Source organism: Lissotriton vulgaris, chromosome 12, assembly GCF_964263255.1.
Source record: "Lissotriton vulgaris chromosome 12, aLisVul1.2, whole genome shotgun sequence".
NCBI lineage: Eukaryota > Metazoa > Chordata > Amphibia > Caudata > Salamandridae > Lissotriton > Lissotriton vulgaris.
In genome coordinates, this window is record NC_141700.1 from 193747351 (window position 1) to 193891529 (window position 144179).

The window sequence follows — 144179 nt, forward strand, 5'->3', positions numbered from 1 at the left end:
CGATATATAGTTAGTGCAACTAACTATATATGGAATTTCAATGGTTTTGTGCAAGTAAAATAAGGTTTTGTAAATGCTAATCCCTAACTATATATGGTCTATAACCTATGGTTTTTTCAGTGAATATATATATATATATATTCCAACGTATAGTTTTAGCCCTCAGTGGAAGAAGCCCCAAGATTGGTAAAATTTGGATCCATTTCTTTTAGGAGCAGCTGCAACAGGAGACGCAGGGAAAACAGTCACCATCTGTTCGTGTTCAGCCAGACCGGTTTCGGGAGTCTATCCCTTCTTCAATGGCTCCTGCTTGGCAATGATGATGCAGTATGCACTCGTGATTATTAAAGCCTGCCTCCAAGGGCGTGGTCAGATGAAATGGCCTTCTGGGTCTTGTAGTGCATACACCATTTACCTCGTGTGAGTTCATCATTGTGGCAGTTAATAAATATTCGATTAAAACCCATGTGGGCTGGTGAGCATGTTGCTCTGGGTGTCCTCTTGTCTGTGGTCAGCTGCTTCTGGACACCAATCCCCCGTACACTGATCGCACCATTGGGTGCCATCACGGGTCCGCAGCAAGCGGCAGGCTTTGCTTCCGCGACTGGGCTCAGCCGCAAATATTCCAACGTAGAGTTTTAGCCCTCAGTGGAAGAAGCCACAAGATTGGTAAAATTTGGATCCATTTCTTTTAGGAGCAGCTGCAACAGGAGACGCAGGGAAAACAGTCACCATCTGTTCGTGTTCAGCCAGACCGGTTTCGGGAGTCTATCCCTTCTTCAATGGCTCCTGCTTGTCAATGATGATGCAGTATGCACTCGTGATTATTAAAGCCTGCCTCCAAGGGTGTGGTCAGATGAAATGGCCTTCTGGGTCTTGTAGTGCATACACCATTTACCTCGTGTGAGTTCATCATTGTGGCAGTTAATAAATGTTCAATTAAAACCCATGTGGGCTGGTAAGCATGTTGCTCTGTACACGAACAGATGGTGACTGTTCTCCCTGCGTCTCCTGTTGCAGCTGCTCCTTAAAGAAATGGATCCAAATTTTACCATTCTTGTGGCTTCTTCCACTGAGGGCTAAACTCTTTGTTTGAATATATATATATATATATATATATATATATATATATATATATATATATATATATATATATATATATATATATATATATATATATATATATATATATATATATATATATATATATATATATATATATATATATATATATGTATATATTACCTACTGGCGGTCGCCAGTAGGTAGTTATAGTTAGGATTTTTTTCAATGTTAAATCTCAAAATTCTATTTGGAATAACTTTGGCACAGGTTGACGAATCTGCTTGAAAATTTCCTCAAAATGGCCTCGTCAAGCTCCGGTCCTTCCCTGAAAGTTTGGGGGGGATTTGTCAAGCGGGGGCCGAGATAAAAGGGGGGTCCCAAAACGCGTTTTCCCCATGTTAATTTTCATAGGGCGGTCGATTTCACTTTTAGCCCGAACGGCTGAATGTATTTCCACCAAATTTGGCAAAATTGTAGGGACTGGTAGCCCGATGTGCCTTTGCTATGTCTCAAGATATGTGCTCCAGTGGTTTTTGAGTAATTTAGGTTCAAAAAAATATATATATATAGAGCCGCGCCCCGGTACGCGCGCAGGGGAGCGCTCAAAGCGAGCCACGCGACTTGCGTACGGAAAGCTGATTGGCTCTCTGGTGTCTGTAAACATTCGAAACAGTCCGCAGCGGCCGCCATCTTGTACCTCGGTAGGATTGAGGTGGTAAAAATCAAAGGGGGAAATGAGCAAAAGGGGGCAGTGTACACCCCCCCTGACCCCCTAGGTTTGATGTGGGGGTCATAAAAAAGCCGTACGGGGCCCCCCAAAATTTTTTTTTTAATTTGCGCCGAGGGAGCGCCTGGTACGCGCACCGGTGAGCGTACGATTGAGAAAAAGAATGACACTTTTTAAAAAAAAAAAATAGCATTTTTTTATAAATTGGAGGTAGTTCTGAAAAGAACTTTTTTTTTGTTTTTGTTGTTTTATATTTTTTTTATACTTTTTGAAACGATTTTATATTTTTTTTGGATTTTTTTCAGGGGAAAAACAAAAACAGGGATTCAAAAAATGCTCAACAGGAGCAAAAAAATGAGAAAATTTAGGGACGGGGAGAGCATTGGTGTTCCTGTTTCTTTATTGCAATGAGTTCAACGCTCTGCTCCCCGTAACAGAGTAGTTCGTCACAGTCCTTGCATAAAAATTTTATTCCTGCAAATACCGGCTGGACGTTAGGGACCATTCTTGCACGTGTTGAACCTGAAGGTGTTGCTCCACCAGTGGAGCTGCTGCTGCCATCTCTTCGTGCCTTCTCTGCCAGCTCCCTGACACTCTCCCTGGAGTAATTGTTGGGGTGTCTTCTTTTGACATGCCTAATTAAATTGGCATTTCCAAAGCTGTATTTTTTTAGAGGATTGCCTCTGGATAAAATACTTCCACATATTTTACAAGTTACTTTACTTGCATTAACTTTTTTTTGTCCTTTAGGGATGTCATAAAATTTCCAGATGAAGTGGTTCTTTGTTTTCTGGTGAGGAGGGTCCTCTTGCACAAATCCATCTGAATCACTGCTGGAGGACTCCCTTGCAGTCATTGTTGTAGATCAGGAAAGTATGAGTTCAAAATTCACAAAACACCTCTTGCTTTCTCCAAGTGCAAATCAATAGTGAGAGAAATGGGTGGGTTTCTCTAAATTTAGAAAAAAATAATTATTGAACCAATGAAAAGTGTTATTTACAGGTCACATGAACATGGGCTTCATCATTATGAAACCAAAACTGTTATGAACCAATGAAAAGTGTTATTTTCTGGTCACATGACCCGACGCGCTTACGCGACACGCCGCGGGGCGCGGCCAGAGGCGCGCCGCATAAGCGTGTCAGACGCCTACGTTGCACGATCGTATTCGCTCGAGTACTTCCGGGTGCGCTTACGCCGTGCGTATCACGCGGTCGCGGCTACACGATACGTCACGATCATGTTTTCGTTTGCGATATTGGCGCTCACGGGACGCTCCCCGGAGCGCGCCAGGGGGCGCTTTTCAGAAATACGCTTTTTGGGGCGCACTCCGGGGCGCGCTCTGGGAGCGCTCCCCCCAAAAATTTAAAAAAAAAAAATGGGATAATTGTAGGGACAGGTAGCCCTATTCTGAAGTGGTTTGTAAAAAAATTAACTTTATAAAAATATGTATTGTGCTACATTGGGCTTAATATATGTTAGAGCCAAAATGTAGCCCAAATGTAGCCCAAAGTAGCCCAATGTAGCCCAAAGATGGCCACCAGAGACCAAAAATTGTAAATGTAGCCCAAATTTCAACTAGATGTAGCCCAACTGTAGCCCAATGACAGAATGTACCAGAGTGTTAAAAAGAACAACTAGAGTGCTAACAGTCTTATTTATAAAGTGAAACTTATAGTTAGGAATTAGCATTAACAAAACCTATGAAATTCACTGAAAAAAACATAGGTTTCACACCAGTTATAGTTAGGAATTAGCATTTAAAAAACCTATGAAATTCACTGAAAAAACCATAGGTTTCACACCGGTTATAGTTAGGAATTAGCATTTAAAAAACCTATTAAATTCACTGAAAAAACCATAGGTTTCACACCAGTTATAGTTAGCTGGAAATTTTACTGACATAAAACCATTGAAATTCCCACGTTATAGTTAGTCGGACTCACTATAACTTGCGCGTGCAATGCACTGCTGATGACATCACATATTACATCACTCATGACATGGTGAGTGACATCACTCATGACATCACTGATGACACCATCCTTGTGACACAGTGACAGACCTCCTCTCAGTGTAAAGTAACCCTTGAGACACATATTCAAAAATAGAAACTGAAATTTTTTAAAAATGGACATACCTATATCAGTTACAACAAGCAATTCTGTACTTCCACTATCTATATACACATCCACTCATTCACCAACAGTTCTATATAGTCACTCATACATATACTCACTCATCATATGAAGAGATACACCTATACATCCTGTTACACACCGACATTCATCCAAAAGTTACTCACACACATATTCACACGTGCAAATAAACTATTGAACAACAATTTATTTGAATATAGAGTTATACACACACTTCCACCTTACTTCTATTGAAAATTACACATATTTATTCTCTTAAACAATCACTTATAGAAACACATACTTATTTAAACAGGAACTCTTACAATCTCTTACTCTCACATATACTCACTTATATACATCAATATTCATATATACTAGATTAAAACATATGTAGTTACTGATAAAGACACTAGTGAGACAGTCATTCACTCACTAACAAACACATATAGACACTCATCCACCCATACAGTCCTGTACATATGCTGTCTTCAAAACACATACAAACAAAGAGTCAGTCACTCATGCATCTATGTGCTAAGTAATACCCCCACCAAACCATATAGACACTCAAACTGATACTAATAAAAATATCAAATAACCCATATACATACGCATGTAGCTACTTATCAACACATGTAGCCACTTATACACAAAGTGAAACACTAATATATGTATTTAAATATTTAAACATAACTCACTAATATTTATTTTTCAGAAAGACACATATTCACTGGATGGTGTCATCAGTGATGTCATGAGTGATGTCACTCACCATGTCATGAGTGATGTAATATGTGATGTCATCAGCAGTGCATTGCACGCGCAAGTTATAGTGAGTCCGACTAACTATAACGTGGGAATTTCAATGGTTTTATGTCAGTAAAATTTCCAGCTAACTATAACTGGTGTGAAACCTATGGTTTTTTCAGTGAATTTAATAGGTTTTTTAAATGCTAATTCCTAACTATAACCGGTGTGAAACCTATGGTTTTTTCAGTGAATATATATATATATATATATATATTCACTGAAAAAACATTGGTTTCACACCGGTTATAGTTACCTGGAAATTTTACTGACATAAAACCATTGAAATTCCCACGTTAGCGTGTAATGCACTGCCGATGACATCACATATTACATCACTCATGACATGGTCAGTGACATCACTCATGACATCACTGATGACACCATCCTTGTGACAGAGTGACAGAGTGACTGACCTCCTTTCACTGTAAAGGTTTTTTAACTGCTATTTCCTAACTTTTTATAGGGCCTGTGAATTTCTAAGGTTATTTTTTTGCAAATATCTATAGCTTAGAAAGATATGTTTTTCTAAAAATGAATCCTATATTGTATATTAATATAATATATATATTTTTTTAAATATATTCTTTTTTTTTTATATTTCACTCTGGAGCGCTCCCGGTGCGCGAACCGGTGAGCGCCCCGGTGCGCGTACCGGGGCGCGTCCCGTTAGCGCACCAACAAAAAAAAGAAAAAAAAAATAATGAAGGAGCATGAGGAATGGGGACAAAGAGAGTGGTGTAAAGAGAAAGAGAGCTAGAGGGAGAAACACAGAGGGACTGTGTAATAGATAGTAAAACAGAGAAAAGGTATAAGAGGATGTAACTGAGAAAAGGAAAATGAATAAGGGAGCAAAAGAAGAGAAGAAAGAGGAAGAAAACTAAAGCAGATGTTCTGGGAGAATGTGAATAGGTGATGAGAGTAAAAGGAAGGAGAGTAAAGGATGAGGAATGAAAGGTAGTGACGGAACCAGAGAAAAAGGAACAGTGGTGACGGAGGGAAAGAAAATAGCAGTGAGTGTAAGTAAAGAGGAGTGAAAGAGGGTGGATAAAAGGGAATAAGGGTAAGACATGGGGAGTGACAGAAAGAAAGAACAGAGAGAGTAAAGGAAGGAGTGTCAGAAAGGGACTAAGTGAAGCAGAAAAAAAAGGAAAGAGAGGGAGTGTGGGTGAGCAGGGGCACTGAAAGAAGTTGAATGTGGTAGGAAAGTAAGGAAAAGAGAAGTAAATATTGAGGATAAGAATAAGTGAGGGAAGCAGAGTAAGAAAACAGGGGTGAGGTAGGATGAGAGAAAAGTAGTGAGGTTAAAGCAAAGGGTGATGACAAACTACATTTTGTAGTCACACTTACCATATAATTAATGAAAACTTACTTGCATCTTTAAACTACACTTTGTATCTGTGAAAGACAAAAGAAAAAACAAGTTATAATTAGTAAACTATATATTTTAAAATAGAAGAAACAGGTCAAGAGGTAAAAAATAAAAAAAGTGTACTAAGAAATAAAGCAATAGTGAAGGATACAAAAACAGAAATAAAGTAATGTAGAAAGACAAAAAAGAGGGAAAAAGAAATAGAAAGAGAAAAATTACTAAAGATAAGTAAGATACTAAAAGAATGCGAGATACCAAAATGAAATCAGGAAAGAGAAGAAAGTAAAAGGAAAACGAGTGAAAAGGAGAGGAGTCTAAATGAGGATCTATTAATAAGAAAGAGGAATGGAAGATGACTGAGAGTGAGTGAAGGGGAGTCACAGAGTGAAGGGATGAAAGGAATGAGGTTAATATATAACGATAGAGGAAAAAGGAGTGAGAGAGTAGGTACACAGAAAGACAAAGGGAAGTACTGAGTGAACTGCAGTACAATGAGTGAGAAAGGAAAAAGAGTAAAGGAGCAAAAGAAGGAAAGATAGGGGAAATGAACTAAAGCAGTGGTACTGAGAGAATGTGAGAAAGATGAAAAGTGGTGGAAGGGAGAGAGGAAATGCAGACAGTTTTAGAAATACTTTTCTCTAATGAATCCAATTTTGTTTTCAAATTTTCTGACAAAACAATTGTTGCACCCATATGCTCTATTTTATCTATTGCTTCCAGTTTCACAATCTCTTCATTTTCTAACTTTACCATTTTGTTGTTGAAGATGGAACATTCTTACAGAGTTGGCATCAAACATATCCTAGATTTCTTCTCAGTCATTTTTAAAAAAATATTCTCTGGAAGAATGTTTTCATTTGGATACAAATTTGAAATTAATCGAACATGTAAAGCTTCTTTCCCAAGCTCACTTACTTTTCCGATTCTTACATCTTGTAGAATATTTTTATAATCTTCATCCTTTGCCTGTCGCATATTTTGAAGCAGTTCAGCATATTTAAAATTTAACCATATATTAACGTTTCCAATGCTTCCAAGGGACTTCCTGGTATCTTCATGCGTAAGCATTTTAAACACTGGTTGTCCTTTTACTGGAGTCAATTGCAGTAGATCTCCAAAAACAATAATGTCTTTTCCTCCAAATAACACATCATACTCTGTTCTAAGAATTTCTTGCATTCTCAAATGCACAAAAGCAAGCATTAGATTTGAGACCATGCTTACTTCATCAATGATAAGAAGTTTCATTTTCTTCAAGACTCTGGAAACTTCAGAACACGCATCTCCAGATAACTTGTTGTAATGCAATTTATTATCATGCTCAACTGGCAGCATCAGTAAACGATGTAGAGTAATCCCTTTATTGTTATGTGCTGCCAGTCCAGTTGGAGCAGTTACAACACAAGACAGCGGTGATTCAGTCCTTTTCTGCAAATAAGTTGCAATGGCTTTAATCAGAAAACTTTTTCCTGTTCCCGCTTCTCCACTTACGTACTGTCGAACAGGCTTAAATGATGTACATGAGTACACTTTTTTCTCATGTCTGAATCCATGTTCAATCTGTTCTGTAACTTCGTCATATATCTTTTTCTGCTCAACGTTTAGTTGCTTTACCAAATCTTCTAAGTTAACTCCATCCTCTTGAGCTTGTTCCATAGCTCTTTCCACCTCATCCATGGCAGTTGCAGCTTCAGTTTGGATAATTGGTCCTCCTAGTGGATCCTGACTCAATGAAGTAGAACTCTGACTGTCTTGAGAACTGTCTCTAGCAATCTCTTCAGCAATTGTGGTTTCTTGCTCTATTTCTTCGTTCAACATTTGCAGATAATTTGGAAAAACAGGACATTCTATGGTATCCTTAGTTGCATTAAAAGAGTCTTCATAACAGAGAAAATCTCCAAGTAGTTCCTCTTCTGTATGCCATGGCTTAAAGAGTTGCAAAAGAGCTAAATAGTAAAATTCTCTTTTGTCTGGAGCTTCGCAACTCAATTTTCGATGATTAATCAAATGGCCTTTTCTCTGCTTCACTAGACATCCTTCAAACCCAATGACAGCATATTTTCCATTATTGATATCTTCTGTGATGTTCCTCTTATAACTGTAGTTTTGCAGTACTTCTATTTGGATAGTATGTATCCAACATATTTGTCTTCAAAATATCTGTACTGTTTGGTTCTTTCTCTGCCAAATATTAAATTTCTTGTACAGATTTCAAAAGTCGGTTTCGTGTTGCAGCAAGACCTAGACTCACCCAAATGATTGTTCTTGATTTGGCATAGAGACTTGCTGATGATAACCGATCAGAACATTCATATGCTCCAATTTCTCGATGCGACAACATCTTCAAACTGAAACTGTATAATTTCTTGCTTAGACTCTTTTCATGTGAAATGTCCTCCCACATTTCCTTCAGTTCTGTCTTTTCTTTTTTTGTGATGTAAGATGTCACATATCGAGCCACAGCAATAGAGTTGTCAGCAACGAACTGAATATCCATGTTAGCATTCCACATGGACAAAATCACTGGGTTGTAGTCGTTGATGTACTTGGACTCTTCGTTTCTTTTTAAATTATATGTATTTTTGGGTGATTTCCTTGTCACAGTATGTCGTAGAGATGACATCAAATTATTTACTCTTCCCTTAGAAATCACTGGTCGTGGAAACGCAAAACGACATTTTGTGTAGTACTTTTCCTTGTTTTTGAATTTTCGACGACAGTACTTTCCACAACGATGAGATTGAAAACGTAAAACTTGTTGCCTTAAACTATTTTCTTCAGTAGTTTTCGGAACAGCACATGTTGAATACTCTTCAATGAAACTCATCACTGTTTCATCCGAATCTGATCCAAATTTGGGTGCATCTTTAATCCATAACAACATATGTATATGAGGTGCACCTCTCGCTTGATATTCCTTCCTCCAAAAGAAATCCAAAACCTCTCCAAGGGGAGGATTTTTTTTGTTGGTAATAAAAGACCTCATAGCTTCAAATCTATGATTAAAATATCTGAAAACATTCACTGGATCCAAAGAACACAGTTCTCCAGGTGTTTTCAATTCTATATTTTGTATGTTTCCATTTGCCTCTCGTAGAAATTGAAGTAAGTCGTCCCATGCATACTCAGCACAGCTAAGAGTGAGGAACCATGTAGGAGTTCCTAAGTTTCTTAGCATACATTTCAATTCCCCATGACGACGGAACCAATACTCGTTTGTTCCACGCTGACATGCCATGAGATTGATTAGCTGAGATTCCAAAATACTGTCTTGCAGATTGACTTTCTCCATAAAGTCCCTTGCTGAAACATTTTGCAGATGAGCTCCACTTTTCAATATATGATTAAATGCATAAGAAAGCCCAGACAAATCACTTTCATACAGTAGATGAAACAAATACGGAATGCATTGACGAAACCTTGGATCTTCAGCATATAATCTTAAAGTCTGGTATTCAGCTGCAGGAATTTGAACTGGTCGATCGTCATATCATCCACCTCGACCTGTTGGAAATAACTGTTGAAAACAACGAGCTTCCAAACTTTCTTCCCATACACTAATAGGACTTCCTTTTGCTGCTTTCATTTGAAACAAGTCAATTGCATTCCACATTACTTTTTTTGAATGCAAAGGATGAACAGTATAATGTTCATATATTTCTTCACTTCTAGACACATCAACATTTTCAATTTGGCCAACTGAACAATCACTGTCTTCTTCTGTAGCTGTTTCCTCTGCTCCAACACTTACATCTTTATAGTACTCATTGTTTTTGACCAAATACAACGTTGCCTTTTTGACTTTCCTAACATCCACTAAATCTTGCCAGATTTTCATACTCTTTGTCGGAACCCCATTAACTAGATTAACCAGAGGATCCTCTTCTACTCTTTCTACACCAACTGTATCAATATTTTTCTTGACATCTAGAGGCAAATAAACAACTCTTCCCTTTAATCCTCTTTGTAAATCTGTAGGAGGTAATTTCCCTATCTTAGGCTCCATGCGAACAATAGCTTGAAAAGGATGGACAAATTGAATCAAAATTGATTCATAAGTATTTAAATCCATCAATTCAGAAGGAATATCAACTGAAGATTATTATGAGCAGCTCTAGCAAGCATTCTATTTTCATTTAATTTTTTCAAACAATAATTACAAATACGCTGATCAAAACTCAAATCAAAAGAATTCTCCACCAACAAATAACTTACAAAATCCTTCCATTCACTATTATTTCCCAATTCACATTTTGCATATAAATCAACTAACCTAGTCAGAGTCAGAGTCAAATACACTTTATTCGATTATTTTAAAATCATAAAAGTATGCTATACATTCATTTCTGATCACAACAAAAAGAAATTATAAAATTCTTTAAAAACAGAAATTCGTTATGTACAAATCTTCAATGGTGATCAAGGTAACTATACAAAAATTATATACAACTACATAATTTTTAGAACCACTGTAGATTGTTCTGATCTTTCAAAGAATTTACATAATTTGTACATTGAATATACTACAAGTCTATTTACAATTCTATTTACAGTTCTATTTACAATCAATTTACAATCAATTTTCAACCATAACCTGGCGAGGTATGCAGACTTTGAGGAATCCAGAGAACTAAATCAGATGATAATAACCTGGAGTAATATCAGTCAAAATGCCAATTCCCATACTAGCAGGCTAGTGGTGGTCGAAGTCTTTTTTGCCTGGACCGAATAGACATTGTCAGGAAATTGGCTACCCCGTACATTACTAATGGTAATTCCATAAGCTGCAGGAACAATAAAGCCGGTTTGACTTGTATAAACTCTTGGTCCTTCAATATAGGCTTAATAAACTTCTCCCTGGCACTTTTAAAAAAAGGACAAAAAAACAGAAAATGCAATAAATCCTCATCAGAGAAATCATCACAACTACAGGGAGCATTCTCGTGGGGCCTACACCACTTATCGTATTCACCCAGCAGAAAGTGAGCTTGATTAAAACGAAATTTCGTAAGGAGCCACCGATGATATGGTTTATTTACTATTGTCAGATATGGTTGGATAGCTAAAGTTGTAATCGTCATATAATGGGATCTTACAGTTGGCTTCATTATTTCACATGACTCTCTTTCTGCTTCCCTTTTCTTTATAAAGGGGGACTTGGCCCAGCTAATGTCTTCTCTTTTTAGACCTTCGGGTTTAGTATATAGATCAGGGCAGCCCAGATATCCTGCTGTTGTTTTGATATGTGTTAGCCACTCGATCTCAGCCACTCTGACCCGCCCCATGCAGTCTCTAATGATCTTGTGATTTAGAGTTAAGTTGGGATTAAGTCATGTTTTAATCCATGACAAGAGTGGGGCCAAGGACAACGTGTCTTCAATAAACCCCATCCCCAATTCCATATGGATTGAAAAGGCAGGAGTAGATTGGGGAAGACCCATAAGAGATCGTAAAAACATGTTCTCCACTCTTTGGATACGGGACATGTTTTTAAAACCCCATATCGAGGCCCCGTACCTGGGTATAGCTAGGGTTTTGGCTCTATAGATAGACACGATAGCCTCAGGTGGTTTGCCTCCAAGTCGTTTTGCGAAACCCAGAATAGCGGCAGATGATCTTTTTACTGCCGCTGCTTTATTCTGGATTTGTGGTGCCCATGTCCCTTTCTCATCAAACACCACTCCTAGATAGGTGAAAACTTTGACTTTAGAGAGCACGGAACCTCACTGTTTCCCAAAATACAAATCCTCTATCTTGCAAATGTTCATAGCAAGCATTATCAAAAAGCAAAAAACAAACCAACAGCAAACAAACTCAGGGTCTTATTTATGAAGGCCGTGCGCCACCAGAGCATCACTTATTTCCCATGTTTAAAGTGATGCACCGGCAGCACAAGGCAATCATAAATAAGGGCCAAATGAAAATACCATTGATTTGCCCCCAAAAACGTTTTTTGAATACCATTTTAGAAACACAGCGAAGATCTTATGTACAAGCACTCAATTTCACTACTGAACCCTCACTATTTCACAAAATACAAATCCTCTATCTTGCAAATGTTGATATCAAGCATTATCAAAAAGCAAGACACAAACCAACAACAAAAAAACTCAGGGCCTTATTTATGAAGGCCTTGCGCCACCATTGCGTCCCATGTTAAAAGAGACGCACCGGTACCACAAGGCAATCATAAATAAGGACCAAATGTAAATACCATTGATTTGCCCCCAAAATCGTTTTTTGAATAACATTTAAGAAACACTGCGCAGAACCTATGTACAAGCACTCAATTTCACTTTTGAAACCTCACTGTTTCCCAAAGTACAAATCCTCTATCTTGCAAATGTTCATAGCAAGCATTATCAAAAAGCAAAAAACAAACCAACAGCAAAGAAACTCAGGGCCTTATTTATGAAGGCCTTGCGCCACCAGAGCGTCACTTTTTTCCCATGTTTAAAGTGATGCACCGGCAGCACAGAGCAATCATAAATGAAGCCCAAATGTAAATACCATTAATTTGCCCCCAAAATCGTTTTTTAAATACCATTTTAGAAACACAGCGAAGATCCTATGGACAAGCACTCAATTTCACTACTGAACTCTCACTATTTCACAAAATACAAATCCTCTATCTTGCAAATGTTGATATCAAGCATTATCAAAAAGCAAGACACAAACCAACAACAAAAAAACTCAGGGCCGTATTTATGAAGGCCTTGCTCCACCAGTGCGTCCCATGTTAAAAGAGACGCACCGGTGCCACAAGGCAATCATAAATAAGGACCAAATGTAAATACCGTTGATTGCCCCCAAAATCGTTTTTTGAATAACATTTAAGAAACACTGCGCAGAACCTATGTACAACCACTCAATATCACTTTTGAAACCTCACTGTTTCCCAAAATACAAATCCACTATCTTGCAAATGTTGATATCAAGCATTATCAAAAAGCAAGACACAAACCAACAACAAAAAAACTCAGGGCCTTATTTATGAAGGCTTGCGCCACCAGTGCATCACTTTCTGCCCATGTTAAAAGTGACATACTGGTGCCACAAGACAATCATAAATAAGAGCCAAATGTAAATACCATTGATTTGCCCCCAAAATCGTTTTTTGAATGACATTTAAGAAACACAGCGCAGAACCTATGTACAAGCACTCAATTTCACTTTTGAAACCTCACTGTTTCCAAAAGTACAAATCCTCTATCTTGCAAATGTTCATAGCAAGCATTATCAAAAAGCAAAAAACAAACCAACAGCAAAGAAACTCAGGGCCTTATTTATGAAGGCCTTGCGCCACCAGAGCGTCACTTTTTCCCATGTTTAAAGTGAAGCACCGGCAGCACAAAGCAATCATAAATGAAGCCCAAATGTAAATACCATTGATTTGCCCCCAAAATCGTTTTTTGAATAACATTTTAGAAACACAGCGAAGATCCTATGTACAAGCAATCAATTTCACTACTGAACCCTCACTGTTTCACAAAATACAAATCCTCTATCTTGCAAATGTTGATATCAAGCATTATCAAAAAGCAAGACACAAACCAACAACAAAAAAACTCAGGGCCTTATTTATGAAGGCCTTGCGCCACCAGTGCGTCACTTTCTTCCCATGTTAAAAGTGACGTACCGGCACCACAAGGCAATCATAAATAAGGGCCAAATGTAAATACCATTGATTTGCCCCCAAAATCGTTTTTTGAATAACATTTAAGAAACACTGCGCAGAACCTATGTGCAACCACTCAATATTACTTTTTCAAACCTCACTGTTTCCCAAAATACGAATCCTCTATCTTGCAAATGTTGATATCAAGCATTATCAAAAAGCAAGACACAAACCAGCAACAAAAAAACTCAGGGCCTTATTTATGAAGGCTTGCGCCACCAGTGCATCACTTTCTTCCCATGTTAAAAGTGACATACTGGCGCCACAAGACAATCATAAATTAGAGCCAAATGTAAATACCATTGATTTCCCCCCCAAATCGTTTTTTGAATAACATTTAAGAAATACAGCGCAGAACCTATGTACAAGCACTCAATTTCACTTTTGAAACCTCACTGTTTCCCAAAGGACAAATCCTCTATCTTGCAAATGTTCATAGCAAGCATTATCAAAAAGCAAAAAACAAACGAACAGCAAAGAAACTCAGGGCCTTATTTATGAAGGCCTTGCGCCACCAGTGCGTCACTTTCTTCCCATGTTAAAAGTGACATACTGGCGCCACAAGACAATCATAAATAAGGGCCAAATGTAAATACCATTGATTTGCCCCCAAAATCGTTTTTTGAATAACATTTAAGAAACACTGCGCAGAACCTATGTACAACCACTCAATATCACTTTTGAAACCTCACTGTTTCCCAAAATACAAATCCTCTATCTTGCAAATGTTCATAGCAAGCATTATCAAAAAGCAAAAAACAAACCAACAGCAAACAAACTCAGGGCCTTAATTATGAAGGCCTCGCGCCACCAGTGCGTCCCATGTTAAAAGAGACACACCGGTGCCACAAGGCAATCATAAATAGGGACCAAATGTAAATACCATTGATTTGCCCTCAAAATCGTTTTTTGAATAACATTTAAGAAACACTGCGCAGAACCTATGTACAACCACTCAATATCACTTTTGAAACCTCACTGTTTCCCAAAATACGAATCCTCTATCTTGCAAATGTTGATATCAAGCATTATCAAAAAGCAAGACACAAACCAACAAGAAAAAACTCAGGGCCTTATTTATGAAGGCCTTGCGCCACGAGTGCATCACTTTCTTCCCATGTTAAAAGTGACATACTGGTGCCACAAGACAATCATAAATAAGAGCCAAATGTAAATATCATTGATTTGCCCCCAAAATCGTTTTTTGAATAACATTTAAGAAACACAGCGCAGAACCTATGTACAAGCACTCAATTTCACTTTTGAAACCTCACTGTTCCCCAAAGTACAAATCCTCTATCTTGCAAATGTTCATGGCAAGCATTATCAAAAAGCAAGACACAAACCAACAGCAAGGAAACTCCGACCCTTATTTATGAAGGCCTTGCGCCACCAGAGCGTCACTTTTTTCCCATGTTTAAAGTGATGCACCGGCAGCACAAAGCAATCATAAATGAAGCCCAAATGTAAATACCATTGATTTGCCCCCAAAATCGTTTTTTGAATAACATTTTAGAAACACAGCGAAGATCCTATGTACAAGCAATCAATTTCACTACTTAACCCTCACTGTTTCACAAAATACAAATCCTCTATCTTGCAAATGTTGATATCAAGCATTATTAAAAAGCAAGACACAAACCAACAACAAAAAAACTCAGGGCCTTATTTATGAAGGCCTTGCGCCACCAGTGCGTCACTTTCTTCCCATGTTAAAAGTGACGTGCCGGCACCACAAGGCAATCATAAATAAGGGCCAAATGTAAATACCATTGATTTGCCACCAAAATCGTTTTTTGAATAACATTTAAGAAACACTGCGCAGAACCTATGTACAACCACTCAATATCACTTTTGAAACCTCACTGTTTCCCAAAATACAAATCCTCTATCTTGCAAATGTTCATAGCAAGCATTATCAAAAAGCAAAAAACAAACCAACAGCAAACAAACTCAGGGCCTTATTTACGAAAGCCTTGTGCCACCAGAGCGTCACTTTTTTCCCATGTTTAAAGTGATGCACCGGCAGCACAAGGCAATCATAAATAAGGGTCAAATGAAAATACCATTGATTTGCCCCCCAAATCGTTTTTTGAATAACATTTTAGAAACACAGCGAAGATCCTATGTACAAGCACTCAATTTCACTACTGAACCCTCACTTTTTCACAAAATACGAATCCTCTATCTTGCAAATGTTCATAGCAAACATTATCAAAAAGCAAGGCACAAACCAACAGCAAAGAAACTCAAGGCCTTATTTATGAAGGCCTTGCGCCACCAGTGCGTCACTTTCTTCCCATGGTAAAAGTGACATACCGGCGCCACAAGACAATCATAAATAAGAGCCAAATGTAAATACCATTGATTTGCCACCAAAATCGTTTTTGGAATAACATTTAAGAAACACAGCGCAGGACCTATGTACAAGCATTTAATTTCACTACTGAAACCTCACTGTTTCACAAAATACAAATCCCCTATCTTGCATGTTCATAGCAAGCATTATCCAAAAACATGACACAAACCAACCAGAAAGAATCCCAATCTGCTTCCAAATCTGAGGTAATGCAGGTGACATCATTCTAATAGGTTCAAATATATTTATTTCATGAGGCAAACACTATTAATTACTTCTCAAAAATATAAAAGCCATTCTTTTACCCCAAAATCGTTTTTTAAATAACTTTTTACAAACACAGCACAAGTCCTATGTACAAGCAATCAATTTCACTACTGAATCTTCACTATCTGCTTCCAAATATTCTCCATAGAGCAAACAAGTCTCTATCTAAATTAAATGAATCATTACTTACCTTTACAAATGCTTTGGGAGATTGAGAACAGTGTCAGACACACCCACCAATATTTCTTTAGCAGAGCAAATGGTGTGCACTCAATACACTGAAACCAAGACTGGCATAGAAAATCTCTAATTCTACACACATATGCCTTATTTCAACCAATCAAAAGTCTTCCCTCACTATTTTCAAACCAACACCCTTCCCCCTCTCAGACCTTTCTATCTGTTACCATAGCAACTCCCTCCTACCTGAACTCTCAGGTTCAAAAGTTTATTCTACAATGTTGCAAATTAAGTCAGCAAGGATGTTTGACCTCTCAATACACCAGCTTATCCAGGGCATTATTGCTTTTAGTGACTTTTTCTTAACCATTCAAATTGCTTCTTACACACAACACAACCATGCACCCTAACTTACAGTTTTCAACTATCTGAATCCACCAATCATTGCTTGTGATTCAACAGCATGGAAACTCCACAATTTCTTTTTGTAAACTCCTACTGTTCCAACTGCCATGTCATTCCCACACTTCATCTGAATGCACCAGAACCTTCTCTCATCATGTATTCTGTATGGATTATTGGACATAGCTACATCCACTGGGCTCAAAGGTATGCAGCAAGCAGAAATTATCACAACCTTGATTTATCAAATGTGGAAATCAAGTGGATTGGCCAGAGAGGATTGAGATGTCACCAATTGATACCATTGGTGAAAACCTTTTTGCATCTGCCAAACTCTGACCTCTTAATAGTGCACTGTGGTGGAAATGATTTGGGCACTATGACTGGGGTTGGTCTGAAAATGCTTTTAAATGACACCTTTGATCAATTGATGACACTTTTTCCACAAACTGCCTTGGTATATTCCAATATATGCCAAAGACAGAAATGGAACTGGTCCAACCAATTTTGTCCACAATTTGAGAAAGCACGGAAACATGTGAATAAATCTGTTTCTGCTTACATGAGAGACTAGGGAATGGGTTCAATATATAACAACAACTTGCGTTACAACATGCAAGACATCTACAGAGGATGAAGGACTGGGTTCTTTAAGACCCAGCGGTGCCAGGGGACAACACCTGAAACCTTCGTGGGTAACCTGCTCCGGCGTACGAATGACAGAGACACGGGACACTTCCTTCGGCGTCAAAGATTCAAGGTTTATTTATTGCAGGGAAACACAGAAGTCACAGGAAGTACAACGAGTGTAGTTCGGGGAGACTGCTTCAAATTGGTTCTGTGGATCGCTCCTTTTATACACGATTCTCCCATAGGTTTACATGGTACACAAAGGTTTACGACTTGGTTCCCACAATTATCCCCGAGAGGGGTCGCTTTGGTCACTTTGATACATTCAAGGTCCGGAATATAAGTGCGGAAACATTTGGCGGTTCCCAACTGTAAAAACCCATCTTCCCACCATTAGTACATTCCAATCAGCAGTAAAACAGATCGAAGAAGGAACAAGAACAGGTGTGGAGGAAGATGGAGACAGTAGGGAAATTGGGAAGGGTGTAAAAGGGGAGGCATCGAGAAACACGAGCTACAGGCATCAAAGGGACGTGCCTAATGAGATGCAAGGCTGAGACAATAAACCGGCACGGCAAGATGAGCCTCGAGCGGGGCCATCTGCCTTACAGTATCATCCCCCTCATCATAAAGACACTTTCAAAGGACATGTATCTTCCGCAGATATCTTGGGAATCCCAGGGTCGCGAAGCGGACAACGTCCGTTCGCTGGCTACTTGAGGGCAAGAAACAAAATGGATGCCGTATCTAAGATGGAACCCGTGGGTACAGATGAAAAACCCACGTAACAAACGAACGGTTTAAGTTAGCACAGCGAAACTGCGCACACTTACTAAACTCGTCATTTGCGATTCGTAGATACCAGACTCGACCATATTCGTGCGAGTCGAAAACACCACTTACAATTGCCACGGAACCTCAAGGAGATGGTGTGCACTTCTCAGATGAGGGGAATAGAATATTCCTCCTGAATTTAAGACTGTGCATTGGAACCTACTTGTAGGTACTTAAATCAGCCACAGAACCCAAAAGCTCTTTTCAGAGCTACCCTACCTCTGATCACTCATAATGATTTTCTTTTTCAAACTTTTTTCACTATTTTTCACCAAAGTACGCTCCCCGGTGCGTGTACCGGGCACTCCCCCCATGAAAAATTTAAAAATGTTTTTTGGGGGGGGGGGACATAAATGGGCCTTCTAAACCCGCCTCAGAAAACCTAGAGGGTCAGGAAGTGTCTACCGTGCCCCCTTCTACCCATTCCCAACGTTGTTTGTCCTCCATCTTGTGTCTCAATTCTACCGAAACACAAAATGGAGGACTCCCGTAACGCTGCTGGTGCGTGTACCGGGGCGCGCACCGGTAAGCGCTCCCAAAAAAAAGGTGGGAAAGTAATTTACAGAAAAACCACTGGAGACACTTACACCAAATATAGAATATGCCCTACTACATAGCAGTCCCTACCATTTACACAAATTTGGTGGTATTCCATTGAGCCATTTGGGCTGTAGCCCTGTCTAAATATCCTGAGGTAAATTACATGACAAAAACACATATGAAACTGTTAGAATTTTCAACCAATTAAAATGTTACTTACATTTTGTACTTTTATGTGCTGACATTTGATTGGTTAAGTACATGAATATATATGAAAAATGAGAGGGAAACACAGCCATTTTGACTAACACTACCTAAGGTACATTTGGAAAAAATGTTGACAGAAAACTTCAACTAATTTGAAAGTTGTTAATTTGAAAGGAGAACTATGTTATGCACTTTAAGTTAATTTGGGAAAACGTTTTCAGATAGTATATACTGTCCCTCTGTGAGAGTTAGACAATGAGATAGGCATGTCTATTATAATTATGGATTGAGTTAGGCTTCTCTGGTATAATTATGAATTTACTTTGCGTTCATCACAGGTACTTTTTAATAGTTCTACTTCCTGCCTGAAACCATACACTGCCCAAAGATAACTTCACTGTTAAAAACTCACAAGTACCTGTCTGAACTTAAACCCAACAGTGCCCTATCTCTACTGATATATTTATTTTTTATACAATTTACAGCAAGAAAATGGAAGGACAACAAAATGAAATTAATATTTCACTTGAAATTCATATGGAAAACAATCCTAAAGAAGACATTAATGAATTAGACTTTTTGGATCACTCTCTGGACCAAGACTTAGTTAATTGTGTAGAAGAAATTGAATCATGGAATCCAAATGAAGACATACCAGATGAATTAATGTTGGAAATTCTTTTAGATTTAAAAAAAAAACACAGCAATAAATTTTTATTTCAAAAGTAAAAATTGTTTGAGACGTTATTCTTTTTTATATGTAAATTATGAAATAGTACCAACATAGATATAATATAAAGTGAGACTTAAAATATACTGTGCAACTTTTTTGTGTTACATAGTAAGTTTGCTCATAGTTACTTCCTTTCTCCCACTATATTATCTCCAATGTGTATTTAACATCTCTTTATCATCTCCTGCCTCCATATTGTTTCTGCTTTCCTGACAGACTATGGTATGAATTCCATATACCACAATAACTTCTGTAACAACATGCAAGATATCTACAAAGGAGACGGTGTATATTAAATTTTAGACTCTGCATTGGTACCTACATGTTGGTACTTAAATAAAAAAAAAAACAACAACAACAAAAAGAACAATTAATAAACATACCATTTTTGAAAAGTCTGTCATTCTTTTTTCCCCATAGTACGCTCCCCGGTCCGCTCCCCGGTGCGCATACCGGGCGCTCCCCCCGCAAAAATCTAGGGTCTACTCTGCCCCCTTATGGTCAATTCCCCCTTTGTTTTGGCCACCTCTTGTGTCTCGATCCTACCGAGACACAAGATGGCGGCCGCTCCGGACTGTTTAGAATGTTTACAGACACCCGACAGCCAATCAGCTTTCCGTGCGCAAGTCGCGTGGCGCGCCCGGAGCGCTCCCCGGTGGGCGTACCGGGGCGCTGCCATAGATATATATATTTTTTTGAACCTAAATTACTCAAAATCCACTGGAGCACATATCTTGAGACATAGCAAAGGCACATCGGGCTACCAATCCCTACAATTTTGCCAAGTTTGGTGTAAATCCATTCAGCCGTTCGGGCTAAAAGTGAGGTTGACCGCCCTATGGAAATTAACATGGGGAAAACACGTTTTGGGACCCCCCTTTTATCTCGGCCCCCGCTAGACAAATCCCCCCCAAACTTTCAGGGAAGGACCGGGGCGCCGCAAGGCCATTTTGAGGAAATTTTCAGGCAGATTCGTCAACCAGCGCCTAAGTTATTCCAAATAGAATTTTGAGATTTAACATTGAAAAAAATCCTAACTATAACTACCTACTGGCGACCGCCAGTAGGTAATATATATATATATATATATGTTCGGAGCATACACGTTCCAAAGCATCCAATTGTAGAACTTAAGAAGCTTCAAAGCAACCTTTCTCGCTTGCAGCCATCAGAACTCAAAACCCCTGAACTTCAAGCTTTTTTACCTCCCCTCAATTGGTCTGTTTGCAAAAATCTCTCAACTTTTTCTCTTTAATGACCATACAGTGTGATATTGCTTTTCCTTAAGTGGTCACCATTTTGTAGTCACCGTTATAATTGCTCACTATTTATTTTAAGGACATTTCCACTAGTATGCTGTACGTATGCTTTTGTATGCAAATTGTCTCTCTCTTGATAACTTCATTTCGGTCAATGACCATAAAAGTGCAATAAAATATGTACAGGTAGAGAAATAAAAACATAAATACATTGAGATGAAAAAGTTATTAAACTTTGGTTATCAAAGATAGGAAAAAAGTGGGAAGAAATAGTCCGTTATTTCTTATTAATAAAAACAGTTCTTCTCCGCCACATGCCAAGTAAAAATCGAGAGACAGCAAAAACAATGGGAGGGGTGGTATCGTAGGTTAAAACTCTGCAAGCTTGTACACAATGTCTGAAACCCAGGTTTTTGCATAATGGGATAATCCAGCATTTCCGAATTTCACTATATGCCGGACAGAAAAAGAAGATTTATTTATTTATTTATTTATTTTATGCGATTTTTAGAGCGCGCAAATACCCAGACGGGTGTCTCGGCGCTGACGTAACAGAATCCTCACTGTGTCGGAAAAGGTAAGTAAAAGATATGTACAATGTCTTCCCTACAATATTTACAAGCAGGGCAGTCGGCCTCCATCGTTTTTGCCCATCTGGATGTCAATGCCCCAATCGGTATAGAGCTGTGCCTCAGTTGAATGTATAGTTTTCTTGCAAGTGGAGGCTGCACTAGGTCCAGAAACACCTCCGTCCTGGATTCGTCTTTCATCAGTAGGAATTCAGTAGACAGCCTGCCCAGGGAAGTTGAACAATGTAGCATTTTAAGGTTATGCCATCTAACAGCCGCCACTAATACAGTCCTTTGCATCCTCATGCAGCTGTTCTCCGTTGTATCCCAAAGTTGGGGTAGGCCAATTTGGTAGAGGAGATTATAAACAACAATTTGAAGCACTCATGATATTAGAATTCTTGACCCTAAACCATGCTGGGGACATGGTCCGATGTGCAGTGCATATGTGTCTTGTGGGTTTCATCTGTTATGAAAAGGTGGATGGGAGGGTAAAGGTATAGGCCCTTATTTATGAGGCCTTGCGTCAGTTTTGCGCCGCCGGTGCGTCACTTTTTGTGACGCACCAGCGGCGTAAAATATGCGCCTTGTTGCGCCATATTTAAAAAGTGACGCATCTAGGTAGATGCGTCACTTTTTAACCCCTACGGCACATTATACCTGCGTCAGGTATAATGTATGCAGAGGGGGCGTTCCCCCGCAAAAAGCCTCGTAATAGTAATGCAGTGAAATCTATGAGATTTCACTGCGTCACTTTTAGGATGCTGTTGCGTCAAAATCTTGCGCCTGCCTCACAGCAGGCGTAAGACTGACGCAAGCCCTTTCAAATGGGGCTTTCCCCATGTGAAAGGACGCATTGCTGGAGTTGCGTCACTTTTGTGACACACTCCAGCAATGCGTCACTTTTGCGCTTACAGATGCGTCAGAAATACTGACGTATCTGTAAGTCCTTGCGACATGATGCGTCATACATTAAATATGACACATCATTGGTGTCGCAAGGAGTGCGCAGTGAAAAGTGACGCATCGCTGTTTTCACGCAGCGATGCGTCACTTTTCATAAATGAGGCCCATAGACTCTTACGTTGTTCTTTAAGGCTGAGGATGGCAAACATTTGAACGCCTATAGGTTATATTGTTAAGTTTTGGGAGACAAAGGTCCTAAGCATATTTAAATTAATAGACGATTGTTATATAGACCACAATAGGCTGCTATATATTTATGTTCCTTGCCCAGCCGGACAAGGAATTTATTACTCAGTTAAAAAGATTCTTATTCTAAATACATTTGTACAACAACAATTCATTGCAGTAAAGCACACTCCTGTGCCGTACCGGGAGAAATGAAAGGGAGAATAGGAGAAAGTGAAAGGGGTGTTTCAGGCAAAGGAAAAGAGCAAGCAGGGTACTGTTTTGAGTCAGAAGTTAACAGTATCTCCTGGAGTAGTACATACAGATACAGATATATATTAATTCAGTGTATGCCCACTCATAGGAGTCGACATTTCGATCCTGTGCTCAAATTATAAAGGGATCATCTTCAGGACTTAAATGATACTTTGCCTGGATTAGAAGTTTAAATACGCCTGTTGGGGAGAAAAACAGGGAGCAGAGAGAAAAATAATATGGGAGAATGTCAATTTAAATGACTTGGGCGAGCGGTCAGTTTTAGCCATCTGCAACACTCTAGAATTCGGAATCGCAGTGAGTGGTCTGTGCTGGTGCTTGTGAGAATAAAGTGTTACAACATTATTGATAAACATTTGTAACATTACACACATTGTCCTCGGAATCGCAGTGATGGGATTGTGCTTGTGGAGGCTGGCTTTAATTTTGAGTTTTTGGTGCACTGATGGTGACTAAAAACGTTTGCTCATTCCTCTGTGTTTGTGGTGAGGGGAGCAAGGTGCACTTATACTAACAAGAGGAGACTTTGGCGTGCAGCTGCAGCGTCTATTGAATGATGGATGCCTTGATCTGGTGGATTTAAGGACACGAGGATAATAGCATACCTCTAACTTGGGTGGGAGAGGTTGATTTTCTCCTTAGGGAATGCCAGGGTCATGGGGGCTTCCCTTGTCAATGCAGGCTGGGGCTCATTGACTGTAGCTGTAAGCAGATATTGGAAGTAATGAGTGGTCTTATACTTCCGTTTTTTGGGGGGGGTTGCTATAGAAATAGATTTGCCGGGATTTGGGGCATACCTTGGGCTCGGTGATGGTGAACCAACTGGGCGCTTCACGTTGAATATGGATTGTGATGGTGACCTCCGCCGTTTCTGGCGACAGTCGGTAGGGTCAGTGATCGGTGTAATCTAAGGATCGAGGAGTAGATGGGGTTAGCGGCCGTATATGTTGGAGTGGGCGAGAGGTTTACTCAGGAGTAGTTACATACCCTTTTGATTGTAAGGTTACGTGAACCTTAACGTTTTATTCGTGGTCAGTTGCATGTGGGATTTAGGGGGCGGCTCGATGGCCGTCGCCGGGATGCGGTCGAGTAAGTCAGCGATCCGCTGGAATGGAATTGGACAAAAGTTAGCCCTCGGTCCGGTGTAGGAAACGGTTTGAGGAGCCGAGGTTGGGGTGGAGCGGAAGCTTACCAGATATTGGGATAATGCCGTGGGTACAGCCGACAGCAATGATTCTTACCTCAGCGGGCTGAAGGGGAGTGGGCGGGCGTGTTGTTATTCGATCGCGGGGTCACGTGATCAGTGCATGTGGCTTCAGGGTAAGACGGGGTGCCATATTGGAGTGGTGGAGTGGTGAGAAGGGCCAAAAGTGCGGAATTGGGCAGAGTACAGTCCCGATTAGATTGAAAGTTGGCCATGATGAGATAAAGGGGTGTATTCTGGTGGGCATATTGGTATTGGATCACCAGGTCAAGTGATCGGAGCATAAAGCCTATGTGGCTTCAGGATAAGGGCAGGCGCCATCTTGAAGTGGCGTTTTTTGCAGCTGTGCTTTTGGGAGCCTGTAGAGAAAGGCCAAGGTTGGAAGAGTGGTGAGTGATAAAAGCCCGATTGTGAGGGCATTATGAGCTGCAAAAAACGCCACTTCAAGATGGCCAACTTTCAATCTAATCGGGACTGTACTCTGCCCAATTCCGCACTTTTGGCCCTTCTCCACAAGGTAGCGGCCAAAACACCACTCCAATATGGCGCCCGTCTTACCCTGAAGCCACATGCACTGATCACGTGACCCCGCGATCGAATAACAACATGCCCGCCCACTCCCCTTCAGCGCGCTGACGGAAGAATCATTGCTGTCGGCTGTACCCACAGCATTATCCCAATATCTGGTAAGCTTCCGCTCCACCCCAACCTCGGCTCCTCAAACCGTTTCCTACACCGGACCGAGGGCTAACTTTTGTCCAATTCCATTCCAGCGGATCGCTGACTTACTCAACCGCATCCCGGCGACGGCCATGGAGCCGCCCCCTAACTCCCACATGCAACTGACCACGAATACAACGTTAAGATTCACGTAACCTTACAATCAAAAGGGTATGTAACTACTCCTGAGTAAACCTCTCGCCCACTCCAACACATATGGCCACTAACCCCATCTACTCCTCGATCCTTAGAGTACACGATCACTGACCCTACCGACTGTCGCCAGAAACCGCGGAGGGCACCATCACAATCCATATTCAACATGAAGCGCCCAGTTGGCTCACCATCACCGAGCCCAAGGTATGCCCCAAATCCCGGCAAATCTATTTCTATAGCAACCCCCCAAAAAACAGAAGTATAAGACCGCTCTTACTTCCACTATCTGCTTACAGCTACAGTCAATGAGCCCCAGCCTGCATTGACAAGGGAAGCCCCCATGACGCTGGCATTCCCTAAGGAGAAAATCAACCTCTCCCACCCAAGTTAGAGGTATGCTATTATCCTCGTGTCCCTAAATCCAGCAGATCAAGGCATTGATCATTCAATAGACGCTGCAGCTGCACGCCAAAGTCTGCTCTTGTTAGTATAAGTGCACCTTGCTCCCCTCACCACAAACACAGAGGAATGAGCAAACGTTTTTAGTTACCATCAGTGCACCAAAAACTCCAAATTAAAGCCAGCCTCCACAAGCACAATCTCATCACTGCGATTCCGAGGACAATGTGTGTAATGTTATAAATGTTTATCAATAATGTTGTAACACGTTATTCTCACAAGCACCAGCACAGACCACTCACTGCGATTCCAAATTCTAGAGTGTTGCAGATGGCTAAAACTGACCGCTCTCCCAAGTCATTTGAATTGACATTCTCCCATATTATTTTTCTCTCTGCTCCCTGTTTTTCTCCCCTACAGGCGTGTTTAACCTTCTAATCCAGGCAAACTATCATTTAAGTCCTGAAGATGATCCCTTTATAATTTGAGCACGGGATCGAAACGCCGACTCCTATGATTGGGCATACACTGAATTAATACATATCTGTATCTGTATGTACTACTCCAGGAGATACTGTTAACTTCTGACTCAAAACAGTACCCTGCTTGCTCTTTTCCTTTGCCTGAAACACCCCTTTCGCTTTCTCCTATTCTCCCTTTCATTTCTCCCGGTACGGCACAGGAGTGTGCTTTCCTGCAATGAATTGTTGTTGTACAAATGTATTTAGAATAAGAATCTTTTTATCTGAGTAATAAATTCCTTGTCCGGCTGGGCAAGGAACATAAATATATAGCAGCCTATTGTGGTCTATATAACAATTGTCTATTAATTTAAATATGCTTAGGACCTTTGTCTCCCAAAACTTAACTGATAGCCATGGTCCATAGCTACCCGCTGGGTTCCCCTTGTTTTTTCAATTTATAGGTTATATTGTGTCACTTGTGCAAAAACTACATCATCTTTTAAACCATACATTTTAAATATTTGATTATGTTATGCTTTATTCTACTCCAATTCCATCTGTCTAACAGAATCACACAACACTGTCATATATTTAATACTTAAACCAGTAAATATGCAAATGTATGCATCTTTCTTCACGTTAGTAGTGACTCTTTTAAATATTCAAATACTATTTTTGAATTGCCATCTGAAAGTCGGACAGTAGTTCTTTTTCGAAAATCGGCTTTAGCTCATTGTCAAGCTAATGAGAGATGTTTGATGGTCCATGTCAGGTGTTAATATTTACATTTTTGGCAGTTTTGATTGGTAAGATATGCTTTTAATATCATCTTTTTTATTTGCCTATTTGAGTGTTTGCATATTTATAAAGCTGTGTAGACTGCCAATTAAAAAAAGGACTGATTTTAAAACCTGAAAAACAATCTTGTTATAATTTAGTTGAAATGCAACATCTTCGAATATATCTTACCACAGTCAATGTCAATTTGTCTCATAAATAGTTTAGAAAACTTTGTTGTTATAATAAAGACTGTATTCATCAGAACATTCATAGGTGCCATTGAGTTGATCACCACATTGTTAAACTATTTACCCTCTACAATGACCTAAAGCTTGTAGATTTCTGCTACTTTACTAAGAATCCATTCCCCAAAAGTCATTGGAAATTGAGCACTGACGTGTTATAAACACCTCTAAATTTATGGCCCTATGTACTAGAAGGTCATGTCACAAAAACTTACATGGGTCGCAGAATGTCCTCAGTAGAGAATATTAATTTAGGACTCCCTGTGATTGTCTGCAAAGGGAAGGCGGCTTGCAAAGAACAGCAGACCACCAACCCTGTGTTTCCATACGCAAATGGGAAACATTTTTAAATTTAAAAGCAACTTATGGTACTGAAGGGCCTCAGCGCTGCTTTAAAGAAAAAAAAGGTTTGCCATATGGGAAAATATCACCCCCCTCCTCCAAATTTGGTTGCACTCTGGGTTGCAAACCCATCAGTGAGTTGGAGAACTCCTCTGAATCATAAAATGGGTTATGAACATTAGAAATTAGCATTTTGTGGGTGCAAAAGTAGTGATTGTGTAAGTAAAGGGTTTGCGCTACAAACTTATTGCTAAAGCCGCTGTTGGTGCTGGTTTCTTTCTTGCTGGGTCTTCTGCTGGATTTTCCGCCTCCTGTTGCTCCGAGGGGACTGCTGTTGCTTTCCTGGTCACGGGCCGCCATTACCTGAACCTTGGGCCGGGAGAACTACATTACCCAGATACCCTGGAGGCGCAAAGACAATGCGTCATACGGTTAGCGCCAGGAGGCGCATAACAATCGCCAAAGCCTAATGCAGCGCGGGGCGCGCGCGGGCGAAGCCCGGGCCCGTCGGAGCCCGGAGGAGGCTGGGCCACCCCCTTTTCATCTCGTACACTGGATTTCCGAGGGACCTTTTAAGTGACTGTTATATTAAGGAATTTTCTTTTAAGTTGTGTATTTCTGATATTTGAATTAATCCTGTTGGTAGTGACTGTGATCAATTATCTAGAATGAGTAAGACCAACTTCAAGGGAGCTGGGGGGTCTGGGGTAGTGGGACCCCTCAACGCATTTTTGGTCAGAGCAAAATCTGTCCTATTACACGAGATCGAGCTCACCCAAAAAAGGCTGTCCCTAGAGCCCCGCAGAGCCTCAATTGGAGTAGTGTATTCTGCTCCCAGCCGAATCCGTCCAATTCTGTTGACCCGCTGTCTCAATCTGTTTCTGGTTCCCACTTGACATCAGCTTCGGCTCTTTCTTCCCCTGACATTGACCCAGCAGTTACCACCCAGTCACCCGTGAAAATACTTACCCGCCAGCAGCGCCAAATACAGGCAAATAAGGGGGGGAAGTGCCTACAGTTTATAGTAAGAAAAGAAAGGCAAGGGTTATACCACTTACCATACATCAGGCTAGCAAAGTGCCCAAAACGAGAGGGGTAGCATGTGGTAAGAGAGGTTGTACAACCGAGAGCAGCACTCCAAAGGCTTCCAATTTTGCAACTAGTTGTCCACAGGTTAATTTTAACCAGCTGTCTGTTGATGTGGAGGACAGGCTCATAACCAAATTTGAAGCCAAACTACTTGTGGCAATGGAACCCCTAGCTTTGCAACTCGAAGCCATCACCCTAAGACTGACCAAGATTGAGCACCGATTCAAAAAAGGGGGTGGTGATGAACAGAGTGTCTGAATTAAGCAGACCACTCTTACCCAGTCCAAAGATCAGGGCTTCATCCATCACCGTTATTAATCTCACTGCACCATCCCAGTTCAGAACCTGGCTATATGCAAATCAGTCTGTCCCTGGCCCAGTGCATCATGGGAACAGGGCAGACTAAACTACCAAGCCAATTCTTCACCAGAAAGGAGACAAGCTACCGGGGACCGGTTTCTGGCATTTCAGCCGTCGTCGGCCCGGCTTGCTTGAATCCTGATGGTGCAGTGAGAAAGGGACTCATGTCTGAGTATACCCTGCCACACCTATAGTGGCCAAAAACGATTCAGAAAAGGGGGTGGTGATGAACAGAGTGTCTGAATTAAGCAGACCACTCTTACCCAGTCCAAAGATCAGGGCTTGATCTATCACCGTTATTTATCTCACTGCACCATCCCAGTCCAGAACCTGGCTATATGCAAATCAGTCTGTCCCTGGCCCAGTGCATCATGGGAACAGGGCAGACTAAACTACCAAGCCAATTCTTCACCAGAAAGGAGACAAGCTACCGGGGACCGGTTTCTGGCATTTCAGCCGTCGTCGGCCCGGCTTGCTTGAATCCTGATGGTGCAGTGAGAAAGGGACTCATGTCTGAGTATACCCTGCCACACCTATAGTGGCCAAAAACGATTCAGAAAAGGGGGTGGTGATGAACAGAGTGTCTGAATTAAGCAGACCACTCTTACCCAGTCCAAAGATCAGGGCTTGATCCATCACCGTTATTTATCTCACTGCACCATCCCAGTTCAGAACCTGGCTATATGCAAATCAGTCTGTCCCTGGCCCAGTGCATCATGGGAACAGGGCAGACTAAACTACCAAGCCAATTCTTCACCAGAAAGGAGACAAGCTACCGGGGACCGGTTTCTGGCATTTCAGCCGTCGTCGGCCCGGCTTGCTAGATTGAGCACCAACTAACTAGGTTAACACATGGCTCAGCTGATGGTATGTCTAGTGGCGTAGTCCCACGTGATGGAAAGGCAGTGACAGTCTCTAATTTGACACTACCCCTTCCTATTGAGACTGTGTGGTTGCTACAAGCTCCACCCTTGTTCCACCCTCAAGATCGAGTAATGTACCAGCTCTTGTAGAGACAGTCCAACCAAGGTTAGACAAAACCGGGGTCCCAAGCATGAGGTTGCCACAGGGTCCTCGGGATGAGCACACCTGGACAGATAGTCTTAACTTACCCCCGGTGGCCACCCCCTATACCATTATACTCACAAATGTACCTCCCCTCGAACCTGGGTGTGAAGAAAATTGGGTCTCGCTCAGGAACAAGGCCCTTCACTTTGTTAATACTAAAACTGGGTTGGGGGCTCATATTTTTAGGGGTTTCAAAATGACCCGTAGAGTGTCTTGGATAGGTAAATCTAGGAAATCTAGCACTGGAGATTGTGTGGTGGTCAATTTTGGGACCCCCTACTTGTAAAAACCATCCTAGACCAGACTGGATCAAGGTTTATTAAGAGGGACGGCATTAGTATCATGCCCTTAGGGTTTTTTTAATCAAAATCCACCACATTCAACAAGAGGTGGGGCTGGCAGTAATTTACTGACTCACTCCCAGGGAATATACGAATACACTGTCCGAACCCTCAACAGGTTTGATTGTTTTGTGAATCTGGAGGATATTGATTGACTCTACTTTATATCTCCCGTTGTAACCCCCTCATCTGTATTGGGGGCTCACTGCGGGAACACTAATGAAGTGGGTCACAGCATCAGAAGTGAAGTTCTTTTAAATGTCTCTCCGTGTCATCTTCAGAATACCTGCTTGGTTCCCTCGGCGATGGGTGGGGTACGGACCAAGGACAATGCATCCACGCTAAACACCAAGGGCAAGGCCCTAGTATCAAGCATGTCGGACCCAGTCCTAGGATTCCCAAGAAGTAGTAGAGCATTTACTGTACCCAGCTCTGACTTAAAGTTTGCCTCTTGGAACATTGCTGGTCTAGCTAGCAAAGATGAATCTACTGAATGGTCCGCCTACATTAAGAACTTTGATATAATGTGGTTCCAAGAGAAATGGGCAGTGGACAGGGTATTTTTTGAGGGATACATTAATATATCCAAACCAGCTGTACAGGGTGAAAGGGGCAGGCCGAAGGGGGGCCTGACACTTTGGGTTAGGCAGACTCAGATTATTAAGATAGAGGAGATCGCCATTGATTCGCAGGACATTCTCATTGTAAAGTTAAAAGTAGGCAACTCCTTGTAAATCCTGATTATTAATGTTTATTCCAGGGGTCTTCCAGGTGGGAAGGCCTCTGATACTGTTGCCAACCTAGATGGCTTTTTACTGAATCACAGTGGTTACTCGAATACTGTTATAGCCGGGGATTTTAACTGTACTTACGAACCTCTTGATTGTGAGGACATGAATTTTAGTAATGAGGAAGACGAGCTGTGGGTAATTCCACGCTTGGAACTGCAGCCTATAAAGAAGTGGACCAGTGCAGCTCTCCAAATGAAAGTATTCTTTTTGGAACACGGGCTGAGGGCAGTAAACGGTCGCACTGCATCAGACAGACTTGGGTCATCAACTTATAATAGTGGGCGCTGCTCTAGTCAAATTGACTATTTTATCATAAACAAGGAGTTTTGGTCTCATCTGGTTGATATGGTGGTTGAAGCTGGGCCCGAAAGTGACCATAACCCACTTTTAGTTAGCGTGCGGCCTCCCGGGATTAAGCCTGCTGATGGGTTGCCACCCCAGGTGGATTTTGTACAAGGTCACCTGTCCAACGATATGAGACACCTCAATTGGGCAAAGGTAGTGCAAAACCTGGAGACCCTGCTTGTTATGAGCAACTTAGTAGCAAATACCGTAGCAGTACTACAGACAGATGCAGAAGATGGAGATAGAGTTGGCCACCATCATGAGACTCTTTTTAACCAACTAAAAGGCTTTTTTATAACCATAAACAAAAAAGAACGCGTATCACCCACCCATAAGGCAGCAGACTGGTATAATTCAAACTGCCGTACGGCTTAGAGATCTCTGGCTGGGGCCATCAGGAGACAAGATACGGATGCCATTAAGGAGAAAAGGAAGGTATACAAGGTCGCCTAATTCCGGGCCAAAAGAGACGGGGACGAAGCACACTGGGCAGATCTACTCAGAGCTTGTTCTGGGAGAGATATGTCTGGATTTTGGCACCTGGTCAAGTGGGGAGTGGCAACCCGAGAAAAGTGTGTGTTAATAATGTGGAACCAGATCAATGGGTCCGACACTTTGGTAGTCAGTTTGCAGGGGTCCAGAATCCCCAAGATAGTTTTGTTATGCCTTCTTCCCCGCCCGCCCTCTGCATTACCAAAAAGGAGGTGGTTGGAACTTGCACTCCTCCAGGTCCCAAAGGGCAGGGCCCCGAGACTTGAATGCATCCCAGCAGATCTGTTTCTTCAATACCTGGACTCCTGGGCTTCGTACATACAAATTCTAATGAATGCTATCGACAGGGGTGCGGAGATTCCCATAACCTGGGCTGGTGCGGTGATCCTTCCCATTTTTAAGAAGGCGGACCGCTCCAAACCGGGAAACTACAGGCTCTTAAGCCTGATCGATTGCATTCAGAAGGTTGTGGCCAGGGTATTATTAGGAAAAATGCAGGCCTGGCTGGAGAACTTTCATATTCCTTCTAACTTACAAGCCGGGTTTCGGCAGGGCACAAGTACTGTGGATCAGGTTCTAAGGTTTGTTCTTATATATTGGCGAACAGTCACTTTTGGCAAAGGTTCAATCTATGCAGCCTTTGTGGACTTTAGGTCCACATTTGATTCAGTCCCTCGCCCGAAGCTTTGGCTAACACTCTCCAAACTAGGCATGCCTCTGGAAACTTTGGCTTTTTTAATCAAACTTTATTCGGAAAATTATGCCCAAATTAGATGGGACATGGCAGGTAACACCACAGCTAAGTTTCCGGTGGAGAAGGGAGTAAGGCAGGGTTGCGTATTAGCAACCACCCTATTCTGCATTTATATAAATGGGGTTTTAGATTATTTTGAAAACTATCCCACCGATGCCCCGTCTCTAGCAGGAAAAAGGATACCCCTCCTGATGTTTGCAGATGACACCCTGATCCTATCAAAAACAAGACAGGGACTCCAACTCGCCCTTTCCAGATTCGAAGAGTTCTGTGTGGACCATGACCTAGTTGTCAATGTAGACAAAACTAAGTTCATGGTGTAACAGAATTCTAGCAAACTCACAGGTGAAGTCAGAATGCAGGAGGGTATTTTAGAACAAGCAGAGACTTTCTCCTACTTGGGGGTTATGATTGACAAAAAACTTAGCTGGAAACCGCAAATAGATAGTTTGATGGTGAGACACGCCCAACTCTCTGGGGTTTTAATCATGGAACAAAAAAGCTCTCAACCCAAACCCGTAGCTCCTGTACTGCAGATCTACAAAGCCAAAATTAGCGCATCTATCTTGTATGGTGTTGAGCTGTGGGGATATGGGAACCTAGAACCCCTAGCGGCGAGCCAAAACAAATTTTTAAGATCGAAGGTTGGGTTACCGCAATCCACCCCCCTGGTTCCCCTATATTTAGATCTGGGGTGCTACTCCATTAAAGATGTTGCGCTCTATAGGCTAGCAGTGCACATGGGCTGAAAATTCACTGACAGATATAAAAACAAGCATTTGCAATGGAACAGGTCTCGCATTAGGAAAGTTTGAGCTATTGTAAATGACAATTTTTTTTATTTATGCGTTGGTTTTGAAAATAGCTACATTAATAGCGTTGTCATTTACAATGCCAATAGTTATAACCTTCGCAAATGTAATGCAACATGTTATGTATTTACGTGACTTAGATGTATTAATATTACAAATTACAATGGCTTTTAATTTTTTTAAATAATTAATACTTAAATAAAAGTGATTTTAATTTATAATGGCAATAGCTTAAACTTTTGTAAAAACCTTTTGTGAAGATTATGTTCAGTGTATTTTATTGTGGCGAAAATCCAAGAACAGAAGTGAAATAATAACATCTTTTTGTGACATTTGTAATAAAGCTTGAAACATTGAGAGAACATATTTGAACCAGTAGTTGTTCAATGGTTGCGCAGATTGATGCTGGAGTGGTGCTGAGTGGTGCTGTGGTGGTGTTGAATGGTGCTGTGGTGATGCTGAGTGGTGCTGTGGTGGTGCTGAATATTGTATTGTATTGTATTGTATATAGTTCTCGTATAGCGCAACTGCCACCCTACGGGTATCCTGGCGCTTTTTGAGAGAACCTAATCAGATGGAGCCGGCCGATGGCAGGGCTGAATAGTGGGTACTGAAATCTCAGATTTTGGCAAATAGCCAGGTATTTAGGCTCCTTCTAAAACCTATCAGGGAGTCAGCTTGCCTGATGTTCTGGGGCAGCTCATTCCACAGCCGGGACGCTACTGTGCAAAAAGCCCTACCTCCCATCCTGGCTCTCTTGAATCTGGTAGTTGTTGCTAGACTCATACTAGAGGAGCGAAGAGGTCTAGTGGGCTTGTTCCATGTAAATCTCTCCTGCATTGGTGGGGGGCCCGTACTGTGCAGTGCTTTATAGACAAGACACAGTGATTTAAATGTGACTCTGTCCCTCACCGGCAGCCAATGGAGGTCTCTCAGAGCCATTGTGGTAGAGGAGCTACATGGTCTATTAAGTGCCAGCTTGGCCTCAAAGGTCTGGACTCTCTGCAGTCCTTGGAAGATATATGAGGGGGCACCTAAATATAGGGAATTGCAGTAATCCAGTCTGCATAAGATTACACTCCTTACCACCAGGGGCCTGGTCTCGACAGGGAGAAGAGGGAGAATCTGTCTAAGTGCTTTTAGCAGACCAAAGCAGACGCTGATAGTTTTGTTAGTTGGCGATATCATTTGAAGATCTTCATCAAACAGTACTCCCAGGTTACGCACTGCCTTAACTGGGACACATAAATCAGCCCCCGGGGAGAGCCTAAGCTGACACTGTGGCTGCTGATTCAATTTCGCAGTCGAGCAGTAGACTATCTCCGTTTTCCCCTCGTTAATTTGTAGGGAATTTGCATTGAGCCAACCAGAAACCCGACACATGCATTCCTGGAATATGTCCATAGACCCTGCATGTTTCCCTTCAAGGGAAAACACCAATTGGGTGTCGTCAGCGTAATTGATCAGGTCGATCCCATAAGATTTTATAATGGGGATCAAAGGCCGCAAATATATGTTAAAAAGTATAGGGCTGATTGCCGAGCCCTGTGGCACTCCATGGTGAACCAGGGATTTAGGAGAAGCATACGGAGTCATGGTCACTACCTGTTGTCTACCTGACAGGTATGATTGTAGCCATGTCAGAGCTTTGCCCTTCACCCCCAGTTTCTCCAGTCTGCCTAGCAGGACTGCGTGGCTTACCGTGTCGAATGAGGGCGACATATCCAACAACACTAGTATTGATGAATTACCATTGTCAGCTTGCAAGCGCGACGCAGCTCCAGCAATGCTCTGGGGGGCCCTATCTCCCCAATGCTGCGTCAAGCCTTGCGCCTGCTTCAAGCAGGCGGAGGGTTTTGCCGCAGCATTGGCCTAAAAGTGACTGAGTGAAATCTTGTAGATTTCACTCAGCCACTTTTAGGAGGCGTTCCTGCACAGGAACGCCCTCCCATGCGCCAGAATGACTCCTGATGGCGCAGGGCTTTACAACGTGACGCATCACTCAGATGCGTCATGTTGTTAATACCCAGCACCATGGCGCATCTTTTGTGCTGCCGCTGCGTCACAAAAGTGACGCAACTGCTGAGCAAAAGAGGTGCAAGCGGCTTGTAAATCTGCCCCATAGTGCTTTTACTACACTGTAGCTGCGTAAAGGGCCAGAAGATGTGTCTCCAGTGACCATGTGTGCCTGTGCCTGTGTTAAAGGCACACATGGTCACTGGAGACACAACTTCTGGCCCTTTACGCAGCTGCAGTGTAGTAAAAGCACTATACATTTACCCAATGAGGGAGCACCTACTGGATTTGCCAGTAGAAAGTACTGCAGGGCAAATCGCAAAAAAATCATTGATTTTGCGGGAAAATTCGCGAATTCGCAGATTTTATTTGCGATTCGCGGGGAAATCCGCGAATTCCCGGAATGCGAATTTGCTAATTTTGGCCATGCTTAGCTAGCATTATATTGGAGAAGACTCTGGGTGACACCTGAGCTGGCCAATTATGCCCTGGCTCTGTATGAAGTTAGGAAGTTAGATGTTAACAAGAAACTTCTGTGGTTCAAATGTGTAAGAAACAACTAGGGTGGAGTCATTTGTGGACCACGCCCTCAGTTAGTTCCTTTCCCAGTAAAGCTGAATTGAAGGCAGCCTACTGGTATATGATAAACCTTAGACGGTTTACAGCCTCCAGTGGTCTGTCCCTGACTGGCACTTTCCTTGAGAATAAGCACAAACCTAAACTCGAACAGTATTGGGACATAATCTCTTCTCCGCGTGATAGGAAATTGTTCCACCAGTTCAGAGTAGGCTCTTTACCAACTAAGGCCTTCACTTCGTGGTGGCGGTCAAATTCAGAGGCAATTACCAGCATGTGCCCTTCTTGTCCAGACAGGGTTGAATCCATACCACACATTTTTTTTGCGTGCCCGGCTTACAGTGTACCGAGGCGACGCTGGTTGAAACCAACCTGTCTAGCTTTGGGTATTAGAGATTACAGAGAAGTGTACAGAATACTAAAAAGTGCACTAGACGGCCCAATTATGATAGCAATGGCCAAGTTCTTAGGCCAGGTGTGGGTGATCCGGTGGACGGGGGGAAGGTATAGGTAACCGTATCGCATGCACATGTTTGCACTATTGTTTTATGAAAGCATGTTGTGTTCCATGTTCCTCTTGATGAATTACTAATGAAATTGGAGTCTCTTTTTTAATGAATTGAAAAAGGAGTTGGTTAAATTATTATTATGTACACTATATGCCTTATTAAGGCTTGTTTTTACATTTAGCTTTTTATTGTTATATTTATTATTTTAATATCGAGCATGTTATGTCCTTGTATAATCAAGTCTGTCGACCTTGATTATTGTTATGGTTAACCTGGTTTTACTCCCGGACTGTGAGAACTTTTGTGATTACTTTTAAATCGAAATAAAGTTTATAACCTGAAACTGTAAAGGGTTTGCAAAAGCAAAATCCATTTGGACATCTTGACCAAACTCATTTTTCAACATTGAAAATTATGTTTTAGTCGTTGGAAGCTGAAAATACAAAGCCTCGCCTTGAAAGCATTTGAAAGCATTTAAATCAGTGCAATATGAATGTAAAATTCCAAACATTGAACCGAGTCAACTTTTTCTATGAGTAAAGTGAAAAGCCTTTTCTCATACTGTGAATTTGGGGCAGGGAACCCATGTTATATTGGGAGTTATGGACAGGCAACAAGATGTTTTTTTCTGTATTCCGGTCTAAATTTTACACCAACGAATACAAAAGATGATTGACCCAGCAATAAACATCATATGTGTTTCAAAAGATGGCAACACGAACTCTTATCTGAACTAAAGTCAGATATTGCACTTTTCCTGGAGAAGACTTTAAATTTCGAAAACCATCAATTGATGTCATAATCTTGCACATTTTCCCAGATAATTCACAAGACATCTAACACAGATCTTAACACAGTCAGAGCCAAGTATTGCACATTTACCCAAATAGCCTTAAAAATAATAAGTCTTTTTTTTAATCTGTTTTTTTAAAAAAAATATTCAAGTGGCATGGCATACAATGGCATAAATCGGAGAAGTTACAGTATGTTAAATCACATAATCATATATAATCGGCTTCAGTAACTGTGAGCATCCTATAACTTCTTCCTAGCATGTCCCCCCATTATCCTCTACTATCACTGCACCCTTCCTCCACCTCCTCGTCTGAGCTGTCTCGCTCAGATTCTGGCAGTGGGTCACAAATGTCACCCCGGTAGGTGTTCCACATCATCCAAATTTTATTCCACTTCCGTGGGCTACCCCTGTTGGTATATACTGTTCGCTCAGTGATCATCGCCAAGTCCATATTCCTGCACCATGCTGACAATGTGGGGTGGTCGGCGGCTCCCCATTTCTGTGCCACATCCCGTTTTACAATCATAAATCCTAGCGTAACCCAAATCTGCAGGTAGCGGGAAAGATCATTGGGTTCCCACACATTTAGTAAACATCTTCTCAGATCAGGTAGAAGTGACACCTTTGTTGTTTGAGATATAGTACGTAAAACTTGTCGCCAGTAGCCTGCCAAGACTGGACAGTCCCATATAGTATGTAGAAAGGTTCCCTCCTCCCCACAACCCATGAGGCAGAATGGATGCGATGCTCTGTGCATTTTGTGTAGGGTTGCTCTCGTATAATATATGCGGTGCAGGACTTTGAGTTGCACTAATCTGAACCTACTAGAGATCCCGACCTATTTAGGCGACGCTATCGCTTCTTGCCATTCCTGATCATCGAATTCACCTACATCTGTCTCCCATTTGACTCAAAGTGTGGCTGTGGGGTCTGGTAAGTTATTCAGTAATTTCCGATATGTGAATGAAGTGGCCCTTTCCACCATGAACTCAGTGAGTAGCTGGTCCTCCAACGGGGAGGCCTCCGGCAAGTCTGTCTCCGGCGGTATTGCTTTTAGTAGGGCATGACGTATTTGTATGTACCTAAATTTCGCATTCGCACCTAGCTGGTATTGTTGCTGTAAGTGCTCAAGGGGTAACACAGTTCCCTTATCCCACAAATCTCCTACTGTGGATAGTCCCATATTATCCCAATGTGTGAAACCCTTACTACGCCGTAGGTGGCCTAATCTCTTAGTATCCCTTAGTGGCGTCATTTTGGTTATCACTCCTTTCCACCCCAATTTAGCTTGCGCGAGGTACCAAACCTGAATCGTGTGTTTAGTAGGGCCAATCAACCGCGAGAGCAAACCTTTGTTGTATAGTACTGCCAGCATATTATTCGTTCCCAGCTGTTCCCTATCCGCTCTATATGCTGGGTCAGTCTGGGGCATGTGAATCCAGTGATTTATTATTTTAAGTAGCGCCGCCCAATAGTACAATCGGAGGTCAGGGACTGCTATTTCTCCATCGTACCATGCTTTATGGAGTTTCACTTGCGCTATACGGGCCTGCCGCGCCCCCCAAAGAAGGAGTGTCACTTGTGCTGCCACATGCTGAAAAAAACGGGGTGGCACAGTCTCTGGCGTATTCTCTAGGATGTAGAGGAATCTAGGGAGTGCCTTCATTTTGTACAAAGCTGCTCTCCCAAGCAGTGTAAGGGGTAGGGATGCCCAATGTGTCACTTCACGTTTCGGTCTTTCCAATTGCGGTGTCAGGTTTTTAACAAAAAAGTCTGATTGAGTCCTGGTGATGTGAATTCCTAGATATTTAAAGGAGTCTTCTGCTATCAACAAAGGGCAGTCTGCCGGCAGTGTTGGGGGGGTCCATGTAGGACAAAAATGACTGACTTAGACCAGTTAATCGTGTATCCCGAGAGCCTCCCATGGGAATTACAGAGATTAAGAAGTGCCGGTACGCCTTTTTCCGGGTCCCTGAGATATGCCAACATATCGTCGGCGTATAGTGACAGGCGGTCCTCCCAGCCCTCCCTCCAGCTCATGCCTCTAAGCAACCGGGTCGTTCTGATCAGTGTTGCCAGGGGCTCCAGTACTAATGCGAAGAGCAACGGGGACAATGGACATCCCTGTCGTGTGCCTCGCGCCAGCGGTATTTCTTCTGATAAGTGGCCGTTGGCCGTTACCCGTGCCACGGGTGCGGTATATAGAAGCCGCACCCATGCACAGAAGTTGGGGCCAAAACCCATCCGCCTCAATACTCTGAATAAATATTTCCATTCGACCATATCGAATGCCATTCTCGCATCCAATGATAGTAGTGCCGTAGGACCTGTCACAAATGGGGCCCTTGCCAGCGCCCCGTGCACGCGCCTCATATTGAGCGCAGTATTCCTATGTGGCATGAAACCGGATTGATCTGGGTGGATCAAGTGTGGTAAATGGACCATTAACCTATTCGCCAATAATTTCGCCAATATCTTTGCCTCAGCATTCAACAAAGAGATCGGGCGGTAGGAGGCGCAGTCTGCCGGGGGTTTTCCCGGCTTCGGAATTGCGACTATTGTTGCGATACGTTGGTCTGGTGGAAGTTCGGTTGCTATGAGACTCTCTTTATACATTGCCAATAAGGGTGGGCCTAGTGTTTTTGCCATTAGCTTGAACCATTCTATGGGCAACCTATTAGGTCTCAGCGCCCTTCCCGATTTCACTGCCTTAATTGCCGTCTGTAACTCCTCAAGAGTCAGCTCCCCTTCTAATTCCAATGCTGTTTCGGGTGCCAGAGTCAGCATCTCAATCTGCTCCAGGGCGTCCTGTATCTCTGCGTCTCTCAGTTGTGTGGTTGGATTGTACACCTCTCAAAAGTGTTCAGCCAGGAGTTGTACTATTTCTTCCGGGAGTGTATGTATAGATCCTTCCCGCGTTCTCAATTGACGTATGCCTTTCGTGTCGTCCCCTTTCCGATCTAGCCATGCCAACATCTTACCAGCCTTATCCCCTACGTCATAAACTTTATGTTTGGTCAGCGTAATGTTGGTCATGGTCAGCTTTTCGAGATGGTCTTTGTGTCGTTGTTGGCATAGTTTCAAGGTATGCGCCGCGTCAGGAGTAGGGTGGCATGTATAGGCCGAGTCCGCCTCTCCAACGCTGCCTCTTGTGTCCAGTGATGGATGCAATGGCCTGTCCCCTAAATACTGTTTTGTATGCTTCCCAGAGGATTACTGCAGAGGATACTGAATTTGCGTTTTCGGGAAAGTAGTATTTCATTGCAGCGCGGAGTTCTTTCTTGATGTCCGGGATCGTAAGGTAACCCGGATAGATGGGGTTGAGTCGCCGTCTCGCTTTTCGAGGACTCATGAGTATTAGTGTCATCGGGGAGTGATCCGAGATGCCTCTCGGTTTTATGTCCACTTCCCCGACAGTCTGGAGGCTGATACCCAAAGTTAAAAAATAATCTATTCGGGAAAGGCTATTGTGCACCGCGGAGTGATACGTGTACTGACAGTCAGTAGGATGGGTGTGTCTCCATAAATCAATGAGTCCCATTGCTTCTATAAAAGCCTGGAAGCGCGAGGGTCCTGGCTGTGGCCGCCGTGCGGGGTATCTATCTAGTTCAACATGATTGCGGCGTTGAAGTCCCCCCCAATGATCAGGTCCCCCTCTGGGAGTGCAAGCAAGAAGTCGCCAACAGCAGGCAGGGCCCACCAAATGGAGTGCTGGCGGTATATATACCGATACTATGTTCAGGAGTTTATCCTCCCATTGGCCCTGCACCGCAGCAAATCTCCCTTGATCGTCGACTTTAGTCTGCAAGACCAGAAACGGCGATCTCTTCTTGATCAGGATACCAGTCCCTCTTGATCCTGGGCAAAATTCTGAGTGTGCGATCATTTGATAACCCCACCTGTCTGACGCTTTACAAGTTGTCCCGGTGAGATGCGTTTCTTGGAGTAGCGCTAGTGTCGGTTTGTGACGTTTTAGTGCGTGTAGTATCAGTCCTCTCTTTATCTTGTCCCCTAGTCCCCTCACGTTCCACGTTAACACTTTAAGGGGGGTATTGATGTATTCGGTGTCGTGTCGTGTCCCCCGGGAATGCTGTCGGCGTCATTGAAAACATCTGTCTGTGCCGGGTGTCATCTGTCTTCCCGTGGTGTCAACTGACATATCACTGAACAGGTGTTTTTGGCCTCTGCCATGGATATGAACCCACGAACTCCGTGTGTGTGATAGCTTGGTACTTCTGATGTGTGACGCGACTCCTGTACTAGGTGCCTGCCAATGAAGTGCTGTGTTCCCCCCTGAGCTCTGTCACTAAACCTTGCTAACCAAGTGTACTTTGCCTGCGCCGGAGGCCTGACCTGCGTGTTCTGCATTGCCATGTGAATTTTGCCACTAAACAGTCCGAACCAGAAACAAAAAACCCCAACTGTTACCCCCCAACCCTTCCCCCCCTCCCTGTCTCCCTGCTTAGCGGACTTGTAACTACCCGCCTCCCCAACTCAGCAAAGTGCTTCTTCCCTCTCCACAACATAGTACTTGCGTGTCCGGGGTAAGAGGTCCAGTGAAGGCGTCAGCCCTCCTCATCCCCTGGAGCCCACCTCGGTCCGCCATCACGGCCGGTCCAGCCGTGGGCACGATACAGGTTACTTGTCCTTGCTGATCAGTCCACCTGTAAAGCAGCTAGTGTTAATCGCCGTGACCTCCCATTTATCCTTTCTCTTTGTTAAGCGTCTGCTCCGTTTCCGAGTGATGTATGTCCTGCAGGTCTGGGTCGTCCTCCTCTCCCTCTCGACGTCGTCGGTGTCTGCTCCCACAATGCTGGTCTCCCACCGTCCGCCATCCCTCGATCCAGTCCTGGACCGCCTCTGATGTGTCGAAGAACCACGTCCGGCCATCCGCCACCACGCGAAGTTTCGCCGGATAGATCATGGAGTACGGCAGTTCTCGGGCTCTCATTAGCCGTTTCACCTCCTGGAAGCTCCGTCTGCGTCGCAGTATAGTCCGGGAAAAAGTTTATCGTCGAGTTTTGTACTCGTATGGGCTGGGCCACCCGTGCCGCCTGAAGAATAGCGTCTCTATCTCTGAAGTTGAACAACTTTGCAAGGACTGGCCTCAGGGGGCCCCCGGTTTCGGCCTGCCACCCGGCACTCGATGTACGCGCTCGACGGAAAAGATGTTTGAGAACCCCTTGGGTTGCAACCTAGTCTTCACTAGCTCCTCCACATAGAGATCCATTGCTTGTTTACCTTCTGTCTCTGGAATGTCTACGATCCTTACGTTATTCCATCTTGCCGTTCCTTCCTGATCGTCCAGCTTCTCTGTTAATAATGTATTTTCTTTTTGGAGAAGGGAGACAGCGGATTGCAACTCAGACGTGTCTGTTACCAGTGATTTTGCCACAATTTCAACTTCCTTCACCCTGTCTGCCATTTTGTGTAAGTCCGCTAGGAGCAAAGAGACTTCTGTCGAGATCGAGCCCACCGTGGTTTGCACTCGGGCCAGCGCCTTCTTGACGTCTTCCAGTGTAATTTTTTTCCCTCCTGCGCCATCGCCTTCTGGGCTTTCCCCTGTGGATGTGAGCCCTTCTGAGTGGGCCGCCGAGGTTCTGTCGAAAGCGTACTTGTCAAGTTTTGCTTGGGTGGGGTTTGTTTTAGGGCCTCTCTCCGCCATGGTGACCTCAGCAAGCAGTCGGGTAACCCTCACCTTGAATCGGTCCGATGGGCGACTGCTTTGGGTTCCACCACTTTGCCTCTCGCTCGCGTGTCTGCTTCTCACGGATTTCGGCCCATCCGTTCCTGTTGCCTGCCTTAAGTGTGAGCGTAGCCAGTCCCCGCCACGGACTCCTTCTTGCCTTGGCCTCCGGTCTTGTGTCACTGCCGTCGTATCACTACTCCCCACTGTGGCGGGGCGTCGAACAGCGCGTCCGTATTGGGGTGGATTATCTGTTAGGTCGCCGGCGTCTCTACTGACACCAGTAGCTATATTCTGACCCACTGGGAGTATAGTGTTGTTTGCGCGCTAGTTCCATGTGGCAGAGCTGGGTGGATTATGTCCTGATGCACCCCGTCACTTATTCACTAACAGTATGGCTCGTACTTTAATGGTTCCCCTGTGCCACTGCTGTGCTTTCAGAACGCTGTAGAAGGTAGGTGTTTTAGTCCTCATGGGGGGGGGGGTGCATCTGCAGCAGAGCCGACGCTTCTTCCACCTCATATGCCAATGCCTGGGCTGTCAAATCTCGCTGTTCCTATGAGCTGCACTTCCAGGGACCTGCCTCGTCCCCTGGGGGGTCCGGGATCGCCCGTCCGAGTGTAAGTGGCTCTTCCACGCCGTCCGCTGCTTTGCGAGCAGGCGATCTCATCAGCAGCCGCCCGCCGCCATCTTGCTAATCTCGCCGATCCGGCGTCCTGATTCCGGAGCGTAGTATGTTCAGCCTGGAGCAAGCAGGATATCCCTCAGCGCCGTGGTCGTGAGCGGGGGTGCAGAACATGAAGCAGATGCTCAAGACAGGCAACCAGTTGTATCGATAATATGGCTCCAGAATCTCTGCTGAATCCCTCTATAAAGTTGTTAAAAACAGATAGTTTAGATGTTGAAAGAACCCACGTTGTCCATATGCCGTGGCAATATCCCAACCAACTACAAAGCCATGGAAAATGATCCTCTTTTTATCAAAACAAAATTGCTAGGTGAATGCCAAAGCTATTTTTTATCTTCTTTTCTATTAAGAATTTTTTAGTAGAGCACCATACGCTTATTCAAACATTTCTTAATCATTGTTACATAATTTAATTTGTAGACAATATGGTCTTGCCAACAGTGATTTGAAAGAGAGGATATAATGAGGGTCGTTCCCATATGTAATTTACACCCACAAAGCTTCCCACTACGCCAATTACAGTTTGAGTTCAGCAAATGGTTTTATCCACATTGTGACTATATAATAAGCTTTAATATTAAAAACTGAGTATTTTTCAAGGACTATTCACAGTATTATAGGAGTTAAAATTATAAAGTTGTCATTACCCGTAATACGGTTAAACCATTGTTTAAAGTAGTGGGTGAAGATACATGAGGACAATGAGAAACAATGCTCAATTCCCTCTGTAATATTTGTACTTGAGGTAAGATCACACTTAATGCAACCTTTAGTCTAAACTAAAGCCAGAGAAGGAGATTTATGTTATTTGGGGGGCAAATCGTCCACCCAGTTCTTGGTAAATGGATGAACTAACGATCATACGTTCCCCTATATCGAGGCCATGCCTAACCCGAAGATTAGAAACAGTATTGAAATGAGTTGGCTTTAACCCATGTAACGCAGATAGGAAGATAAAATCAGCGATGATAAAAAAACAGGGTCTGTGTACATGTGGATTACAAGTGAAATGCACTGGTCCACATATTCTGTTGGACTGTTTGTGGTTCTTAGAAGAACGGCAAGAATGTTTAAAACCCCTTTTTATTGCTTATAAAATTGATAGCAGGGAACAAGCTAATAGTCTTTTGATAAATATGAGATTTTTAAATGTGACATGTGCAATAGGAAGATTCCTAATTCCAATAAAGGAGACGTTGAATGAATTGTTAATATAACCTAAAAGGGGCAATGGGGAAGAAACACGACTTCACCCACCTCTTGAAGATATTTTGAGATTTGGAAGTCCATATGTATGTAGTAACGAATATTTAATGTATATGTGACCTTTTTCCTATTTGGCTGTGAATTAAGAGTTTTGGTTATAGAGTGGTGCAGCTCCCATTATATATTTTATTAGGATTTTGTTGTGCTTTATACAGTTTTTATGGCTGTATTATTTGTATAATTCACATTTTTATTAGTACGCTGGACTGTGGCGTTTTTTTAATGGCTATATTTGTCAAATACAAATATTAATAAACGAACATTGTTTGCTTCAAAATATTCCGGAAAAATCTCCAGAGACGGAATGGAGCTGCTTTTTCGCATGACAATTAAAATGAAAAAGCCCAGATCTCCTCCCTCCTCACAATTTGCCTCTGACATGGCATCTTTGTGGAGAAATCTTCCATATTTGTTAGCTTCTGACTTTGATTATCAAATAAAAAGGAACTTATTGTCCCATTTCGAATAGCTGGCCAGCAATTCTGTTTTATTCAATAGTCTGGAGTCAACTAATATTGTCATAATTCAGTTCTACATCCACATTATTCACTCCCATAGCTCCTGGAGGCAGGACACGTGGTATGAGAAAACCCAGAAGCCTGTTTAGCATCTCTAATCAAATCAAATTTATTTATTATGTTTTGGCTCTCAAAGAGGGCCACATAAACATATACAAACAAAGCAACACACTCATCAAAGGTACAAGAATTATAAAGACATAATATTCGAACCGTAATAGCTACACTGCAGTCCATCAGTCCAACCCGGCCGGGCAGACACAGTTTTCCAGCAAAATTAATAAATAGCTAAAAATCCTTTAAAAAAGTTAAAAACATAAGCACCAAACATTTCATTTGGTGGGCAATAAAGTGCATGAAGAAAATCTTGTAAAGTGACAATGCTGAGGCGGAGACAGATTACTTTAAGCCATCGATCGCGCAATTTACGTAACATAGGACAAATCAAAAGTACATGCATACAGTCCTGGTTATTCATTTTACATAAATTGCACAAAGGTGAAGTTCCATGCCATTTGGACATCAACACGTTAAGAGGGATTAAGTCATAACGTAATAAAAACCAAAACCTACGTATCCCATGTGGTAAGTTCCATAGGGCATACGGTTGAGGCTGTTTCAACCTATAGGAGGAGATGAGCGGCTCCACATTCCTTTTATCTCCAACTGTTTTTTTGTCGGATAAAAAACAATACTCCCACGAAGCTTCCTTAAGTAGCTGCTTTAACTGCGTGGGAGAGTAGGAGAAAAGAGCGCTTTCATCCAGTTTAAGGATTTTCACAGCCCCTCTGAAATTACTAACGAGTTTAGAGAACTCCTTAAAATTGCCCAAAAGTTCATTTTTGAGTAAAACTCGCAGGGTTCCTTCTCTCGCTCTGGCCAGACTGGCTACCCACCTTATTAGGGCGCACAGCCCCTGAACCCAGGCACTCCTGAGTCCAAAATCCAGCCTGCAGGCAGCCAGTGGACAGGCATTGTTAAGAGTCGAGAGGGATCTTAGGAGTTTTCCCTCAGTCTTGTGGCAAAAGTCCCAATATTTTATCTCTATTATTTCTATACCGTACAAGATGGTTGCGGGGATTTTAGCTCTAAATACTTCTAAAAGGCTAGAAAAATGTCTTTTCCCCGTTGCCAGGTATAGGGACTTTAGCCCATTGCCATGGGCAAGAGCTTTGCGAGAGCAATGCTCTATATGGAGATTCTCGCTCATATTGGCCGAGAATATTTTCCCTAAAAAGGTATAACAAGTTACGACCTCCAATCTATGCCCTCCAATAGCCCAGCCAAAATTTGTCAAACGGCATTTCTTCCTACCAGCAATACACATCACTTTACTTTTATTAATATTGATCTTCATATGATGCACCCCGGCAAAGTCCTGAAGGGCCTGCAGCCGATTTGCCAAACCCATGGGAGTTAAGTCGAGCAACAACACATCGTCGGCATACATCAGACAGGATATTGGCGCCCCTCCTATCAACGGCGCGATCCCCTCACTGTGAGACACATCAGCAGGGAGGTCAGTTGTATATAGGGAAAACAGAAGGGGTGCCAATAAGCAGCCTTGTTTAAGGCCATTCTGAGATGGTATTTTGGCCGAAAGCCCCCTTTCGCCCCCCATTAAGACCCTGCACCAGGTCTCAGTGTGCAGAGCCCGCACCAATTCCAACAGGGGAGTAGGGACACCCAGCGCCGCCAATTTTCTCCACAGCGTTCCACGATCTACTTTATCGAACGCTGTGGAGAAATCAATGAAGGCGGCGTATACAACACCCCCCCTCACCTGGACATATTTATCGGTAATCACCTGAAGGGCAGTCAGGTTATCCAGAGTGCCATGCTCCCTTCGGAAACCTGTCTGTTCCAACGGCAGAATGTTGCGCTCCTCGACCCAATCAGAAAGAGAACTAAGGAGACATTTCGCAAAGACCTTTCCGATGGAGTCGAGGAGCGCAATCAAGCGATAATTACTGGGGCTATCCCTTGCCCCCTTTTTGAAGATAGGGACCAGAATGCTTCCTCTCCACGAAGCAGGAACACATTTAGAAAGATGGCATGCCCTAAACAGGGGGTACAAGATTTTGCTCCAACTTAGGGGGTCCTGTTTTAGGACCGTCATCGGAAGCTCATCCGGTCCCATGGCCCCAGAGGATCGCATATTTTTTATAGCCGTCTCGATTTCCTTCTCAGAGGGAAAGAAAACCAGGTCATCCGGGGCAGCATACACTAAGTTATCCACACCTGTGGTCCCGTTCCCTGCATATAATTCTCGGATGTGAGAGGACCAAAGATCTTCTGGTATAGATATGGGAGTAGGAGAGTGGCGTGTACCACATCCTTTCCCGATTATTGCCCAAAAATCTTTAATGTTGCCATGTGCAGCAGATTCCCTTAATTTAATCCATACTTCATCCTCCCTGTCCCTTTTAATTTTTAGCTTGAGTCTGCTTCTCTTTCTTTTTAACCTAGCGATATCTTTCCCACGTTCTAGTACCCTTTCAACGTACTGTGCACGTATTAGTTTATTTAATTCCGTATTCAAATTACGCAGAGGCAGAGGAACTACCTCTCCTTTTTTCCTAGGGGGGACAGTTTTTTTAGCATTCAATAAAATCTTTAACATAAATTCCTCAAAACAAACTATTTCATTTCCGTTCCACTCTTCTATTTCCCTGAGGGTATCGGCCAATAGATCCTGCACCCCATTGATGGCAGCATTATTCCAGAAGCATCTTCCAGATGTGGAGTGGAAGGTAACCTCCTTGCCATTTAGCGACCAGGACGCCGTATTCAGAGAGTTTAAAGAAACTGATAGTAACAATATACTATGGTCACTCAGAATCGTGGGTATGATCTTTAAGTCAAGAATCTGGGGAAACAGACCATAGCTGGCGATAGCATAGTCCAAAATTGATGACCCAAAGGGGGATTTGTGGGTATAATTTGCGGGGACGTCAGATGGAAATCTTCCATTTAAGATAATACCATCCCCGATCGCTAGTTCTTTTAACAAGGTCTTCCCCCTTTTATTTGTCCTTAAGTTTTCCGGGAAAAGTGTCTGGGGGATGCAATGTACTTCCTCCTTAACTTTATCCCTAAAGAGTTTTAGACTAGCGTTTGAAATTTTGCAATTCAAATCACCAATAAGCAAAATTACAGGAAAAGGAGGGGAATTTTTTATCTTTTCCATATACTGGAGAACCCGCTGCAATTTATCATTAAAACATTCCTCAGGCGGAATATACACATTAAAAATTACCATGGGGTATTTTACATTATCATGGAACAAATTTTCTAATATTATTGTGTGGAAAAGTCTACTGGGATCTATATAATGAGCAAATCTCCATTGAAACTTATTTGACAGTAAACAGGCGAGCCCCCCCCTAGCATGCCCTTTCTTAGAGGGCGCAGCCGGAACTTCCAAAACATAGAAATCTTTTAAAGGCGTTAACCTATCTATGCATCATGTTTCCTGAATGCACAATATATCAGCCTCCAGAGTGGATAAAAAGGCCATTTTCTCCGGGCTGCTGTGGAATCCGGCCGCGTTCCAGGAGATTATGTTTAATGCTGGGTTAAAGATGGTGGAACAATTTGGGGTTATCCTTAGTTTTTGTTGACAATGCACTATGGAGCCAATTCCACCGATTATTGTCATCATTGAGTGTGGAACTCTCAATTAGTGGAAGAGGCTTCACGTGCGATACTGAACGTTTTCCCCTGGAAACCCAAATTTTCAGGTCTCTCAGAGGAGAGGTTACCCCGTTGTGCTCACCACCCCCCAACCCCTGCTTACTGAGAGAGTTTGGCTTGCCTGGGGTAGAGATAGGGAGAATATCAATACCTAAACGTTGAAAATTTTCAGCCTGTTCTAGTATCAAATTTGTTATGATAGGGGAATAGAATTTCACCCGAATACTCAAAACCCGACTTCCACCCAACAGAGACACCAGTTCTATGTCTCTAGACTGAATGTGATAGAGACTTTCAACCTCGCTGAAACGCTTGAGAAGCCAGGCTCTATTTAACAAAAGATCAGTATTGAATAATGGCACAAAATCTAATACACGCACATCCACAGGGGCCTTTGGCATATTTACAGGCCGGGCCAGAGGGCAAGAATTTTCAGAATCAATTGTTACCACAAAGGGGGGGGGGCCAAAGGGTTTAAAGTCCTGGATGGATAAGAAGTTGGTCCTCCTAGTGCACTCCGTGAAGGAGAGCCTGGGAGAGAGCCCCCAATTTGTGGTAAATCTTCCTGGGTAAGCAGGCTACATTGTTCATTTTCCTCCTCCACTGAGGTTGAAGCGGTTAAGTTCACATCCATTTCCACTTTTAAGGAAGTAGATAAGGATTCCCCATTCCTTATTTCATTCTCCCTTGCCTCTGTGCATTTTTGGAAAATGATCCTCCGTTGCTTCTTCTTTCTATATTTTCGAATTGGTTTCCTCTTACTGGCTTTGGTACTTTTTTGTTTGCCATATATTTTCTTTTCTTCATTGACCTCAGGTTTGTCGGCCAGGAGATCTTTTCCGCATTCTGGGACAAAGATAGGAAATAACTCCTGGACCGTTTTGGGGCCAGGCAAGACTTTATCCTCCTCCTCTATCTCCAGAACTATATTTTTGATACAGTTAGATGCTGCAGTATGAGGCACCTCCTTATGAGGGACCATAGAAGGGACTTCATTTTTCCTATCTAGTTCGCTTCTAATGACTGTGTTTTTCCCCTCTAGTTCGCTTCTAATGTCTGTGTTTTTCCCCTCAGATACAAATTGTTCAGGCTTAGGGGGAGCGGCCTCATTCATATCCGGCACTTTCTGCAGCAATAACTTTAGGATTTGGGTAACTGATTCAAGAATACAGTCCGAGCTGCCTACAAATTTCCCTAGAAGCAGCAAAATTGAAGCAAGAAGTTGTTCCAGCGCGATCATGGACTCAGATATCGGCTTTTCTCGCGCTTCCGCAGTGCAAATATTATCCAGGAGATTAAGGTCGGGGCTCTTGGAGGAGTTTAGCAAGTCAGATATTTCATGTCTATTTAACGACGGGGTGCTACTATACAGCATTAACCCTGATGGGGTGGCTCCCCCCGGAACTTTAAATTGCTCCAGAGATTCCACTTTAGCAGGGCTTACGTAGCGTCCCCATAGTTCCAGATCAATGGATAGTGCAGATAGATCATCCTCCGGCCTGTCATTCATAGGTAACTGAGGAATCGATGGTATGTTTACTGGCTCACTTCCAATCATCAGCTTCCCGTCTGTATGGTCCCGAAAGGGAGACCCCCCTACCATAGTTTGGGGGGCCCCCTGCTGGACCTGGGGAGATCGGGGGTCAGTGGTAGTTGGTAAGTGTACTTCCAGGACTTTAGTATCTGGATTATCTATAGTCGGATTATCTATAGTCGCACATTTAGTTTTTTTTATACCAGATAGATCCCAAAGATCAGATAACTGACATTGTCCTTTCAAAGGTGGGTTATTTACTGACTTGTTTCTTGTACGGATGGTAGTTGATTTTCGGGCAGGTTTTTCTCCCACTACCCTTCCTGATCGTAATGTTTTAGACATTTTCCACAGTAATAAGTTTAAAAAGAAATGTAGAAATATAAAACGTATAAAAGTCTGGAATAACTTCAGTCCCTGTCGGACCAGGTCGGACCAGGGTGCAGTATAGCTTTCACAGTACTTGCATCAATTTACCCTTCTACTCAAGTGGGCACAAATGCAAACAAGTAATAACAGTGTATAAAATGAAATATAAGGGGACCGGGCCCAGCCCGGCCTACCTCGGACACTGAGGGCCACAGAGGGCCCGCCCTTTGCCCGGGCTTAGCCCGGCGTCGCCCGCGCGCGTCCCGCGATGCGCGTTCCTCCTCCTCAATTATCGGCAGGTGAGGGGGGCGTGTCAGGGCGGTGCTCCAGGGCCAAGAGGTTTGTGGTTCCTGAAGTTCTTTAGGTGTCGCAGTCCGCCGACCAAGGAATGCGAGTGTTTCCCGCGCAGCGGGAAACGCGAGCTGTGATGGTGCGTGCACTCGAGCCGAAAGAAGAGCACAGCTCAGTGGCGCTTCAGGCGCTCCAGGCGCTTCAGACAGTAAGCGCTAAACAGCCCTTTCCTCGAACAAGGGCTCAGCCAGCACAAGCAGCAGAACGAAGGATACACAGCAGCGAGTTGTTCTGCATTCAACCCAGTCCAGCGCGCCTCCTCCTCAATTATCGGCAGGTGAGGGGGGCGTGTCAGGGCGGTGCTCCAGGGCCAAGAGGTTTGTGGTTCCTGAAGTTCTTTAGGTGTCGCAGTCCGCCGACCAAGGAATGCGAGTGTTTCCCGCGCAGCGGGAAACGCGAGCTGTGATGGTGCGTGCACTCGAGCCGAAAGAAGAGCACAGCTCAGTGGCGCTTCAGGCGCTCCAGGCGCTTCAGACAGTAAGCGCTAAACAGCCCTTTCCTCGAACAAGGGCTCAGCCAGCACAAGCAGCAGAACGAAGGATACACAGCAGCGAGTTGTTCTGCATTCAACCCAGTCCAGCGCGCCTCCTCCTCAATTATCGGCAGGTGAGGGGGGCGTGTCAGGGCGGTGCTCCAGGGCCAAGAGGTTTGTGGTTCCTGAAGTTCTTTAGGTGTCGCAGTCCGCCGACCAAGGAATGCGAGTGTTTCCCGCGCAGCGGGAAACGCGAGCTGTGATGGTGCGTGCACTCGAGCCGAAAGAAGAGCACAGCTCAGTGGCGCTTCAGGCGCTCCAGGCGCTTCAGACAGTAAGCGCTAAACAGCCCTTTCCTCGAACAAGGGCTCAGCCAGCACAAGCAGCAGAACGAAGGATACACAGCAGCGAGTTGTTCTGCATTCAACCCAGTCCAGCGCGCCTCCTCCTCAATTATCGGCAGGTGAGGGGGGCGTGTCAGGGCGGTGCTCCAGGGCCAAGAGGTTTGTGGTTCCTGAAGTTCTTTAGGTGTCGCAGTCCGCCGACCAAGGAATGCGAGTGTTTCCCGCGCAGCGGGAAACGCGAGCTGTGATGGTGCGTGCACTCGAGCCGAAAGAAGAGCACAGCTCAGTGGCGCTTCAGGCGCTCCAGGCGCTTCAGACAGTAAGCGCTAAACAGCCCTTTCCTCGAACAAGGGCTCAGCCAGCACAAGCAGCAGAACGAAGGATACACAGCAGCGAGTTGTTCTGCATTCAACTCTAATTTTCGAGCATGCACAAAATCTTCAACAATATTACACAAGTGTGCTTCTCCGTGGCTCAAGGAGCGGAAACATTTCAAAACTAATGTCCTACAAACCTGCATATTGTTTCCTGCCACCAAGAACGCAGTGCACACAGTCACTCCACTCCCGGTATCAGCAAATATATTCGTCAGTATGTTAAGGAAGACAACTGATTTAAAACTGACAATGTGGGAGTCTCGCAGAGTCGCAAAATCTGTAATCTGCACATAGGGCATACACTGTAAATGTTAAGAAATAATAAATTTGGGATACAATGCACCTATGCTGATGAGTCCACACACCAGTGGTGACTTAGCTGGCAGCAGCCACATTTTCAGCTCCAGGCAAGTGCTTAATTATTGTTTTTGGTGGAGAATGTGCATTTATAATTTCATTCGGTTAAACGACAATGGGTTGTAAATATTTCTAAACCTGTTTTAGTATCAGGGGAATTCTTAAAATGTATTTAACGATGCAAGGAGTACTGCATCTGTTTCAGATGCATTCTTGTACAGTGTCATAATGTGCTAAAGAATACCTGTTCATGGTAAACCTATATAACATGCACTACTAGTGTATATTTTTTAATTCCAATGCATTGAATAATAATCCCTTCTTTACGACTCATTATCATGTCACTGGTCTGGTCCATTTAAGTAACTCATTAGTTCTGCAACAATGGATCTGAGTTCTATGTGGTATTGTTTATTAGACTGTGACTGGCAGGCTAATCTACTAATTCAGATTATAGAAAGCATTAGCATTTGCAATTTAGCATCTTTGACATATATGACTGTCAGTCACACATTAATCTATCCTCACTAAAAATAAAAACCATTAGTTGATGACGGACATGAGTTTAATAAAAATAATACATATATTGTTTCTACACTGGGTCCAGAGACAGCCAAACTCAAACACAGAACATTGAACATTTTCAGGCACATAATGCACACAATTACTGTCAATACTATGAGAACCACATGTGCCTTTTATTATTCATTCTGCCTTGTTGTTTGTCAACTATGTTTTTTGTATCCCAAGTTGAATTCAATAGAAACAAACTCGAATTATCAATATTTTGGACCGATTTGAAATTTGGCTAACTCATTTTTTTTAATAGCTGGAAACTGGCGCTACCTGACTTCTATGTAATGCAGTGTTGGAGGCCGGGGTAGCATGAATAATCGAGATGTATTCATATAAAATGAATCACAGTTAATAACAATCAAAGTGGATAGTGGTATAAGCGTCTAGTAAATGATACCTCTTAAATACACAGGTGCCGTAAACCCGAAAAACAATTTGGCCTCCGACTAGTTGTTTGTCTAGGAATGTCGCCTATGGTAATTTGGTTGTCTGACAATGACAAAATGGGTTTAATTTTGCAAGAACAGAACAAACAGAGGATGATGCTGGAAACCATTTATAACTGCGGTCCATTGGCAATTTTTCGGTATGCTATGAAGCCAGCAATAGAATGACATATGTAATGGGTCCCATATGTTATGGGCGGCTGGGCCAATGGTGTGTGTGCTCTTTCTTAGGGGCATATTATCAAAAAACAACGTTAACATTATCACCACTTTAGCGGCAGGAAACTGCCGCTAAAGTGGCGATAATGAGCTTGATAATATGCCCTAGTGAATTCCCATAGAAGCACATGTTCTGGTGTGAACATGGGCTTCTATGGGCATTCTCTACGCCATATTATCAAGCCCATTATCGCCGCTTCAGCAGCAGTTTTCTGCCGCTAAAACGGCGATAATGTTAACGCCATGCTTGATAAGTTTGCTTGCCACTCAGTTCCTCTATCTTGAAGACCTTGTTCAACAGTAAACGATTGGCTGGGATGATATGCTAAATTGGTTATACATTGGAAATCAGCTGTATGTAACTCAATTCAACTATTATTCTTGTGTGCATGTCCTGCTAACACGTATCACATCTTTCAGAAATGTGTGTCTGTATGAGTGTATCTCATTTCTAGAAGCCCTTTTCCACCAGAGTACTTACAATTTGTGCCCAAAAATATAAAATAAGGGCTGGACACACTCACCTTTAAAATTAGAATTCCCATCACCTCAGACCAAACACAGATGGAAAGAAATCTGAATGTTAAATCAGTTATGTGGAGACAAGGCAAAGAGATGGATGGTGCTTTACAGAGGACATTTATAACATAGATAGTCGAGGCACAAAGCTCTTTTGGCTAGGACACTTTGGGCCTATTTTAGAATTTGCCCATAAGAACTGTGACACAAAAGTGAAGTATGTCCAGTCTGCCTTTTTACAAGCCTCACTTTTGTAATGAAGAAACCAGGGGGCATATTATCAAGGGGGTTTATCTCCGCTTTTTTGACTTTAAAAGCCAAGAAAGCGCAGATAAAATTATCTCCCTATTACCTAGCTGTCGCTAACACCAGTTAGCGACAGCTAGTAGGAGATAGCTACCATCTTGGGCCCCGCTTTGCATATCATTGATAGTTATCACTAATGACATGCAAAGTGGGCATGCCAAGATGTTAGTGACTGGAAAAAGTCGCTAACATCGCTTTCTCCTATCACCAACTTTGGAGATATGCCCCAGAGCAGTTCTTAGCCATGTTATCCAATGGTAGGTGGATAACATGGCTAAGAGCATTAGCTAGGTAATGCATGAATATCGCTGACTTTTCAGCGATATTCATGCATTTCAAACGATTTTTATCGCTTAGGAGATAAACCTTGATAATAGCAAGGTTCCTAAGCGATAAAAACCGCCGCACCTCGGCGATAAAAATATCGCCGCTAAACTAACATAGCGATAATTATCGCTAGTTGTTGGTAATATGCCCCCAGGTCTACCAAAGTCTAACTTAGACCCTTCGTAAGATCTGGGAATGTGTCAGAGTCAACCAGAGATCCTCTATAAACACTCTTGTAGGCTAGTTGGCAACACCTTTGATATATTAATCGAAACATTTATTTACAAATTATAACGTGTTAAAGACTGAACAAGAAATGACAAAGAGCATTTTTATGTTGTCATTATTTTTTTAAAAAGACGATGCTTGGTTTGAAGTTGATCTCAATTTATATAACAGAGTTTCAGAAATATGTTGAAGTCCAAAATGTCTGCTGAAATAACAACCACTATACATTTGCAGATTATTAGGTTTTCATGTGGAGCTATTTGACAAATTCGATTCAATGCATTACATTTTGCCACTTGAGATAGCATTGATATTAAGGAGGCAGACACAAATACTTCTGAATATCTGCCTGTGGTGTCCTGGGTCCTTGGCCCACATTCTAAATGAAGAACGACAAGGACACTAGTATCGGGGTGGAGAACTGGCCACAAGCACATATGCCTGTGTATTGCCAGGATCACCTGGCCAGTGCGGGCTGTGTTCGATGGATGTGGGATGGGTGTAAGACCAGCCCTCAAGGAGGGGCTGAAACAGTTGTATCTAGCAGGAGACTATATTACACCCAAAATCGAAATGAAGGGACAACGAGTCCAACCTGTGAAAGTAAACAAACAAAACTGGACACCACTGAATCTCTTACCCTCTAGAGGCAATCTGCAGGACAGGTGAAGCTGGCAGCCCTCTTACATCGCTGCTCACATCCATGATTTATTCAGCTGATTCTGTAAACAAACATGGGTGTGGAAGTCCGAATCGTTCGCCAGCATGTCGGTTGGAATAAGGTCCACGCATGTAATGTTGGTCAGTCCCGCCTGATCTTGCGGTGGCGTAGTTAGTCTTAACAGTTCAAACAGGAGTGCATCAGGAGCATTGGTGGAGTCTGCTGCAGATCTTTCTCTTTAGGTATCTTGACTCCATGGAGGACAAGCTTGTAGAGACTGAGGCGAATTCAGGTCAATCTCTCATGCTGGGATTTCCTTGAACCCCTTTTCAAAAGGTTGTCCCGGGAGCACTTTGTGCTGGGCTGCATGTAGGCCGTACTGGGGTGCTGCAGGTCTGCCATCAGAGTCACAGCGGAGTCACTCATGCAACCACAAAAGTAAATGACTCATGGTCGGGTGTGCTCTACAACTGGAGGGTTTTGTAGCTCTGTAGCTCATATGTTGCTGGTGCTGTTCTTCTTCTATGGCATGTGCAGGTCTAAGCAGGGGTGCCATCATTCATCAAGCAGCTAGTGACTGTGGCCGGACGGTTGCACTGGGAAGCGTGATGAAGCTATGTGGTTTGCGCATATAGCTTATTCTTGGTTCTCGGGCTGGGCTGTCTCCAGTGACATCTCTCCAGGTCAGTGGCTTGCTTGTGTCGGTAGGTGCACCCTCATGTCATGGCATGAGTCCTTGGTCTTGTCACCCTTGATCATTTCTCTTGTGCACCTGTGGTCAATCGAGTTCTTTAGTTGACAGGTCTCATCACACACCCTTCTCTCCCCTTCTTTTTTTCCAGTTCTCTGTTGCAATGTAGCACTCAGCATTATGTTGCATGTGCTTTTATTTCTTCTGGTGCCAGGTAGCTTTGACCATGTGTTGCTGGTTATCTTATCATGGACCTCTTGTAGGTCCTATCCTCTCTGTAAGACTGTACCTTTTCTCTTCACGGAACGTTTGCCTGTCCTGTTGTGTCTGTATGACTATGAGTCTTCTTTTCATGTTGATGTGGCATCTACCAATACTTCGCATGTTTACTCCCTAGGGATCTTCTTGGAACTCTTACTTGATGGTGTTCCCTCTCTTTTCGGATTATTCCCTCCAAGTGCTTCTCTTTAACTTTGGTTGCAGTGGCTATTATGTGTCGCCAATCGGATAGGCAATGCTGACTCATTATGGTGCAGGTAGGTAATGGTGTACTTTGGGGACAATTGGCAGGTTCTTCCTTGCATCTCTCTTCCTCCCTTCAAAGCACACGTTCTCCTTTCTTTGCTCATGGAAGTTACTGCTCTCTCAAATTTTGGTGGAGGTATTTTATCTCCTGATTTATTTGATTGAAGCACCTAGGTTCTGTAGCCTCTATCACAATTTCTCTTCTCCTGGCCAAAGTATGCAGGGTGCAAATGGGGTCATCATGGGAGGTGAGGATTTCCTTTTACTGGTGGTAGCGGAAGCTTACCACTAGGGCTGTGCAACCTTCCCAGTACTGTAATGGGTCATAGGCTCGACCATGGTAACTGAAAGGGAGGTGGCCTCTGTATCCATTGGTGCCTTGGTCTCACTCAGGGATAGCAGGGCCGCTGCAGTGACAACCACTACTTCTTCACCCACTAGGGAGTGCGCCACGTCCACCTCACAAACTTTTCCTTTCCCTGCTGGAATCTCTCCCAATGCTCCAGGCACTTGGCCAGCAGTTTCAGTTATTGGCAGATCTCTTACCCTTTAGTGTGGAGACTGTGCAGACTAGCTGCTTTTACCATGTGTGGCGTCTGCACTACGACCAATATGTATCACACCCTTTCAGGGGAAGAAAGTCAATCACTTTCCCTTCCATTACCGCACTGATGGGCAGCTCTCCAGCAGCATGCTCCGGTGGGAGATGACCACCAGGGGGCGTGCAGCACTCTATTGGCCAATCCTGGCTTTCTCTCCCACCCATGGTCTCAGATGCAGCATGGGAAACAGCATGTTTGTGCGGTGGAATTGTTGTGTGTTTCTCACATGGCCGATTGTTGTTTTCCCTATGTTAGCCAATTATCTATGCTGTAGGCTGCATTTTTGCACTAGTTACTGAATTATCATGCTTGCCTTTGTGCCACATTATACTTCCATACGGAACCAGCATGTTTTTGTATTTTATTTTTTTACTGGGATTTAGTCTGAACAGCCTAGGCAAGGCCAAACAACATTACCCCTAGTTATTCGCTCTGGTCAGACACTAGCACCTAGACATAATAAAGGAATGCAGCTGCTGTTTTTGAATACACATATTTTGTCATATAACAGAAAACAGGGGTTCTGGAAAAAACATACACGAGTGAAGGTCCTGAGAGGAGAGTGCTGCATCAGCTGAGATGTGGAACTTTCACCTATGTATTTTAAGGTATGAGGTCCACTGAACCTAGAAATCTATACTATATAACCAGTTTGTTTCAGCAGTGCAGGAGCGGAAAGGCAGATCTGTGAGATAACATGACAGGGCTTTTCATACTAAATGGTTTATTAACCATGTTTATGATATTATTGATGTCTATTTGTTTCTAAATGTGGTGCAATTATTGCATATTAAATCAGAATAGTTTATATAAATGTTGTAAATTTAGGGTGTTAGACCTGACATCATTGGCTTGAGTCTCTCCTCCATTTTTTCTGTTTGCCTCTACTGTTTGACGATGTTTTGCTGGTATATGCTTTGGGCGCCGTGTCACTGCTGATCAGTGCCATAGTGCAAGTGCTCCCGATGTTAAATTGATGTGTCCATTGTATCCATGTTTGGCTTATTTGGTTTACTGTCAGTCCCTAGTCTAGTGCACCAGGAGTGCCGGGGCTTGTAGATGCAAATGCCGCTCGTGGGCTTGCAGCACGTGTTGTGCCACCCACAGGAGCGGCCTCGTAAAAGAATGTCTACGGGTCGGTCATTGCGAGACCCACGTGCAGTCTTGCACTGTCACGTCGGCTGCGCAGGTATACCTACTTGCCAGCCCCTCCAACCTTCCCTTAACTTCATGTTAGTCACCCCTATGGTAGGCCCATGGGCAGGGTGCATTGTAAGTGTAAGGTAGGACAAGCCTGACCAAGTTGGCATGTCCTGATAGTGAAGTGCCGCCATCTTAGGGCTTCACTATTGCGAGGTAGCCTGCTCTCCGTTGGATAGAATGGGCCGCCGGGATTATTAACGCTATAATCCTAGCCGGCTCGGGGAGCATGGTGCAATGTCGAGTTTGGTATCCCTGAACTCGGGGTTTAATTACGCATCCGTTGGTGTGGATGGTCTTTGGACTCTGGGTTCGAAAATAGCACTTTTAGAAAGTGTCTATTTTCTTGTCTAACCATATCTGGTCTCTGCTGGTCTTGCGTGTGTGTGACAGGAGCTGGGTGGCTCCAAGAGGTCTGGATGAGTCAGTGTCGGATGAGTGGGACATTAAGTTGAGAGTAGGGGGAGAGTAGTTGTTGATAGCCTGCCTTGCCTGATACAATGCTGGCTCCACCTCCTGCCAAGCGACTGATGGCTCTGTGCCTGCCATGGACGATCCTAGCCCCACCTCCTGCCAGGAGGACGATAGCTCTGCTCCTGCCGGTGTCAAGGCTGGCTCCACCTCCTGCGGGGCGTCTGAGGACCCGGCCCGGCTCAATGAATAGGCCAGGTGCTACGGCCTAGCTCCACCCACCACAGACCCAGGATGTTGGGAAATCCCCGGCATAGACAAAGGGATCAAAGACGAAAAGGGGTATAAGAGAAGGACCCCTGAACTAGGAAATCAGATCACTTCTGACAAGGAACCCTGTAACCAAGGACAAGAAGCCTGCTGATCTAAAGGACTGCTTACCCCTTCTGCCAGTGTGCTGTTGTTGGGGGAATCCTGCCGTGCTTCTTTATTTTTGCCAATGAACCAGGAGAGAGGAACTGTGTGTGTACTCTCACGCTTGCTAAGAAAATCTCCAAGGACTGGAAGAGTGCCAGTCTCCTGCTGAAGTCACAGGGCTAAAGGACTTCACCTGCTAAAAAGTGCTATCCGCTGGAAGTGTGAATCCAGCACCTCTGAAAGAACCAGCAACCACGACGATCGGACGCTGGGCCCAACCGACGCCAGCAGCAACGCCAGTGAGTAGGAGTACGGCTCTAACTTCAGAGGACCTCGTGTCTGCCCCGCTGCTGATCGCATCAACCGTGTGCCCTTCGACGCCGTGAGCGCTGCTCACTCTGTGCAACTGCATCATCGACAACGCCTGCTGTGGCCTGATCGACACCGAAGACGCGACGCCGGATTGCTCGACGCCGCTGATCATCGTGTGCTTCATTTTCCTAAGGTACTGTGTTGTTGGGGGTCCGTGTGACTCCAGGCCCGACGCAGCGCTCCTCGCGGTCGACGCCGAACCTGTGGATTATCTCTGCCCAGCGTTGTGTAGCTCCCGTGTGCGTTACCCTGTTGCTAAGAACTGTGTTTCCAAGAAGAAGATTTGCTTGATACTAAAAGACTTTTGTGCTACAGAAGAAACTACCTTTGAACTATCCTTTTTTCTTCCTAAACGTATTTATTCCGATTGTGTGCAGTTTTGCCGTTATTTGGTCTTGTGCTAAGCCTTATATAAAAATACTTATTTTTATAATACTACGGTGTCGTGTCCATTTGTAGTGTATTCACTGTATTACTGTATGTGGTCATAATTGCTTAACGCACAGCCTCTGAGATAAGCCTGTACTGTTCTGCCAAGCTACCGAGGGGGTGAGCAGGGGTTATCGAAGGGTGTGATCCCCTTGCCCTGACTAGAAAAGGAGTGTCCCTATTTGTCAGAAGTGTATACCTCTGCCAACTAGAGACAGCCGGTTCTAACATTGGATGCAGCGGTGAGGATTTGGACCTTGCATTTATGACCCATGTACAGTGATTAGTGTGCGCTACGTAGTGAAAGCAGACCATAACGCAGTCACAATCTGATTTGGAAGGATTCTATTTTTTGTTCTCCACTTTCCTGAAACTTGATTTTCTGAACACTGCCAGTTTTAACCATGAGTGACAACGGAGTCACTGCCCCTGCTATCGTTGTTGTGGAGGAGTTCGAGAGGAGTAAGCTAAAAAGATACAAGAAAGATGAGCTGAAACACTTTTGCAACCAGTTTGAAGTTCCTACCACCGGCCTCTCGCGAAAAGATGATTTTTATAAAGCATTGCAGGCCTGGTGGGAATCCAGAAATCCCTCTGATGTGGTGGTGGTACCCACAGAGGAAGGGGATGAGGAGGTGCCAGTGAATGGACCTATGCCCTCTCCCGGAAGCAGTGTTTCCTCCAAAGGTCTTTCCCCTGAAGAAAGAGAAGAAAGGGCGAAAGAGCGAGCTTACAACATGGAGATGGCAAGGCTAAAGATAAATGGGCAGTTGGAGTTAGAAAATGCAAGAGGTAGAAGGGAAGCTGATTTAGAGATCAAAAAGTTGGAGTTTGAACGAGAGAAGTTAGCTTTGGAGCGTGAAGCCAGGTTGAGGGAACTGGATATCCAAGCTAAAAAGTTAGAATTGAATCCCTCTGGTGGCAGCATTCCATCCGAGCCTGCAGAAATTAAGTTTTACTTCCCGAAAGATGTGATCAAAGATTACAATAAGAATGAAGATATTGGTCAATGGTTTAAAGCATATGAGTTAGCATTGTTGGCCCACCAGGTCCCTGAGAAGAATTGGGGAGCGGGGTTGTGGGGTCGCTTTGTGAATGAGGGAAGAGATACCCTGTTAGACATGCCTGTAGCGGATAGGATGTTGTATGCTCATATGAAAGATGCTTTAATGTTGCGATATGGTTTAACCCCCGAGCAGTACAGACAAGCTTTTAGAGAATGTAAGAAGTTGCCTGGTACGACGTGGGTTGAATATGTGTCTTATTTTTGCAGAGCCATGGATGGTTGGGTAAAGGGCAGCAAAGTGGAAAGTTATGAAGCTCTTTATGATTTGTTTGCTTGGGAGCACTTGTCTAATAACTGTTTTCCAGAGCTGCGCCAGAACCTGATTGATAGCAAGATATCTAACCCTAGAAAACTTGCTGAGGAGGCGGACCGCTGGGTCAGTACCAGGGTCCACAAGGGTCCAGTGGGAGACTCAGCCAAAGGTGGGCAGGGTCCCCAGCAGAAGAGTGGGGGGGACAAGGGTAAACAGAAGGAGTCTCAGAAAGGGCCCCAAAGTAATCCCCAAGGGAACCAGCCTCCCCCTGAGAAGAAGTCAGGGGCCCCGACGGGTAAACCTGTTCATAGGGGCCCCCTAACCTGCTACGGTTGTGGGCAGGTGGGACACCGGTTTTATGACCCCCAGTGTCCCAAGAAGGATTCGAATGCACCGCCGCGTGCACCCCCTCGTCAGTTGGCAAGTGTAGCCTTGGGAGGGGAGGAGATGGTTGTCCATGGGGGGAGGGGTCCCCCAGAAATGTCCCTGGTCTCGCTAGGAGACATGCAAATGGTCCCTCCACCCCCTCTGCCTAGTAACACTAGTAAATATAGGCAGTGGGTGACCATTAATGGCCATAGAGTGGAAGCCCTCAGAGACACCGGAGCGAGTGTGACAGCTGTCAAGTGTCACTTAAGCATGGGCGAATTTTGCGAATCTCGCGTTCGCGAATTTTGCGGATTTGCGAACTCGCAATCCGCAAAATCCGCGAATTTCCGTGAATTTGCGGAATTTTTTTTTTTTGTGTTCGCCCGTGTTTCTGCCAGTTCGCGAGGGTTTTTACAATTTCGCAATTTGCGAACTTACCTGTCGGGTCGCAAGTTTTGCGAACTTGTTGTTTCTACGTGTCCAGCCTGTTTGGGACACTCTTCTTCATCACTGCCACTCTCTGTCACCACTGCCACTCTCTGACTACTCATGCCACCCTCTGGCCCACCCATGCCACCCTCTGTTTCATCACCACACCCTCTGGTTGTCCAGTGTACATTATTTTCGGCAAAGCAAAGCACACCTTCCCTGCCTCAAGTGACCTGAATTAATTTGGGGCTGATTAATGTGTCACAGAATATTTTTTTAGCTGGCACCTGCTTCCTTAGTGCGCCCTGATTAGTGATCTTTTGCACTTGCTAAGTGCTTTCATTGTTGCAAAATTAGTTACAACACCTGCCCTGCCCCAACTGACAATAATGAATTAGGGGCTGATTAATGGATTTTAACTTCCAGCCTGGCTCCTGCTTGTCTCCCTTAGCTGTAATTCAGGACCTTTGTGGCATATGTGTAACTATTCTGAGGTTCAGAGCAGGGTCACATAATAGTTGCAACTGGCAACTGAACTCTGGAGGGGCCCCTCAGGAAGCACTACAGGAAATGGCTACTAATGATGAGCCTGAACTTTTGAACCTGGTAAGTAGTTTCAGTTTTGCTAAGATCGTATTTCTGCAATATAGCACTTATTCGCGGGGCGCGAAGTTGTACTGGGAAGCCGCGAACTCACGCGAACAGTGCGAGCAGTGCGAGCAAAATCCGCTGCTCGCGGATTTGCGGATTTTGCGGGAGATTCGCGAATCTCGCGGATTGCGAATTTCCCGAAAATCCGCAAAATCCGCGAGCGAAACGGATTTTCCGCCCACGCCTAGTGTCACTTGGTGTCCCGAGAGCAGGTGGTTCCCCACGCATTCTACCCCGTGATAGCTGCCGATAACTCCCAGAAAGAGTGTGAGGTGGCTCAGGTTTCCTTTGAATGGGGGGAGTTTCAGGTACTCTTCAGGTTGCTGTGAGGCCCGCCATGCCTGTCGATTGTCTCCTGGGCAATGATTTGGAAGACTCCCCTTGGGCTAAGGTGGAGCGAGCGGCGCACTTGAAAATGTTGGGTGTACCAGAGTGGGTGTGTGCAACCACTCGATCCATGACAGCGAGTAAGAGTGGTGATGGGGTCCCGGAGCCTGAAAGTACGGCCCAGGACCCAGCTGTGAAGAGAAGAGGCAGGAGGCGCGGGAAACCGGCCCCCGTTGTTCCCGTGGTCCAGAAGGAGGTAGACCCTGAGGGGGATGCCCTGGAGCCCACAGGGGAACAAATTGCCGAACTGGGAGATCTGCCCGAGCTGACCCACTGGCAGCAGGATGGTGGTCCCTCCAGGGAGGAATTCTGTGCGGAACAGAAGGAGTGCCCTTCTCTTGTGGGCATGAGGCAGCAGGCCTCAGCCCAATCCTCAGGTGATCAGTCAGGGTCACATTTTGTGTACTGGGAGAACGACCTCCTGTATAGCGAGCCTAAGGCTGCTGAACCTGGGTCAGCCCGTGTGCTGGTGGTCCCCCAGCGCTTCAGAGCCTTCCTACTGGGTTTGGCTCATGACGTACCGTTAGCTGGACATCTGGGGCAGGACAAGACCTATGACAGGCTTGTCACCCATTTTTATTGGCCTCAGATGCGTAGGGATGTAGACATCCATTGCAAGACTTGTCGCACTTGCCAGGCGAGTGGGAAAAGCGGAAGGAAGCAGAAGGCTCCCCTCCAACCTTTTCCAGTGGTCAGCACCCCCTTTGACCGGGTGGGTATTGACATTGTTGGGCCCCTGGACCCCAAGACAGCCCTGGGCAACAGGTTCATCTTGGTCTTGGTGGACCATGCCACAAGGTACCCGGAAGCCATCCCTCTCAGAACAGTGACGGCCCCCGTGGTGGGACGGGCACTGATGGGTGTTTTCTCCCGGATGGGGTTCCCCAGAGAGGTGGTGTCCGACCGAGGGACCAACTTCATTTCGAACTATATGAAGTCTCTGTGGAAGGAGTGTGGGGTAACCTACAGGTTCACCACTCCTTACCACCCTCAAGGAAATGGGCTGGTTGAGAGATTCAACCGGACCCTGAAAGGCATGATTATGGGTCTTGAAGAACCAATGAGGCGGAAATGGGACGTCCTCTTGCCATGCCTGTTGTTTGCTTACCGTGAGGTGCCGCAGAAGTCTCTAGGGTTCAGCCCCTTTGAGCTCTTATACGGTCACCCGGTAAGAGGACCTCTGAGTCTGGTCAAAGAAGGCTGGGAGCAATCTCCCAGGAAACCTCCCCAGGATGTATACAGCTACATGCTGGCCTTTCGGAACCAGACTCGGCGCTTCAGAGAACTTGCTCAGGCAAATCTGGAGGCCAGCCAGGAGGAGATGAAGCGTTGGTACGACCGGAATGCCACTCTGGTAGAGCTTCAGCCTGGTCAGGAAGTGTGGGTCATGTCCCCTGTGGAACCTTGTGCGCTCAAGGACAGGTGGACTGGACCGTTTAAGGTTGTGGAGAAGAAGAGCGATGTCACCTACTTGGTGGACTTGAAATCTCCCAGGAACCCCTTGCGGGTCCTGCATGTCAACCGTTTGAAGCCCCACTTAGAAAGGTCCGAAGTGGGCATGCTCCTAGCTACAGATGATGGAACGGAGGAGGAGAGCGAGCCTCTTCCTGACCTCCTGTGTGCTAAAGAGCAAGACGGGTCGGTGGATGGTGTGGTCCTCTCTGAACCACTGACCCTTGAACAGAAACAGGATTGTCGCCAACTGTTGGGACAATTCCCGGATCTGTTTTCCTTGGTTCCGGGTGTCACACATTGGTGTGTCCATGACGTTGACACCGGAGACAGCCCTCCTGTGAAGCACAAGGCTTACAGGGTGACTGACAAGGTCCGAGCGTACATTAAGGAGGAGGTCTCCAAAATGTTCGCGTTAGGGGTGATTGAGTCCTCTAGCAGTCCTTGGGCCAGCCCAGTGGTCTTGGTCCCGAAGGCTGCAGCGCCTGGTGCTTCACCAGAACTCCGGTTCTGCGTGGATTACCAAGGACTCAATTCGGTCACGAAGACTGACGCGCACCCCATCCCCAGAGCTGATGAGCTCATCGATCGGTTGGGGGCTGCCCGGTACCTTAGTACGTTTGATTTAACGTCTGGGTACTGGCAGATCGCCTTGACTGACGGGGCAAAAGAGAGGTCAGCATTCTCCACACCAGATGGGCTATACCAGTTCCGGGTGATGCCCTTTGGGATGAAGAATGCCCCTGCCACCTTCCAGAGGTTGGTCAACCAGGTCTTGGCTGGACTGGAGGACTTCAGTGCCGCCTACCTGGACGACATCGCAGTGTTCAGCGCCAGCTGGGAGGAACACTTGCGCCACCTCCAGGAAGTGTTGTTGGCCCTGCGCGGAGCAGGCCTCACAATCAAAGCCAGTAAGTGCCAGATTGGGCAGGGTTCTGTGGTGTACTTGGGGCACCAAGTAGGGAGCGGCAAGGTTGCCCCCCTGCAACCCAAGATTGATACCATCCTGGCTTGGGCACCGCCCAAAACCCAAACGCAGGTGAGAGCCTTCTTAGGACTCACAGGTTATTACAGGAGGTTTGTCAAGGATTACGGCAACGTCGTGCACCCCTTGACTTCGCTGACTTCCAGGATGCAGCCACGAAACGTGATCTGGACTGATGCCTGTCAAACGGCCTTTGACACCCTGAAAGCTGCAATGTGCACAGCACCTATACTCCAGGCACCCGACTTTTCGAGAGAATTCATTGTTCAGACGGACGCTTCAGAGCATGGCGTGGGGGCTGTTCTAGCTCAGGTGAATGAAGAGGGCCGAGACTTGCCTGTAGCCTTCATCAGTAGGAGGTTACTTCCCAGGGAAACGAGGTGGAGTGCGATAGAGAGAGAAGCATTTGCTGTGGTCTGGGCGCTGAAGAAGCTAAGACCCTACCTGTTTGGGGCTCACTTCCGGGTTCAGACAGACCACAGGCCCCTCAGATGGTTAATGCGAATGAGGGGTGAGAATCCAAAACTGTTGAGGTGGTCCATTTCTCTACAGGGGATGGACTTTACGGTGGAACACCGCCCTGGTACAGAGCACGCCAATGCTGATGGTCTGTCCAGATTTTTCCGCCTTAGTGATGAGGACTCCCTAGGTTAAGGGTAGTTCTCCCCACATTTCAGCTGGAGGGGACACGTGTTAGACCTGACATCATTGGCTTGAGTCTCTCCTCCATTTTTTCTGTTTGCCTCTACTGTTTGACGATGTTTTGCTGGTATATGCTTTGGGCGCCGTGTCACTGCTGATCAGTGCCATAGCGCAAGTGCTCCCGATGTTAAATTGATGTGTCCATTGTATCCATGTTTGGCTTATTTGGTTTACTGTCAGTCCCTAGTCTAGTGCACCAGGAGTACCGGGGCTTGTAGATGCAAATGCCGCTCGTGGGCTTGCAGCACGTGTTGTGCCACCCACAGGAGCGGCCTCGTAAAAGAATGTCTACGGGTCGGTCATTGCGAGACCCACGTGCAGTCTTGCACTGTCACGTCGGCTGCGCAGGTATACCTACTTGCCAGCCCCTCCAACCTTCCCTTAACTTCATGTTAGTCACCCCTATGGTAGGCCCATGGGCAGGGTGCATTGTAAGTGTAAGGTAGGACAAGCCTGACCAAGTTGGCATGTCCTGATAGTGAAGTGCCGCCATCTTAGGGCTTCACTATTGCGAGGTAGCCTGCTCTCCGTTGGATAGAATGGGCCGCCGGGATTATTAACGCTATAATCCTAGCCGGCTCGGGGAGCATGGTGCAATGTCGAGTTTGGTATCCCTGAACTCGGGGTTTAATTACGCATCCGTTGGTGTGGATGGTCTTTGGACTCTGGGTTCGAAAATAGCACTTTTAGAAAGTGTCTATTTTCTTGTCTAACCATATCTGGTCTCTGCTGGTCTTGCGTGTGTGTGACAGGAGCTGGGTGGCTCCAAGAGGTCTGGATGAGTCAGTGTGGGATGAGTGGCACATTAAGTTGAGAGTAGGGGGAGAGTAGTTGTTGATAGCCTGCCTTGCCTGATACAATGGTGGCTCCACCTCCTGCCAAGCGACTGATGGCTCTGTGCCTGCCATGGACGATCCTAGCCCCACCTCCTGCCAGGAGGACGATAGCTCTGCTCCTGCCGGTGTCAAGGCTGGCTCCACCTCCTGCGGGGCGTCTGAGGACCCGGCCCGGCTCAATGAATAGGCCAGGTGCTACGGCCTAGCTCCACCCACCACAGACCCAGGATGTTGGGAAATCCCCGGCATAGACAAAGGGATCAAAGACGAAAAGGGGTATAAGAGAAGGACCCCTGAACTTGGAAATCAGATCACTTCTGACAAGGAACCCTGTAACCAAGGACAAGAAGCCTGCTGATCTAAAGGACTGCTTACCCCTTCTGCCAGTGTGCTGTTGTTGGGGGAATCCTGCCGTGCTTCTTTATTTTTGCCAAGGAACCAGGAGAGAGGAACTGTGTGTGTACTCTCACGCTTGCTAAGAAAATCTCCAAGGACTGGAAGAGTGCCAGTCTCCTGCTGAAGTCACAGGGCTAAAGGACTTCACCTGCTAAAAAGTGCTATCCGCTGGAAGTGTGAATCCAGCACCTCTGAAAGAACCAGCAACCACGACGATCGGACGCTGGGCCCAACCGACGCCAGCAGCAACGCCAGTGAGTAGGAGTACGGCTCTAACTTCAGAGGACCTCGTGTCTGCCCCGCTGCTGATCGCATCAACCGTGTGCCCTTCGACGCCGTGAGCGCTGCTCACTCTGTGCAACTGCATCATCGACAACGCCTGCTGTGGCCTGATCGACACCGAAGACGCGACGCCGGATTGCTTGACGCCGCTGATCATCGTGTGCTTCATTTTCCTAAGGTACTGTGTTGTTGGGGGTCCGTGTGACTCCAGGCCCGACGCAGCGCTCCTCGCGGTCGACGCCGAACCTGTGGATTATCTCTGCCCAGCGTTGTGTAGCTCCCGTGTGAGTTACCCTGTTGCTAAGAACTGTGTTTCCAAGAAGAAGATTTGCTTGATACTAAAAGACTTTTGTGCTACAGAAGAAACTACCTTTGAACTATCCTTTTTTCTTCCTAAACGTATTTATTCCGATTGTGTGCAGTTTTGCCGTTATTTGGTCTTGTGCTAAGCCTTATATAAAAATACTTATTTTTATAATACTACGGTGTCGTGTCCATTTGTAGTGTATTCACTGTATTACTGTATGTGGTCATAATTGCTTAACGCACAGCCTCTGAGATAAGCCTGTACTGCTCTGCCAAGCTACCGAGGGGGTGAGCAGGGGTTATCGAAGGGTGTGATCCCCTTGCCCTGACTAGAAAAGGAGTGTCCCTATTTGTCAGAAGTGTATACCTCTGCCAACTAGAGACAGCCGGTTCTAACATAGGGCCTCTTTTTTTATGACATCCAGATCATCGATCCAACAGCTGGAATATAATACCAGCAGTCGGAGCACAGATGTTGGAGGGAAAGACCACTGCCTCCGACAGAAATCAAGATCCCGTCAGTCTGGGTTGGATGCCTAGCGCTACAATGGAGGTGGTGTCTGTGAAGGCACTACATAGTGATTTAAATGTCCCTTTCTGACTGTCTTTTCATGGTGGTCCTACCACCAATAAAGGCAGATGGAAACAGACTTTGGGTGCCCCAAGTAGGACTCCTTGTCCCAGTGGGACACTTCAAAGTGGCCTGGGGGTCACATTAAGTGCCCTCACACATCCATGCACTGTGTGCCAGCCATCACATGGTGCCTGGCACACCGTGCATGGATGTTCATAAAGTTCCTTTTTTCTACCGCAGCTTGTGCTGCAGGCCTTGCCCTGAGATACAGCACAATCTGCAGTAGAAAGAAAGCACCTGCATGGCTCTCCTATCCTAAACAGGTAGGTGGGACCACCGACACATTGTTCAATGGTCACATGCCAGAAACAAAAGTGGTTTGTGGTCCACCTACATGCTTCTTTCTTATCCTATTGTGGACAAGTATGAGTGAGCGAGTGAAAGGGTGTGTTCTGTAATCGCAATTCCTGAGAGGATCAAGAGTGTTGTGTTCCAGGGTACCAGATCACTTGTCTCTCTGTAAAGGTCAGGAGGGAAAGAGAGCACTATAGCTAATCGGGCTTGGGCTCATACATACTGAGGTGATATGGTGACTCAGTCCCTACAGGCTGATGTTCTATGGTCGGACCGCGAACGTGAGTTGGCTATAAGTATTGCTAATGTATATACAAATTTATGATGCAATCATTTGGGAACAAGCCCTTCCGCACCACCACTTGGCAAGCCAAATATTGGCAAGGATGCCAGACCAGCTCATTATTTTTCTAAAAAAACCCATGTCATAATCAAACAAAAACTAAAAGGCAAACCTTGTGGAGGTTCTCCACCTCACGAGTCCTCTTGGAGGCGGTGCGATTCTCATCATCACACTAAAATTAAGATTCCGGATATTTATTATGTTCCTGATACATTTTCTTCTCGTTCCTTGCAGAAATGATCTGACCAGCAGTATGAGAGATCAGGCTATATGAACTTAGATAGGAAGAGTAAGTGCAACTGAAAAGGGTGACACAATGCTCTTCTGACAATGAAGCTAAAGAAGGAGGAAAAGACTCCTCAATTTAAAGTGCCATTTAAGAAAAGAAAGTTGCTGCTTTCACTACTAAAATGTCAGAAACAGTGAGAACCCTCCTCCTGAAAAGGAGTTGGGTGGTCATTCTCCTCAACAGCGCAACAGAAGTCACCATAGTACTCAGGAATCCCTAGAGTTTCTGGTAGCAAAAGCAACTGATACCTTTGTGACAGTTGAAACTGCAGACACTTGCATGGCCCCTCCAAACAGATTCTTTTACATAAATATTCATTTGAAGGTGATGTAAAGCGCACCATTAAAGCAACATTCTGGGAAAATGTAACTTGGTCCAGGGACAACCTCTAGGTAGAGGTCAATTGCCCTTCACCATTTGACCTCTGCTGTGCCTACGGGGCTTACCGTTGTGCTGCTAGGACTCCAGCCGGGACCACAGCCTCCCTTGCCTTCCCTGCTGCCCCCGCCGCCGCTGACCACTCGCGGCCGCCGAGAGGGGCCGGGAGAGGATTGGACTACATTTCCCAGCGTCCCCGGAGCTGCGGGGACGCCGCCTGCCACCAGGGACTTCCGCCGGAGGCGTACTTGAGAGCGCCCTTCCCCCGGCTAAGCGGGGACCTCTGCTGTGCCTACGGGGCTTACCGCTGTGCTGCTAGGACTCCAGCCGGGACCACAGCCTCCCTTGCCTTCCCTGCTGCCCCCGCCGCCGCTGACCACTCGCGGCCGCCGAGAGGGGCCGGGAGAGGATTGGACTACATTTCCCAGCGTCCCCGGAGCTGCGGGGACGCCGCCTGCCACCAGGGACTTCCGCCGGAGGCGTACTTGAGAGCGCCCTTCCCCCGGCTAAGCGGGGATCTCTGCTGTGCCTACGGGGCTTACCGCTGTGCTGCTAGGACTCCAGCCGGGACCACAGCCTCCCTTGCCTTCCCTGCTGCCCCCGCCGCCGCTGACCACTCGCGGCCGCCGAGAGGGGCCGGGAGAGGATTGGACTACATTTCCCAGCGTCCCCGGAGCTGCGGGGACGCCGCCTGCCACCAGGGACTTCCGCCGGAGGCGTACTTGAGAGCGCCCTTCCCCCGGCTAAGCGGGGACCTCTGCTGTGCCTACGGGGCTTACCGCTGTGCTGCTAGGACTCCAGCCGGGACCACAGCCTCCCTTGCCTTCCCTGCTGCCCCCGCCGCCGCTGACCACTCGCGGCCGCCGAGAGGGGCCGGGAGAGGATTGGACTACATTTCCCAGCGTCCCCGGAGCTGCGGGGACGCCGCCTGCCACCAGGGACTTCCGCCGGAGGCGTACTTGAGAGCGCCCTTCCCTCCGCCTCGCGGACGCGCGCTGGCGGCGCCGGGCGGAGCCCGGGCAGAGGGCGGGCCGTCTAAGGCCGTCCAAGGACGACCAGGGACGGGACGGGCCACGTTCGTAACTTCTGTCATTATGGGTAAGCGCAAATTGGTTACTTCAGCGGCAGATGAAGCTAAAGCGAAGGTGCCAAAGTATACTACAAGTATACTTACATACTTAACTACAAAGGTGGGGGAATTATCATCGCAGATTGCTGAGTCCGAGCGTGAACTGGGCCTTGCTCCTAGCCCTGGGATTGTTGATACTTCTAACTCTTCTGCTATAAACTGTATACCATTGGAGCCTCGGGTTATCATTGAGGCTTGTAGACCTACTTTGCCATTACCCGCCACAGTTCTTCCATGCCCGGCTTTACCTGAAACTGTGATACCTAACTTCCCTATGAACTCCGGGGATGCTGGAAGGTCTGCTTTAACTATGGCTGGCTCTGCCCAGCCAACCCTTCTGACGGAGGAAGGCATTATGGCCTTATTGGAAAAACTGTTCACAGATAGACTTGAGACTGCTTTAATCCAGATTGCTTCGGACATTACTGAAACTTTGAAGGACTGTGTTAAGAACCTTATGGCAAAATGTGATCGTATCAACAATGTTCTTAATACTCGGGCCCCTTCCTTCTCTATGCCTTTGGCTCCATGTTCTTCAGTTGTACAGGTCTCTGCCCCTAAAGTTTGTGACCCACCCATAACTAGGCCAGTCAATATCCCTCTTTTACCTATTGTTAAACCTGTGCCACAAAAAGGGAAAGTAGATAATGGAATATATATCCCTACGACAGAGGCCGGCCACAGTGCAAGTTGCTCCACAAAGCATAGAGGCCAGTGGGGGGCTGTGGAAAAAAGGGTACCTCCAATAAATGTACCTCCGGATGCAACACCCTTTGTCGCAATTTTGGTTAACGTGCCTAAGCTTGAAGACGGGGTGGTGGAACAACATGAGACCCTGCTTAGGCACGTTAAAAAATGGTGTAATGCCAACTGCACGGGAGAAAGTAACATCGCAGACAATATTGTAACAAGTAGACGGGTAAACTGGGTGGGCAGAAGCAAGAAAGAGGTATCTGGAGACTGTGTCATTGTAAATTTCAAATCCAAGAATGTCGCTAGTCGACTTTTCTGGGATGACTCCCCTCTGGATCCTGTAAGTAAAGGGGTCCGGGCGATGCCTCTTGGCTTCTTTTATCCCCGACCTTATAGGCCAGTTGTTAATGAGAACAATAAGTTACAGTTTACTGACAATACTTGGGCAGAGGATAATCTTATCTCACCTATTCCTACTAATGTCTGGTTGACTAAGCCAATCAAAGGTAATGGTGTAGCAAATGTTGTAAGGAATACACCCTCCAATGATCTACCATTGTCAAACATGTTTTCGGCATTAGCAGATAGAATAGACATTGAATGACTAGAACCTGTACCTGAACAGGAAAACCTGACTCGCCAACTCCCAGGCAATACTGATGTGACCCTACCTGATGCCAGTGTTGAAACTGTTATAAATGACCCATTACAGTTAGGTGGAGGGCACATACGGTTATTATCATGGAACATTGCGGGCCTACGGGCAAAACAAGATGACCCAATTTGGTTACAATCAGTGAAGAACCATGATATCGTTGCCTTACAAGAAACTTGGATGAAAGATAAAGGCTTCTGGGTAGAAGGATACATTTCTTTTTTTGTTGATGCTCAGAGCTCCACTTCGGGTAGGGACAGAGGGGGTTTGCTATTCCTTGTTTCAGTTAAAATTGCAGGTAATGTTAGAGAAATCCCTAGTTCTTCTCATTACTTTCAGCTGGTGGAAATTTGTTTGGCTGACAAGAATAAGATTGTATTAATAAACTGTTACAATTCTATGCAGGGGGGGCCCCCAAATTTTGTTTTAGATGGTTTATCGGACTTTTTAACCAAATATATGTCAAAACAAACCACTTTGGTTCAGTGTATAATGATGGGTGATTTTAATGTTCATTTGTGTGAGTCCCATTGCCAGATCATTGATGATAAAGGTCCTGATTATTCTTCACCGCCACACTTTGAACATAGCCCTAAGGGTGTGGCAATGGAAAACCTGCTATCATCAAATGACCTATACGAACCAGGGTTCTCAGACATAATAAACCGAGTGGTCACGTACAACGCAAGGGGCAGTGAATCGATTATCGACTACTTTTTTATGTCTTCAGGGCTCCTTCGTTATGTATTGTTTTATAACGCAATTGTAAGTGGGTTTAGTGACCACAACCCTGTGTTATTGGTTTTGGATGCTCTTTCTGGTTTGCATAAAGGAGTATCAAGGGCTACCTCTATAAGGGACGTGAGGAGTAAAGATCAGGGTAGACGCCTTAAATGGTGTAAAGTCTGTCCAGAGGATTTTCATGGTCTTATTGTACAAGATATGGGAATCGAAATTGGGAAATGCAGGAATAGAGAGATGAGGGGGGGGAAGTCGTGAGTGCCTTTGAAGCTATTTGTGCTAGAGTAGAAAAAGAGCTTAGAGTTAAACCAGGGAGGGGTTCTGGTCCAGTGTGTAGATGGTTTGACCACTCTTGCTCACAGGCACACTCAGCTTTGCTGAAGGGTCTTAAACAATCCCCTAGAGATAGGACTTTGGTGGCACATTTAAGAAGACAATATGCTTTGACAGTCAAACTTCGGAAAAAAGCCATCAAAGATGAAGCATGGGACTCTTTGATGGACCCCATAACCCTTAAACATAGCTCCAAATTTTGGGCTATAATTAATAATCCTTTGTTTTCCCACACTAACAATATGGATCTTGAAATTAACATCTCTGAAGCCGACTGGATCAACCATTTCTCTAATATATATGGTTCTAATGAAATTGCCGAGGCGTTTAAAATACCTTACTCCCCATCGTCCCCCACTAAATTAGATTTTACCAAATCAGAAGTAGAGCTGGCAATTTTAGGCTCAGCCGCAAATAAAGCCCCGGGCCCGGATGGGGTACCCCTGGACCTATACAAACTTAACGCTGAGATGTGGGCTGAGATTTTAGCTAATGTTTTTAATTGTGTGTATGAGGGGGGTTTGCCAAAAACGTGGTCATGTGCTATTATAGTACCTATTTTTAAAAAGGGTCTAAGAAGCGATCCTAAGTGTTTTCGACCAATTTCGTTATTGGATTCTTCAATGAAGATTTTGGGCAAAGTCCTGCTTGCTAGAATTAACACCTGGTCCATAGACAATAATATTCTAGTAGATGCCCAATATGGGTTCCGTGCTGGGAGAGGGACTGAGGACCAATGCTTAAATCTTCATCTGTTAATTTCGAAATACACAACTGTTAAAAAAGGGTCAATTTTTGTTGCTTTTATGGACCTGTCCACAGCTTTTGATTTGGTGAACAGAGCTCGGCTGTGGACCATGTTGTTAAAGCTGGGTCTTGATCCTCCCCTTGTATATTTTTTGGCAGAATTACATAAAGATTTAAAAGCTTCAATTAGAATGGACCAAGAAGGTAATCGTACCGCTTGGTTCAAATCCAGCAGGGGCGTGCGGCAGGGCTGCATTCTTGCTCCCATGCTGTTCACTTTGTATATAAATTCACTTGAGGAAACTCTTTTAACTGCTACCTTGGATACTCCGCGTGCAGGGGAAACTCGTATTCCGGTTCTCCTGTACGCGGACGACGCAGCTTTAATAGCTCGGACTCCCATAGGTTTGCAAAAACTTTTAAATGCTTTTAATGATTTTATGTTATCATTAGACTTAGTGATAAACAACTCCAAATCTCACGTCATGGCTTTTGGGGCTGGTAAAAACAACTCCAAACAGTTCTACTGCAATGGTGACGTGATCACTAATGTTAAAATTTTCACGTACCTGGGTGTAATCTTTGACACCAAGGGGAGTTGGGCTCCGCAAATTGTAGCTAAAACTAAAGCGGTCAGAAGCTCGGCCACTGCTATCCTAAGTTTTGCCAGGAGACTGGGCGGTAAGCCAACAGGTGCCTTACTTAACTTGTACAGGGCAAAATCAGTGGCAATAGCCAGGTACGGCTCGGGTCTGTGGGGCTATGTAAATAGTGAATCAGTTCAAAGGGAAGAAAATAAGTTCCTGCGTTCCACCTTAGGGCTTCCCCAATCTACAGCCACGTTCTCAGTTCACCAGGAAGTTGGGCTTGGGTATATATCTGACACCCTTCTTATGGCCCCTATCTTGTTATGGATAAGGCTTTGGACCAATAAAAACTTGGGTCTAAATCATAAAATATTGGTGGACTGTTTAAAACTAGATAATTATAAAAACATTATTTGGCTTTCATATATACAAAAGTGCTCTCTGGACCTGGGACGTCCTGATATTTTTCAGGCCCCTCAGGATCTAAAGAAATCTGATTTAGATTGGGTGAAGGCCAACTTTATAACATTGAAAAATGTGGAGAGGGAGGAACGCCAACTACTCAAGCCCACGGTCAGAGCCCATTACCTGACCATTACCCGTCTTACTATACAACCGTACCTTTCTATCGTCACTATCCCCTTTCATAGGTGGCTCCTGGTTAAACTCCGGTTTAACCAGATTTACACAGTTTTGTGTGATAGTCAAGGTTGGTTTAAGGAGGAGGACGCCCCTGTCTGTAATTGTGATAGTTTTTCGACACAAAATAATATGCACTTTATGTTGTTTTGCAATTTTTTCACTGAGCCCAGACAGAAATACCTGGTACCATTACTGAAGGATAAAGCTTTTTACCAGGCAAAACCTGCTCTCCTGTATCTCCAATTATTGGACTCTGCATTGGCCATGTTTAGCGTGGCCAATTACCTTGTTGCTGCGGTTAGGATCAGGAGGAAAAGACTTAAAAATGCAAATATTAGCGTTTTGTGAAGAAGACTGAAATGGAAATGTTGTTTACATTTAAATGTCTATTTTATCGAGTACTTACTCTTTTTATGATGTATTTTTATAATGTACATTAATTAATTATTATCGATGTTTCCTCATATCATGTTACACTATGTATATGTAAATACTATTGATTGATGATTTTTGTATTTGCTTATGAATTTGTATTGCCCTTCTTGTGATGTGATTGTAGAATGCTTTTATGATTTTTAACTAAATCGAATAAAGTGGTTTTGACTTGACTTGACTTGTACTTACATTCCCCCACGAAGAGGATGTGATTATCCTTCCTTTTCTGCCTTTGTCCCTGACAAGGTCAAACAAGCTCATGCAGATGAATGGGCCTTTGCATTGGCCCCTGCACTTTACCGTGATCGTGTTTGCTAGGATAAGTATTCCCCTTATCATACTACACCTGCACGATCCACCCCACAGTTGCAGCCACAGTATCCCATGAAACGGGATGCTAAAGCACCCGTTAAAGAAATTGTCTCCCAATTGGAGTACATGGGGATATTTCCTATAGCTTTTTCAGTCACAATTTGGCCCCTGACAGCTTTGACTGGACCGCTTTTATCACCCTTGGTTTTCAAATGTGTTATGCACGACTTCCTATGAGCTATAAGAATAGCCCAGGATTTTTTGCAGCAAGTATTGAGTCAATTCTCCATGATAATGACCCTGACCAACTGTCCTACGTAGATGATATTTAGTTAATGGTCGATGAATTAAATCCCCATTTGGCCAGAGTACATTGCATAATTTTGGGATTTGCTGAACTTGGCAACAAGTTCTACCTTAAAAAGTAATGTATAGCTTTCCTAAGTGTTCTTTTTCAAAAGGAATGAACATTCGCATGAGGAAAGAGTCTTGCCCCTCATTTTTGGGGAAAACATTTGCACAATTGAAAAATCAAAGCACACTCATAAATTGCAATCCCTGATAGGATTTTTAAATTGTGGAAGAACATACCTACCTGAATACGCACATGACATTAAACCACTTTATACATTGATACGTCCTGATTTTTCTTCTGCGTGCTGGTCACCATAACATACAGATGCACTCAGATCTTTACAATCTGATTTACTTGAAACACACCACTTATATACACATGTCAATACAACAAGCCTGGCCATCCATATTTTGACAGGTGCAATTGGATTTAAATACATCACCATTAATGAAGGTGAGACAGTGCCTGTAGCATTTAAATCACATTTATATTCGGGAGCGGAAATGTGTTTTGCTTGCACTGAAAAAATAACTGCTGACGTCCCAGATGGCTATCCTTAAAGAAAAGCCACTTGCTCAAAGGAATCACATTATTGTCATTACTCCTGTGCCCGCCTTAGAGGCTGTCACCAAAGCTAGCATCCCAAATGCTAAAGCTCTTCATCCTAGATGGATACAATGGGTTACATACTTGACAGCTGTTTATGTGTGACCCCGATTTGCAGATATAATATGAACATCTTTACCTTTTGCCATCTACTGTTCTGTCTCTTGATCAGTATAAATATGTTATTGACACTGACAGTTCAGCTAAACCTGCTGTAGGTTCTAAGCATTAATACTCAGCCACATGCACCATCTTAATAGGTGTTATGCTGGATGTCATGTTCCAACCCCAAAAACAACAGTAGATGGACAAAGTGCAGAACAATGTCATAGATTCATCCCAGTACAGAGATCTGGGCCTAAATCCATTGTTTTTTTGCTCACCATGCCATTCCAGTTTGAACCCAGCCATATGCAAATCAGTCTTGACCCTGTGCCCCATGGGAACAGTCCAGCATGAACTGCCAAGTCAGGTCCTCCCTGGACTGGAAACAAGCATCCTAGGACCGGTTTCGGGCTTTCAGCCCTCATCAGCCAGGATAGCTTGTTTCCAGTAGCATGGAGAGCATGGGACTCACGTCTGAGCATTCCCATCCCACTCGGGTGGCAAATGCAAAAACAACAGTTGATGGACAGAATGCAAATCAGTCTTGACCCTGTGCCGCAGACGTGGGTCCCGTGCATATGGCCATGTCTTAACTGGGGTGGCGTGGTGAGAAAAATAACGATGGATTAAACTCAGATCTGTGACTGGGGGTGAATGTTTTGCCAATGTGCAACATTCCGTCCATCACCTTGTGTGTTTTGCTGTTCGCCCTATGTGGGAAGGGTATGCCCAGACGTGGGTCACCTGCTCACTACGCAACTGGAGTCAAGCTATCCTGGCTGGTAGCCAGAAACCGGTCCAGGATTCTTGATTCTGGTCCAGGGAAGACATGGCTTGGCAGTTCGGGCTGGACTGTTCCCATGAGGCACAGGGTCAAGACTGATTTGCATATGGTCAGGATATTGATGTTATTTACTTATCAATAAATCTTATGAATATATCTACACATCATCTGGTCTCTAAGGACTATCTTATTTACAATATCATGTCTGAACTGGGGTGGCATGGGGAGCAAAATAACGATGGATTAAACCCAGATCTGTGACTGGAAGTGAATGTTTTGCCAATGTGCAACATTGCGTCCATCACCTTCCAATCTGATACAACTGGTATGCAGTCTTTAGGAGACTACACTGCACAGTTGGCTGAACTTAAGGCTTGCATCTTTCACTTGAAAATACAGATCCCCAATTCCTCACTTTTATTGTGTGTGATTTGTATTACTGTGTTCAGTCCTTTAATGATAATCTAGATTATCGGCAACAAAATGGATTCAGAGATTCAAAGCGTAGCACAATCAAGTATAAACGTCTTTGGGTTAAAGTGATAGACCTTAAAGATAGGTTGCCAAAGATTCATATAATACATGCATTGAGTCATCAGCATTTGGGAACACACTGTAGAGAATTCACTGGAGGATGAAGCAACCAAATCTGCAGACGTCACAGCGGTAGCAGAGGTTATGCGCTCTAAAACCATTATAGATAATAAAATCTTGGCTGCTATGAATGCAATAAAAAAAGGTACCCCCCTTGCCAATGGGCTTTCTTTCTAAATGCTCATCATTTAAAGGACCAGCATGTTCCTTTCATAACAATTCCTGAGGCCGGTGATCACTTGATTCCCAACCAAGACCAGAGATTTGCTTTGTTTATAGCGGCACATGAAGGTGAGTCTTTGGTGCATGCAGAGGTGACAGACACAATTTTGCTACTAAAGCAACATTATTGGTGGAAAGGCTTATATCAACAAGTTGAAAAATATGTCCTGTGTTGTGACATTTGTCAAAAGATGTAAAGCTCCACCGTGGCTCCTCTACCGCAAAGACAACTCTTAGTTTTCAACAAGCCTTTTGGCTGTATTTTCTTTGATCATTGTGGTCCACTGATTTCAGATAATGCATTCAAATTTATTTTGGTTGCAGTTGATTCTTTCTCAAGATTTCTCTGGGCTTGGTTGCAGTGCTCTGCTGACACTCAAACTGTTATTAAAGAATTGCACATCTTTATCAGAGCTTTCCATTCAAACCAGGGTCCGGCTTTTGCTTCGAAAGTGTACCAAGATTCAATGATGCCTCTGGGAGTACAGGTGTATTATTCTTCTCCATATAGGCCAGAGGGCAATTCTGTTGTGTAAATAATGAACCATGACTTAAAGCAGTCCTTGACAGCTAGAGTATTAGGTACTGTGAGCGGTTGGTTCAACCACCTCTCCGGGGTCCTATCAGTTCTCAATAACCTTCATAAAAGATCTCTGGGTGCGCAGATATCATAAAAAGTACTTTTTAGCATCAAGATGTATGTTCCAGACATTGACAGTCCTGACATAGTGGCAGCTGCTGCAACCTTTGACGTAGATTACCAGTGTGCTTTTACAGGACCTACAAAAGTTCCATGAAGCTCAATCAAGCAAACATTTATACTGATCTCTCTTTCCAAGTATAGACGCAAAGGCTGAGGTTTCTGTCTGGATTCCAAAAGTTGGAGATCTTGTTTGAGAAAAGGTGGCAATTAAAAAGGAATTCTGCCCATCCTACCATGCTCCTGTGCCGGTCCATGGGGTGCAGGGTACAAAAACATTAATACTGCTGCTGCTTCCTGGTGCTGGAGACAAACACTTTGTCTTCATCAAACATGTCAAACTACACCATGTGGCCAATTCTGAATAGTAAGCCAGAGGGTGCCCGTGCTCGTCCTCCATTCCTTGGTGGCCCATGAGCACCACTGATGCTGATACTCACTGGCTTGGGGCAGGAGGCTAAATCCTCCAACGACAACTTGACCTAAATGATGGCCGTTTCTTCTACTGTGTCTTCTACAGCTGAATTTATTTATTCTTATCCCCCATTGGTGGATGCACCTTTGTTGGATTTTTTGAGTGCTAGGATTGAACACGTGCTCTGGTTTTTCAACTATTTTCCTCTGGGTCTTACATTGGTCAAGATGATTTTTCTTCAGACAGCTTTTCTTTTTTTTACCTGCCTCCAGCACAGATTTGTGATTTTATTTCATGGCTGAAACACACTCATCTCTTCCCACCTTAGATATATGTTTGGATGATACTCTCCTTGGTTTTCTTGTTCATGTGGATTGGATTTGTGACTATTTTTTTCATATTGATCAATGGCCACTACTGCAAAGAACGCTCTGCTATGGAACTGGTCAATGGGGTGTTGGCCCCCCATTCTTTTTTGAATAAACTGAAGAGACTTGTCCCTCGTCAACATTTCAGCCATTCCAGGGACCAATGGAATTGATAGAGATAAAGTTCCTTTAGATAAATCCAGCACTACGGAGATTCTGCAGATATCATACATGTTCAAAGTTTCTATGGGTGGCGTAATAGTCCCTGGGTTACATTCAGATGATTGGAATGTTGAAACTGTAAATGATATGCTGACAGAATTGGAATATTATACTATTTATGAATAAGAAGACCTATACTTTCATTCTGCTAACTATGCTGATATGTTCTGTTTACACTATTATGGACATAAATTCCTACACAGAGCCATACACAATGGGGACATTGTCCGATACTCCCACAAGGGAGTTCTAATGCACGTAACAACAGATGCACATATATTTCACAGGATATGATACTTAAGAAATTAGTCACTACTCTACCAAAAAAATATATGCTTACACAGACCAAGCTCAGTTATACAGTTTTGTTTGTCAACCTGTTACCCGTTAAAGGCTATGATTACTGGAAGAATACATTTAATTTTAAATCAATTTGAGGAACGAAATGTTGGCAGGTTCAGGGAATGAAAAGCTTATTTCAAGCTTGTTTAATTCCCATTCAAATAATTTTCTTGAATGACACCATCCAGCAGACTACATATCTGGGATTGGCAAAATTTAAAGAAATGAATGTCTAAACAATTCCCTCCATTGCCCGCTTTGATAATTGGCAACAATTGACAAATTACATTGAAGAACAACTCAATAGCACGGTGTAGAATGGTACATTCGATTCAAATCTTTTAGGTCCTAACGAGACAGTAATGGTTGTCATGCTCATTTTATCAATTCCACATCTGGGTTCAAATCAAACTGACCCGATCGCCCATGCTCTCAATCACAACATTCTGGTATTATTGCTACCTCTTCAGTTGGAAAATGGTGTCAACAATGGTTGGAACATTCTACACCGTCTGCAGTGAAACATCTTTCTCTCCTGTCTGAAGACATGAATTTGTCAGATTTTCTTTTGGGTCCTAAATCTCCACCTTCCAAAAGATTTATTTATGGAACGTATTATGAAATTTTGAAGTTGTCCCAAAAGAAAGAAGCCGCAATTTAAAAATAAATTGACAAAGATGATTTTGATAAAGTTCTTGCAGTTGTTGACAATAGAATTAAATACACTGTCTTCTTTACAGTTTAAATAGTTTTGTGTTGTCTGTTATTGATATTATGCAAAGTGACCAGTCAACATTCTATCATGGTCAAAGTCAACTTCAATCTATCATGCTGGACACTTCAAACAATTAAGAATGGGTATGTAACATGGTGCTATCTGAATTCCAGTAGTTTATTTTTGCCTTTTAATTTAACACATAAAAAACAACCAACGGCAATGAAAGTCAAAACGTACACAATGCTGCACTTAGAGAAGTTAGAAACACTTTAATTCAGTATAGCTAAAACATATTCAGCTATATGGTTACTACACAGCATTATCTAATTTATCTATTTTGACATTTCAATTCATGGCTTGCATGAAACATTTTCCTAATGGCAGGTATGAGTCCTTCAGACAAAGCTTTATGCATGAGTTGAGGTGACTTCCCTTCTCCTATTGTTGTGAACGCACAAAAAAGGACGTTTTCCTTACTGGAGAGTGATGCAACTCTTCTGTTGGACATTCATTCATTTTCAAAGAAGGTAAAATCCACAGTGCAAGTAATGTTTCAGTGTTAGACTTGGCATCTTTCGGCGTTTTTCCTCATGATTTTTTTTACTGTCTGACCTCCCGGTTTTGACTCTGTTTTTGCTGGCGTAATGATTCTGCCCCCTTTCCTCACTGCTGTCCAGTGGTAAAGTGCAAGTGCTCCTGTATAAAATGTGTTACGGATTGATGTTTCCATGATTGGCCTATTTGATTTATGTGTCAGTCCATAGTAAAGTGCACTGAGAGTGCCTGGGCCTATAAATCAAATGCTGTTGGTGGGCTGCAGCACTGGATTTTGCCACCCATGCAAACAGCACGTAAAGTGTAACTCTGGCCTACCATTGCAGAGATTGTGCGCAGCCTGGGGCTGCCATGTCCACTTGGCAAGTGCACACACTTGCGAGCTCCTAAACCTTCCCTTTTCTACATGTGAGTCACCCCTCTGGTAGGCCCAAGGTACCCCCATGGGCAGGGTGCATTGTATGTGAAAGGTAGGACATGCCCTGGTGTATGTTGCACGTCCTGATAGGGAATTACAGCCTACTTCGTTTTTCGCTATTGCAAGGCTACCTGTTCCCCATAGGCCAGAATGGCAGTTTGATTATTACATCCTATAATCCTAACTGACCCAGGGAATATGGTAGACATTTAGTATGCCTGAACTCAAAATTATGAAATACATCTTTTAGTGAAGTTGGTTTTAAAACCTTCTGTGTTTGAAAATACCACTTTTAGAAAGTAGGTATTCTCTTGTCTAACCATCTAAGCCTGTCTCTTCTATGTTCCGTATTCCTTGTCTGGAGTTTGAGTGACAGGAGCTGGGGAATTCCAGGAGACAGGGTAAGTCAGCACAGGCCTTAATAGCAAGATCTACATGTAGGTGGGTGGGAGGAGTTGCACCTAGGACCTGAATAGGGCTGTGCCTTCCCTCCACAATGGTGGCTCCACCTCCTGTGGTGCGTCTGATGTCCCTATCCTGTACTGTGAAATGACAGAAGGAGTCTTGTCAACAAAGTGCTCCAAGACTGACCAGAATTGGCTTGGACTAGGGAAAGGCCTCTTTGCTTTCAGAGAACAAAGAGAAATTGAGTATAAAAAGGGGGACCCAGACCCCGGAATTTTAGATCTTTTGGGATCAAGAAGACTGCCAAGAAGAAGAGCCAGAAAAGCTGTGAGGAGAAACTACCACTTTGCTGCATGCTTTTCTGTGTTGGCCTGCAGTGGCTGCTTCTGTCTTGGGCAGGGAAAGGACTGAATTTTCTGCAATCTATTTTTGTGAGTGTCTCCAAGTGCTTGAGGTAGAGCATGCCCCCAGTTCAAGAAGTCTTAGGAACAGCCAAGACTTCAAGCCTGACGCCGTCTATGACTCCACTGCCGACTCTGTGTCCTTAAGGCAGCCTAAAGGGCACCGCCGCAATGCTGCACTGTAACCCTGGTCTCACTGACGACGCCTGTCTGACACCAACACTGAGCCGCTGCTTGCACCGTGACCTGTGGGCAGCGCACTCCGCACCACCTTGCTTCACGAGGACGCATTAGTATAGACGTCGCTTCACACCAAACTCGACGCCGCTGCTTGCACTGTGTTTTGTAACGTTACACAATGAACCGCCCTCATCTCGCACCGCAGCCTTGGCCTACCAATGCCGGTGTCATCGACTCCAGTTTGTCAGCTGACGACAACGCTTCAGCAACGACGACGACGCTGCTGCACCATGACTTGACAGCACCGTGACAAACACCACCTTCATCTCACACCATGACCCTAGTCTCACCGACGATGCCATCTGACACGCACACTGAGCCACTGCTCCCACCGAGACCTGAGGGCACAGCACGCTGCACTGCTGCACTTTGCACCGCAGCACCCGACACCTGCCAACGGCAGCGCTCCTGACTCCATCAGAAAGGAGATCGACCAGCAACGCGTGTGACATCAAGGGCCCGACGACTCCTGCACTGACCTCCGGAACCGACACCTGCGGACGCCGTGTCTTTGGAAGCTCAACGAGAGGTCATCGACGCCCTGCATTCCTGAAAGGTACTGTTTGCGGGTCTAACCGACACCGTAGCTGATCCTCAATGCCACGGTCAGCCAGAACTGTTTGGATTTTTTTGTTCGGAAGGAGCTATCGACATTAAGGAACTGTGTTTTCACCGTAACTTTGCAATTTAAAGACCTCTTGCAACCCATCTATTTTTAAAGTACTGTATTGTGGATTTTATTGTATTTGGTCTTGTTTAAGTATATACAAATATTGGCTATTTTTCTAAACTGGTGTGGTGTCCTTTTGTATTGCTTACACTGCATTACTGTTGGTTTTGTGCAAATGCTTTACACACTGCCTCTGACATAAGCCTGACAGCTCGTCCAACCTACCAAAGGGGGATGAGCAGCGGTTACTTTAGGAGTGTAGCTCTCTTATCCTGACTAGGAAGAAGGGTCCCTACTTGGACAAAGGTGCAATCCCTTGCCAACTAGAGACCCCCATTTTTAACACTCAGCACCTAATTTGGCCTGTTATATAAAAGGAATATCAGTTAACACAGTTCTTCCACTTTTTACAGAACTTTCAAATGGAAGTTATTCAATGGTTAGCGATCTAGATTGCTGCGGTATGCGAGTGGGAGTTCCCTATATGTTGTCCATTTCCAAGCTTGTCACTTGTTGCAACAATGCCCTCTTCCCACCTATGCATGGGATTGTAGATATCTAGTTGTGACCTTCCATTCCAACTTTGAAGGCAGATTTTAAAAAGCTAAACAGACTCAAAGCATTACTGTTTCAAAAAGAGATAGCTCTCACATCTACTTTTAAAACCTTCAAACTACAGGTGGCTAGAAATTCTAGTTAGATATAGTCATTGTTAAATACCAATGTTTCAATGCATTTGAGTCAATGCCTCTAACATGGCTGGTCTCGCAAACTGTCTTTGGAATAATTCCATCTTTTAGTCATTTAATTTTTTTCAGCGTATATGGAGGATTTCCGTTGCTATTATTTCTCATTTGCTGCGTTCTCATACTATTTCTGCATATCCTCAATGTATGTTCTTTTTGCAAGCCCTCTGGAACTACAAGGGCTGCAACACTATCATAAGTGACTGCTTCAGATTTTTTGAAATAAGTCTACTAGAAGGGCTTGTTTTTAATTGGTCATTAATATTCTGACTGGCCTGGTTTACCTGCATACAACCTGTGCTCCACTGCCTCTGGTGCGCCTTTGAATGGGTACTAGATATTTGCCTGGCTTTGCTGACACCCACTGTGATGGAGATTGAACTGCTAATGAGTCCCTTAGCGACCCATTTTCAGCACTGTCCCCTAAGTGTGTGGCTTCTCCACAATGGGAAATTTGAGCCACTCCCCTTCAAAGAAATATGTGCATCTGAACAAGGGTCACGGAATACAGGCTCTACTAACATGGATGCAGGTTGCCCTATCTCAGCACTTGCTCAGACCAAGGATCAAGTCTGTTCTTTAGAACTTATGACTTCGGCTGTTAGTAAATCATCTTTAGTGGAGTTTGATTCCTTTATGGAGTCCCTGGCCTATGGATTTGCGAGTAACGCAATGGATTTCTCAGATGCGTCATCTTTTGAATATTTTTCTACTTTGACAATTGATTTCTAGGTTTTTCAATTATAATTTTCTGAATTAAGCTTTGATTTGTTTATCTTTTTATTATATTTATATTTTTAGTTCTTTATCATGCTATTATCCTGACCAAATGGTAGGTGTTTTGTGTTTCTCACATGGCCGGCTGACGTTTTCTAATGTTAGCCTAATTCTGCACGTTCTATGCTGCTTTGGTTTTGCACATGATACTGAATAATCATGCTTGTCTTTGTGCCACATTATATTTTCACAGGGAACCAGCACTTGTTTTGTATTTTATTATTTTCCTGGGATTTAGTCTGAATAGTCTAGGCAAAGTCAACCAACATTACCCCTTGTTATTCTCTCTGTTCCCACACTGGGACCTAGACATAAAGGAATACAGCTGCTGTGTTTGAATACACAAATCTTTTATCTTAACTGAGGACAGGGGTTCTGAAAAAAGCACACACAGAGTGAAGGTTCCAAGACGAGAGTGCTGCATCAGCTGAGATGTAGAACATCGATCTATGTGTGCTAAGGCACGGGGTCTGCCAATAAAGCCAGAGATCCATACTATATAACCAATTTGGATTAGTAGTATGGGAAGGGTTAGGTAGATCCGTCAGATAACATGACAGGGCTTTTCATGGTGTATGATTTATTAACCATGCTGATGATATTATTGATGTTTATTTGTTATCTAATTGTGGCAAAATTATTGCATCTTAGGACATGATAGTTTAAATAAACATTGTGAACTTCCAACGTGTCTCTCTCATATCTTACTGTGGACAAGTACGAGTGAGAAAGCGAAAGGGTGTGTCCAGTTACCATGATCCCTGAGAGGATCGAGAGTGATGTGTTCCGAGGTGCCAAATCACTTGTCTCTCTGGAAAGGTTAGTAGGGCAGGTGAGGCACTATATCCAGTCAAACTTGGGCTCATAGATACTGAGGTGCTATAATGACTCAGTCCCTACAGGCTAATGTTCTATGATACCGAGCATAGTTCTGTTCCCAAGCAGAATCCCTGCAATGGAATGTGGCTACAGTTAAAGTTTGTTTTTGTGAGGCATGTGCTCGATCTCCCCAGGCTAGGTGCAGTGCAGTAAGAAACCATGAGTAGGAGTTGCAGCCCCTCCTCCTAGGCCGTGGCAGTCTCCCTGATGCTTTGGATCTTTTCGCCCATGTGGGCTGTGCATGGGCATGGGTTGGGGATTTCACTTAGTGCAAGTGTAGCCTTGGGAGGTGAGACTCACAAGTTTGGCGAGGTTCTGCAATCGACTGCCAGCAGATGGCATGTACAGCGAAGCACTGCTTGCTACAACACTGTACCCGTTCCTTGCAGTGCGCAGGTAGGTGGGGCAGAGCGTACAGACCTGTGAGGTTGGTAGATGATGGGTAGCAGCTGCTCCTTGATGGGTATCGGTCTGGGCCTTGCCTCACCTTGAGGTGCCAGGGCGCATCCATCATCGGTGTCCTGCAGATAGCACTTCTTTCTCTTCTCCACTCTACTTGCCAACTCCCACTGTCTCTCAGCAGGTGCATGGGAGCTAAAACAACGAGGTATCAGATTGAAAGGGTCTCTGTTTCCTCCTTCAGGTGAGGAAAGTGTTCACCCTTTTCCCGGGACGACACCACCTTTTTACCAGGTAGGCAGCTGCGGCATCGCCAATTTAGATATCATCTTCATTCACAATGGTGAACTGGGGGCAGCACGGCATGTGGGGTAGGACCCCTCATCACAAATGTGCTTTTCTGGGCCCTAGGCTTACATGCTAGATAAAGAACAAAACAGACGCTGGTATTGTGGTACACAACTGGCCCCAAGAACGTGTGCCTGTGCCCTTTTATTGCTAGGGTCACCTGACCAGTGGTGCCTGTGTTGGATGGGTGTGTGATAGATGCAAGTCCAGCCCTCAACGAGGGGATGAAACGGTGTTGTGTTCTGCAGCGCACTACACTGCCATCGGATACTAATAATATTAAATAATACTCTTTATTAATAGTCATGGTTTAATGTTATCAGGCATTGTTGAACAGCTTTGAAAACTATTCTGTAGCTTGGCTCCAACAGAATTAGGCGCATAGCTCTCACATTTCCCAGGTCTGTGTTACTTCCAGTTCATATTTATAAGTTACATTCTAGGGTTTGTAGTTCTGCTCTTCTGATGGGTTAAACAGGATTACAAAACCCACAATGATGATAAAAATGTTTTGCATGCATGGACCTGGGTAACTTGATAGCTCAGTAGATGTTGCCTAAGATGCAAAAAGTGAAATTCTAAAAAATATGGTTTCTCGAGATGCAATTCTGGTCTCCGAGACAAACTGATTTGATGGTTGTCACTTCAAATATATTCTACAAAACACAAATCCCAACATTTTCAACGTTTGAAAACGTATTTTTGTAATATGGGGAAACATCACTATATTGTGCAAACGCAGGGTGTACGTTGAAACTGAAGGGCTCTTTAATATTTTGCGCATTCAAATATTATTGGGCAAAATGCTAAACGGAAAATTAGCTTTTGGCTGTATTTCTGACCTATTTTACATATGGAAAAGGAAGACGGAATGTTTCCTGTATTTCAGAGTTTGTAAAACAATTAGTCACGTGAAATAGTTAGGACACTGAAATAGGCAACGGAAATATCAGATCAGTGTATGTTTAGTCCAAAATAGATTTTTGGGGGATTTCCTTTAATCTGACTAGACAGGATTACATTTAGAGATCTAACCTGCAAAATTTCTGTTTTAAAAGGTTTTCTGTGTTTTACAATGTGTATGGTATTCTACCAGGCAAAACATTTTGAAGAATGTTGCTGCAAAAAAATACAATAGTATAAATTAAAATAAATTAATCTGTGTAAATTAAAAAAAATATATATATATTGTTATGGGTGTTTGCACAGTTCTTCAAACATTAGTTTGAAGTTGCAGGCGTTATCATTATGATTTACATAAACCATCAGATAACATACCTTAATAGAGGTAAGTACATTCATCCATCCAGTTGCATTCTACAGAAGAGCATGGTATAGAAATAACAACAGGAAGTATTTTCTTTGCGACCTGACAAATAACTAATTATTCTGAAGTCACAATATTAAAAAAGAAGCTTCTAGCTGTTAATCTGGATCAGTATCTGCACAAAGGGTAACACGTACTACACATTACATTGAGAAGTGTGGCTCAATGGTTAGAGCGACAGACCCTGATGCAGAGGTCTAGCCCAGGACCAGGGTTCAATTCCCCGCCTCGGCAGGTCTTGGGCTCAAAATTCCACTGACCTGATAATTCTCGCCTCGGTGCATATTCCAATCATGGAGTCCCTCTGGGCAATAGCTTGCTTAATCTCCACAACGGCCCCCATAACGCTAAGGATGCCTGGTCTCCACCTTTGGGGTGCCCAGGAGTGGACGCCTCACAGGGAAAGCCAGGATGGGTTCCACAGCGGTTTTCGTACAAGCGCCTTGAGACCCTTGCGGGTGAGTAGTGCGCTATACCAGTATCAATTTACATATACATTAAGAAAGAGCAAATCAGCTCTTTATGGTGTCTGCAATAGGAGTTCCTTCCTGTTGACACGGCTCAACTGCAAACATATATGCATGCATAGAGCCCACTGAGAACAAGGGAAACTAAAACAAAAACTGTCATAGGTTATTATCACTTTATATAGGCTAAAACTCCAACCATGATGATTCACAGGTAGGATTGTTCATCCAGTACCACTGCCCCTTTATCTCCCCTGTTGGTGTATTAAAATATTTAGTTACAGTCTGAAAAGATGTAACTTGCTGAAACCAGCTGTTGAAAGCAAATATTCCTTTTGGAGTTATGTGATAAACCCTGAAGACATTGGTCAGGGGATCTGAATGATAAGGATAAAAGGAAAGTCAGAGCAGTTCTGGGAATCTTGGGCCATATGCGTGAAGCGTTTTTGCCTTCGTAAACGGGCAGATTCACAAAATTGGGCCGACGGCAAAACTGCTTTCCCAAATGAACAAACATCCAAACTGCGATTCTCCAGATGAGCATGGTGGGTGTAGAACTCGCTATTTGCAATGGGAGTGTTTTGGGTGTCTCTTCCAAATAGCAAATTCTAGTGTTATATATACCAATGCTTTGTAACCGAAACACAATGGCAAAACCTTGATATTTTACCACCTACTCAAAGTTGGTGGTAATTGGAGAGGACAACCTTTGTGAATGTTGAAAAAGTACTTTTAAGAGCTAGCAGTGGTCCCACAAACCACTGACTGCACTTAAAAAAATAAAACTAAATGTTTCATTTTTATTGTTGAAATGCATCCTGTTTTCCGTAAGGAAAACAAGTTGCATGTCAATAACAAAAAGACCTTTATTCAAAAGCAATCACAGAAATGGTGGTCTGCTGACTTCAGCAGGTCACCATCCCTGTGATTGCAGGCATTTCTAATGGGTCGCCAATTGCGACCCACCTCAGTATTATTCATGAGGTAGGTCGCTTTGCGACACCCTTTGAATCGCAAGTATGAAACGAAAAGTTTCATACATAAGGGATTGCGATTTGCAGACAGCCATTAGGATAAAATTGCAATTTGGAAATTGTTAATCCTATTCTTTATCATCTGTCCCTTGCAAGCTTTATATTTTGACAAAATGGCAAAAGTAAAAGTGAGGCAACATACACTAATATATGAAGGCCCCCCCCAAATGAGTGTCTGCTTAAAGAAAAAACAGAAAAGCTGGGTGCGTGCTGAAAAGTATCCTGGCATGAACAAGAAAGCAGGCAGGAGGGCTCAATTTAGCGATGATTCAGTGCAGTTAAAATGTTAAAATTTATGGGAAGTATTGCAGGCATGGATACATGAAGGTCATGCTCATTTGGCAGAAATACATTTCATTGCTCTGATATGAAAGTGCAGCAAACCGAGGATGCAATGAATGTTCAATAAAAAATCTCAAGAAGGTTATAACAGATTTTAGACGGTCTACTCAGATCAAGGGTGCACATGTTGTTGTTGGACAAAGTTTCAGAGCAAATGTAATAGATCAGGAAGGCATGCTCAATGTAGTGATTAGTCATCATTACTGTACAACATGGTGGGGGTGGCATTTATATAGAACTGAGCTAATATTGCCCAAATTCTGATGATGCTAATGTTCCTGAATATAAATAATATTGTTGTGATCCTCACTACCTTTAAGATGACCCAGTAGTGTGTTTGGCCCTGCTAGCAGGACAACACTTCATGAACACAGCCTATTAGACAGTCTTCTGTCTGCTTGCTGTTTACAGATTCTGAATTTGCAAACTATTTCACCTGTAAAGCAGGTGTGATATGGGTGAAAACCTTGGATTAACAGATATCGCAGTAGTACAGAATACTTTAACATCAATCAATAAAGTATATCACCAAGGTGTAGAATATGCAAATAAGGTATGATGTTAAGGGAAACTAGGATGTTAACTGTAGCAATTTTTAAGAATGCAGCATATTCTTGAGTAGGCCTGGGCGGTGAACTTCGCTCCGTTCGTGGAATGTGCAGAGATTTCTGCACTTTGCACTTTGCGGAGCTCGCAGAGTGCGAAAACTCCGCCACGTGAAGTGCAGCAGAGTTTTTTCCCCGCTCGCGACGGTAAGTTTGCAATCACAAACGGCAAGTTCACGAGCTGCCCCTTGGATAGAATTTCTACCCAAGCGGCAGGAATACCAGCACAAACTGCAGTTCACACTGCACTCCACCAGTCGCAGAACTTTGTGGAGTTTTTTGTAACTTTGCGGAGTTCTGCGTAAAAAAACTCAGTAAACTACGCCCAGACCTATTCTTGAGCAGATTGGAGAGGCTTGTCAAAACTGGATTCATATGGGGTGGTACAAATTGCCGAGCTAAATTCTTTTCATAGAAGGGTACAAACTGTTCAACATTCACATTTTCTGAAAAAAGTACAAGTTTGTAGGGAAGAGATGGTATCATTGATCAGGACTGGTGTTACAAAGCTCAGGACTAATAAGGAACTATACATAAGGCCTTTTGGAAGCAGTATGAGGTGGTTTAAATCTCTTTATGTTATCATTCCATACTCTTTGTACAACTTATCAGAAAATGTGGTTCTCTAACTATTGAATTTTCATGGCTCATTAAAGCTGGGTGAAAAGGTCCTCTCAGAAGCTCTAGAAAAAAATGCATAAAGAAAAGGCAGCATGATGTGATGATGTGTCAGTCAAAATATATAAGGTGTTGCAAGATGAAATTAGAGCCCCATTGTTAGTCGTATTCTGAGGCAAATTTCGATGCAGTTCAAGTATGTCTGTTACATCCTGGAATCTATAGTTGCACGTCAATATTCAATAAGAAAAAGCTACATTGCAAAGTTACATAAAAGGGGCTCACATGAAACCCTAAAACATGGCATAAAAAATAATGAATCTGAAATCAAAACAAGGCTCAAAATCCAATACAGGACATTTTCAACTTTCACAATTAATTTACCAACCAACAAGCTTTAATAAAAATTGTGTCGCAATCCGATTCCTCAGGATCACTTCGTTGACAGAATGTTCCACCCCCAGGCAGCTTCAAGTCTGCATATTTTAATAGCACCAGGCGCGCAACACCCATTGAACTCACCGGGCTTCAGCCCCCCCGTAGTGTGTGGCAGCCCGGGATGAGACAGATCCCGGGCACACAAGCCGCACCCGAACGTTTCACAGGTCGTTTAAAGACCATTTGAATGTTAATTAGGCATTGTTATTGTTTCAGCCCTTGTAAGAGCCCCTGCAGCTCGACTCTGCGCTCCACTCTGCCTACTGATTAAAGTTCAGCCCCCCCCGAAATTTTTTCTTAGCCCCCCCCGAAATGTGGCTCTAGTTGCGCCTCTGAATAGCACAGAGTATTATAATAATAATAATCCACATTTGTAAAGCGCACAATCACCCATAAGGGTCTCTAGGCGCTGGGGGCCGTCGGAAAGGTTAATCAAGCTATTGCCTAGAGTCACATGGTGCTGGGCTAATCTTCTGCCAGTGCCAGGGATTGAACCGTGATCCCCAGATTCCGGAGTCAGTTGCCCTAGCCGCAGCGCCACACTTCTTCCTATTGAAGTTCAACTGTACATATGGAAAGATTCAAACGTTCACATGGTGACAGGTCTGAAAGACTAGTTCTAAAAGCTTACTCAGCAATATTACCACCTCATTCTTTGTATGGTGCAGAAGTGATTTATTTGAATGGTACAAACGGATGGGACTCAGAGGAGGGAAACACTCTGAAAAAACTTATTTTCATTGCCCAAACTGTGAGACAAGAATTGGGAAGGTACTCATGGCGAATAACCGCATGTAATGCCCTATTACGTTTCTGGAGGCACCCGGGCATGGGAGAAGATCATAAAATCTCACAATGGTGCAGAAATGTAATTGCAAAGTGTGAGCTAATGTGGGCAAAAGGAACAAGAGCTATCTTCATAAAAGCGTGCCGTACTATAAAGATCCCGTTGTGCCCCATGACTCTCCACATTAAGATCGACAAGAGGGAACGTAGGGCACTGGGTAAAGAAATTTCCCGAGCTAAGGACCAAGATTACCAGTTGAGAAAAAAAATGTGTATGTTTCAGGCACTAGCGTGGCAAAATGAACAACACTACCCCTATATTGATTGGCTACCTAGCGGCTGGTTGAGAAGAGAACTGCTAAGGTTGGGGTAACCCCATGTTATGTGAATAACGGGGTAAAAAGATTTATGATTGATAGTAAGGACAAATGCACCTGCACTTTGGGAACAACATGCAATATCCTACATCTACTACTGGATTTTTAGAAATTCTTAGAGATACGAAAATAGTTTTATGCCCAATTTCTAAAAAATACAATATTAAAAATAGGGCCCAAGCAGTAAACCTCGTTACAGAAATTAGTAATTTCAACATAGCATGTGCCAAGGGGAAGTATATCCAAAAAGTTAAAGAATTTCTCAATAGCGTTTTGAACTGAATTGCCTATTTTATAGTTCTGTGTGGCCTATGCGACATTAAATGTCGAAGGGAATGTTGAATGTATTCTATGAAGTTTTATTAGGTCAATTAATGAATTGTGATTTTAGAATGTTTTACTGATGTGGTTTTAAAACGTTTGGGGACCATTGATCTAAATAAACTAATATTGAACTTGAACTAGACTATTGAAATGGCCAGGTGTGGGAAGGGGTTTTGGGAAAGGAACTGCAGGGAGGGAGACTGAAAAGGAAAAAGCCACAGATTACCTAAGTGATTCTAGCAATTGCCGTATTGTAATTTTGTTCTAATTTTCTCAAGATTTTCCTGCACCTCCTTGGCAGTGAATGATGTATTGATGTATGAATAGGAGTTGTTACTGTTATATGTTAATTTCCCCTAGAACAATAATATATAATAGTACATTGTCGTCACATAAAAAAATCTTATAGAACACATAACACAAACATATGCATCTATTACTGTGCTCTTTTACACTTACCAGGTCTTATACTGTGGATGTCATAAGCCTTCAGGGTACAACTGGAAAACAGGATGCAATGATTGTTAATTCACTATCAAGGTGTGACACTCCTTACTTATATGTCAGTCTCAGATCATATATTCATTATCCCGATAAAATCATAAGGGTGCAGGACTTGCCTAGTACCTTCATCATATAAGAAGTCTTTCCAAGAATTACGCTCCAAGGGCCCAATGTAGGTGTCCATTTACCGACCGGTAAATGGTCATTCCTGATGTAGGTGACCTATTTTACCGATTCGGTAAATTTACCGATTCGGTAATTTGGAGATGTAGGTGGGACTCTACTGAGTCCCACAGGCCTTACCGAATCGGTATTTTACCACCCAATCCAATTGGGTGGTAAAATACCGAATCCAGGTGTGCATGCACATGTGTGCATGCACACCAGTGCCATGTGACACACAGACATGCCCTTAGGGCATGTGTGTGTGGCCACATGGCACACGTGCCTGAATTCAGGGTGCTAGAGGGTGTCAAAGTGACACCCCCTGCACCCTTGCAAAAATCGGTATTTACCGAATCGGTAAATACCGATTCGGTAATGACCATTGATTGGCTGCCCATAGGAATCAATGGGCTTTACCGATTCGGTATTTACAGAATCGGTAAATACCGAATCTTAACGATTAGGTATTTACCGAATCTGAAATACCCACATTTCCCCCCTTCTAATTTACCACGTCTTAAATACCGAATCTGTATGATTCGGTATTTTCGAAGTGGTAATTTAGAATTACCTACATCGGGCCCTCAATGTTATATTGGGGCGTTTTTGCGCAAATCGCTCCTACCGGCCAAGATTTGGGCCAATCTCTGTTGTATTCATAACACTGGACCTTAATTCCTGCTGATATGTTATCCACGTTGCAGCGTGATGACAAGAACTTTTCCCGATGTCGCCACCGCCAACCAAGGAGAAATCCGGAAGTCCTCTCTAAAAAAAGGTGATCGGCGGAGAGCAGCTCCAAACCCTCTGGAACAGCAGGCAGAAAAATAGAGAGCACACGGGCAAGGCTCCATTTTATACTTTCGAGCCACGCCCAGTCATGCCCAAGATGGCTGCCATGTGCTGATTCTTCAATATGTACAGTGCTACAATTCAAGCTGCTGTACCATCAGACGAGGCAGAGAAAGTAAAAAGGCAAAGATGCACCAGTGGAAACAACACCAAGAAAATAGCATTAAATACAAAAGAACATATTAGGGAATATATAGAACAGAACAGCACAGAATGAATAGTATGGTTCCCAATACCAATAAAACGTCAGTGCAGAACATAAGGGCAGTGCCACCAATATTTCTGCAAAGCATAAGAGACATGGATCCTGCCACATCTCTTACGGGGACACACATGGCGAAATGCTATAGATGGTGGCAGTGTCCTAGAGTTGCCGGTGAGGATCATAACAAATGTGCTTTTCAATAGCATTGCAAGGATCGTTCTAGATATTTCAGAATCAAATTTAGAACATAGGGCATCAATTTCAGGATGCTTTGAGCCATTACCATGCCTTCCTGCCAAGCCAAACCATACTACTTCAGGCCTCCTACACTTCTGTTTGAATCAACCAAAAGAACAGTCTTTCCTAAATTACCAACAGCTGTGGTGTGGAAGTTGGACCATGTCCTGCAATACACTTGAAGCAATTCATCCCTACCTTTTCAACCAACCTGAAAGTCAAAACCATGATAAATTCATCCCTCTTTAAGGAATATGATTCAGTTCAACTTAGATGTGTGCTCATTACCCACTCACACCCCAAAGAACCCTTAAGTAGATCCAGAAGCCCTCACTAGCAACTCTCAAAACTACCTTCAAAAAGAAAAAAAGAAAAATCATTCAGAGATTGGGGACAACCAAATTAGGAGAACAAATTGGCTTTATTCATCTTCTCTATGTGATACAATCAGGCTTCAGATGCTTGAAATAACCACAATTGCACTAGTAAACATGCAGGAAAGTGTCAGCTCAACTCTAGCTGAAAGTATCAACCTCCCACTCTTTGGCCTCTCAGCAGCTTAGGCTATGACAGGCAAATTATTTAATTGATTAAATTAGCAACATATGTTTTATGTAGTGCTGACAAGACTAAAGCTGTGACAGAGCTCTTTACAAAACCTAAACAATAATAAAAAAAAACTGAAAGATCAAGTGATCATTAGCTGATTGTGATGCAGGGTACATAAATGAAGAAAATAAAGCAGTGTTGTACTGCTGTGGTCACCACCTATGCAATTTGGAGATACGTAAGATATGAAAATCTATTATTCATTGAAAACAGCATGGTAGTGTTGTTAATGGAACTGAAGAGGTTAGAGCCGGAGCACAAAGGGGAGGGAAGAAGCAGGAATACATTTGTGTACAGGAAACCATTTGAGTTTCAAGCTAAAATATGAGATAGATTAAGTCAAAGTGGTCTCTTGTTAAACTGCATAACCTATGAGAATCTAGAAACAATATAGCTTGCTTCATTAAGTCATGACAAATTAAAACTCTCATTGGAATGTGTTGCTGGAATATTAGTTTATTATTTAACTTTTGAATACCACATTAGAATAATTTGCTCTGAAGATACAGTTTATAATACAACTTGAGTATACTCCCTGAAAATAATTGCTTTATATAGAATAGAACATGATTGTCTCCATGAAAACAAAGGTTTACTAATGAGTTAATGAGGAGATTCAAAAGTGAAGAGTTTTGTATATAAGTGGAGAGCTTTAGATGTTCAGTAAGCCATGATCAGAAACCAGTTCTGGGAGATAAATATAGGTTTGATATGGTTATAGTATCAGCAAATAGAGACAATGGGCCCCATACCACTTGGTCCTGCGCTCCCGGTGGTTTTGTTCGTATTATAGCTCTTGGCACCCCCAGACATAGTCAAGTTGCTTCCTTCTGGCTACAGAGTATTCATGCTGGTGCTCAGGTTGGTGAGTGCCTTTGGTGAATGCCATTGGGGGTTTTGTGTAGGTTGCTGGGATGGTATGCAGTGAGGTGCTGCCTTCTTTTATCGACTGTTGTTTTCGGTAATTGTACTGTTGCTGCATTGTGAAAGCTCCTGGGACTACATGTCGCATGATTCTTGGAAGCAGCTGTCTTTGGCGGGACCACCGTATAAAGACCTCCCCAGACCTGCCTGTCTGCTGATGCATGTTATTCTGGGAACTTGTGCATAGATGAATGGCATCTGCAGCTCTCTCAAGTCCTGCTGTACTCTTGTCCTACTGGAACTTCAGATTGGCAAGGGCACTGCAGAGTGGTCTGGCCGAGGCTTCTGGTAGGAGGATTCTTGCCGACGAAGTGTATTTCTCTACGCATACTTTGATTGATATCTACACATGTTCTATGAGAATCGCTGCAATTGTACTGCGTATTGCTTTGTTTACAGTGTCAGGATCATAGCGTGCTCGAGGAGACGTAGCTGGGAACCCAAAATACATGCTTCCTTGCATTCTGCATCCCACATCCATTGTAGTAGTGACAGATTTGGCTTACAGAAAGAAAACTTCTTTTTTGTTCATTAAAACCCTCATTTTGCTATTAACTCCTATTCTTTTGTTGGTGACGTAACCAAGAAATAAGCCCTTCACTGCAATCAGGAATCAGTCTTTTCAGCTCCTTGAGACCAGAGATATTTGAAGAAGACAATTCCCTTTTATGAAGAGTGTGAACGTTGGTTGTAATGTCTATAATCGGTGGTATGTATGGTGTTTCCGTATGTACTAACCTTATTAAACATTTTGTTAAGGGGGTCGTATTTCAAGGGAATACAGTGTCCACTTCTTTTACTGCAGGTTAGATTATAAATGCGTTTCAGTAGGGAAAAAGGGTCTAGGCCAAAACACTTTACTCTGCATTTGTATTCTAAGACTAATTAGGTATAGTTTAGTCTACAGGTCTCCTTTTCCGCTGTTCCCACCCCCGTTTGCCTTTCCCTCACTAAATCATCTCAACATTCTATGCCTCAATGGTATTCCGAATTGAGGTGATCAAGAGGGGGGCCCTTTTGAGCACCGCCCTGATCCTGAGGAACTTCAACCACATTGCATTTCTGCAATATAGTTTCTGGTCCCAGTGATCAATCTGGCTGCAATGTTTAACGATGATTTATTGAAGAGAAATGAATCATGGGCAATACAATTAGTAAGGTGTTTCCATAGTCCACTCTAAATGATACTGGAAGGACCTTTTTTAGTTTTTTTCAACTGGGAGGTAAGAGTTTGATTCTTTGCAAAAGATTAATTTGGAATAGGAACCCTTTAGTGAGGAAGCTTAGGGTTAGAATCGTACAAAATGTGATACCAACATGAAAATTTGCACAGAGCTTAATAATAAGGTGAAAAATCAGTGATGATATATATCCCAAAAATCGTATGGCTACTTTGCCCGTTTACCATCATAAAAGAAAATGGCCTCTGCTAATATTTGTGTAGTGTTTATGAATCTTATATTAGGTATCCATCATATCATTTCATATGTTTTTCTGGTCAGAAATGCCAAAAGTAGTACAAATTCTGCATTTTCGTTGACCCCTGACGAGGTATGATTAATTTTTAATGGATCCAGTAAGTTAATACCGTATGATATCAATTGAAACATATGTTGTACTGCTCTTGTAAACAAACAAATTATTTTTTCTTGCAAGTTTCTGACATTTTGTAAAGATTATCCACTGTCAATGAGTAAAAATGTCTACCAAAAGAAGATGTGAATTTGATTTGTAAATATTAATGAAGAATTCACATCTAGCACAAAAAATGTTGGAACTGAGATTGTGATCTGTATGTATTGTGTCAAAAAGATTTACCAGATGTTTTATTGTGTCCAGCTAATAGTAAACGTTCTGATATAGGAATTGGGTACAAAGGTTTGCTTTACGATCTGCTAGCTTTTGATGAAATAAAAGGACTTCCACCAATCATCAAGTCAAAAATGTTAAATTCCATAATAACTTGTTGAAACAAATTTGACAAACACAGACTTGCAAGGTCATCAAGAAAATCTAAACTCATTCAAGACTGTTTTCAAGAGAGTACTTCAAGGTGTATGCATGCTTCATTTGGTGAATTGAAAGATACATGTTTCTTCTGTGAGAAAGAGTCAGGGGCAGAGCTTATATATGTGCATACTCTTAAATTGATAAATGAGTTTGGGATGCTGCAGTTGAATTAGGTGACTCAAAAGTTCTCACCAAGTTAAGTGGTGGTTATATGGTTGTGCCTGAAGTGAAGTAGCACAAAACGTGTCTTGTTAGTTATTATAACCAGCTTCGGCAAATACGGAACAAAGAAAAAAGCAAACACAACCAATTGACATTAATCTATGGCATGGTATTAGGTGAAATTGTAAACTATCTCAAAGATGCAGTTTAATATTCTTAATTATCTCAAGTATTTACTTGTCTAACATCAAATCACTAGTAGTTCATCGTATGAAAGATTTAGAAGTGGAAAATGTAGACAAATATGTCAAAGCACATGATTAAAAGAAAAGATTCATGCTTTCCTATGTGAACTCACAGCTGAACAAAAAAATAAAGATATTCTTCTAATACGCAAAATGATATGGGAGAAAATATATTCAGTATCTGAAACAAAATGCTCTCTAGGATGGTGTCTGCCTGGCTGATACAGTTGCTAATATTAAAAAAAAACATGTTTCAACTTGAAGTAGATGGATTTAGTGGACAGTTTAAGCAAAATTGCCAAGAAACATCAGTATGGACTGCTATTCTAAATCTAACACGAATGATTATGGAAGTTTGTATGATTTAAAATGACAGGACAATAAATAGGAGGAGTGCAACCTTGTCAGTCTCACAGCTTTTTCGGTATCCTACCAGTAAGTGTAAGAAGGCAAATTCTAAGTGAAACTTCCACCACAAAGAAGATAATGAAACTCCACTACCTCTTTATATTGAATTATTGGTGGAAGCTGAAACTCAAAACAGGAATTAGTGGATTTATTTTGGTATTGGGTAACATCAATGGATGCCATTATGGTATTTTCAATTCAATCTTTATTTCGTTGCATTGCAACATAAAAGATACAATAAAATATACAATACATTATAAGACATACAACTATAAAATCTTCATCATAAGGGCACCCTAGTGTTACATTACTTCTACAATTCAACAATCTAACACATTGGCAAATATTTCATCAATAGAGCACATAATATATAACTCAGTTTGGCACAGTATCAATAAATATTAAAATAGTTTAAAAAGAGTAGAAAAGTTAAAAAAACATTAAATTGAGTTTACACCAAAATTTAAAATGCTATACATTGGCTTTATTCATGATTCCGGGGAGTCTAGTTTAAAATGGAAGAGATAGTTTCCTTCTAACAAAGTAGGTGGACAATAGGAATTTACTAATACCGAACACAATTACTTGACTGGTGTCCATAGTTAGGATTCTGCCCGCTTCCCTATGGGAAGATGTACCAAGATTGCGGCTCAGAGGGACTATCCATTTTTTCCTAGCTTTGTCATAACTAGGGCAAAAGAACAATATGTGGAAGATGTCCTCCCTTTGGTTATCGGTACACAAAGTACAATGCTCTTTATCAGACTTCCCCCATCTTTTCTCAGTTACTTTTAACCTCAATGTTCCATACCTAAATTTTAGATATAGGGATTTTGCCAATGGGGGTTGGATTTCATCTAGAAATTGTTCGAATAGAACCTCATTTTTTGCCAGTAGAAATTTATCAGTAAGGGGGCCATGGGTTCTCGAATACACAGCATTATAGTTCACATATGACCAGAAGCTTAGTTTAACAATTTTCTTGGAGTTTGGATTTAGAGTTTCCGGCTCGTTCCAAAAATGTGCTAATCCGAGCTTGGTAAGCCAGTTTTTCACGTGCTTAAACCAAAAAATCTTATTATCTCTATCCAACTCTAAAACTTCCTTCAGGCCATTTCTGTAGTCAGATAGTTCTACGGTTGTCCATAATCTGATCCACATCAGCAATGGTCTCAATAAAGCATGCAGATCTGTGTGTTTGATGTCAAGATCTAGATATAGGGGTATCAGGGGGGTGTTAGTTGGAATTTTTAATAGTCCCCTGACGAATTTGTTTTCCAATACTTCAAAAGATTTTTTACATATTGGACCCCAGATTTCTGCCCCATTATGGTATTTTACTTTTCCATGCATTTACAGGTTGCAACACTGTATCTGCAGGTCATGGCAAGAAAACAGGTTGGGAAACGTGACAACATTTTTCAGGCTGCCACTGAAACGTTTATTGAGCTCTCTCATTGCCCGCCATATATTTCAAATAACAGTTTCAGTCAGTTTCAGCAATTTTTAATTAGATTACACAATAGAACCAATAAAACTGAGTCTGTTAGCGAGTGTTGAAGTATAATGTTGGCCAAACTTAATTGCTCTCTAGAAAATATGTCACTAAATGATGCTTCTGTTTTACAGCACTTGTTTTGATCAACATTTGTCCCTAGAAAGGAAAAGATAGGAAACCAAGTAATGAATATAGACTCAATCTATGAGTCAATTAAATTACAACATTTTTTAAATCCTTGGCTAAAAAACATTACAATTATGTGCTGAAAGACTAATATTAGATAATGTACTGGCCCTTGCAGTGGCCAATTTGTATTATGACATCACACGCCTAAAACGGGGGATTAGATTTTTTGGGTCTACATCAAAAATCAATGTTCATATGACTACCTAACACTGTGCCACGTGCCATATTAGTATCACATGTTGCACAATTATAATGTTTTTTGACTGTGAGCTACCTAACTATATGCATAATATGTGAGATTAAAGGTGGTGGTTTATACACATTGCAAAGCCTAAAGATTGAGCACAGTTGCTTACATTCTAGAATATCAGTCATGATTGCACTGGGGCTAATCAGCTAGGCACAGAGATGAGTAGGAAGTCTATGGTCAATGGGTTTAGATCGAGGTGGTAAATGGTCAATCCAGGTTGAATTTTAACCAGAATCAGTGACAGCAGGGCAATGTCATCCTGAGAGACTTCTTTGAGGATATTTGTCATATGCATATAAGTGGGATCAAAGCTATTGGAATGGATTAAGAGGGAGTCATGGGATTTCCTGTATAATCTAGAGAGTGTTTGAAAGTGTATTGAGCCTTTGGGTACTCCCATTTAATGAGACAAAGCTTTGGAGCTGGAGTTTAAGATCTTCATGCCCTGGAACCAATTTTAGAGGTAAGGGTGAAATGATCTTGGGAACATTCCTCTGCCGCCTATTCTCTCATCAGGAACATTTTGTAGCCAGTGCGATTGACAGTGCCAAATGTCAAAGATAGAGGCAGGAGGGTAATAAAGCAGGAGTCATCTTTGTGCCAAGTAGGGTTTTACTAGGAATAGTACATTTGATGCTGGTAGATGACTGTTCTTATCTTTGGAATCAATTACAGTTTTTTTCAGACAGATGTAACTTTGCTGACTTATAGGCAAAATGAGACAACACCTCCTTGCAATATTTTGTTTGACAATTAAGACTGGTATGGAATTGGAAGGGTTTAGCAGGTCTTGCTTTTGCAATGGTTTGTGCAAATCAGCTTGTAAGATTTTTTTGAATAAGGACTAGGTTTTGGCTTCTGGATGACCTGGGTCTTCCATAATCGGACAACTTATAGTTTGAATTTGTAAATGCTCTCTTTTGCAGGTTTCACTGCAACGAAAAGCTTTTTAGAACATTTTTTGTCATTATTTAAATTTGCATCCTGTATGAAATGTTAGCCTCTAATATAAAGTGTTTGTATTTAGAACTCTCAGAACGGTGTTTTTATAATTTTACATGACATTGCTCTGAGAGCTTTCTCATTGGAGCTTTTTATCTTTTTAGTTTTTGAAGGGTAACCTCATTGAAAATCAAGATCAAAATGCTCTGAAAAATACTCTATACACTGCTGGAATTTCTTGAGACTCCATAAGTATTTGAGATGTCTTAAAAGTTGAGTACGCACTATTTAAGAGAGGGATTATGTGGCTATCCTAGTACTCTAGCAATTAGAATGTCTAAAGTAGCATCTTTCTGATATCTGGTGCATGAGGAGTGTTGTGTTAGGTTATCACTGATTAAAAACGCAGTGGGTTTTATAACAAGACTCATTTGGGGCCAGATTTAAGACCATTTTCTGAGTACAAAATCAGTCTTAAATCAATTTGCGCATGCAAAATCAGTCTTACGAAATGTACGACAGGCATTCGCAAAATAAAACTTTGCAATGCGAATGAATACTGACTCGCAATAAAAGTGACCAGTAATTGCATTTCCAAAAGAGCGAGTCGCTAATTGCGAGTCACTATTCACAATGTACAGACCAGTGGCAAATAGCGATATGCGCAAAATGGCACTTTGGCATTTCTTCCACAATCTCTTGGATGCCATGCTCCACCACACACACCAACACATCTACCTGCCCAGGGATGATGTGAAAGTAGAAAATAGCAAACTGCAATTCTCTAGAACAGAAAGGTTTGCACAGGTCATTGGGTGCAAAAATGGTACCCATGTGCCCATATGACCCCATCTCTCATTGAATACATATTCGGGAAACAAAAAAGCACACATTCCCTCAATATTCAAGTCGTCTGCGATGTAAACAACATCATCACGACATTGTGGACAAATATCCAGGGAGCACCCATGATTCATACAACTTCAGTCACAGTGGCATAGACCAGAAATTAGAAAGAGGTGGCTTTGATGAAGAATACCTACTCGGTACTCATATTTCATGTCCACAGTGAAATGTATTGGCATTTTCATGTCTGTCTGCATGTTATCTCACCATCATATTTCCCGTACCAGGTGACAATGTGTATGCCCTGCGGCCATGGATACTCACACAGTACCTGCCTCCCAACAACCCAGATGAAAGGCGGTATAACATGGCACATAAACGCACCAGGTCCATAATTGACTGCACAGTTGACATGCTAAAATTGCACTCTGGTGCCTTCACAAGAGTGGTGAAGCTTTGCAGTATGCACCTGAGACTGTCTGCAAAACAGTGGCAACATGTACCATATTCCAAAACATGGCCTGCACGGGTGGCTTGCCCATGGATGTGTTTGATTCAGATTCCGAGGATCATGACCCAGGACCACCTCCTCAACAAAACGAGGAAGGGAAGCTCAGCAACAGAGGGGAGAAGGCACAAGGACCACAACGCCATCAATTATTTTGCAAGGTATGTCTGACCCATTGACACACTACCCTCTACAAATGACAATACAAATTGTGATTTCAACAATGACTCTTTACCTTTATTATGCGAGCTTGCACAAATGATTTAAGGACAACCTGTCCATCTCCATCTGCATAACTTATCAAGAGTATAACTATAATGTGGTTACAGAACTACCAAAAAAACAACAAATTTGGGCCACTGAATGGCATGTTAATGGTAACAAGTTGTTTCCTGCCTCTAAGTCTGGCATGGGAGGAGATGGCAGATGGAATTACAGCCTGGCAGCTGCTGCTTCTCCGAAGCCCTGGAGTGTCTGCAGCAGACATACCATTGCAGCTGGGCACCTCACTATCTGCTGCCTCTGTTTCTCCTCCACTGACAAACATGTCAGTTTGCATTGCCTCCACTGCTGCTGTGATCTGTTGAAGCCCTAGTGCCTCATCTCTCCTGAAGACCCAGGGTGCGCTGAGTGTGTTGGGTGGTTGCCTGCACCAGCCTCCCGATTGCCCTGGTCATAGTGTCCATCTTGTGTGCCCACCTGCACTCCATTCGTCTTTGTTCTCCTCCCTTCTCTGACAACTCTTTACACAGCTCCTCTATAGCCTGTGTAAGGGCATCACTTTTTGCTCAATGTGACCCTGGTTCTCAGCCATCTGTTGGGTGATATTAGTGAATCCCTGGCTTAGCTTGATGTTCATCATTCTAATTAGTTTCTGTTGCTGGTGCTGAATCCTAAACACCGACTGTTCCAGGCCACCAAACACCACCTGATTGTCTGCTCCAGTGTTGGGCGAGGAGTGTGCAGCTTTGCTTGCTGTGTTGGACGCACCAGCCATACCCTGGTGACGGTAGTTCATTGTGATGGTGCTGGCTGCTGGCTGCTGAGATGCTTGGATTTTGCTAGCGGAAGCCTGTGTTGAGCTGGATGTAGCAGTAGCCTGGTCATCTGAATAGCTTTGCCCACTTGATGATCCCTCATCCATCTGAACCTAGTCCAGGATTTTTACTGAGTTATCCACCCTTTGCTCTCCTCCCAGATGTGTATCTATGTGGCAAATAGGTAAAAATAATATGTGAGTCACTATCTCAGTGGTAGTACTATGTTTTTAAGGTGATGTCAGCCCGTAACTACACTGTTTGTCACTGACTACATTTCCCATAATGCCCCACCTGTGAGTTTTGTTTCATGTAGATGGACTGTTTGGGTGTAGTTGTGTTGCTTGCGTGTGGAGAGCATGCTTTGGGCTGAACTGCAAATATGTTACACATTTAACACTTAGTAGGGTTTGGTGGTGGCAGAGATGTATTGAGGGACCCAAATCCAAACACTGCCTCTCTCTCCAGGGTGCTCTCCACCATATCCTCTTGTGTTGGTAGCCCTCCTCCTGTCCCTTGGACTTGGTGCAGCTGTGCTGCCATCCTCTCCTTGGCCCTGGAGCGCAGGTCCTATCACCTTATATTGTCCAGGGACCTGTGTACCACACCCAGGGCATTTATGCGCTGCTGCATCTCTTGCCATATTTTCCTTTTTTCAGACTTGGGACACTGTGAAATGCCCTCCCAGACATCTGCTTATGATTGTTGAAGCATTCCTCAATTTTGATGTTCAGTTCCTTCTTTGAGAAATGTATTCCCACGGACACTCCTTTCCTGCCTTCTCACTGGCCTTGCTGGACCAGTGTTGATTTGAGCTGCTGCACCTTACCATGTGCTTACAATGTTGATCAGGAAGCTACAGGTACACACCTGTTTTGGGATTGTTCGGCTCTCCCAGGAAGTGTTTCTGCTTATTTTTTTCAACCATGGATGCTATTTACATGCGCTAAATTGCCTTTTCAGCCATGCTTGCTATTTACAAATGCAAAACATCCTTTTTAACCGCAGACACTATTTGTGAGCACTTACCGGCTCGCAAATAGCCTAAACTCTAAATTGTGATGTGAGTCGTAAGCGTCTTGCAATCTTGGTACCAAATTGGCATGTAGATTTCAATTTGCGACTCGCATTTTGCATATGTCTGCTACTCCACAATAAATCTAATGATCTCTGCTTCATTGTTACCTATGAATGCTAAATGAGGTGTAGTGTGGTGAGGGTTAGATTGGATGATTAAGTTCTGACTGAGAGGCATTGGAGTGTTTGGAATGGACTGTGTGTTTGATGTATGCAGGTGAAAGAGCCTCCATAGGAAATAAGAATTGATAGTGGGCAACCCAGTTTATCCTTAAGGGTTTGGGCAAATAGTATGAAAGGGTGAAGGTACCTTTAAGGGATTTTAGTAAACAGAAGAATTTTAAAATAACTTAGAGAGTGAAATTGTGTGGGCTTAGTAATTTCAACCCACTAGTGCTGGTTATGCAACAACAAAAATTTGATGTATTAAAAAACTGTCACCTGTTAGTGATCAGTGGAAGGAGAGAGCAAAGAACGGGTGTATATAGACAAAAAGTATTTAATCTTTTTTTGAATCAAGTTAAAATATTGGGTACAAGATGAGCAGCAATAACGCAGAAGGGTAAATAAATTAATTTACACAATCCTTACTACATCAATTGCTAAAGCTTTTCTACCTATCACAAAATGAATTGAGCATTCAACATTAGATAAAGCCACAGTCGACGTTTCGGTCTCTATTCTTTCGTGTAGGAGACCATCCTCAGGACATGGATTTCAAATCTTGAGTACCCTTATTCATCTAAACGCCCGGACCAAAAACTCGGTTGCCTAGCGCTGCTATCGGTTGAGTGATTAACGTTTTTCAATGAAGTACACTTATGGGAGCCAGCAGATGTCCCGGGTAGGTAGAATGATTTGCACCGCAGAGACTCAAAGTTGCTGTCTGAAAGCCTGTCTGTTCATTCGCTTCCAGAGGCCACGGATTTAGAGACAAGGTCCCTGTTGTTTGTTAGAGGGTTACCTTTCTAGTTGTTCACTTACCGAGGCTGCGGGTTTTAAAGAAAAGGGTCCTCCTTAATATTAAAAGGTTCCCTTACACATTAGAAGGTGTAGCGACGCCTTCCTGCTAATGTTTCTCGGTGAGGTAGTCTGAAGATTTGCATCTACAGCTGAAGCATCCATAACGTGAGGACGGACTTTGACGCACTGAATTCAGAGCAGACTACCTCACCGAGAAACATTAGCAGGAAGGCGTCACTACACCTTCTAATGTGTAAGGGAACCTTTTAATATTAAGGAGGACCCTTTTCTTTAAAACCCGCAGCCTCGGTAAGTGAACAACTAGAAAGGTAACCCTCTAACAAACAACGGGGACCTTGTCTATAAATCCGTGGCCTCTGGAAGCGAATGAACAGACAGGCTTTCCCATGGCAACTTTGAGTCTCTGCGGTGCAAATATTCTACCTACCCGGGACATCTGCTGGCTCCCAAAAGAGTACAAAAAACACAGTTGATGGACAGAATGTAGAACAATGTCATACATTCACCCCAGTACACAGATCTGGGTCTAAATCCATCGTTTTTTTGCACTCCCCACCACACCAGTTCAGACATGGCCATATGCAAATCAGTCTGACCCTGTGCCTCATGGGAACAGTCCAGTCCGAACTACCAAGCCATGTCTTTCCCAGACCGGAATCAAGCATCCAAGGACCGGTTTCTGGCTATCAGCCTTCTTCAGCCTGGATAGCTTGACTCCAGTGGTGTGGAGAGCCTGGGACTCACGTCTGAGTATACCCAGCACACTCGGGGTGAAAATTGCAAAAAACACAGTTGATGGACAGAATGTAGAACAATGTCATACATTCACCCCAGTACAAGGATCTGGGCCTAAATCCATCGTTTTTTGCACTCCACCCTGGGTTAGACACTGGCTATATGCAAATCAGCTCTGACCCTGTGCCTCATGGGAACAGTCCAGTCCGAACTACCAAGCCATGTCTTTCCCAGACCGGAATCAAGCATCCAAGGACCGGTTTCTGGCTATCAGCCTTCTTCAGCCTGGATAGCTTGACTCCAGTGGTGTGGAGAGCCTGGGACTCACGTCTGAGTATACCCAGCACACTCGGGGTGAAAATTGCAAAAACACAGTTGATGGACAGAATGTAGAACAATGTCATACATTCACCCCAGTACAAGGATCTGGGCCTAAATCCATCGTTTTTTTGCACTCCACACCACCCTGGGTTAGACACTGGCTATATGCAAATCAGCTCTGACCCTGTGCCTCATGGGAACAGTCCAGTCCGAACTACCAAGCCATGTCTTTCCCAGACCGGAATCAAGCATCCAAGGACCGGTTTCTGGCTATCAGCCTTCTTCAGCCTGGATAGCTTGACTCCAGTGGTGTGGAGAGCCTGGGACTCACGTCTGAGTACTTCATTGAAAAACGTTAATCACTCAACCGATAGCAGCGCTAGGCAACCGAGTTTCTGGTCCGGGCGTTTAGATGAATAAGGGTACTCAAGATATGAAATCCATGTCCTGAGGATGGTCTCCTACACGAAAGAATAGAGACCGAAACGTCGACTGTGGCTTTATCTACCGTTGAATGCTCAATTAATTTTGTGATAGGTAGAAAAGCTTTAGCAATTGATGCAGTAAGGATTGTGTAAATTAATGTATTTACCCTTCTGCGTTATTGCTGCTCATCTTGTACCCAATATTTTAACTTGATTCAAAAAAAGATTAAATACTTTTTGTCTATATACACCCGTTCTTTGCTCTCTCCTTCCACTGGTCACTAACAGGTGACAGTTTATGAATACATGAAATTTTTTTGTTGCATAACCAGCACTAGTGGGTTGAAATTACTAAGCCCACATGATTTCGATCTCTAAGTTATTTTAAAATTCTTCTGTTTACTAAAATCCCTTGAAGGTACCTTCACCCTTTCATTCCATAGGAAATAGCCGCAATTCTTTATAGTTTTCCAGCTGGATCTTGTTGAGTAGTAGATTATTCTGATAGAACAAATCTAAAATTGTTTGAGCTACATCATTGTGCAAAGTTTGTACAAGGAGTTTGAGATCGAAATTGAAAATCATAGCCTGGTCTGAGCACATTAGACTATGTTTTGCAGCAGATAACCATTTGTGAAGAAAGAAATTGAAGGTGGATTGATTTATGTTACTTGTAAGGGCAGATGTGTTGGTTTCTGTAAGGTTTTTAAATTAACAACCCCTTTAGTAATGGTTCAAGGCGGGCTTCCTTTTTCCCAGGTTGGTGAGAATTTTAAAACTCTCTAGGTTATGGCTTTTAAAGGTTATGAATATGTTTTTCTCAAGAAAGACATGTGTGATACAGCACTCAATGGTCAAGTTTCTTTAGTTGCTGTATGATGTCGTGGGGTTATAGTGAGGGGCAATGCAGCCTGAATTAACAGAGCTTTGAAGAGAAGATATTGCTATCTCTGCGGCTGTCATATCCAATGATATGCAGTGTATTTCCTCTTATAAAGTGTCACATTTTAAGTAGAATGCATTTAGGACTAAGGTCAAATGGATGGGATCTGGTGAACTACTCAAACCCATTCTACAGGGGTTTGCTTGAGTATCTTAAGGATTAGGGTAGTCGGGAAAGAGGCATCAGGTGCAACAAGAATATCTTAGAACCTTATTTACAAAGAAGGGCAAAATATATCATATAAGCTTGTTTTATTGGTATGATGTGAGTTAATCAATATTGGAAAGTAAGAGGAGTTGGTGTCATGGGGTGTGGGAGTGACGTAGTTTCTGTATATTGAATAAGTTTAATCTTTAATATGAAGGGTGAATTAATTTTCATAAGGAGTCCACCACCTTAGTGTTCAACATTTTAAATTCTCCCAGTTGCACATTTCCTAGAGCACTACCTTGTATATGTCCACAACGGCACCAATGAAAAACAAGGGCCAAGAGCCATGAAAACATTTCTGTTATGTTAATGTAATTTGTGTTATTTGATACATTTTCCAATACACAGATTATGCTAAATGCTAGAAGTTAAGCCATATTAAAAATGTGCACAACTATTGGGTATGTAGGACTGGGTCATTCAGAAAATGTGTTGCAGGACACATGTTTGAGTGGAAAATAGGTAGCAAAGCATTTTGTGAGCAAACCAGTCCCCTAATAAATTATGAGGTCAGGGCATGCCCTCATTCAATCTTCACTCAAGATATTGCATAGTGCTTTTAATATAACTTATTCCATACTAATCATAACAACACCTTTGAGCAACAGTCTGGATTAAATAACGTTCTTTAAAGTTAAATGGAGCAAAAACAGACATCCTGTTACTCGGAGGACCTGATTATATAAACCACCTTTTGAATCATTCACTTAGAAGTGGAGGTAGACAATTTAACAAGACAGTGGTATGGCGTCCTCAGCATTATAGAAAAATTGAGACGTGATAACTCAATTGGGAAAAAGTGAAATCCAGAGTGATTGCTCCTGGTTGTCTATGTGGGGTACCTTACAGTGGAGGATAGTTTCTGTGTTTTTATTCCTTTTCTGAAGGTTTTGAAACACTCATATATTATTTGTTTGAACTGAGGTCAAATGAAGAACAAACATCTTAAATGTATCAACTAGACTAGTGGATGTGAGACGGCTTCCCAGGCTTAATCCCGCTTTTCTTTTTGCCAGATGACGACCCAATTATTCATGGGTTTGATAATGCAATATGAAAATTTTCATTTGCAAGGGCAAATAAAACTTGCCATTTAGAGAAGTTTTTTTTTTTCAGGCAATCAGGTTAGTCACTTACTGACCATCATTCTAGAACAAACCTATTCCTGGCTGGACTGATTTTTTCCCAATCATGTTTGACAAAATAATTAATAAAACAGACCATTGGATATGTGGTTCACTTCTCAACTGCATGGCACTCACGGCTATCAGGATTCCATCATATGAAGCTTTGGAGACACATGGCCTGATTTAGAATTTGTGGGCTGAGTTACTCCATTGCAAATGTGACCGCTATCCTATCTGCCTTATTACAAGTGTTGTAAGATATAATGCACTTACAATAAGATTAATGGGGTGTTCTCTACATTAGTTACAAAGAATCATTTCCAACAAACTCCAAATTGTAATTATAGATTGTAATTCAATTGTAAATTGTATTTATATAGTGCTTATTACCCCTGATGAGGCACTATGTGGTAAGTAGCATGCTACTCAGGAACCCATTATTAGAGTTTTATAGTTAGTAATATAGAAAAAACATTTTTTTTATCCAAGTGGATAAATTATGTTATGTGTATGCTCGTGATTTCTTGTGTATTTAGTAGAATTTAGAGTAGGGATACAATGATGGGAATTCATTTTAAAGGGGAAGTAGTATGTTGTTTTTGTAAGTAGTGGTGTGTGTGCGCGATAGTTGGTAGATGTAGGAAAGTGGAGTATTATGTGGTGTGAGGGTTAGACCTCACCATGTAATACTGCCACAAAACCCCAAAGGTGGTCTTTAGGTAAAAAATAATAAATCCTTAGCTCAATCATGATAGTGTGTCAACGAATAGTCAGGCCTTAATAGAAGCATATGTGATAAGCATTGAAGAATACCATATGGCCGAAAAGTAATTGACAAAATTCTGGAGAAATCCAACACCAATTTATAAAAATAAAGTGTATTTTTTTCTTTACCTAGACACTAAAACAAATGGAATACCATATGTTGAATTAGAGAGATTTTGAAGTAATAATAAATCAGTGCAGAATAATAAATGGAAAAGGTAACATTCAAGTTCAAGTTCAAGTTCAGGGATTTGTATAGCGCACTGCTCACCCAGAGGGTCTCAAGGCGCTTGGGGAAGGGGTGTTCAGTTTTTGTCGAATAGCCAGGTTTTGAGTTCTTTTCTGAAGGAGATGTGGTTTTGTGTAAGGCGGAGGTGAGTAGGGAGTGAGTTCCAGGTCTTGGCTGCAAGGAAGGAGAAGGACCTGCCACCCATGGTGGATTTTCAGATGCGCGGGACTACGGCGAGGGCTTGATTGGACGATCTAAGTTGGCGGGTGGGTGTGTAGAAGGACAGTCGAGTGTTGAGGCATTCGGGTCCTAGTTTGTAGAGGGCTTTGTGTGCGTGGGTGAGAAGAAGGAATGTGATTCTCTTGTTGACGGGAAGCCAGTGGAGGTCTTTTAGGTGTCCAGTGATGTGATCTTGGCGAGGGATGTCCAGTATGAGTCTTGCTGATGCGTTTTGGATGCGTTGGAGTTTCTTCTGTAGTTTTGCTGTGATTCAGTCATTTAAAGCTAAAGGTACATGGAAACCTTTCAGGGTTAGGGTCATGCGGGCCCTTGGACCAGGCCATGACAATCAGATCTATTTTTCCTAGTCCGTAGTTGTCCTGGCTGTCCTTGATGTTGAACAAGAGCAGCAGAGATGCAGATTTTACAACTGACATGGTTGTGCAAAAAACAGAATGCAAAAACACAACAGCTGTACAGTTGCTAATGAAGGAGGAAGATTACCAATTGTTCCCTGTAGATGCAGTGTGTAGACTAGAGGCTAGTTGCCGAATTGGCAGCCAGCAAGCCTTGGTAGTGGAGTACAGCAAAAAGGGGTTGGAACCTCACTGGGTTCTGATAAGTGAGGTAGCAGCCTGAAACTTTGGGGCAGGTAAGACTACACACCCCACAATGCACTGAAGCACCTGGATTTGGGTGATACAACGGAGAGCCCAATGGTCAGCCATTCTTCAAATCTGGTGGGTGTTTTTACGTGCAGTTTGCAGGAGACGAGCCACTAGTCCAGGGGAGTCTGAGGAAGCTTCTGGTTTCCACCAGAGTCCCCATTGGGTGCTGTGTTTTAGCCAACAGTTAAAGTCGAAACCCACTTATTCAGCTAATAATAGCCATAAAAGAACACAACAAACAACAATTGTCATACCAACAATACAAATAGATGCAATTCATAATACATTTTGGGGAAGATAAAATATACCAACTTCAATAAAAAGTACAAATAAAAAGGATCACTAGTGATTCATATGCCGAACAGTAAATACATCACTAAAACAACATTCCTCAGTTGCTTTTTCACAAATATGAAAATATTTGATAAGCAAATTATAAGACAAATTAGTATCAGAGTATATGATCAGCTGTAGTTTATAATGCCTACCGCACTTTTTTCCTATGCCTAAAAGCCACCACTAAAAAAGTTGCAACATTAAAAAACTCCCAAGGATCATTTAGCATCTGCAGATATAACAAGGCAGGTCTGATTTGCATAAAACCTAACCCCTTTAGAATAGAAATTAAACATGTTCTCCACATGGAGCTAAAATGATCACAGAACATCGTAAATTGCATGGTATTCTGTATTGAGAAATTGTCAAATGTACAAGGGCCTAGATCGTTTACCCTACTCCATCTTTGCTCATCTTCTATAAGAAAATGAATGAGATTAAGACGACATCAAGTTAAGAGAAAACAATGGGAAGGCTTTGTAACAATTACCAATACTGTTCTATCTGTGACAAAAGATAAGCTCTCACAGTGGGTTTCATAATCTCTGTTGCATCTCTCTCTACATACAACAGATTTAAAAGTTGTATTTATCCCATACCAAGTCCTCATTCACTATCTTTTCTGGAGAGGCAAAAGGTCCAGGTCGTCCCAGTTTGTCTAGAAATGACTTAACATATTGTTGCCATTGAATTTTACTTGCATACTCCAAGGCAACACAGTCCTTGGCAATTTCTCTGTTCAATGCCAATTCTGGGTTAACCCAGATCACTGTCCAGCATGCCACAGGAGCCAGACCTATCAGGTCCGCAACAAAGTCAGTGCCCAGTTCTTGGTGTATGACATAGGTAGGGGTAGATTGGGAAACCACCAGAAGGTATCTTAAAATTTTATTTTTGGCTATCTGGAGCCCCGCTGCAGATTTATATCCCCAAATTGCTGACCCAAACCTTGCTATAGCAATACATATAGATATTGAGCAAGGCTTCAAGGGGCTTCGCTCAGTAGCGGCCCATGGTGGGAGTGCTGCCCGGTGCTGACGTGGCGCGGGGGAGGGACAAGGTGGGGGATAGTACACTACAGATTACGGCCGATTAGAGGTAAGTAAACATAAATAAATAAAATGACATTTAATTGCGCTCTGCATTGCATTTGGGGATGCAGCGGGCACAACGAAATTCATTTTATTTATTTATATGTTTACTTACCTCTAATCAGTCTCAATCTGTAGTTTACTACCCCCCGCCCTGCCCCTGCCCCACCCCATGTCAGCGCCCGGCAGCACTCCCACCACGGGCCGCTACTGGCTTTGCTCCAAGTCAGGATGCAAATCCTTGGATGGCTGCTATGGATCTTGACATCGCATGTTTTTTAGCTTTTTGCTGAGAAACCCACGAGCCTCTCTCATTGAATAATACTCCCTGGTAAGAGAAAGAGGAAACCCTTGTCAACTCTACCCCTTCACAATAAAAAGGCTTCAAGCTTTTTTGGCTTCTGCCCCATTGTCATTGTATGCAATTTAGTTTTGTTAACAATTAGGTCCGAAGATTGCTTAAAGGACCCAAAAGAATCCAGGAGACTCTACAGCCCTAACGTTGTGCGGGCCAACAAGACTGCGTCATCAGTGTATAGGAGTGCAGGGATACCCTGTCTCCTACTTGTGGGATATCTAAACTAGTAGCACTATGATAGATGCCTGATATCTTTATATGAAGGATGAAGAGCAAGGGAGCTAGGATAGAACCCTGACGTACACCTCTATCTATTTTAAAGTGGTTTGTGCATTTGCCATCTTGGCTAACTCTAACCCTGGCATAAAGATCCTTATGGAGGTCTGCTAAAAAATAAACTAGGCAGTGATCCATCCCCATGCCTAGCATCGTTGCACATTGCTTTGATCTATTTACTAGATCAAAAGCCGAGGATAGATCCATAAAGGTACCTGTTTTCACCACTGTGTATTTATCGGTCAATAGGAGCAGGTTTAAACACTGGTCGAAAGAGTGTTTTTCCTTTTCTAAACCCACATTGAAAATCTGTTAAAATTACTGTGTCATCTTAACCAATCCGAGAGTTTACTTAAAATCTATCTGCTTAGAACTTTAACCACTGAATCAATCAAATAAATTGGTCTATAGCAGCCGGTATCACATCTCTAACCCTTTTTGAAAACTGGGATGATGGTAGAGAGAGACCAGGATGGCGGAAATCCATGCTTACTGGCCATATTTAAAAGTTTAGTTATAATTTTAGTCCAAAGGGACGGATGCTGTTTGTACAAGTCGGTCAGGACACCGTCCGGGCTGGGAGCCTTGTTACTAGTCATTTGAATAATTGCTTTCTCCACTTCATCTTCCGTAAAAGCCAATGCTGTATTACACCGATCCTGATAAAAAATAATTGGAAAACCCCTCCCAATCAAACCCCCATAAATAGAGTTAAAATGGGAATAACACTGATCCTCCATGATATTACATTGAGAAGGCAAGTTATATGTCCTGTAAAAAATGGTTTATTAACTATGTCCCAAAATCTGAAGCTAGCTTTAAGGACCTCAACAGACAGTATGTCATTCCATGCATTTTCTTTAATTTAATTTCTTCTGCGGTTCATCTCACATTTATAAGACTGCCTCAACTAGGCTATATGAGAGCGATCTCTAGGCACCTGTTTCAGGGCAAACATGTGCTTTTGTTAACGCCACCTGAGCAGAGATGTCTTCATGCCAGTAGAACCTTGGCCCCCTCATTTATATGGTTAAGACAAATGTTGAAATTCTTTTCAGCATTTCGCATTAGGTCTTGAAGGGAAAGCTCTGGAATTACTTTAGTCCATTTTAGCCTATGTCCCTGATCAGGCCTCTAGAAAACATAAAATGCATAAATGTTGTTGGACTTGGCCCTTCTGGCAGGTTCACCCCTGAACTTTTTGCTTTTAATAGTGACTTGGTGTTAGTTATTTTTGGCTTATGCGCACTTTACCACTGTGTCCCAAGGTAAAGTACGTGCGTGTAGTGAGGTTGGCCTGCCCTCCCATACCAATGCATGGGGAATATATGTGTCCCTGGTAGTTCGTGATGCGTGGGGAGTGCAGGTGCGAGTTTGGTATGTGCCGACTCATGTGATTAAATGCTGTGCGATGATGTGTGTGGCATAAATGTGTCTAGTGTGGAAGTGCCACTTCTAGAAGTTGGCATGTCTGTGTAATGTATGTGAATTGGCATTCTGGCTTGTGATTGGCTGTAGCTGGCTGGTGGGCCTGGCTCCAGGAGTTAGGATGGATCTGCCCCGGTGGTGAGTGGAGAGATCTGCATGATTAATGTGAGGGAGGAGTGCACCTGGGACTGAATAGGGCTGGGCTTTTCCCACACAATTCTGGCTCCGCCCCCTCTGGTGCGACTGATGACCCTAGCCTGGCCAGTAAATGGGAAGAGGGGCTGAGCACATCAGAGTGCTCCAAAACCAGCTGCGTCTGGTTTTCCTCCCACCCTGCATACACAGACAAAGGATTTGTGTATATAAAAAGGGGCTGTGACCCCTTGAAAAATGTTCACTTGAGCCTGCTGCTGCTGGGCGCCAGGAGGATACTGCCACTGGGACTGCCTCCCTGCCTGGAGGGCTCTGTGAGCTGGACCCTGGGCCCAGCCTTTGCCCCCCTACCTACCTTCCTAAGGACCTTTTTGCCTGGACTTTTAACTTTGTTCCTTGCAGCGCTAGGGAGAGCTGTATTAGTTCCCCTAGCGCTTGGGAGCGCTTTCTTTTCACTTGTGCAGGAGCCCACCCCGTTTATTTATGGAGTTGGGCTGCACAGGAGCCCACCCTGCGTCTTGGCGTACTGTTTGTACCTTGTACGGGTGCCCATTCCATTTTAATATTTATCTGCCGGGAGCCGCTTCCCCTCCTCCGGGCCGGCGCGCTGCCTGCCACGACCCAGAAGTGCCCAGAAGTGCCCCAACCGGAAACCGGAAGCAGGAAGGAGCGAGAGCCTACCCCGCACTCCTGCGTGTGCCGAGGGAAGCGCCGGTTGAGAAGACTCAGGCGGGAGCCTACCCTGCGCTGGGACTTATGTGGGAAGAGTGAGGGCGGGGCTTCAGAGGACGAGAGAGAGCCCCACGTGCAGCAGCCGGAGGAAGGGAGCCCACACCGCCTCCACAAAAAGCAGCCGGAGCCTTGCCCACTCCCCTGTGAAGTCCTGGTCCCAGAAGAGGGACCGGGCGAAGAGGAGCCTCCCCTCGCCGAAGTGCCGGTAAGTGGAAGCCGGCTGGGGGTGTAGAGGGAGGTCGCCCACCCCACCGGTGCCTCTTTCCCGGGCAGCCCCACTTGGCAGCGGGCCGCTCCTCCATTCAGCTCCGCATTAAAGGCAGTTCCCTTTTGCTTGTTGAGCGGCCCCGGAAGGCAGCGGGCCACTCCAAAGTTATTTTGGGGCATTTCTTTAGAGCCCACGAGGCTCCAACGACGGGGGCATATTTTTTCAAAGCCCACAAGGGCTCCCGGCACCATTGTCTTTTAGAGTCCCAAGAGAGGGGACTCCAACGACGGGGGCAGTTTGTTTATCAGAGCCCGCGAGGCTCAAACCATGAAGAGGGCATTTCGGGAGGTAGAGCAGCCCCGGCTGGCAGCGGGCCGCTCCCCCCACAGTGGGCAGCATTTTCTTCAGAGCCCACGAGGCTCCCACATTGCGTTTGGGGTCCTAATGTTCATTTGGAGCCCTACAGAGAGCCAGGAGACACGCTGGTGCCAGGCTCAGGTCTTACAGCTGCCCAGCACTTACTGGGCAGCTGCTTCGTTTAGGCTTTGCGCATCCTTCCTTGGCTGCCTGCGCAGCCTGCCCTGACATTCTGGACACAGGGCGTTTCAGCCCCTGAGAGGCCAGGTTGGCCTGGGGACAGTTAGCATGTTTTGCCTCATGTGATTTCTGCGCAAATGTGGTTACTTGCCTGATGTGATTGTTATATCATATTTTTTTTTTTGCCTATACCCCTAAATGAATTTTTATGCTTAGGTGGTTATTTTTCCTTTTATAGTTATACTAGTCAGTTCATGGTTTCCTCTGTGATATTTTCCTAAGGTGGTTAGGGTAGCGTAGGTGGTACTTACATTTTACCAGTGGTTACGGGTTGTGTGCTACATTTTCTATTTGGTGCTACAGTTGTTATATGTGCTATGTGCTGAGTGTTATTCCGCCAAGTATCCTATTTCTACAAAGTGCTAGTTCTACCAAGTGCTTATTCCTGACAGTGGTCCATGTGGCACTGTCCCATGTACATAATCCCCTGTAAATTCTGCCCGTGCCTCTGGCACATTATAAAGTGTGTGTTTATTATATAATGTGGTTGGTATAATACATAGGCTATTTTTATATATAACCTTGTGTGGAGTTTCCTTTGTGGTGGGCCTTGGGTGTTGTTGCTGGGTGCGCGCGCAAACGCTTAACTTACAAAGCCTCCAAGATTAGCCTTACTGCTCGTACCACGTTACCAAGGGATTGAGCATGGGTTATCTTGATGTGTAACTCCCTTGCCCTGACATATAGTGGTGTTTCTGCCTGGCTTTGGCGCAAGCCTTAGCCAATGTTCATTTGGAAATTCAGACTCAAATGAATTATACAAATTTACAATTACATTTTTTTATCTAGTTGGCAGTAGTAAGTTCTATAGCTAAACAATTACTGGACCCTGTGTCGACAATACGATGATTCCCTATTAATTTTAATGACATTAAAATTAAAAGGGCCCTCTTTGCTCTGCCCACGACCATGGGCCATGCTGGCTCATGGTAGGACTTATACCCATCCATCCAAAAATTACTTACCCTTTCCCATGTCTCTTGTAAACCCACAGTATTGTGAATTTTAATTAAAGTCAAGCCACCTAGGTTCAGCACTTTTCATTCTAAGCCCTGCTTTTTTCCAACTTAGAATCTTACAATTCAAGTTGGCTTCCTCACCTAACTCTGGGGCCCCTGCACCCCCTCTCTACCCGGTAATGTGAGGGACTTCAGTCAATCAGTTTCGTCTAGTTGGCTTCATGGAAGAAATCCATTTGAACACACTAAACCACTCTCCATTATCTCTGCCCCAGTGGGGTTTAAATAGCTTTATGGGGGGAGTTGGGCATCTATATTGGTTCAGATTACGACACTGGTCATCTCTAAGGCTTAACCATGGTTGTGAACCTGCCATCCTTTTTGTTAATACAGAATCCCCCCGCAGACTCCTTCGAGGTAACTGACTGCCCTAAAAAGACAATGGCAGGGCGATTATACCCCCAGTCCCACAATAAATCCACCCTGAAAAAGCGTTCCCAATACAATCACCTTCCACTTCTTTGGACCTCTGACCTACCTAGCCAACTCGTCTAACCATTATATTATGGGCAGAGGCCTGCGCCCCATTTATTGAGTGCTGTTTACTCCAGAACTTAATTTTGCGTAAGAGTTCCTTGGTGGGTTCCAAACTGTTCTCAGTTAGTGGCAGCACTTCTGTGAGAACTGCAACATGGGGGGTGGCCTCTGGTGGCAGTAGTCCACCCTGGCCCTGGAGATCTTGCCCATCCATGCGGAATGTTTATTTGCATCCAGGATATATTGGTCTGGGCACATTTCTCCAGATAGTATGCCCTGGCTAATCTGTGATGGCCCCCCTAGTGGTCCCCCAACTCTTTTGGTGGCCTTCTGAGTATGAGGAGTCACTGTAACACTTCTCTTCTTTGTCCTACTTTTGTTATTCAGATCCAGGATTTGGCTCTCTAAAGACTCTAACTTCCCCATTACCCCATTTATCAAAGATTTACAGAGATCATAGATGTCGTTAAATTGAAGAGGAGAGAACTTGTTTCAGGCGTGTGTTCCATATGTCCTCCAGGGCTTGTTTAACAGAGGAGCGAATGAGTGGGTCGAGAGACTACAATCCAAACCTTTATCGGGGCGTGCAACATAGCCGGCTGGGACTGAAGCAGATTTAGTCGGTTTCCTTTTCAGTTTTTAATTTGGTGGGAACTCCCATTACTATAGCCTCACCCTGTGGGCTGTGTCTCCCTACCCAAATGTAAAAGACTCTCCTGTGTAACTTCCTGCATACCAGGGTTAACTAGGGACTCATCTGGAGTTAGAAGCTATATAGGTATAGGTATAGCTAGGGATACACTCTGCCCCAAAGTCTCAGTTCTCTGGCCCAGCTGTTCCTCAACATTTTGGATCTCTTAGGTTAGAGCTCCCTCTGCTAGGTATGAAATATTAGAAGATGAGTTCCTAGGTCCTTTTTCATTTACTTTCCCTGGATCATGACTACAGGGTTGTTCGCAAATACGTGGCCCAGACCAGCCTCTTCCAGGCTCTAATGGGTGCTGACGGGCCTGCCCTTGGCCCGGGCTTTGCCCGAGCATGGCCCTGGCACACCTGCACTCATCCCATGCTGTGGGAGCCCAAACCTCCTTTTGAGCATCCCCTGGCGTGCAAGCACATGTTGGTGCCTCCCAGCGCTTGAAACTATATGGGACGAGGTACCCTGACGGCGGTAGCAAGCTGGTGGCAAGGATCAACAACACAAGCTCCCGTGCTGCGGGAGCCCAAGCCCCCTTTAGAGCTCCTCCTGGCATGAAAGCACACGTCGGCGCCTCCTGTTACTTAGAACTATGGGGGATGAAGTCCTCTGATGGCAGTAGCAAGCTGGCGGCAAGGATCAGAAAGCACAGACTCCTGCGCTTTGGGAGCCCAAGCCCCCTTTTGAGCACCTCCTGGCGTCAAAGTACACGTTGGTGCCTCCTGGTGCTTGGAACCATGGGGTATGAAGTGCCCTGATGGCGGTAGCAAGCTGGCGGCACGGATCAACAAACACGGGATCCCACGCTGCCGGAGCCCAAGCCCCCTTTTGAGTGTCTCGTGGCAAGAAAGTACATGCTGGCACCTCCTGGCGCTTGGAACTATGGGGAAGGAAGTCCCCTGATGGCGGTAGCACGCTGGCAGCAAGGATCAACCAACACGGGCACCAACAATGAGGGTTGTTCACTAAGTTGCCAGGCTGTTGCTAAAGGGACAAAGATTAACTCTTTTGCTGTGGTGCTGTGGGTGAAGTTCACTGTGAGATTTTTGGAACTCTGTGAGCTCCACATACCACGGAGTGCAGGAAACTCCTCAAACTACAAGCAGAGCAGAGTGCACTGCCCAGGCTTACTTAAATCCTAGATTTTGGAGGTTAAGGGTGTGGGAGTTAGTAACTAAAGGGCAGCTAGTCTGCCGCTGAGATGACTACATCTGTGGGTGTAGGTCAGTTTTGATACCCAGAACTCTCTATTCCATCACTCCTAAAGATGGCAGAAATAAAATTGTGGTGTACTGACCAGGCTGCTCACCGTGGAGGTGTGGCTAGCTTTTTGGGAATGTACACATCCCTGCATTACTAATTTCTCACCTGTCAGGGATCAAATATGCCAGGGGTAGGGAGAGGCCTGTTTCCTCACTGGGAGACAGCCCTGATGCATTTCAGAGGCGGTGCAGCCTTTGAAGCTCATTCCCTTGATGTGCCACTTCACTAGCCTGCTTGGCAGGAGGGAGATGTGACTTCCTTCCTGCCCAAGCCTTTGTTCCTGACTCCTGGGAGTTCTAACACTGCCTGGCAGGAGGTCAGAATCCTGTCTTGACTGCAGCAGGCACTGGAAAGTGCATGCTGGTCAGCCAGAGCACAGTAAAGCTCTGGCAGCCCAGGATGTATGCCATGTCACCGACTGCATACGATTTTTGTCAGGGGTGAGGAGGCACATTGCTTGATACCAAACATGACACATTTCAGGGGTACCATAACGGAGCTGATTCCTTGAGACTCTCCAGCTGGCAGCCATGTTATCCTATGGACTGTTACCACTTGAAATAGTTTGCTTTGGGGAACACCTCTATAGGAAGATATTGGCTCGCCCTTACATGTCCTCACCTTTAATATACTGCACAGTGCTTACTGGGCCAAGGAGACCTACCTTAGTGGTGATTGACATATATTACAGGCTGTGCATTTGACTGTGCCACACATGGTGAGGGCACAGTTGAGTTCAAGAAGTGTGCACTGCTCCTGTAGTCTACAATGGCATGCTTGCTGTCAGTAGTTTGCTTGGGTCACCCAGAGTGGCACAAAACCGCACTGCAGCCCTGGGGATCCATTTAACAGCTATGCCCTGGGTACCCTAGAATCCCATACAAGAGACGTATAAGGGGGTAATATATTTGCCAATTTGGGAATACCAAGCCCAACATAACAGTTGTCAAAGAGATAACAGGAACTGGGGTCTGGGCAGTAGACTCCAGTGCACTATCAGAGTCATAACCAACAACATTTGAAACAAAAAGTGATTGTTTACCAATTAAAAAGGGACCCTTTCAGAAAGATCATTGGGAGTTCATAGATGTTAGAAAGGTTTAGGATGAGTCGGAGAGTAAGGATGAGACATATATTAATGGGAGTATTTTATTTTAACTAAACTAAAATTAACGCTAAACTGATATCAACTCAACATACATATATACACATGACACTTGGCACAGTTTTAGCGACTACTTGGTCTAATATGCACATTTATTGTGTGGTGTGTATGCATTTTTTGTTTCAAACAACTATAATTAACCGATACATACATATACGCACATGTCACAAGCAGCAATTTTGACTTTCTCTGATATACACATGTATTCTGTGGTGTAATATACATTTTATCTTCCTACATAAATGTATCTGCTTGTAACAGGTAACATAGTTCAATTTGCAATTACACAAAATTTGCACTAACATGTATAACAATAATATCATTTCCATACAGTGAGAAGCATGGTTCCTCATGCCTAATTGTACTGTTGTGGAGCACTGTTGTGCTGTGAATATCGCCGTCATGTGAGGAAGAGCCAGCTCTTCTGAACCTGGGATAGTTGTGAGTAGATCTTGGTTGCAAGTATCAATTTCCATAGTTGGGGTTCATGAACTGAGAAAGATATTCTACTACTGTTTATTGATTTCTTCTTGATGAATACTGATCCTTTGCCATGTACTGTATTGATACAAAGTAGTCTGAAGGTGGATCATCTGACTAATGGTAGCTAGTGTAGAATCCTCAGGGCAGGGGAGATGTGTACTTGTGGCTTTACAAGTAAGAGGATTCTAGAGGCAGGACCCTGTAATCTTCTCATAGTTGACAAAGGTGAGCCATGATACAAACCATTAGAGTAATCAAGTTTTGAAAGGATACAAGAGATCGTAGCTTGGAACCCATAGGGTAATCCTAAGTGCCGGAAGATGTGTCACAGTATTTTCAGATTGATTTTGCTACCTTTCCACTTGTGCATTCATTGACAGCTTGGCCTCCATGGAAACTCCATGGATTTTTAGCCTCCTTAGATAATTATGGCAAGGGTCTTAGATCAGCAGGCCAGATACAGGGAGGGACATACGTTTTCCAATCACTACAGGTATGTATTTTGGTTTTGAAGGCATTCAGTTTCAGGTGGCTCCATGTCTATGGCCCAGATGCAACTGACAGTTTTAAATACTCCAATGTACTTTGGGCTTTCCAATTTCAAAACTATCTGCATGTTATCTGCAAAGTAATAACAGGTTAAACCACAAGCATTGACCATATTGGGTGATGATATCATGTAAATGTTAAAAAGCATGGGTAAGACGATTGAGCCTTGAGGGACTCTTGCTTTAATGTTGTATGGTTGAGAAGTGAATGGAGATGTATGTACAATATGTGTTCTTTTGGGTAGGTATGATGTGATGTAAGTGAGAGCTGTGACCTCTATTCCAGCTTCCTCAAGTATTTGGATTAGTATGTCATGATCCACTTTGTAAAAGGCATTTGAAAGGTCCAAGAGAAGAAAGGTAACACCTCTGTTCTGGTCAACTGCTGTTTTAAGATTATCCCAGTTAGAGATTAGGGCCTATTCAGTGCCTCTTCCTGAAAAAAATCAAGTTTGAAAGTCAGAAAGTGTGGAATTGTTTTCAATGAATTGTGAAATCTGGGGGAAACCTACTGTTTCTATAGGTTTGCCCAGGAATGGTGCACATGCTATGAGTCAGTAGTTCTAGAGGTGTTGATTGTTCAGCTCTGTTTTTTTTATAACCGATGTAGGTATGCCTATTTTCAGTTTTCTGGGGCAATTCTTGTTGTGAGAAGCTGTTGATGAGTGTTCTGACTAGTATGGGTGCTGAAGTTGACAGTAAATGTTTTTGAAGGATTGAAATGGACTAAGGTCAGAGGGGCAGCCAGCTTGCTAGCTTGCTTTAACAAGATCTAGAATTTCAGTCAATGATATTTATTTCAAGTAACGTAAAGACTCTGTTAGCCTTTCCCTAGAGGTTCTGTTAAGCACTGGTTGGGGCTGTATGTTTTTTTGTTGTGTGGGTAGGACTCCAACATGTTTGCTTTTTTTGTGTAATGATTTGCCTGTTGTCACATAATTCTTGAGAAATAGGATTGATAGCTTCTGTGCATTTTGGTATAATTCATTCCGTGGGTATTGTATAAAATTCTATATTGTCACACTGTGCATTGTAGATTCAGGTGAAAGAGATTTTGTGTCGCCTTTTTGATTGTTGACTTCTATATTCTGTTGCTTTTGTGTAGGCATATCTTGTCTTGAAGGTTGTTTGTTTCAAGCCAGTTCCATCAAAGCATTTCATTTTTTTTTTTTTATTCTGCATTTATCCAAAGGTCATGCTTATATTGTTATGTATAGATTTTTTCAGAGAAATTAAGAGATCCAAAGCTTTCTGGTGTTTGTCACAATTGATTGTGATTAGATGTCTTTTGGAGGTAAGCAGATTTTCTACTTCCACCAAATTCAGCTCACTCCTAGGTTGATATGTGGTTGAGGATAGGAGTATTCAATTTGTGAAGATAACATGTAATGTCTGGCTAGCAATGTGTGTGGGACTGAGGAAAAGCTGTTGTAGGTAGTGTGGGTCTAAACCAATGAAAATGCTTCTGGGTTGTGGAATATTAGATTACTCAAACCTTATGTTGAGGTCACCAAAGATACACAAGAATGAGTATATTGTAAGAAGAGATTGTGTCTAGCAATGTGATTGGGACTGATGCATTGATAGGGGGAGTCTGTAGAGAAGGAGGATGTAACATGAAAAGGATAGGATAGGGTTACATCTGAAAAGGAGGTCCTTACAAACTTGTCAATAATAATTTTTATCTTTGATGAGATTTGTTGATTCTTTAAATATAGCAGCTACGCCACCTGCTTTTCTGCATATAGGATTTTGTGTTACAGTTTGATGTCCTGATGGAACAGCTTCATGATATGCCGGAGCCATATCTTTATCGAGTCATGATTCAGTTATGAATAGTAAATCAGGTTCTGTGTTTCTAAATAGGTTGAATATGTGGTACTTGTTATTTTAAATATAATGAGCATACTTATGAGTAGGCAGTCTAAAGATAGGTACTGAGGGTGGATGTTTGTGAGATTAAATGTGTGAGTGTTGTGTTTTACTTGTATGTAAGCAGAGAGTGGGTTGACCTTGTTTGTTGGTGGAGAGTGGTGTGTGTATTAAAAGTGTGGGTGCAGGTTTGTGTTTGTGGCTGTTTCCTGGAGTGTGGGTCAGGATTGTTAAACAAACAGGGTTTCTGACTATCCCCCTTAACTGGCCTGGACAGGTAATGCCATTGTCATTTCTGCCCTTAGCCTCAACAGTTGGAATGCGGCAACCTATGGGGAGGACTTGTAAACTATGCTGGGGAGGTCACCTGACACTTTCTCAGGCTCCTCGGCTCAGCTGCTGGCCCAGCGAAGAGGCTGCCCAGCATCTAGCATATGGGTGAACCTGGAGGAGGGGTTTTGTCAGCTTTCTAATGTACATGCTGTCTGGGAGAGCACCTAGAAAGAAGGAAAATGGAGAGGAGTGGAGAGGAGAGGAGAGGAGAGGAGTGGAGAGGAGAGGAGAGGAGAGGAGAGGAGAGGAGAGGAGAGGAAAGGAGAGGAGAGGAGAGGAGAGGAGAGGAGAGGAGAGGAGAGGAGAGGAGAGGAGAGGAGAGGAGAGGAGAGGAGAGGAGAGGAGAAGAGAAGAGAAGAGAAGAGAAAATCTTGCTCTTTTAGCAGTAACCAATTTGTGATGGCCCTGAGTTCCCATCCCATGGCATTCTTAGGACCATAAACATTTCTGGGATACCTTAGTTTCCTTTGATGAACACCCATCAAATTTATTTTGTGGCTTTTAAGAACATTGATGGTTAATGATCTGGTACTTGCGTTTGCCATGATAACATTGTGAAAAGACTTCAGTATATGAATTCCTGCTGACAGTAGTTGGACCATCATGTTTTCTGTTTTTACATATGCACCAATCACTATTGTGTCATCATATGCTTGTATCCCCACCGCATGTTTTCTGTTGATGCATATTTGTATTGGTAATTGCAGTCTTCACCTGCACAAATTGTATCTTGCACTGTGTGCCTTCCGGTGATGCACGTTTATTCCGGTGCACATTTTTATGCCAGTAATTATTGCAATGTGTTTACCAACAACTTGCCAGCACTCGTGGCTGCTGGCACACCTTCTCCTCACGTGTGCGTCTAGTGCATTCAGAGATATGCTATAAAAGACACCCTGACGGGACATGAGACTCTTGGTCTCAGCTCGTCTTGGTAGTTAGCTGTTCTCCAGTACAACAGCGGCATTCCTGTTCCCGACGCCTCCCTCCTTTTCAGGATGCCTTCCTCTCTGTCATCCTCAGGATCCTGGGTCATGCCTCTGTCTCCACAGCAACTCAGTCTGCTTACCAGGAACGAACCTGATAGAAAGAAAAGACAAAAGTCATCATGTCGTAATTTGACAATGGCCGGGTTAGCGCTTAGCTTTGCTACACGTTATTTCCCTTAACTTGGCCTTATTCGAAAACGCCATTTTGAGTGTTACGGCGGCCATTTTAGGGAATGAGTGGCCTCGTGGTCAGCATGCCCTTTAGTCCTTTGTCCGTGCCGCTGACCACTCGAGTTTGCCCAGCAACAGGCTATTTTTAGTAATGGTCAAGCCTGTACATGCGCAGTTCCAACTGACCAGTCACCCCTCAGGAATGTTCCGCCAAAATTGACCAGTGAAGTTGTAACCCCTCCCATGTATTGGCTGTGCTCCAAAAATGACCATATATGTACCATATTTGTAACCTTGTACCGCCTACCTTTTTATTGCCTGTAAATTGTATAAAAGAAGGACTCGCACCAACGTTCGGTGTGATACTTCTTGCATTGCCGAAGGGTGCTGTAGGAATGTACCACCACCCCATGGGGTCTTAATAAACTTGTCTTTTGTACTTTTCAGTTTCCGTGCCAACAGTTCTTTTGGTGTAAGTGGGTATTTCTGCGGAGCATGTAGGCCTTGGGAACCCAATACCACAAATTGGCGACCACGAAGGGACTCATCGGCGACTCGGATGCCCGAAGGAGAGGTCGTGACGAAGGATTGGAAATTCGCCATGGACGCGTACGCTGCCACTGAGTGACCAGAGTCTTGGCACCCACGGTGTTTTCTTCCCTTCCTTCTGATCTGACCTTCCAGGTGGCGCCGGTCTCCGACTGAGATCCTGATTGTCTGCATTGCTATACAGTGCCCGTTTGGCTGATTCGATTAAAGACCTTGGCAGTTGGAATCTGGATATTTGAGATTGGGTAAGATTTGTGATCGGTAAGGTAGTCTACGGACGCTTACTGAAGTTCTATGATTGTGACTATGATTTGAGTTAGCTAACATTTTGACTTTGTGAACTTTGAATATATATGTGTAGTGCACTTCACATAGGCAGGCATGTAGAGATGTTTCTCTAATTTTGTTTGTACTCTGAGCGGCACATTTGTGTGAAGTACTGTAAGTGCCATTTTTATGGTATCACGCTTTCGTGGTACTTTTTGAACATGCCTGTTTTAAGCATGGGTCGTTTGATTTGCGAAAGGTCCAGTTTGTGGAGCAATGTTTGTTTCAGCGCAGGTCTAGACAGGATATGTTTGATTGTGTGCGAATGTGGGAGAAAGCGGTGCGTGAACGTATGAAGCGTGAGGTTGCCTTGGCGGACAAAGAGCAGCGCAAGGCTGCTCGAGATAAAGCTTTACAGCTTGAGGAAAAGGAGGCGCAGGAAAAGAAAGAGAGGGAGGCACGGGAACGTAATTTGCAAACGACCGGTCAATTTCCTATTCGACGACCACTTTATCCTGTCCTTAATAATGAAATTGATGATTTTTCGTTATTAGATCGATCTCCGCCTCCGTATGTTCAGCCTACGGCTCCGACTGAAGATTCTGGTGATGAAGAACGGGATAAGTCGGATAAGACGGATAAGTCGAGTGTCAGGTTATCTGCGCAGAGCCGCGGATTTGCGTAGCTTTGCTAGAAAGCTACATTTGAATCAGATAACTGTGTCAGAAGTTGTAGCTGAAAAGAATAAGTGGACAGAACGAGAATTGATGTGTTTTTTTTTAATACCTTTGCAGACGAAGTTATTACTCGATTTCGTAAACATTCAGAGACCCTAGAACCTAAGGTTATGTCAGTCCATCGTGAGAATTTGGATAAAGGTGTATTTGTTCTTACAGATGCAGATGACTTTTTCACGCGACTGCTCCAGCTACAGGAAGAGGCGTCCAGATTGCGGGAAGAAGGGAAAAAAGCTAAGGAGTCCGTGCCGGGGTCGACGGAGCAGTCCAAAGAGTGTTCTCTCCGGGGCTCAGATAAGAATTCTACAGTGCATGTTATGCCTATGCGTGAAGCTGCACCTCTGTATGTTCCCCCTAAAGGGGACGGTACAGATGAAGATAAAACGTCGGCAAATTCAAAGGGGTATTTTGTATATAATTGGGTGTATACGCCTTGGAATAGAGCAGATGTTATGGCATTGAAAAACGCTTTACCTGATCTTCGTAAGAATCCGGCAGCTTTTTATGAAGGGGTGGAGGGGGCCATTTCCTCTTGTGTTATGACTCTTGTTGATATAGATCTCTTCTTTGGATTAATTCTACCCCCTGATATGTGGAGGTCGATTCGTAAAACTAATGATCAAGCAATGTTTGGGGCAACTTGGAAAGAAATAAGCCAGGCTGACTTAGACAGGGAACCTGCATGTAAACCATGTGATTTAATTTTAGAACTCCCAGCGGCTATTTTGAACAAACTAAAAACGCTTGTTCCTCCTAAAAAAATCGATTGGACTATGCTAGCTTCGTGCAAACGAAAGCCAGATGAATCGGTATCTGATTTCTTTACACGTTTCGAAGAAGCGTTTCATGATTACAGTGGTCAATCGTTAACAGATGATACGGGTAGGCATCTGTTTGTTGATAAGTATGTGGCTAATCTCCTACCGGAGATTGCAAAGCGGTTAAAAACAAGTGAAAGTTCCTGGACCACGGCAACCCCTGCGTCTTTGTTACCTATGGCTCAGTATTACGAGCGGCAGGAATTAGAGGCTAAGGAAAGTGTTGATAAGAAAACGAAGGAATTGAAAACGAAGGTGATGTTGGCGCAGGTTCGCGGTGCGCAATCTAGAGGGAATGATAGAGGCAGGCGAGGAGGGGGTAATGCGTCGTACGGTCGTACTGACATTGCTGAGGACCAATGTGCATATTGTAAAGAGTTTGGGCATTGGGCTGAAGATTGTCCGGTGCTTCATGAACAAAGTAGTCAGTGTGGTTGAGGCAGTGGAAGGTCGAGGAATAATTATTCAGGAGCGAGAGGTGGCGGAAGTGATCGTGGTAGGTTTGAATCGAGGGGCCGTGGTCCGGATGAACGAAATACTTTTGATAGACGAAATCAATATCAGATATCGCAGGGTGAGAATGTGGAGCATCAGGATTATGTGCATGCATAGGATTGCGTAGGATGGGGTACGGAATCAGTTGAAGTGCCAGTAGATCAAAGAGGTCCATATGTATCAGCGGGCATTTTGGGTTCTACTAATCAGTTTTTAGTTGACACAGGAGCTACTCGTAGTGCTTTGTCCAAAAACTTGGTTCCAAGGGCTCCCCTGTCTGGCGAAACGATAACATGTATAGGGTTTGATGGCACACCCTATCCTAGCCCATTATCACAACCTCTTGCACTTTGCATTGACAAATTTTTCAGCTTTTGTCCATTTTTGTTGTCACCTCACACTCCAGATAACATTATGGGCATTGATTTGCTTAAATACTTTCGAGCAACGATACGCTGCGCTCCTGAAGGAGTGCTGGTTATTTTGAACGACAATTACCCAGATTCAGACAGATTTTGTACAATGAAGGAAATTGAAGCATTAGCCTCTCTCCCACACACGTTGTGGGCGACCTCAGATACGGATGTGGGACAGATGCTTATTCCACCTATTCGAATTACTGTCAAGGAGGGAGTACTTTTGCCACGTGTACCACAGTATAAGATCTCTAGGGAAGGTGAAATTGCCCTGACGCATATCGTTCAGGATTTGATCATTGCAGGAGTGGTGGAGGAAGTTCCTTACAATGTCTGTAACAGCCCTATTCTTCCGATCCTTAAGAAAGACACTGACAACAAAGTCTATCGATTTAATATTGATTTGAGAGAAATTAACAAGATTGTCATTCCCCAATACCCGGTGGTGTCTGATATCACGACATTGCTTACATTGGTCCCTCCAACAGCAACGACCTTTTCTGTCATTGACCTTAAGAACGCATTCTTTTCCATTCCCATTCATCCCGACAGCAGATACCTATTTGGCTTCACGTTAAATAATAAATCATATAGATTTTGTCGTGTTCCTCAAGGTTACACAGAGAGTCCTAGCATTTATAGCCAGGCTTTAAAAAGACAGCTTGACTCTTTTGAATTACAATCCGGAGTAGCCCTTATACAGTATGTTGATGATCTCTTGTTGGCTGCAGACACCTACGCACAATGTGAGGAGAGTACGCTTGCTTTGCTTTCCTTTTTGGCTCAGAACAACCATAAAGTCTCTAAGAAAAAGCTACAATATTGTAGACCCAAGGTGACCTACCTCGGTCGTCTTTTGTCTAAGGAGGGGCGTGCATTAACATCAGATCGAATTCAAGCGATTTTAGATACACCAGTCCCCCGCACCCAGAGAGATGTACGCGCCTTCATAGGATTAACGTCCTTTTGCAGACAGTGGATCATGGGGTTTTCGCACATTATCAAACCTTTGTTAGCGTTACTGTCCAAAACTACACCAATGCCCCTTGAATGGACAGATGAATGTCAAAATGCTTTTGAACAATTGAGACAGGCCCTTTGCTCTGCACCCGTGTTAGGTACACCAGATTACACAAAGATTTTCACATTGTACGTGCACGAGAAAGATGGGTGCGCGTTATCAGTGTTAGTGCAGACTCACGGGGATAAGCAGAGGCCATGTGCGTACTTCTCAGCCATTCTTGATCCCGTAGCACGAGGGTTACCTGGGTGCTTCCGAGCAGTTGCAGCAACAGCAGTAGCTATACGGCAGAGTGAGGGGATAGTTTTATCGCACAAACTGTTGGTGCTAGTTCCCCATGCAGTAGATGCCCTGTTAAATCAAACAAAGACTCAATATCTTACGAGCGCACGTTTAACAGGATATGAGCTCACACTCCTGGCGCCACATATCACATTGAAAAGATGTGCAACCCTGAACCCTGCCACTTTATTGCCTTATCCGGTTGAAGAGGGCCAGGAGGAAAAACACCATGATTGTGTTTTCCTGACCGAGGAACAAACAAAGGGTCGTGTCTACTTACAGGATATGCCACTTCCAGATGTGGATGGGGAACTGTGGGTTGATGGATCGTGTTTGAGGCTGCCAGATGGCACGACTTCTGCAGCATATGCAATCACGACACGTGGTAGAAACAGCACGAATACCCCAGAAATCGGCCCAAGCAGCGGAGCTGATAGCCTTGACAAGAGCCTGCGAACTGAGTGCTGGCTTATGTGTGAACATCTACACAGACAGCCGCTACGCCTTCGGAGTAGCGCATGACTTCGGCCTACTCTGGAGAGAGCGTGGGTTTTTGACCTCTCATGGAGTACACATTTTGCACGGAGAACTAGTGTGTGATCTCCTAAACGCGTTGCTTTGTCCAAAGAAAGTAGCAATAATCAAATGCAGTGCACATAAAAAGGTCACTGACAAAGTGGGACAAGGCAATGCCCTTGCAGACAGTATAGCAAGACAAACAGCTATGTCTCGAAATGACTCCCCCATGTATGTAGCGAAGTCGCAGGCTGAGCGATGGCATGATGCTAGAGCGGAGATACTAGATATCCAAAAATCAGCAACTGAAGCAGAACTTGTAGCATGGGCAGCAGAAGGGGTACTGGATGACGAGGGTTGTTGGAGGAGTAAGGACATGGAGAGATGGAAATTGCCTGCAGCTTCCTTGCAAGCGATGGTTCAGATGACACATGGGTTGGCACATGTGGGGGCTCTTGCAATCACTCGACTGTTAACACGAGTTTGGGAGCATCCTGAGATTGCCAATACTGCAAAGAGAGTAGTGCAGACCTGTCTGATATGTTTACAGCACAATCCTGCAAAAGGGACGCATACTCCGAAAGGAGGGTTCGTTCCACCTTCTGCACCATTCGAGGTACTTCAAATGGATTACATCCAGCTTGAGCGTTGCAATAACCTTAAGTATGTCTTAGTGGTGGTGTGTGCTTTTAGCAAATGGATTGAGGCCTTCCCCAAGAAAGATAATACAGCTTTGACAACCGCTAAGGTTCTGCTCAAAGAGAACTTCCATCGGGGGCATATTCTCAAGGACTTATCGCTGAGTTATCAGCACTTTTGCGCCAAAAAAGTGGATAAATATTCAACGTCCCATTCTCAAGCTGGTGCAAACTTCCGAAATTGCCAGTTTACCGCTGATAGCTTCCACAAAATACATCGCCAATGAGAGTGACAACTTACGCTAATAATATGCAGAGTAGGCGATCCCGTGCAAAAACACACGAAAACACCACTTCTCGATATTCTCAACGATCAGTCAGACCGGAGAAGGGATCCAAAAACAGGCGATAAGGCGCGTTAGCAGCAGGGAATGAACACCTGCCTTTTACTGGTGTTAAGCAGGATGACAACCTGCAGTATGAAAGGGAGCCCAGCCCAGAGCCACATTGGCAGACCAACACATATCATGGAGATACTGATCATGCAGCTCGGAGACCCAAGAGGCCCACAACACCCACCGCCACCACTCCCAGGACCCCCCGACTAACCCCTGACCATCTTTCCCTGGACAACAACTGAGGCAGCACAGAATAAGACAGCAGTCCTTCAGAAAAAGCACCAGTCTCACAGACTTAATGCCATAGGAAGTCATTGCCCACTACAGGCTCAAAAGGACAACCATCCTGACCCACATTGCCCAAAGGCTGATGGTACCAACACAGCGGACAACTAACATCCCTCCACAGACAAAGCTCCTGGCTGTGCTGCACCTGTTGGCCTCTGGTACCTTCCAACCAACAACCGCCAGAGTCGGAGGAGTCTCACAGACAACCCTATCAAAGTTCATCACACCTGTCTTGGATGTCATCATCAGCTTGGTACCCCAGCACCTTCCCTTCCCCCACACTGTGCAGGAACAGCTAGAAACCAAGCAAGGCTTCTAAGCCATAGCTGGCTTCCCGCATATGTTGGAGGCAATTGACTGCACACATGTCCTACTTGTGCCCCCTGCCGACACTGCACACAATTACCGCAACAGAAAGCACATGCATTCCATCAATGTGCAGACAATAGTTGACCATTGGGGACTCTTCACCAACGTCGTTCCCAACTACCCAGACAGTGTGCATGATTCCTAGATCTTCCGACAGTCCATCATCAACCAGCGCTTCGAGGATGGCACCTACAGAAATGTACTGCTCGTTAGTAAGTACCTAATGAACACACCGCACACCTCAACTCCACAATTATGCAACCCACTACTGTGGGAATGCACATATTACAATATCACATAAACATGCCCACCTACCAGACACGACAACACAAGGAACTGTGATTACAGGGACGAGTCATGTAGACAATCCATCCACGTCATGGCACCTCTGCCACACAAAAGAAGGATGTGGTGAGAGGTGGGAACCAAGTATGTTCAAAGGAGGCATGTGACCCTTGAATCAGAATGAACACAATGCCAAGTGAGGTGGTAATGTACTGGACAGTCTCAAGTATGCAGAGCACAGACATGTCGATGTGGACATATACTGCTGGTGTATGTGGTTTCGTAGACAATGGACGCAACCATGTTACCTCAGGTAGTGGGGTAGACCTTGGACATGTAGCTATGTCGTCCACCCTGTAAGCACAAGTGGAGTGGGCTGGGCCAGTACTTGAGTGGAAATCAAAAGCTGAGGGCTCAGGGCGGGGTTCACTCCGGGATGGCCCCCAAAACAACTATGGAAACAACTATGGCGTGTGTCTCTGTGTCTGCTATATCCTGACCATAAGCCTACACACAAGTGGCCGACCATTTTCAACGGCCAATATCACAGTGTCGTTCTCAGGCGCGTGGACATGCGCAGACAGTCATGACAATGGCATGTCTTAGGAGTGCAAGTAATGCAACCACGCAGAGCACACAAGTAAACAGGCACTGGGGAGTGAGGAGCAGCTGTGGGGCAACGTAATACACATGGATTCCGCTCATTTGCCACATGCAAGACATATCAAACATGAATCCCAAAGTCCCACACATCACACAACAATATACTAATAAGCTTGTCAACACAGAATGCAGAACTACCGATTGACACAGCTCTCCCTCCTGTCACGGGTGGTCAAGGATATACACTCTGCCCGTGGATGATGACACCCCTCCAAGCCCCGAACACCCAGGCCCAGAGGCAGTACAAAAACAACCCACAAATGCCTCAGAGGTATAGTGGAGCACTCATTTGGCATGTTGAAGTCATGTTTCAGGTGCCTGGACATCACAGGTGGAAGACTCCTTTACAGCCCGCAAATAGTGTGCAAGATGATCATTGCATGTTGTGTGTCAAACGTCAAACGTATCTTTATTGTTTAAGTTAATTAAAACCATAACAATTCCAATAAAACTCATCAGTCTGCAGAGGAACATATACTGTACATATTAAAACCATTATTAAAATGTACAGCTTTTGATGATACTGTGTCAAGGCCGTGTTAGCACTAGTATATATACTATACCTATTACACTTACTGGTTGTCCGCTGCAAAAACCAGTTTTGGAGGTAAGCAGATTTTCTACTTCCACCAAATTCAGCTCACTCCTAGGTTGATATGTGGTTGAGGATAGGAGTATTCAATTTGTGAAGATAACATGTAATGTCTGGCTAGCAATGTGTGTGGGACTGAGGAAAAGCTGTTGTAGGTAGTGTGGGTCTAAACCAATGAAAATGCTTCTGGGTTGTGGAATATTAGATTACTCAAACCTTATGTTGAGGTCACCAAAGATACACAAGAATGAGTATATTGTAAGAAGAGATTGTGTCTAGCAATGTGATTGGGACTGATGCATTGATAGGGGGAGTCTGTAGAGAAGGAGGATGTAACATGAAAAGGATAGGATAGGGTTACATCTGAAAAGGAGGTCCTTACAAACTTGTCAATAATAATTTTTATCTTTGATGAGATTTGTTGATTCTTTAAATATAGCAGCTACGCCACCTGCTTTTCTGCATATAGGATTTTGTGTTACAGTTTGATGTCCTGATGGAACAGCTTCATGATATGCCGGAGCCATATCTTTATCGAGTCATGATTCAGTTATGAATAGTAAATCAGGTTCTGTGTTTCTAAATAGGTTGAATATGTGGTACTTGTTATTTTAAATATAATGAGCATACTTATGAGTAGGCAGTCTAAAGATAGGTACTGAGGGTGGATGTTTGTGAGATTAAATGTGTGAGTGTTGTGTTTTACTTGTATGTAAGCAGAGAGTGGGTTGACCTTGTTTGTTGGTGGAGAGTGGTGTGTATTAAAAGTGTGGGTGCAGGTTTGTGTTTGTGGCTGTTTCCTGGAGTGTGGGTCAGGATTGTTAAACAAACAGGGTTTCTGACTATCCCCCTTAACTGGCCTGGACAGGTAATGCCATTGTCATTTCTGCCCTTAGCCTCAACAGTTGGAATGCGGCAACCTATGGGGAGGACTTGTAAACTATGCTGGGGAGGTCACCTGACACTTTCTCAGGCTCCTCGGCTCAGCTGCTGGCCCAGCGAAGAGGCTGCCCAGCATCTAGCATATGGGTGAACCTGGAGGAGGGGTTTTGTCAGCTTTCTAATGTACATGCTGTCTGGGAGAGCACCTAGAAAGAAGGAAAATGGAGAGGAGTGGAGAGGAGAGGAGAGGTGAGGAGTGGAGAGGAGAGGAGAGGAGAGGAGAGGAGAGGAGAGGAGAGGAGAGGAGAGGAGAGGAGAGGAGAGGAGAGGAGAGGAGAGGAGAGGAGAGGAGAAGAGAAGAGAAGAGAAGAGAAAATCTTGCTCTTTTAGCAGTAACCAATTTGTGATGGCCCTGAGTTCCCATCCCATGGCATTCTTAGGACCATAAACATTTCTGGGATACCTTAGTTTCCTTTGATGAACACCCATCAAATTTATTTTGTGGCTTTTAAGAACATTGATGGTTAATGATCTGGTACTTGCGTTTGCCATGATAACATTGTGAAAAGACTTCAGTATATGAATTCCTGCTGACAGTAGTTGGACCATCATGTTTTCTGTTTTTACATATGCACCAATCACTATTGTGTCATCATATGCTTGTATCCCCACCGCATGTTTTCTGTTGATGCATATTTGTATTGGTAATTGCAGTCTTCACCTGCACAAATTGTATCTTGCACTGTGTGCCTTCCGGTGATGCACGTTTATTCCGGTGCACATTTTTATGCCAGTAATTATTGCAATGTGTTTACCAACAACTTGCCAGCACTCGTGGCTGCTGGCACACCTTCTCCTCACGTGTGCGTCTAGTGCATTCAGAGATATGCTATAAAAGAAACCCTGACGGGACATGAGACTCTTGGTCTCAGCTCGTCTTGGTAGTTAGCTGTTCTCCAGTACAACAGCGGCATTCCTGTTCCCGACGCCTCCCTCCTTTTCAGGATGCCTTCCTCTCTGTCATCCTCAGGATCCTGGGTCATGCCTCTGTCTCCACAGCAACTCAGTCTGCTTACCAGGAACGAACCTGATAGAAAGAAAAGACAAAAGTCATCATGTCGTAATTTGACAATGGCTGGGTTAGCGCTTAGCTTTGCTACACGTTATTTCCCTTAACTTGGCCTTATTCGAAAACGCCATTTTGAGTGTTACGGCGGCCATTTTAGGGAATGAGTGGCCTCGTGGTCAGCATGCCCTTTAGTCCTTTGTCCGTGCCGCTGACCACTCGAGTTTGCCCAGCAACAGGCTATTTTTAGTAATGGTCAAGCCTGTACATGCGCAGTTCCAACTGACCAGTCACCCCTCAGGAATGTTCCGCCAAAATTGACCAGTGAAGTTGTAACCCCTCCCATGTATTGGCTGTGCTCCAAAAATGACCATATATGTACCATATTTGTAACCTTGTACCGCCTACCTTTTTATTGCCTGTAAATTGTATAAAAGAAGGACTCGCACCAACGTTCGGTGTGATACTTCTTGCATTGCCGAAGGGTGCTGTAGGAATGTACCACCACCCCATGGGGTCTTAATAAACTTGTCTTTTGTACTTTTCAGTTTCCGTGCCAACAGTTCTTTTGGTGTAAGTGGGTATTTCTGCGGAGCATGTAGGCCTTGGGAACCCAATACCACAAATTGGCGACCACGAAGGGACTCATCGGCGACTCGGATGCCCGAAGGAGAGGTCGTGACGAAGGATTGGAAATTCGCCATGGACGCGTACGCTGCCACTGAGTGACCAGAGTCTTGGCACCCACGGTGTTTTCTTCCCTTCCTTCTGATCGGACCTTCCAGGTGGCGCCGGTCTCCGACTGAGATCCTGATTGTCTGCATTGCTGTACAGTGCCCGTTTGGCTGATTCGATTAAAGACCTTGGCAGTTGGAATCTGGATATTTGAGATTGGGTAAGATTTGGGATCGGTAAGGTAGTCTACGGACGCTTACTGAAGTTCTATGATTGTGACTATGATTTGAGTTAGCTAACATTTTGACTTTGTGAACTTTGAATATATATGTGTAGTGCACTTCACATAGGCAGGCATGTAGAGATGTTTCTCTAATTTTGTTTGTACTCTGAGCGGCACATTTGTGTGAAGTACTGTAAGTGCCATTTTTATGGTATCACGCTTTCGTGGTACTTTTTGAACATGCCTGTTTTAAGCATGGGTCGTTTGATTTGCGAAAGGTCCAGTTTGTGGAGCAATGTTTGTTTCAGCGCAGGTCTAGACAGGATATGTTTGATTGTGTGCGAATGTGGGAGAAAGCGGTGCGTGAACGTATGAAGCGTGAGGTTGCCTTGGCGGACAAAGAGCAGCGCAAGGCTGCTCGAGATAAAGCTTTACAGCTTGAGGAAAAGGAGGCGCAGGAAAAGAAAGAGAGGGAGGCACGTGAACGTAATTTGCAAACGACCGGTCAATTTCCTATTCGACGACCACTTTATCCTGTCCTTAATAATGAAATTGATGATTTTTCGTTATTAGATCGATCTCCGCCTCCGTATGTTCAGCCTACGGCTCCGACTGAAGATTCTGGTGATGAAGAACGGGATAAGTCGGATAAGACGGATAAGTCGAGTGTCAGGTTATCTGCGCAGAGCCGCGGATTTGCGTAGCTTCGCTAGAAAGCTAAATTTAAATCAGATAACTGTGTCAGAAGTTGTAGCTGAAAAGAATAAGTGGACAGAACGAGAATTGATGTGTTTTTTTTGAATACCTTTGCAGACGAAGTTATTACTCGATTTCGTAAACATTCAGAGACCCTAGAACCTAAGGTTATGTCAGTCCATCGTGAGAATTTGGATAAAGGTGTATTTGTTCTTACAGATGCAGATGACTTTTTCACGCGACTGCTTCAGCTACAGGATGAGGCGTCCAGATTGCGGGAAGAAGGGAAAAAAGCTAAGGAGTCCGTGCCGGGGTCGACGGAGCAGTCCAAAGAGTGTTCTCTCCGGGGCTCAGATAAGAATTCTACAGTGCATGTTATGCCTATGCGTGAAGCTGCACCTCTGTATGTTCCCCCTGAAGGGGACGGTACAGATGAAGATAAAACGTCGGCAAATTCAAAGGGGTATTTTGTATATAATTGGGTGTATACGCCTTGGAATAGAGCAGATGTTATGGCATTGAAAAACGCTTTACCTGATCTTCGTAAGAATCCGGCAGCTTTTTATGAAGGGGTGGAGGGGGCCATTTCCTCTTGTGTTATGACTCTTGTTGATATAGATCTCTTCTTTGGATTAATTCTACCCCCTGATATGTGGAGGTCGATTCGTAAAACTAATGATCAAGCAATGTTTGGGGCAACTTGGAAAGAAATAAGCCAGGCTGACTTAGACAGGGAACCTGCATGTAAACCATGTGATTTAATTTTAGAACTCCCAGCGGCTATTTTGAACAAACTAAAAACGCTTGTTCCTCCTAAAAAAATCGATTGGACTATGCTAGCTTCGTGCAAACGAAAGCCAGATGAATCGGTATCTGATTTCTTTACACGTTTCGAAGAAGCGTTTCATGATTACAGTGGTCAATCGTTAACAGATGATACGGGTAGGCATCTGTTTGTTGATAAGTATGTGGCTAATCTCCTACCGGAGATTGCAAAGCGGTTAAAAACAAGTGAAAGTTCCTGGACCACGGCAACCCCTGCGTCTTTGTTACCTATGGCTCAGTATTACGAGCGGCAGGAATTAGAGGCTAAGGAAAGTGTTGATAAGAAAACGAAGGAATTGAAAACGAAGGTGATGTTGGCGCAGGTTCGCGGTGCGCAATCTAGAGGGAATGATAGAGGCAGGCGAGGAGGGGGTAATGCGTCGTACGGTCGTACTGACATTGCTGAGGACCAATGCGCATATTGTAAAGAGTTTGGGCATTGGGCTGAAGATTGTCCGGTGCTTCATGAACAAAGTAGTCAGCGTGGTTGAGGCGGTGGAAGGTCGAGGAATAATTATTCAGGAGCGAGAGGTGGCGGAAGTGATCGTGGTAGGTTTGAATTGAGGGGCCGTGGTCCGGATGAACGAAATACTTTTGACAGACGAAATCAATATCAGATATCGGAGGGTGAGAATGTGGAGCATCAGGATTATGTGCATGCATAGGATTGCGTAGGATGGGGTACGGAATCAGTTGAAGTGCCAGTAGATCAAAGAGGTCCATATGTATCAGCGGGCATTTTGGGTTCTACTAATCAGTTTTTAGTTGACACAGGAGCTACTCGTAGTGCTTTGTCCAAAAACTTGGTTCCAAGGGCTCCCCTGTCTGGCGAAACGATAACATGTATAGGGTTTGATGGCACACCCTATCCTAGCCCATTATCACAACCTCTTGCACTTTGCATTGACAAATTTTTCAGATTTTGTCCATTTTTGTTGTCACCTCACACTCCAGATAACATTATGGGCATTGATTTGCTTAAATACTTTCGAGCAACGATACGCTGCGCTCCTGAAGGAGTGCGGGTTATTTTGAACGACAATTACCCAGATTCAGACAGATTTTGTACAATGAAGGAAATTGAAGCATTAGCCTCTCTCCCACACACGTTGTGGGCGACCTCAGATACGGATGTGGGACAGATGCTTATTCCACCTATTCGAATTACTGTCAAGGAGGGAGTACTTTTGCCACGTGTACCACAGTATAAGATCTCTAGGGAAGGTGAAATTGCCCTGACGCATATCGTTCAGGATTTGATCATTGCAGGAGTGGTGGAGGAAGTTCCTTACAATGTCTGTAACAGCCCTATTCTTCCGATCCTTAAGAAAGACACTGACAACAAAGTCTATCGATTTAATATTGATTTGAGAGAAATTAACAAGATTGTCATTCCCCAATACCCGGTGGTGTCTGATATCACGACATTGCTTACATTGGTCCCTCCAACAGCAACGACCTTTTCTGTCATTGACCTTAAGAACGCATTCTTTTCCATTCCCATTCATCCCGACAGCAGATACCTATTTGGCTTCACGTTAAATAATAAATCATATAGATTTTGTCGTGTTCCTCAAGGTTACACAGAGAGTCCTAGCATTTATAGCCAGGCTTTAAAAAGACAGCTTGACTCTTTTGAATTACAATCCGGAGTAGCCCTTATACAGTATGTTGATGATCTCTTGTTGGCTGCAGACACCTACGCACAATGTGAGGAGAGTACGCTTGCTTTGCTTTCCTTTTTGGCTCAGAACAACCATAAAGTCTCTAAGAAAAAGCTACAATATTGTAGACCCAAGGTGACCTACCTCGGTCGTCTTTTGTCTAAGGAGGGGCGTGCATTAACATCAGATCGAATTCAAGCGATTTTAGATACACCAGTCCCCCGCACCCAGAGAGATGTACGCGCCTTCATAGGATTAACGTCCTTTTGCAGACAGTGGATCATGGGGTTTTCGCACATTATCAAACCTTTGTTAGCGTTACTGTCCAAAACTACACCAATGCCCCTTGAATGGACAGATGAATGTCAAAATGCTTTTGAACAATTGAGACAGGCCCTTTGCTCTGCACCCGTGTTAGGTACACCAGATTACACAAAGATTTTCACATTGTACGTGCACGAGAAAGATGGGTGCGCGTTATCAGTGTTAGTGCAGACTCACGGGGATAAGCAGAGGCCATGTGCGTACTTCTCAGCCATTCTTGATCCCGTAGCACGAGGGTTACCTGGGTGCTTCCGAGCAGTTGCAGCAACAGCAGTAGCTATACGGCAGAGTGAGGGGATAGTTTTATCGCACAAACTGTTGGTGCTAGTTCCCCATGCAGTAGATGCCCTGTTAAATCAAACAAAGACTCAATATCTTACGAGCGCACGTTTAACAGGATATGAGCTCACACTCCTGGCGCCACATATCACATTGAAAAGATGTGCAACCCTGAACCCTGCCACTTTATTGCCTTATCCGGTTGAAGAGGGCCAGGAGGAAAAACACCATGATTGTGTTTTCCTGACCGAGGAACAAACAAAGGGTCGTGTCTACTTACAGGATATGCCACTTCCAGATGTGGATGGGGAACTGTGGGTTGATGGATCGTGTTTGAGGCTGCCAGATGGCACGACTTCTGCAGCATATGCAATCACGACACGTGGTAGAAACAGCACGAACACCCCAGAAATCGGCCCAAGCAGCGGAGCTGATAGCCTTGACAAGAGCCTGCGAACTGAGTGCTGGCTTATGTGTGAACATCTACACAGACAGCCGCTACGCCTTCGGAGTAGCGCATGACTTCGGCCTACTCTGGAGAGAGCGTGGGTTTTTGACCTCTCATGGAGTACACATTTTGCACGGAGAACTAGTGTGTGATCTCCTAAACGCGTTGCTTTGTCCAAAGAAAGTAGCGATAATCAAATGCAGTGCACATAAAAAGGTCACTGACAAAGTGGGACAAGGCAATGCCCTTGCAGACAGTATAGCAAGACAAACAGCTATGTCTCGAAATGACTCCCCCATGTATGTAGCGAAGTCGCAGGCTGAGCGATGGCATGATG